This window comes from Fundulus heteroclitus, chromosome 16 (assembly GCF_011125445.2).
Source record: "Fundulus heteroclitus isolate FHET01 chromosome 16, MU-UCD_Fhet_4.1, whole genome shotgun sequence".
Lineage (NCBI taxonomy): Eukaryota > Metazoa > Chordata > Actinopteri > Cyprinodontiformes > Fundulidae > Fundulus > Fundulus heteroclitus.
In genome coordinates, this window is record NC_046376.1 from 29,321,774 (window position 1) to 29,432,851 (window position 111,078).

At 40.6% G+C, this 111,078-nt stretch overlaps 4 protein-coding genes across 5 annotated transcripts; 1 reads left to right on the top strand and 3 right to left on the bottom strand.

The window, feature by feature from the left end:
- Positions 1-3,128: 3,128 nt before the first annotated feature.
- Positions 3,129-79,384, bottom strand: LOC105929903 (myosin-10). Of its 2 annotated transcripts, XM_012867834.3 has the most exons (42): positions 79,007-79,384; positions 76,649-77,026; positions 68,167-68,323; positions 48,781-48,808; positions 46,540-46,642; positions 44,571-44,600; positions 41,402-41,494; positions 38,681-38,744; positions 37,858-37,956; positions 37,231-37,374; positions 37,019-37,114; positions 36,247-36,365; positions 35,811-35,963; positions 35,521-35,694; positions 35,272-35,445; positions 22,717-22,831; positions 20,233-20,426; positions 19,769-19,890; positions 16,831-16,900; positions 16,557-16,717; positions 16,347-16,455; positions 16,106-16,237; positions 14,830-15,036; positions 14,535-14,672; positions 14,259-14,382; positions 13,991-14,162; positions 12,181-12,393; positions 11,960-12,104; positions 11,659-11,865; positions 10,064-10,168; positions 9,820-9,972; positions 9,487-9,735; positions 8,426-8,638; positions 8,123-8,335; positions 7,840-8,001; positions 7,630-7,758; positions 7,390-7,478; positions 7,015-7,138; positions 6,638-6,846; positions 6,450-6,558; positions 6,177-6,349; positions 3,129-5,024 (listed from the first exon to the last, which is right to left on the bottom strand). In XM_012867834.3, the coding sequence occupies exons 2-42, from the start codon at positions 76,991-76,993 to the stop codon at positions 4,871-4,873; spliced, it is 5,970 nt and encodes a 1,989-aa protein (XP_012723288.2). In that variant the 5' UTR covers positions 76,994-77,026; positions 79,007-79,384; the 3' UTR covers positions 3,129-4,870. The 2 variants fall into 2 exon arrangements, with proteins under 2 accessions (XP_012723288.2, XP_036004278.1); XM_036148385.1 differs by lacking the exon at positions 44,571-44,600.
- Positions 79,385-82,503: 3,119 nt separating this feature from the next.
- ddx47 (DEAD (Asp-Glu-Ala-Asp) box polypeptide 47) lies at positions 82,504-91,248 on the bottom strand. Its single transcript, XM_012867867.3, has 12 exons — positions 91,098-91,248; positions 90,794-90,887; positions 88,630-88,818; positions 88,474-88,545; positions 88,266-88,384; positions 86,828-86,899; positions 86,603-86,719; positions 86,380-86,526; positions 86,148-86,285; positions 85,990-86,060; positions 85,730-85,859; positions 82,504-82,866 (listed from the first exon to the last, which is right to left on the bottom strand). The coding sequence occupies exons 1-12, from the start codon at positions 91,215-91,217 to the stop codon at positions 82,711-82,713; spliced, it is 1,425 nt and encodes a 474-aa protein (XP_012723321.2). The 5' UTR covers positions 91,218-91,248; the 3' UTR covers positions 82,504-82,710.
- A 193-nt stretch (positions 91,249-91,441) lies between these two features.
- LOC105929917 (WW domain-binding protein 11) lies at positions 91,442-100,334 on the bottom strand. The gene is made up of 12 exons (XM_021319171.2): positions 100,150-100,334; positions 98,051-98,137; positions 97,892-97,923; positions 97,714-97,807; positions 97,376-97,572; positions 96,947-97,080; positions 94,362-94,510; positions 94,060-94,278; positions 93,821-93,946; positions 93,447-93,731; positions 93,152-93,337; positions 91,442-92,499 (listed from the first exon to the last, which is right to left on the bottom strand). The coding sequence occupies exons 2-12, from the start codon at positions 98,112-98,114 to the stop codon at positions 91,850-91,852; spliced, it is 2,136 nt and encodes a 711-aa protein (XP_021174846.2). The 5' UTR covers positions 98,115-98,137; positions 100,150-100,334; the 3' UTR covers positions 91,442-91,849.
- A 4,460-nt stretch (positions 100,335-104,794) lies between these two features.
- On the top strand, positions 104,795-108,241 carry LOC105929941 (serotonin N-acetyltransferase). The gene is made up of 4 exons (XM_012867889.3): positions 104,795-104,899; positions 105,289-105,544; positions 106,823-106,977; positions 107,333-108,241. Exons 2-4 carry the CDS (start codon positions 105,388-105,390, stop codon positions 107,699-107,701), a joined length of 681 nt encoding a protein of 226 aa, XP_012723343.1. The 5' UTR covers positions 104,795-104,899; positions 105,289-105,387; the 3' UTR covers positions 107,702-108,241.
- Positions 108,242-111,078: the final 2,837 nt, after the last annotated feature.

Sequence of the window (111,078 nt, forward strand, 5' to 3'; positions counted from 1 at the left end):
AAGTATTTGCCGACATTTTTAATTTAGCTTTTTTAGTCTCACTTAAATGTGTCAGACTATTAGAATTATAATATTGGACAAAGGTGACCAGAGTAAAAGCAAAAAAGCAATTTTCAAATGATGATTTCATTTATTAGCTGGAAGAAATATCCCACCAACCTGGACGTATTGAAAAAAAAGCAATTGCTCCCCTTTGTAACTGTGATTAACCAATGTTTAGGGGGAAAGCTGCAGCTTTCACTCGCCATACCCAGGCCTGATAAGTTTACATATGATTAGAAAATGCAAAAAACGACAGGAACCTTTAAGGGGGTAAATACCTTTTCATAGCTCTGTATAATTACTATAGTGTAAACACAATAACTGTGGAAATGATGACATTCATGTATAACATATGCATCTAAATCATGAGTGGTTTGTTTTACTGGTATTTTTGTGGCCCTGTTGCCTTGCATCAAGAACATCCTGGGTTTGAACCCAGGCCTGGTTTCTTCCTGCATGCAGTTTGCATGTTCTCCCTGTGAATGTGTGGGTTCTCTCCAGGTATTCTGGCTTCCTCCCACGGCCCAAAATCACGGCTGTCAGGTTAACTTTCTTTACGTTGCCCTTAGCCAAACGCATGAGGGAGGATTCACTTGAGCTAGAACAGCTGACATAAACTCATTTAAACACTAACTCAGATATCATGTGTTTACTTGCCATTCATTATTGTAACATTATTTTTGTTCCTGGTGATCCTGGGTTCGAATGCCGGCCTGGGGTTTGCATGTTCTCCCCGTACCTGTGTGGGTTCTCTCCAGGTACTCCGGCTTCCTCCCACAGCCCAATAACACGACTGGTGAATTGGTCTGTGTGTAATTTGTCGTTTGTCCTGTGTGTCTCTCTGTGGCCCCGGGGTGGGACTGTCGTATTGTCCAGGGTGTAACCCACCTGTTGCGCAACGACAGCTGAAGACATGCACTCTCAACCTCACACCCTCCAAGGAAAAAATTTTATTAATTTTGATTCCATCAAAAGTTGTGTATTAATGCTAAGAAAAATCTAATTACAAGTCAATGAAATGTAAGTTTTAATGGTACATCTGATGACAGCTGCGTGAGTAAAAATATTTGCCTGAACATGCTAAAATGTCTCCTATTGTAATAAAATTCTCTGGGCTTGATTTAATGGAGTTCTCGCCTATAATAAACATCCTTTTTCATACCAGCTAAACTGACCTTTTTCCAGGACAGGTTTTCTGCAGACCTTTACCCTCAGATGTTTCGCGTAGAACTGCACTAGAAGACAGCCATCTCTCAGGTTTTCCTCGGAGGCTTTCAGCAGATGAGGAGATGGGATGAAAGTGCAACCTTTCCTTGAAGCATTTGGATTCTTGATAAATGGCATGACTGATACCGTCACATCTGGCACGTTAGATAGAGAGCTGGAACAATAACAGAAATGTTTTCTTCTATGAGTACTGAGATAGGAAGAATGTGTTGGTGCCTCTGCTAAAGATGTGTAAATAGCCTTAAAATAAAATCCATCTTTTGCTATTAGCAATTTAACTTCACTCTGAAAATAATGAAAATTTTTCAGTACAGCTATTTAGTGGAGTGAAAAATCCTATTAAGAAACAATTATTTAATAAAACAGCAATAAGTTGCAGCGCTGCTATTAACCTTCGGTGGAACCCCTTTTTGGGCAATGGGACAGCAATTTATGGATGTTGATTATTTGCCTGGTGAACAATTTGTGTTGAACTGCTGTGGATTATTATCCAGATGTGTAAAATCTGCTGGCACAACATGGAGTTCATGGATCCAAATAACTCTTAACTAAAATAAACGGACCCAAAGCATCACAGACCCTCCACTGTGCTGAACAGTGGCCATAAAGTTATTTTCTCCATTACCATCCTTTGTTTCATGCAATATCCACCTGGAGTGTTTACTGTCAAACAAATTAAGTCCCAGTAACCTTTTTGTAAACTCCAATTGTTTATGTTTGTGATGGTAGGACAGAAATGGCTGTAAAAAAAAAAGACCTCAGTCCCATGTCAGATCATCTAATATTTGTATGACTCTAACCCCGTAATTTCACATCCTCCGCTCCTGCAGGTGTCCGTTCCGTTCCAGACCACCTCCACAACTCCCTGAAAACCAAAGCCTACTACAGCCACGGTTACTCCGTCTGTCTCCCCTCCAAAGTCTCTTGGAGCGCAAGCAGCGTACGTGCGATCATCCTCGTTACAAGCAGAATGCAAATTTAAATGTTGAAATGACAAATGTGCTTCCTTATTTGGTGCGAGAAGAGTGGTTTGCATCTGATATTTGAATAATATAGTTCATATTATTATGAATATTTAAAACAATTATTTCATTTGAGGTTAACTATCCCTATTTACACCATTTAACTTTGACAAAGCAAAGGTTGTTGACGTTCTTTTTCCTGTTCGCTACGATTGCAATTGTGGAGCCTGACCCGGCTGGAACCCGAGGGACCGGAACATTGGAGTCGTTTGTAATTTGACGGAGAACGACGGAGAGCGGGACCGTCGACCGTGGCGTTTGTAGCAGTCAGAGAGAATGTGGAAACTGCTCTCAGGATGTGGACTCTGGGGGTAATTCTGCATGAACTCTGATCAACTTAAAAAGGTTTTTAAAAATTGCTTTAATGATAAAATTGTAATGATAATAAAATATGGTGAGGATTATTTTTATTCACTTTTACTTTATCGGATCTTTAGGAGGCCCTACAACCAATTTTCTGTCAAAATGAACTTTTTACTCCAGTGATTAAATGTACTCAACCTAAAAGTTAAGTACTTCAAAATGTTTCAATGTGAGATTATATCATTGTAATAAAATAATACTTTATTTTAAGGCTTTTACGTGTCTTTACCAGCGATGCCAATAAATGTGGCTGCCGTTGTGACTCATAATAACTTCCTAACTGTACTTGTCGTGATAAAGAGCAGACGTGTAGGGGATCATTGTGCAATACTGAGCAGATTGGTGTATGAATGTGGTTTGCATTGTAAACAATAGCAGAGATGTAAATACAGTTAATACCTATTGGACTGTTTTCATATCTTAACTCAAAAAGTACAAAAGCTATCAATAAGAAAAGTCATAGCACCCTTCAACAAAGATCTCTACACTGCTGACGTATCATTTATAAAGGCAACATACACTGCTGAAGGAAGACATTCACTGGGTTGCAACTAATGTTTCATTAAATATGCAAATTTATGATATTTTTAAGAAAATACCTTCATGACATTATACATGGTTCCATATATGAAATATATATGTGGTACAAATGGATGTGCTGCTTCGGGAATATGAAAAAGGCACAGAAGAAGAAGGAAAAATAAGCGCAATAACATGGGCATGATTGCCGTTTTTAGCACTCACACTGAACAGGTTCGAGTCAACACTGACCTACTGTCGAGCTTTAGAGAAAAGAGCAAAAAATGTGTAGCACTGAGGCAACAAGGCAGCATAGAGTCACAGTCCATACTCATGTGAAAGCAAGCAATCCTAGCTGAGAACCGATACAATACTATTCAATTACAGCTCAACTGACAGAAAAACACAAATTCACAAGATGCTCCAACTGGATAAAGTGAGTCAATGACTAAATAAACTCATGATGATGTTTGTTTATACAATGCCTGACAAAGGTATTAATTAACAGCCTTTGAACATTTTCACATTTTGTTACCTTAACAGAACAAGGCTGAGTTTGTTTTATTGGGATTTTATGTGATAGATCAACATATATATTTGCGCATAATTGAAACCGGAATCAAAATGAATCTTGGTTTTCACAACTTTTTACAAATGAAAATCTGAGAAGTGCAGAGTACGTTTTTATCCAGCCTCTTTTACTCTGACGCCCCGGAATACAATCCAGTGCAACGCTGCACATCATTCTGGAAGTTGGTTGTCAGGAGGTTTGTCTGAAACAAGGTGATGGCAACATCATGCTGTGAAGGTTGTTTTCTTCAGCAGAGACAGGTGGGCTGGTCAGAGTTGATGGGGAGATGCTCCTATATACATGCAGCCAGAACATCAACTGAGTGGTTTACATCAAAGAATAACTGTGTGTTAAACTGTCCCGGTAAAATAAATCCAGTTCAGAACAGTTTTGTAAAGAGGAATGGGCAAAAATCCTTATTCTGTCCACATGCAAAGCTGGAAGAGACATGCCCCCAAAAGATCTGAAGCTGTAATTGCAGCCAAAGCCTCTACGAAGCATTGATCCAGTAAAAATTATGTGTCAGTTCCCTTCAACTTCACACTTCCGTGCTACTTTGTGTTGCTATCACATAAAATCCCAGCAAACAAACACTGATGTTTGTAGCTGTAATGTGAAAAAAGGGGGCGAAGTTTAATGTTTTCCCAAATACTTTTGCAAGGCGCTGTATCACAACCTGCTCCCTTCTAATCATTTTCTCGTTTTGCAGCGCTGTTGGCGTGTCGTTTGAGAGCGTGTTGAACAGCTGATCACTGGTCCGGCTGACAATATTTATCACCCACTAACTTGTGCACCCTCTGTATACAAGCAGGGTTTCGTATTTCTAACATTTTGCTTATAGCTCTGCACCTAACACGGCAGGGTAAAATAAACTTTAGAAGAGCGATAATGAGGGCGTTGGGGGTACAACTGCTGGTGTCTACTAAGGATAAGAGATATGTGATAATGTGAGAAATAAAAGGGGTTCTGATTGAAATTACATGGTGTATAATTTGGGAAATATCAACAGAGGAGTTGGAAAATTCACTGAAACTCAGAAGTGAAGGAATAAGAAGCTCCCCATAGGTAAAGTCTGAATGATTGTTGCGGCTTAGAGATATGCATAAAGGAGAGACGACAGGTTCCTCTACTCCTGCGGGGGAGCTGGGGTCTCATTGGCGTTGTTGTCAGTGATCTTGTTTTCCAGCTCGTCGTCTGACAGGAGGTCCAAGGAGGTTCCCTCTACCTGCAGGGCGCGTCGGCCTGAGCGACTGGTGGAGAAGGTTATGGGGCCGCCACGTCTGTGGGAGGAAGAGGAGTGGAGGTAAAGATAGGGTTGTGGCATGGAGGCAGGAGCATAGAAAAAGGAACCAAGACGGTTTTTGGGGTTCATTGGTACCCTGCTTCTTTTCCACTGTATTTACCAGGATAAAAAAAAACAGATGAGCAGAGGAGAAATTTAACCCGGAAACCAGGAAGGCAGTACTTTCAGATTTACCCTAAAACATTGGGTAAATATTGGGGGGACGGTGCCAACTAAGCGTTCCAAACTGGTTGTATGATGGTAATACGACCTAAAAATAAATTAGCTGCATCAGTTGAGTTCTCACCTATTATGCATTTTAACGACAAGAAAAAAAGTGTTGCTGGCTGTCTGATATCCAACTTCCAACTTTATTTATAAAGCACTTAAAATTTTCTCGTAGGACCAAAGTGATAGAGGTAGAATCCAACATCCAAGGGATTATAAGATTTTATATTTATTGCATCAAAGCATGTGCCCCTTAACTATATGATCTTCATTGAAAGTGCATCAAACACGCTGTTGGTAGATAAAGTTGTAGACAGAGAGAAGTGGGCGTTTGAAGTTTTGATGCATCCATTCAGTAGAAAACGAATCAGACTTATGATTCAGATATTTCCGCATTTGTACGGCTGATTACTGATCAAAGCTGATTAAAGGAAAATTGCCCATCTCTGGCTGATTGATTGGTGGATCTGTAGCCAAATAATAACCATAAAATGGCTCTATTCATCTTTTTAACCTGTGTGTGTGTGTTTATCTGTTAGTAACTCGAAATAATCAATGAGTTGGATACCAACTCCAGCTGTGGTGTGCAAAATCCAACATTCATCAATGTAAAGAGACCATTATATTTTAGAAAATCTGTTTTATTTATTTTTATTGCTTTGGAATTAGGAATAAAATCTGAAACTTTTTTCCATTCTCAGCTTTTTTTTTCTCCACACTTCCCTGGACCTTGTAATCCTGTGTAGGAATCCTGTGAGTAGCATTAATGACACGGTTTGGGATCCCCCGCGGTGGAATCACACAGTAAATTGCCACTGGCTGCACATTTTACACCAAATCCAATGCAGGCAGAAGCAACTCTTTAAACTGTTCTGCAGATAGAAACAGTGACAGATGATTGCTTTTGAGCATTCCACATCACCTGAGACGGTTCTTGAGCGTGTGAACCTCCCGGCTCAGACCCTCGCTGGCCTCGGTGGCGTCATCGAGCTCCCTCTGCAGCTTTCTGCGGGAGGCGTTGGCCCTGGTGGCCTCCTCCTCCGCCTCCTCCAGCTGCCGCTTCAGCTGCTTCATGCGGGAGTTAGCCTTCTCCAGCTTCCCACGGGGACGAGAAAATAAACACGTGAGGCTCATGGCAGCAAGAAATGATGATACAACCCCATCGCAGGAGCACTAGAACCGGAGGCGGACATACTTGCTCTTTAAACTGATCGCCGTGGCGACGTTCATCCTCCACCTGCATGCAGACCTCTTTCAGCTTCTTCTCTGTTCTTCTCACTATCTTGTTGGCTGCCGCCCGCTCCCTTCAGAGAGGAACAGATTTACCCTTGCTGACTAGATCACTCCTCAGTCGGAGAAAGGCGGAGCTATAATTTGGCCCACCTGGCTTCTTGCTCCAGCTGTTCCTCCAGCTGTGCTATCTTGGCCTCCAGAGCGGCGATGAAGGCCTTGAACCTGCTTTTCACCGACCCCTCCAGCTCGCTCAGTTTGGCACGCAGGTCCTTGTTTTGGCGCTCCAACTGCTGCCGGGCATTTTCGCTCTTTTGTGCCGCGCTGCGCTCCACACTCAGCTCTGTAGTCAAGGTGTCCACCTGAACAAAAGGAAGATAAGGACACAGGACGGGGAAAAGAAGAGGTAAGAACCAGAGCAGGCTGGACAATAAGGTATTCTTTAAAATAATTTGGTTAACGTTTATCGCAATAAACACAGAGAAGAATCAGGAGGATCAGTAATTAGATTACAGCTCCAAACTTCCTACCTGCATGTTGGTTTTCCTGAAGCGGTCATTGAGCAGCTCCATGTTCCCCTGTTCCTCCTCCAGCTCCTCCTCCAGCTGGGCGATTCGAGCCTCCAGCCTCCTCTTCTCATCCATCAGGGCAGCCCTGGCAAAGAAGAAAAAAAAGAGGTGAAAAAAAATTCAATTGATCTTAAAAAGCTTTGTTTTTGGGGTATTGCAGATATTTCCAGATATTTTCCAGGACAAAGAGCCATATAAGCCATGATTTTCAAAGTAAAAGCCCAGCTGCTCACAGGCTGCACTGGGGTAGGGCAATGCCATGTAACAAATCATGGAAACTTTTCCAAAAACAGTGATACGGACAAAAAAAAAACAATTATCATATGGTCCACTTACTTCCCAGAAGTGCTGTTCGAGATCTCGTCCTGCAGCTCGTCTCGTTCTTGCTCAGCGTGACGCCGCCCCCTTTCAGAGGCTGCCAGGTCCTGTGAAGCACAAAAGGGATTTTGTAGCTCTCATGTCTGTCGCATCAACACAAAGAAAGACCAATTTAACAACATTTCGACAAGACGAGCAAAAAAAATAAATAAATAAAAAGGGCACTGCAGAACTTCCTGAACGAGAGGCTGCCCTGACCTCATGCAGCTGAACTATTTCCGCCTCCAGGCTTTTGAGCTTCTTCTCCGTCTCCTTGGACAAGGCAAAAATATCGTCTCTGGAGGCTCGCGTGTCCTCCAGCTCCCTCTGATAGTCTTTCATTTGAGCCTGTAAGGGGACAAAATGCCTGTTAGAAGCGCTTAAGAACGTATCACTTGCAGCTCGGTGACACGTGGATAAAATCATCACCTGTATCTTGCGTAGTTGCTTGATGGCTTCGTCCCGAGCCTTGTTGGCTCCTTCTATGTGGCCCTCTATATCCTTTAAGTCCAACTCCAGCTTCTTTTTAGCAGCTACAGCCAAAGCTCTCTGCTTTCTTTCATCCTCCAGCTCTGCTTCCATTTCTCGCACCTGCAGCAAGAGGCCATGGAAGCCAACACAAAGGGATTAAGGGAAGGTGTACGTGGGATTTGTGGTTAATTAGAGGATATTTTTTACTCGATTAGCAGGAATCTTGGAATAAATTCGGCACCTGCTTGACCAGGGCTCTTTTCTTCTCATCATTCTGATCGTCCCGGCCCTGGAGGTCTCTCTCGTACTGCGCCTTCATGGCCTGCATGTTGACCTCCAGACGCAGCTTGGCGTCCTCTGTGGCCTGCAGCTCGTCCTCCAGCTCCTCCAGCTGGGTCTTCATCTCCTCCACCTGCTGCTCCAGAGTGCGCTTGGACTTCTCCAGCTCGTGCACCTGCAAAATACACAGCAATTGCGAAAATGCAAAACAAAGGGACAAAAACGAACACACGTGCAATAAGCTATCAGCGTTGGCGAGGCTCACATTCTTGCCAACGTCGTCCTTTGAGCTCATCAGGTCTTCCATTTCAGCTCGGAGCTGCTTGTTAACCCTCTCCAGCTCCTCTTTGGCCTCCAGGGCCTCGTCCAGAGCTCTGGTCATGGACAGAGCCTTGGTGTCCTTCTCTCTGGCCTCAGCTTCTGCACGGTCTCGCTCCTCAGCATAACGAGCGGAGATGCTCTTCTCCTCAGCCAGCATCTGCAAACGACATCAGGCTTTGTAGTTACAGTGCAAATTACATTCAGCATGTACGAGTTTTGAAATTTCAAAAGAATGCAAAAGAAGATGAGAGATTTCTGTTATTTAAAATACACATCTATGCCAAACCCCTTTACACAGGAGACCATTTCTATAGAGATAGCATTTTTAACCATTCCCCTCATCATTTGCTGCAAATACTGGTGCAAGGCCTTTGAAGAATGTTTCTACCAGCTTTGCACATCTAGTGTATTCTCTCCGTCAGATTGGATGGAGAGCGTCTGTGAAGTCTTGCCACAGATTCTGAATCGTATTTATGTCAAAACCTTGACTAGGCTATTCCAACATATGAGTAGGTTTTAATTAAATTGTTAAATTCTATCTCTTAATGTATGTTTAGTTTCATTATCCAACTGGAAGGGGAAACTCCACCTTCGTTTCAGGCTGTGGAGCCTTTTCTTCTGTTTTTTTTTTTTTTGCCCCACTCATCTTTCCATCAACGCTGATGCCCCTACTAAAGGGAAACATCCTCACAGCGTCACGCTGCCACCACCATGATTCACCCGTGGTATGGCCAAGCAATGCGTAGTTAACTTTAAACCACAAAAATGTTAATTTTGCCCTCAAGTAAAATTGCATGCTACACTTTTCAGACTTTTATGTGAAAAGAATCTTTGACAAAAGGTTTCAACAGCCTCGTTTTTGTAAAGAAAAGATATTAAAGAAAATTCCAATATAATCACAACCCTATCAAAGTGTGTGGCCGTAATGTGAAACATTTTAACAACTGTAACTTTGTAGCCTTGTATAAAACCCTGCAGGGAATCCATGGTCTGACGCTTGCTAACCTGGTCAAACTTCTTCTGTTTCTTCTCTAGGTTGGAGACGATCTGTCTCTGATGATCCAAGTCCACCGTGATGTCGTCCAGTTCCTGCTGAAGACGAGTCTTTGTCTTCTCCATCTTCTCGAAAGCGATCGTCTTCTCTTCCAGACGCTGGTTGGACAGCTCCAGATCCTTTTGCAGTTTCTTCTTTGCCTCCTCCAGGCTCTCGATGGTTCCAACATCGTCCTCGAGCTTCTTTTTGCTCTCTGACAGCTGCAAACACGTACACGCCATCAGAGGCCTAACAAACATAATCAGCATGTTGGTGAAACACTGGCGAGAAATCCCACATCCTACCTGAGCCTGTACAGTCAACAGCTGTTTCTCCAGATTCTTGCGTGCCTCCTCGTCCTCCTCCTGTTGCTCCTGCAGAGCGGCCTTCTCCTCCTCCAGCTGGCGAACACGACCGCTCAGGTTCAGTTTCTGGCGGGTCTCCTCCTGGAGAAGCTCCTACATAAACATGAAAGGGACGGCTGCCAGTTAAAAAGGAAGAATTCAAGAAAAATTTACTTGGCAGATAATCCGAACTACTAAACTTTACCTGAGTGTCTTGCAGCTGACTCTCTAATCCAGCAACATCTTTGGCCATCTTGATGCCCTTCCTCTCTGCATCTTCCAGCAAGGCGGACACATTGTCTAGTTCAGTCTGTATGGAGAGATTCAGACAAGGGATAGCTTTTTTTAGTAAATTCCTTTAGAACCTTAACTCAGAAATGAAAATCTATTAAAATTAATATATAAATAAATCAGAGCTCTTTATCAGTTTGGGTAAAATCCAGGAAATTAGTGTTTTGATTTCAACGTTGGTAATAAAAACTAGTCAATATAGGTGAATTTGATGGATTGAATGATTAACCAAGAGGGATCATATTTCTCCAATTTTAGCTTCCCTTCATTGACTTCCTGTTAAATCAATAATAGAATTTAAAATTCTCCTTCTAACGTATAAAGCCCTTAATAATCAAGCTCCATCATATATCAGAGCTCTGATTACCCCGTATGTTCCTAACAGAGCACTTCACTCTCAGACTGCAGGTCTGCTGGTGGTTCCTAGAGTCTCTAAAAGTAGAATGGGAGGCAGATCCTTTAGCTATCAGGCTCCTCTCCTGTGGAACCAACTCCCAGTTTTGGTCTGTGAGGCAGACACCCTGTCTACTTTTAAGACTAATCTTAAAACTTTCCTTTTTGACAAAGCTTATAGTTAGAGTGGCTCATGTTACCCTGAGCTACCTCTATAGTTATGCTGCTATAGGCTTAGGCTACTGGAGAACATCAGGGTCTATTTTTCTCACTCTACTGAGTTCTCCAACTGTTCTCCAGTTTTGCATTGCTTGTGTTGTCATTTCAGCTTTTATCTTTTTGTTCTCTCTCTTTTTTCTTCATAGTAGGTACACCTGGTCTGGCGTTCTGTTAGCTGTGACATCATCCAGGGAAGACAGATCACCGGCTATTACCATCTAATGTAGAACAGATTACTGGATCAATGTGTGCTTCTGTGCTTGTTTGTCTCTCTTGTTGTGTCTCTGTTCTGTCTTCTCTAACCCCAGTCGGTCGAGGCAGATCACCGTTCATACTGAGCCTGGTATGCTGATATTTGCTTTATGCGATTTTATTTCAGCTGTACACCTAATGTTAGCCATGGAGCCATGTGCCTGTGTTTTGTGAAGCCAATTTTTGTTAAAATCACGGCGTTCACTTGTGTGCCCGATTTGCAAAACTCTATTATAACCTGAGCCCCTTATTTTGCTGATCTGATAAATCTTCCCCTTAAAAGTTTCAAATGATTTGTACCCTCTACAAAGACGTTCACGATGAAAGAGAGAATATATTGCCGTGCGCAGTTTCTTGTCTGTCCTTGTGATGTCTCCTGCTCTGCGACGTGCCACCCACACAGAGGTCAGTGTAGGACAAAGCTATGCCGAGATCCTCTGAAACCCGAGTCTCTGAGTTAAAAGACGTTCCGCTGAATTTTATCATGAAAGAGAACAACCTTTTATTTGAGTTCTGTCTGCTGGAACTGCACTGAATTATATTTCGATCTGAATTGTCAGGGTCATGTCAAAACACAGAAGCCCTCTATTGGTGAGAAGAAGAGAGGAATCTTTGTAAATGAAGCTACAGAGATGAGTCAGTCACCTGCAGCCTGTGCGTGCGTTCAGCCAGCTCCCCTTTGGCCCGCTCCCCCTCTGTGAGCCGGGCCATGACCTCCTGCAGCTGACCCTCCAGCTTCTTCCTCTTGTGTTCGGACTCTGTCTTCGCCTGCTGTAAGGTTTTCACCTCATTGGTCAGCTCCTTGTTGGCGCTCTCTTGGCTCTGCTTGGTCTTCTCCAGGTTAGCCTTGAACTAGACAAAAATCAAAACATCTGTGCTGTTAAATACCAAAGCAAGGCTATCTGGGTACAGTAGATCGATAAAAGTGTAATATAAGGTCTCGTACCCTCTTGGCCTGCTCAAGCTGCTCAGACAGATCCTCCAAGGCGGTCGCGTGTCTTTGTCTCATCTCCTGAATCTGAGCTTCGTGGTTTTTAGTTTCCTCCTCAATTGCTTTCTTCAGCTCTGCCACCTCCTGCTCACGCTTGGTCCTGCACAGAGCAGAAACGGAGTCTGCAGAAGCCTCACCACCGACGAGAAGCAGGGAAGAGAATGTGGAGAACGTACCTGAGCTCCTGCTGTGCTGCAGTCGTGTCCAGGGTGTCTTCCAGTTCCGTCTTCAGGGCCTCCAGCTCCTCGCTCAGATCCCTCTTGAGTTTCTCAGCCTTGTTTCTAGCCTGCTTCTCTGACTCGAGGTCCTCCTGCAGCTCAGACAGCTGAGCCTGCAGCTCCCTGATCTGCTTCAGAGCGTTGTTCTTCTGGTTGATCTCTTCTTCCCCTCTTTTAAGAATTGACAATGATGAAAAAAAATAAATAGGTAAAGAGACCCAGGTTTTGCATCAATGTAAATGATGTAAACCTTTGGGTAAACCCTTTTTAGAAAACACAGCGGCCCCCATTTATCAAAAACTGGTTGAGAGTTGGGTACAGAAATGATAACAAGACATTTGTGATTTACACTACCAGTGGTAGTTCTGGTGGCTGCGGACAACCGCTTTTTTTTAGTTACCACACCCCTATCAGTAGTTTTGGAGACCTCATCCACAGAATTTGTGTCACTGATAAAGGCAAGACAGGAAAAGAGCAAACTTTTTCTCAGATTTTAAAGTGATGGAGTAACAGCAGAAGATTGACTCGCTGAAAAACAAACAATACTTCACAAATAAATCATTAAACAAATGTGCTCTGCTAATGTTTTACAACAATTCCTTACTTAGTTAAACAGCATTCATACTAAACAATTTTTAACAGCCTCGTTTTAGAAATGCTGGATAATGTGCTGATGGCTGATATTGGTTTATCTAGTTGCTGAGCTCCAAATTACATCCAACTGTCTAGGGCAGAATTGTGCAGAACTATCGCAGGTCAAAAGGCTTGTCACAACTTTTTTTCTCACACATGTACAACAGATTCCTTTCATGTGATTCAAGGCCAACCCCCCTCTCCTTCAATTCCCTTAAAGGAGCTCTTCACCATTGCCTGTTCAAATGCGAGCATCTCTGAATGGTCCCAGTGTCCAAAGACCGCCGCATACAAAGCTCCTGCAATGTTACGACTGTATGCAACCAAATTCTCCTCCTTAGGTTGGCTCTAGATTTTGGCTTTATAATCACATGGTGAATTTCCTTTTTTGGTTTAGCCATTTTTGTCTAGTAGAATTACTATCTAAGCTAAGAATTTTAATGTGTTTTGCATAAATGCTGTGTGATTTAATAAAATTGACTTTGTAAAGTGCATTGAGATGACCTGTGTTGTGAGTTGCCGCTATATAAATAACAATCAATTGAATTAAATCTCTCAGACTATTTAAGTAATTGAATTGACAAAACCTTGCATAGTCCGTGTAACGTTTATGCAATCTACCAATGCATACTATTCTATCATGTTAACACTTCTATAAACTAAAAACTGACTTTTCTGTTTTGTGCTTAACTGTGTAAATAATCTGAAACCTGGCGCTTACATCCACATTGATCGATCCTGAAATGAGTGTGAAAATGTATTTTTCTCTTTTCTTATACACAGGCATAATAAACCAAGGCCATTGAGTTGACAGAAATAAACTCTTGTTGTTATACCAAGTTACCACTGGGTGGCGACTGTGTGCTGTTTCGCTAAGCTGTCGATTCCTACAGTTTTCCACACATGTGCCTTAAAATAATGCCAATTTGAGAACATAGTAAAGCACAGCAAAATATTGTTTCTGTTCCATATAATAAAACTGCTCAAACTGAACAAACAGTTAAATTGTGATTTCTTTTTTTATTGTTTTAAAATTAGAATGTTAATTAAAGGGTGCTTTTCTGAAACGTATTGGCAAAAGTCTTTGTATGTCCAGGGTCTAATTTCTGTCTGATGGTGTCATTGTCTCTCCCACCTGGTTTGCATCATCTGCTGTTCCTCCTCCTTCTTGCTCAGCTGAACTTTAAGCTCGTCGATCTGGGACTGGAGCTCGCCTATTTGGTCCTGGAAGTCGGACGTCTCTCCATCCAGCTTCCTCTTGGCCTTCTCCAGCTCCTGACGGGTTTTCTCCTCTTTCTTCAGTCTCTCTAAAGATGGATTAAAACCGTACAGGGGATTAATAGTAAGAAATTAAAAGTTGAATTTCTCTCGCCTCTGCTTTGTCATTCAGGTCGGTCATTTACCCTCCAGGTCCACCATCATCATCTCTTGCTTGTTCCTCATCTTTCCCAAATTTTTGGCTTTCTCCTCCTCTTCAGCTAACATCAGTGTCATTTCGTTGATTCTGTCTTCAAGCAGCTTCTTCTCCTGATGAAGCACAGAGAGGTCAGCATAAACTGAGCTTTGCAGTAAAAGCCTAAAAGGTTGAGCTGAAAAACCTGAGAATTTTCTCTTTAGAAAAAAAAAGTTCAGAGTAAAGATATTTTTATATCCAACTGTGGCCTATCAGTCTGTCTGACCTTCAGGAACTTGGAGTTCTGGTCCTCCAGCAGTAAGATATCCTCTTCATACTTCTTCATCTTAGCTTCAGCTGTGACCTTCTCCAGCTGCAGTTTCTGCCTTGCACCCTCCTCCTCATCCAGCTGTTCTTCCAGGTCCTACAAACATAAATTACAGCAAACGCAATTACAACAAGCAACGAGCAATTTTATTATTTAGTTATTCATTACCCCGAACCGCATAGCTTTCATTGTGCCTGACAAGCTACTCCAGAACTTTGCTACCCACCCACGTCCAAAACTCTTGGACACAAACCTGGATGTGGGACTGCATCTTCTTCTTCTCGTTCTGCAGTCCCTGACCCCTCTCCTCTTCTTCCTCCAGCCTGGACTCCAGGTCATGCAGGATCTCCTCCAGCTCTTGCTTTTTGGATGCCAGCCGAGCTCTCATCTCCTCTGCCTCTGCAAACAGCTCCGTTTCTGCCTGCAGCTGCTCCGCAAGGATGTTCTTCTCCTCCAGTAGCTGCACAGAAAATAGTGTTCATCCCTCTGATCAGCACGGTACAGTAGTAGAGCATTAATAGCATTCGTGCCTCTCAAACCTTTCCACAGTTTGTTACATCACAACCAGCTACTTTAGTGTGTTTCACTAGCAACACATTTTTAGGTGATAAATCAACACAAAGTAATGTATAATTGTGAACTGTGAGGACAATGGTTTAGCAATAATAATCTAATAAGTCTTATCTGCATTTGTATTCAGTCCCTTTTACTCTGATATCCATAAATGAAATCCAGAACAAACAACCCCCTCCTGAAGTCACTTAAATAATAAATTGAGCCCACATGTGGAGGTTTGCTGTGCACTTAACACATCTGGCATTTATAGAAGGATGGGCTCGAGAAGGCTATTGCTGAAAGAGATAATACGTAAGAAGACTAATTTCTCCATTTACCAAGTACCGTGTAAGTGACAGCAAACATGAAAGAATTTGCTCTGGTCAAATAAGAGCAAAATTAAACTTGCAAAATGCTAGGTATGGAGGTAAGCTTCACATCATCCTGAACAAACCATATTCCCGGTAAAACAAATTTCCTCAGATATGACTTGATAAAGTATAGAGCCAAGCTCAGAGAAATCCTGGAAGAAAACAACACTCCAAACAACGTGGCAATAGGGAGACAGTTCAACTTCCAGCAGGAAGGAATTAGTATTAATGTGTTTCTGTCAAACTTTCGACCTAAATCCAATCAAACATCTGAGGCAAGGCTTGAATATTGATGTTTAGAGACGCTAAGGATCCAACCTGACTTATCTTCAGCTATTTTCCTATCAGAAAAGGGTTGGGAAACGGGGATTCAAACGTAAGCCATGCTTATCCAACTTTCATTTCTTTAAATCTTTTGAAAAAATTTATCGTTCTTTTTTCTTTTTGTTTTACTTCACAAGCATACACTGTTCCTACATAAAGTCCTTCAAAAAATATTTGAAGTTTGTGGTTGTAATGTGACAAAAAGTGGATCAGTTTAAGGGGTGTAAATATTTTTGCAAGCGGCTGAAAGTGAAGCTTGAAGCTGTAGCTGTGAACAACCTGCTGATGTTTCCTCTCCATCTCCACCAGCTCTCCCTCCACTTTCATCTGCTTCTCCTTCACTTTCACCAGCTCTTCGTCTTTGGCCTGCATCTCCTCCTCTTGCCTGGTCACCTGCAGCAGTGGCTTCACCTGCAGACCCAAAGTCAAATACGTATTACATTGCAGTGAAAAAAACATCCTAGCTAAAAAAAAAAAAAATGAAATTAGGCAACCAAGCACACACAGACTGGGCATGCACCTTTGTGAACAGTCTCCACCACTGCCAGTGACGCAGCTTCAAGTAAGCGGCACAGTTTCTCTGGAGGACCTTCAGGGCGCTGAGCTGCTGCTGCTTCTTAGCGAACGCTCTGGAGCATCACATCCAGAAATGAAAGTAACAAACAGTCAGTGAAACAGCAGGGAAACTAAGGTTCTATATGTGGTTCACATGGTCCTGATCTGCCCTTACTTGCGTGCCAGATATCCTCTGCAGACGGCCTGGAAGTAAATAATGATGTCAGTGATCTTCAGGTCTCTCTCTTCCTCTAAGTGGGCCAGGACTCCAGCTCTGAAAAATATCTTGCTCTGGCCGATACGGAAGAGGTTCCCATCAAGCTCTAGTGCTTGTATCTTAAAAAAGAGAGATAGGGAATTATTTGAATGAAGCTGGGTGTTCTTTTGAAACCAATCTTAAATGGATTTCATCTAGTGACTTGAAATGATGAAGATAAAGCTGTCTCTACCATTCGCTCGCAGGCCTGCTTGCCATCCATGAAACCCTTGGGAATGGCGTTGGGCGTGAGGATCTCATACCTGGACAAAGAGTGGAGACGAGCTTTGTCAGGACAGAACTACAAAAGGACAGTGTCAAGCTTTCAATGTTTCATTTTATGTTATTTTTATAAAGCTTTACACACCTTATATGTAATATGTAAGCAAATTAAACAATGACATAGATGAAAAATATATAATATGAGTCCCAGTCCTGTTCTTCATTAAAAGCAATAAAATGTCAAATGCTTAAAAACCCTGAGATATTTTGTCCCAACAGCTCTATCTGTTGGACAGGCTATCATGTTTAAATCTACATCAGATTGCACACATACTACTACAAAGTAGTGCATAGTGCCATGGAAAAAAGATTTGCCACCTTTTTCTTCTTTTTTTACTATTTTGTGTCGCTGAAATGTTTCAGATCATCAAACAAATTTTATCGGACAAGGATAACCAAGGTAAACATGAAATTTTGTTTTCAGATGATGTTTTCCAGAGGTGGTACAGAGTTTATATTTTCACAAGTAATCCTCAAGTCTTGTATCCGCGTCTGAAGTCAAGTCCCAAGTAAAGTCCCATGAAAGTCCTAAATGTTTAATTTTGAGTCTTACGTCAATTCTTAAGTTAGATCAACTATGTAATTTAATCTGAGTAATTGTGTTTACATTGGAGCCTTTGATTTTTCAGTGTCCATGTTAGAAGGTGCAAAAACGTAACTACCAAGCTAACATTAGACATTAGCGCCTTGATTAAAACTGACTCATCATTCTTAGTGAGCATTTAAATTTTGGAAGGAAGTTAGATGTTGCTGCCTCTCTACTATAGTTTTCAGCCCACATTTATCTCTGGATCGCCCTGTAGTCGGTACAAGCAGATGCTAAATATGACCCTTCTCTGTTGTGTTAGATGTGGGGATTATGTGAACTGATTAAAACTTTCTAGAAATAAATAAATCTAACTTTAACTGATTCTAGAAATATATAAATGACAAAGAGAAACTGTGATTAAATTTTCTTCTCATTTTAACTGACAATTTTTATCTTACAAATCTGCATGTGGAAGAAAAACTACAGACAGAAAGAAAGAAACCAAATATTTACATAGCATAATAGTTTCAATACAGCTAAACTATAACAGTGCAGCATTGCAAGAATTGTATCTGTATTATAGTAATTAAACTGAAAAAATAAAGACAAAGAACAAATTTTCTATGGGTCACTCACCTGGTTGGCATAAAAGGGAGAGATATAGGGGTATTAAAACATAGATTGGTTGCTCTGTTTATTACATTTTAAATGACTTCAGTATTGACCTCAGGAAAGCCATCACCTCTACCCTCTATCTTATTGTATTATGTCCTATTCCCCCAGCACAGCACCTACACATTTATGGCAGCTCTGGTATTCCATACTATGTCCATAAAGCTACTGGAAGCCGTTGCATCACCTTTTCCAGGCGTGCAATTAAAGACTGGTCCCAAACTTAGTTCTATCTTCATTTTAAAATCCAACTGAGAGCAGCTGAACATTATGGTGTAGAGTTTGGCTGCATTATAGCCTACTAACTCCACCCCCACAGCCTTCTCTGCTGTCATCATAGGATGCAGAACAAATGCTGGGAAACAACATGGCAGATACAGCATGCATGTTGCAGCAACCGGACAAAGAATTAACGGCAAATGGCCAGAAACGGCCTGCAGGGTGGACTGCCCCCCCCCCCCTGTAATGGTTCCATTCTTGCTCACCAAGCACGGTTCCATTGGAGGACACCGTCTTTTTTGTGTAAGATGTGAAGTATTTTTAATGGTTTAAATTGAAGTGAAGTCACAAATCATTGCTGTGGAAGACCAAGTGAAATTCAAAGTCATATTTGACTTTCTCAAGTCTAGTCTAAGGTCATTAAATTTAAGTGTGACTAGATTCTAAGTCACTAGATTCAAGTGCACATCTCTTATGATTTAATTTATCAAGGGAAAAAAACTATAATCTAAACCAAACTAGTCATGTGATGAAACTATAAATTCCAACTGATTAACCACATTTTTTTGGGTTAGTTACACTAGCCACAGCCAGGCGTAATCACCGCCTGACCTGAATGGAACAAATCTCCAAAAAAACAACACATTACCGACCCCCACACACCAACAGACCTGAATAAAGTGAATGGCTCATTACCAGGCCTCTGCAGAGCTGAATGACTGCGATGAGGGAATACAGCCGCTCGATTCAGGTGTGTTGGGGAAAGAATGCATTTAAAGTTGCTCACAGGGACAGAATTTGGGCAAATCTGATGCAAAGTATTTAACAAATAAAATAAAATAAAAAGTATGTAACAAATAAAAAAAAAACCTGATGGAATCTGTGCGGGGGCAAATAAACTGAGCAACCTTCATTAAGCTCCTGTCTTGCCCCTGCTGATAACATTTTTCACACGGCAGCAGCTGGCTTAAATGTTAGACTAATGCTTATGTTCATCTGTGCTTTGAAATGACTTGCTGATAATTAGCTCCCAATATGACCCAAATATAAGATTTCCTTTGAACATCTTGAAATTTAATATCTGTTTTTTTACTACCAAACAGGTCACATAACAAAGATACATGCAGTCAATACAATACAGTCTGTCCTTCACTCTGAATATCACTGAAAAGAGTAGAAGATACTTGTTTGTTAGGGGCCAAGCACAGACTCTGTTCACAAATTATGGTCACCACCTAATATTTAGTTTGAAAGCCAAGACCATTAAACTTTTTAGAAATTGGCCAGTCACCCTGCTGGCTAACAGTATTGTTGAGATAAAACCACAGACAGCAAATTGCAGCAATTAGGACCCTGAGCCGATACTTTGGATACAATCGAAAAGTCCCTCTTTGACGTTTAAAATAAAACAAGGGGGCTAATACATTACCTCTGTCTGAACTCCTGGAAAACGATGCGATTGGGGAATCCCTGTCTGCAGATACGGATCCCCTCCAGCACACCGTTGCATCTTAACTGGTCCAGAACCAGGTGGGGGTCTAATTTACCAGCCTGGAAGGAAAAGAAGGATAAAAAAATAGGACATAATGATAAACATATATAAACCAAAAGGATTTTCCAATATTTACAGAATAACAACTCAATGTTATGTTCAAAATGAAGTACAGTTTGAATAGTGTGTTCTAAGATTCAAGTCTGTATTGGGTTTGTGACCCATGACATGGAAACATGTTTAGTTTAACCTATCGGTTTTTTTGCAATCTATGTCATCCAACCACAAGTATCCTATGACTATATGAGTGAAAATATCCAGCGTGCAATCCCACATATATGATAGACATTGATTTATAACCGCTGTGAGTCAGCTCTCAGTCACTTTACATGATGACTCACCCGTTTTTCATGGTTGGGTATGATGCAGCGCACAAAGTTGGGATTCGTGTTCCTGAGCGTGGCCATTAGTTTGGACAGCTGCTCTTTGTACAGCTGTCCTACGGTGCGAAACATGCCTTTCTTGGTCTTGTAGGAAGCGCCAAATGCTGTCTCGTTCATGCCTGCCACCTGGTCCAGACCCACGATCCGGTCAACTAGTGATAAAACAATAACCGAAAAAAACAAAAGCTAACTTAATGAGAGATTTAAAAAACAGAGTTTTTCTTCTGTTGCTGTTTACTACTAAAACATCTGCTGTGTCATTTACTTCAACAAAAAGGTGATGTTTAAATTAAGTCTGGATGTTCGTAATGAAATGCTGCAAATAAAGACTGAAATGTAAAGCTGAGAAAGATTTTCCATTCTCTCTTCTTTTTGCAATAAACGCATGAAGACAGACAACATCGGCGCATGAGCTGTTACTGAAAACCAATCTGTCAGTTACATTTTTTTAAAGGTAGATAAACAGAAGTTAACATCTGTAAAAGGCATGTCAGTTCAATACTTTTTAAATATAGCACATACCACCAAGTCACAAACGGGCTATTTGAAAAATAACATGCTGTAACGTACAATAATGCTTAAGCTTACATTTCTTAACACGGAAACCACATAAGCAAATTTTTTAATTTGAGCCTGTTCCTTGAAATATACGTTTGTTTTAGCTCTTCCCGGGGATCCTTGCATCATCAGATAGATGGAACATCAGAAAGAAAAAGAAAAAAAACCTGAGGACATAAGTGGTAATGTGGCACAAACTCTACATCCAAAAACAGCTGGAAAACGTATATCGCCGTGTTGTAAAGACATTCTTTTAATTATACTTTTTTTATATTTAATTATACTTTTTTTATAATAAATCAGAGCAGAACAGTGAAAATAGTTCAGCACTAAAATACCAATGTGCCCATACTGAACCAGACAAGATATAGTCAAGTATGAACAATGCGCAAACAACTGAAGAACATTACTGCTTTTACAAAATAATGCCACTTTATACATCATAGAACTAATTAATTCAGCAAGTATCTAAATTATTTCTTAAATCTTTATTCGACTGGAAACTCTTATGCAACACATGTTTTTAAAATAGTAATAAATCATGTCCTGAAGTTGGATCAGATCTCTGGCCCGCAGAGGTTTCCAAACTTTTGGTCCAATAAACACAGCAACGAGATTTTAAAAACTGAAATCATCCTTGGACCCGGTGAGTTTGAAGAAAAAATATATATATTTTTTCCATCTGCTAAAAGTTCTGATGAGGCTGCTAAAAATAAAATGGCCCATTTGTCCGACAGCCAATCACAGCTATTGGTGAGTAGATTTGATCTTCTGGTTTGTTATTCTCCAAATGTTCCTGCTCTAATTGTAACCCTCATATGCATTGCATTGTTTATTTTCACATTCAACTTTAACTTGTTTCAACAAAGATTTATTTCTTGATATTTAGCCACTCCTCACTTTGGAGCAGAAAAATACAAGATTTTTAAATCATTGGACTAACATCTGAATATGCAGGGGACTAAGGCTACACCACAGTCTGGGCGACCCGTAACAGCAGGGCTGGACCATGTGGAGTTTGGGAAACCTGAGAAGGCAATTACCATGTTGCTTTTCTTACAGAGCACATTTAAATTGAGTATTTTTCTGCACTTTCACCACATTCCTATTTAGATTCTTGCCAAATATGCCCGTGATGGCAACAGGCTTGGTCTAAAGGACCTCGTCAAGACCCTCCAAGGACCATCCATGTTCTTGGCAGAGTTTTAGCCTGTAATATCACAGTTGGCGTAGCCCACAACCATAAAGAGCAGGAGGAACATTTTCGGTTGAGGCATCACCCAAGACAAGAACACAGCCATGCAAAGCTACAGACATGTGTTTCGATGGATGCACAGTGCACTGATGGCAGGAAAGGAAACCGATGAGCCCTGCAGCGCTAGCGATGAAGGACAGTAAGTACACAAAGCTTGTTACTAACATTCACCTGGAGCTTCATGGAGCCCAGACACATTGTCATAGAAAGAGGCTCTTTGAAACGTCTGAATGTCTACAGCAACAGAGAGAGAAGACAGGCGTGAGAGAGAGAAAGAAAGTAGGCATGCATACACAAACACCCATTGTTCAAACTCCCTCAGGCACAAATTATTAGCGCATTGAGTAGATGTTAGAAAGAGGCCAGAGGAGTAAATTCTAGTCTGCGTACTAGTTACAGTTATGTGCATGAGTCCAAAGTTCATTTATAATAATGTAGGTAAGAAAGAAGTAGGCATTTAGCTTTGTATTGGAGCTTATCTTCCAGAGAAAAGTTACTGTCTGCTCCGACCTTAAAGGTTAAAGATTAGATTAAAACAAAATATGTGGTACTAATCTCAACAGGAAGGGTTTGAGGCAGACTTTTATTCAGCTGAAGTCTCGGTGACCTTAAAGTGATTAGAGACCTACCGTCTTTCCAGAGCTCGGCCACAAATTTATCAGTTGACTGGTGAAGCAGCGTGGCCACGTTATCATTCAGAGGATCCATGTTCTTCATTAGCCATTCGTCAGCTTTATAGTCCACCTACGCAAACACAAGTAATGAATATCAAGAATGAAATCCCAATTTATACCTGCCCAATATTATTGGACAGGTATAAAAACTGAAATGTAAAACAATTTATCACTAAATCCGTAACACTATCACTATCCATAACATTTTATATCTGTTCTCTAGGGCAATACTCCCACCTGAATGCATACTTTAAAGTGTACCCCAATAAGACTGGTTTTTAGTTTTTGATCATCACTCTGTGCTCTATTATTTCACCTTTTTGCAACAAGTTTTTAAGTCACAGCTGCTTAAATGTTTGAGAAGATTGACATGTGATCATTAATTTCAGGCCAATCTCAGTCGCTGTCAGCACACAATGCTGATATTACAAGAACGTCGTTGGATTGCAGTCCCTTGCAAACGTTTTTTTAAACCCCTGAAACACGTTTACATTTTCTCGTGTTATGGCCACAATCTTCAAATTATTTTACTGGGATTTCATGTGATGGACTAGAACTGGGCGAGATGGACCAAATATATATATATCTCGGTATTTTTAGGCTGAATGCTGATATACAATATTTATCTCAACGTGTTTTTTTCATAAAGTAATTATAAAAAGCCATCTCTGTATGAAAGCTTTATCCCAAATGTCTCATAGGCAGCTGTAGATGAATATGAGAAACAGTTGCAAAAATAACCTACTGGAATACATCAAATTATAACTTTAATGCAACATAGACTAACTAGATATAAACTATATAGTGTCATCTTATATCTCTCTTTTTTATCTCAATATTTTTATAATTTCGATATGATGGACCAACACAAAGTAGTGCCTACCTGTGAAGAGTAGACGTCGACCGATATTTTTGGCCGATATTTGCGTTTTTTTCTTGTATCGGTATTGGCTTTAATATGTGCATTTGAGTGCTTGGAGTAAACTTATGGAACAAGTTTGGAATAATCAAATCAATTGAAAAGACTTTATAAGAAGAAAGTTATTAACTCTTACAAAGTTTTGAGTGAATAATGAGGAGAATGATATATTGTTTGCAACGTATATTGTAATTTAATGAAAGGCTACAAAAATTTATTGTGGAATTTTTCAGAAAGAGGAGGCAGGTTTTTACAAAAAAAAATTCTTCTTCCTGTTCTCTTTTCACTCGTGTATCTTAAAAGTGTGAAATACATTTATATTCAGCCCCTCTGAGTCAATGTTCCATAAATCCACAGTTTGCTGCAATTAGGGGATACAAGTTTTTGATTGTGTCTCTGCAAGCTTTGTTCATATTAAAACTGACTTATATTGCCAATTCTTATTTGGATAATACATCAAGCTCAGTCAGATTAAATGTAGATACAGCACATGAGCATAAATGTTGAAGTCTTGCCACAGAATTTATGTTTGGACTTTGGACCATTAGTTGTCCTCCTAAAAGGTGAACCTCTGCTCCAGTCTTCGGGTCTTTGCAGTTTTTAGATGTTTTCTTAGGATTGCCCTGTATTTAGCTCCATCCATCTCCAATCAACTCTGGACAGATTTATTTTTCCCCACTGAAGAAGTGCTTACCTACGGCATAATGATGCTTCCAGCATGTTCTGCTGGAAGAGTCACGCTTAGGGACATGTGAAGCGTTCATTTCCCACATGCCTCTTTATTGTTTTTATGAGTGCATCACACATTGGTTAACTGTGTAGTTTTTAAAGTGATTTCTAAATAAAGTTGTATTGTATTGTTTAAAATGTTGAATAGGACTTCTCTTAGCTACTTTTGACCACTCCTCCATACCACCTAAGTTGAGGACCTCTTGTAGGGTCACCATAGGCCATCTGGCTGCTTTTCTAATAAACACTGTAATTAATCAGCCTGTCAGCTAAAGTGCACACAAATGTCTTGGTAGGTTTGCAGTTGTGCCACAAGCACATTTTTGCATGACGGATTTAAACAGGGCTCAGAGAGATGCTGATGATATTTTTGTACTTTCATGATTCAGATGTTTTCCCCATTTTATTCCCGGCATGTCTGCTCTGCTCCTCTTTCTTCATAATGCTTTTTGTTCACTGATGTTCTCTAGCAAACCTCTGAGGCCTTCATTCTTTATCTATACTAATAAAATAATTACCAATTATATGATTTCAGAAGGCAAATGTTTGCACTGGATTTTATATATGGGATTTTGAATTTAGGTGGCTGAATACAAACGCACACTACAGTTTTAAGTTTCTTAGGTATCTAGAACATTTTTCAAAAAAACATGTATTATTCTTTTCTTACTTTGTATCAGGCTCAGATAAAATACCATTTCAAAACCCTGATGTTTGTTGCAAAATGCGGAAACGTTCAAGGGTATGAATACTTTTGCAAGGCACTGTGCACAGAAACCGTGCTGGGCAATGACAAACCAGAACAGAGGTTCAGTGGCATGTCCAGCAACCTGAGAAGAAATTCTTCAAGTGGTTTAATCAGCACTCTTTAAAAAACAGCCCTATAATGTCCACAGTTATTTTTCCTTTCAGTATTGCAGTCATGCAGGATGTGTTTAAAAAAAAAATCTCCAAGGTATTCCTGGATCCAGCCATCTAACGGAGTCTGGCATTTCACATATTTGTGATTATAGACCAGGTCCAAGACTCAGTGCCCTCTCAGTGTTTGCAAATATGCGCAACATCTGAAATAAAAAGACCTAAAACACAATCAAACTACCGCTCAACACGTTGTTAGGATATCAACAAGGTCAAGTGGAACGAGCTGTTTATCCCAGAACTGCATGGCACACTTAGATGGCACTGACCCAAAAGATTGGCACATATCTATCAGATACCACCCCGGAGGTGACACAGCTTCCCTGCTGATGTCACAGTTTGGATGTGTACCGCCCTTGTATGGGTGTGTCCCGAGATCCCTTTATAATGTTTGCGTGATGAGCACTCGAGGCCTCCTGCCGATCAGGGGCCCATCAGCGCTGGTGTGACTGTAACTATTTCTCTGTCTTTACTTAGATAAAATATAACTAAAAGCATACTTGTCTGTTTTATGCGTCCTACATTCAAGGTAAAAAGTAAGTGGGAGTCGCCTGACTGGGTAAAACGAACTGGGTCCACCGAGGGTGCTTCACCGTAGTCACGGCACGGTGAAATCAGTAACAAAATGGTGTTTCCACCCGGACCCAAAGGACGACATACCACCTTCCGTTTTTTCGGTCAGGACGTCATTCCGGAAGAAAAACACACAGCTTGCGGCCGCAAAAAAGGTAAGGAGATTTCATTCATCTCCTAGTGTCTTTTTCTTCCTGGAGGGCCGACTTTTTGTATTTCTAAAGGCAGAGAAAAGTTGAGGATAATTGTTTGCAAACGTGTCGATAATCGATGAGAATTTGGGATTTGCGTGCGGTCACAGAGGTGAGAGTCCGGGAATCCTTGGCCAGGGTTCCGAAAATACTGTGCACCTTGAGAATTTAGGGTTTAAAAGGTCCCCTTGTTAGGCACAGAGGAAAATACGTGTTCCTCTGTGCGTAGCATAAAAGCGGCCATTCTGACAGACACGCCTGTACGCGTGGCTTCTTAAACATTGTGTAGCCTAGAAAATGTGGGTTTAGAGCTCCCTTATTTTCCGCGAGGACGAACATAAAAATCTTCGTCTTTGCGGTAATATAAAAGCAGCCTTTTTCGAAAAACGAGCGCGTATGAGACTGAGACCGGAGGTACCTACAGAGTTAACTAAAGATTGGCCAGAGAGACTGCTTGGATCCGCGGATATTGAGTGTGTCTGTGTGTGTGTGTGCAAATGGGTCTTTGTGTGTAAGTGAGGTTACAGATAAATGTATTTGTGTTTTGTTTTGTTTTGGGGGTTTTTGGCGCAGGGGGGTGTTCAAAGTGCAACCAGTTGGTCGGGGCAGTTGGATTAATAAGAAAAAGAAAAGCGAAAGTCTTTAATAAAATAAAAAATAAAAAGGAAACGGAAACGGAACTAAAAGGGCGTTGCACCGGGGAAGCGTTTACGTGGGGACCGACTGGGACTTCCGTTGTGGATAAAATTGTTCGTAACTATTAAATGCAACGTATAACTTTCAAAAAGGGGTAAGCGTCCAGGTGTCTGCGAGACACAGAGTTGTATCCTTGCGGGGCTGAAGAGTAAAACCGTGTTTGGACGAAACATTCGGGGGTCGTAGCCAGCGCAAGCTCTCCACTTTTAAACTAAGCGGGAACTTAACATGTTGAAAATACATCTTTCGGCGTTGCTATAGACGTTTAAAAACTATGAAAAACATAGAACTATTTAAGACAGTCAGAAAAAGCAGGCCTGCACGTGTTTGTCTGTCTGAATGTCATCTTTGTATGTAAATGTATGTATTTGTGTATCGTATGTAACTAAACGTTCGTCTGTGTGATGTTCATGGTTTCAGAATGTTCATTTGTTTTGGGAGAACTGCAGCTCCGTAATTCAAATGACATTTTAAGCATGGACTAGGTTAACAAAAAGGTAAAAGTAAAAGAGAGATTTAAATAACAAAGTTTTTTTAACATTTAATATCTGGCCAAATTAAATTGTTACACTGAGATATGCTAACGTGTCTTAAACAGAAAATATCCCAGGGCTGTAAGAAATACTTGGGACTGGGGATAAAAGTTTTTGTTGTTTGGAGCTTAAATATGCAGTACAGCAACCAGAGGCGTTAGGGCTGTATTCAGTTATGCTATTAGATTGTGCTTGGCTTGTGTTTGTCAATGAATTCATGACAACTGAAATAATAACAGAGAAAAAGCTTTTATATTGTAATTTTAGAACATTAATAAAATGGCAAACAGCATATGGGGAGCATATGGGAGAATGTTTGGGAGAAAAGGATTTTACAGCTGCCTAAAAAGAAGAATTTAAGAGCATTAAGATATACATGATTTTTGATTTAAATAGATGAGACAAACTGCTTTAAACAAACTGTATGGGACTAAATATGGTTGCTTTTCTAAGGGTTCTGTATTAATCTATTTTATTTCTTTTTACTGGGGATTTGAATGCAGCTAATGAGAAATTTTGAGAAGTCTCAAGATATCACAAGGCCACATTAAGCATGTCATCGGTTACAAAAGCATCTGATGTTATTAGTTATGCTGAGCTGAGGCAAGCCTCAGAGGGTCAGTTTAATCTGAAACAGGACAATAGATATGATAAACAAATCTGACCATGATGTAAACATCTGAATGTTATGGCAAGGCTGGGTCTGTGTGTTCTGGCCTGGGGGCACGAAAACTATGTCAGAGGGAAAGAATGAAATAAAGCCAGCTTGTGAAGAGTTAGATTCTACTTCTAATCTCTTTGTTTTTGGGTAAGCTTTCTCAATGTGCTGAATTACGGGGAAAACTCTTATCATGTATAGAAAAACACTAGAAGCTCAAAAGCCTGAAAGAGAAAATGGTTGCTTTAAAGTTTCACCCTTGACCATTTAAGATTGAAAAGCACTAATAACTAAGTTTGCATGATCAAAAGAGCTAGAAAGAAATCAAAAGAATGCTATAAGATATTGGAATACACATAATGCACGCTTTGGGAGACTTTTTACTTTCGGGTTTTTATTGTTTTGTGTATTTTGATTATTTCTTTGTTAAATGATTCCTTTGCTTTAATTTTTGCATCACCAGTGACAAAGAAGTGACAATATTCAAGGTTGTTCGGCAGATAATTTAAGAAGAGGAGAAGTTTTAATATAAAATGATGAAAGTAAAGGAACGAGAGATTCCTACCTCCCCTGGACCAACCAAGAACTTAGACACATCACGTTAAGAACCAGGACACTAGAAAGACCAGGTTTTCTTTTGTCACCTAATACACTAACAGAATTGTTTTTCTCTGAGTTACTTCTTTCAGATGATGTGAGATGAAACTGTAAAGCCACCTTGTTCCAACAGAAGTCTCTGGAAAGTGAGCTCTTTCAGGCCGTATGGTAAGAAGTCATGATCTAAAATGGACGTGCAGGGATTGACAAAAGTGACCAAATTATGCTAAGTTTAACAAACTTATGACAGGTAATATCGAGACCTTCTAGGCAAGGCAAGGCAAATTTATTTATAAAGTACAATTCAGTATTCAGTATCCTTCTAGAGGTAAGAAGGTGGCTTTGGAAATTGTTCATGTACCTCTTCCAACTGTTCCACTCTCCACTGACTCACATTAACATTTCTATCCTGTTCTCTGCTTTTTCTTGCAAGGAAACCTGGTCATATATAATTGGAATGTGCTAACGGAGAGATTTTAGTGTCTTTTTAGGCATTCTCAGAGACAAGTTAGTACGGTGCCACAGTGGTCCAGGGGACGGAGAAAAAGGTGATGTACTTGACTCCTGCCTAATCCAGTTTTTAATCAAAAAAAAAAAAAAAAAAAAAAAAAAAAAAATCAGTAATTTTTGCAGAAGCTGCATAGAGGTTTAATGGGGAATGTGATGCTACAAGGTTAAGAGAAATGCTTTTTATTAATGAACTTATACAAAGAGGTTGAACTGTCTGTAAAATATTTTGCTTGGATAAATTTTAAGGGATCAAGATATGGGATAAAGGTGAAAAACTTCAAGAATAATTTTGTTTTAGAGGGAACGATGTGGTTGATTTTGTTTTGAGACAGTTTTCTTGTAATTTTTGTTTTGATTTTTCTTTTCAACTTAATTACACTACACTACGGATGAAGATGGACAATTCTTGTATTAGACAATTTGATTTTGGACAAAATCCATATTGGCAAAATGCTGGCAGAATTCCTTGTGGTTTCAGACACAACGATGGGAGAAAGAAGATTCATGGACAATGCTCGTCCTGGAACGATGTTGTGCTGTTGAACTGAGACATGAGGACTGAAAATGGACAACTAATTGCGGGGGAAAAGACAGAGGCATCGGATAACCTTCAATGGACCGCAACACGAAACAAAGATGAGTTGGCAGACACCCCTTCTGCATTTCACATCAGATTTTCCTGCACATAATTAAAACACGAAACACACATTAGAAACATACACATTGGCGGATGCGCTTAGAAGAAAACTTTCAGATTAAAAGCAATCAAGATTATTATTAAACCCCTAGGATGTTAATTATTTTAAGTCAGAGCTGTTATTAGCGAGCGATAAGAGGGTCAAACGCATTCGGACAAGTGGTACTGGTCTGGAAACAAAGCTGGTAGAGATTTTGGGCCGCTGATAAGAAGGATTTTCTTTTACTTTTCTAACAAAGTTTTATTTAAATCATTTAAAATACATATAGATATGTTTTGAAATTTTATTAACACCACAGGGGGTTTTTGAATAAGATTCAAAGAGGCACCTTTAAGATACAATAAGCTTCATAAAATACATCATGCATGAGAAGAAATAGGGGGAACCGGTAAAAGACATCCATTTTGCACCAAAGTATTAAGTTACGGTATGAGAGCATAGAGCAGCTTAAGTAATTATGCTAAACCTAAAAGGTTTGACAACTTATTTTGGGGATTACAGTAAGGGGATTACATAGAGGGGCCGTTTAAACGTGAAAGGAAAGTGGATAAGAACAATGTATGCTATAACATCAATGGGCGATAATTATGATCATGGAAAAACTAGTGGGCGAAAAAGTTAGAGTAGGCATTACAGCAACAGTTAATAGCATAAACGAATGACCTAACGAGTGAGCAAGCTAATTTTTCAATATAAGCAGAATAAACTCTAAACCTTTTAACCTTGTTCAACCGAAGGATAAATTGTGAGCACAACATTTACTGGGTATCTTAAAGTAAGCAGAGGCGCAACAAAGAAATTAATTATTAGGATGTAAAGCAACACAAAGGTTAAGGACTTGAATGGGTAAAACTGCAAGTTTAGAATAATGCCTTATTCTAGTAAATACCTTGGGTAAATTAGGATTAAAGCACCAGTGTAAATAGTTTGGAATTGTACGCAGTTACCTAAAAGGTGTGAGGAGACTTAACAACTATCTGTTTGAACACAAAATAGCACAATAATTGTTCTTTAACTAAATGTTAAAACATCCAGAAGAAATAAACCCACATAAATATAGTTTAGCCATCTATTAACCTAGTGGTCTTTTAGACCAGGATAATCTAACGATCGTCCTCTTGTACATGCAGAAAAGTAATGAGGTCAATTAGATTAGTTGGACGTTTGGTATCTGGTCAGGACAGCAGAAGCACTCCTGGACACAAGATGAGGATAACAGCTCCAACATGATATCAATGCATGAAGGTTGGCTCTGAGGAACATCAGAGCTGCAATGGCATCAGACAGTGACACTACTGCTGTGATAAAGAAAATCTTGAAAAGAACTATGCATGACTGCTTTGCTTCACAGGTGATGGAATTCAATTACAAGGTTTCACGAACATGACATGGAGAGGTTGGCGTTCAGGAAACGCACCTAAAACACACTCTTGGACTCTTTGGGGTGAATGGGCTCTGAAGGGGGACACTTAACAGGAGATAAACTGAAAGCCTGGGCTTACGACGAGAGACATTTCAGACAGGGGGTGTGGACACCCAGGAATGCTGCTGTGGTTTGAAAATGTCAGAGATTTGTCGCAGGTGATGGAGTGTTTCGATGACCCAGGCGCTTGAAACCAGGTTGAACAGAGGAGACGACGTCGTGTTCCCACAGGGATTACCTGTAACCTAACACTGACTGTGAACAATTTTATGTTTGGGTTTGCTGGGGTTGCCAGAAGGAGCATCGGAGATGACTTTCTCTATCCTGACCAGGTTCACACTTAAAATGCAAAGAACAAAATTATAGAGGCCAAAACAAATACGGACATAGAGAAGTGTTTATACAAAGAATTCCACAATTCGTCAATTTAAGGTGCAGATACTAAGGCTAAACAAAGAATTAGAAGAAGGGCAAAACTTAAAGCTGATCATTTACCAACGGGTGGTCAATATTTAAGAGGGTTTAAAGGAACTGCACAATTTCTTCAATGATCACAACAGACAGTGATTGATGAAACAAAAAAGCAAATTCTAAAATGGGAATTTTTAATCTGCTGGGACAAGACGGTGCAAACATAAAATAAGGATTTATAGATCACTGGGTGATATAAGATCACAAAGGTAATAATAATAAATGTATGAAAATGTAAGAAAATCACTCGGAGTAATGTCTGCTTAAAGTTTTTCAAGGATAAACTAAACACATGAGAACAAGAACTAGATACTTGTTAAAGGGTTGATTTACTTGGGGATATAATTATACTTGGATGTATTATCAATTAAACTAATGTTGAATGACTGAAAAAGGTTTAAAGACCTAGAGCAGTATGGAGCTTCTTACATGGTCAGGGGGCGATGTGTCTAATAAGCAACAATGAGTTACTGCTCACAGCATACTGCAGTTTAAAGGTTTGTTTCAAACAAGATTCAAACAGGGGGACATAAGATAAAACTAGGGTCGCTTACAAAAGCGGTCTGTTAAAACAAGCAGAAGGGATTAAAATATCAAGAATTAATGGGGTTAGAATTGCTCTTCGCTTCAGGTGGAGGGCGCATTCAACTACAAGTCTTTTGGGTTGATGCACGTCAAGCTGAAAGTGATTCACAGAACTACTTCCTGTCTCCGCCCTGGGCTACACCCACTTCCTGAATAGCAACCGATCACAACTCCGTGTGGGCGAGGGGCATGCACACACTTCCTTTCTCTTAGCTGAGTTTTTCAAAATAAGACAAGAAGTACATAGGGCTGCTTCTTATTAACATCACAACATTATTCTGCAAATATATATAGTGGAGCTTTCTTTTACAAACTTAAGGGTTTTTCTGTTGGACCTTTTAGAAAAATGTGAAGTATTTTGGAGCTGGTTCAGTAAGAAGTTTCTGAAAGGTTTTAATACAATTCCTTGTGTGCTAGATAAATTAAGATGAACCGTGTCACAGTAGCCATGAAACATATGATGATAAATTTCTATTGCAGAGATCTTTTCAACTGTTGGACAATTGTAAGGTGAGACACACATGGGAAAGAATTATAGAGAAATGCTGCTGTAGATAACGTTGAACTTTCAGATTTCTCTTTTATATAAGAGTAATGCAAGATCTAATGATTACAGTAAAGGAGGTAAAGCTAAGAGCATAATAATTGTGAACGGAAATATCTGGATGTGAAAGTGTTTGAAGAAGGTAAATGAAAGAAGGATTGGGAGTCTTGATGAGAACACTAATTACACCTTGTTTCTGTTATCCAACAGTAAACAAGGCTTGGTGTCTGCCAACCATCTCAACAGAGCATTTTCCTGGGGATAAAATGCTTATTGCCTGAAAAAGGACAGGACACTCATTACCATCCAACTAAATCGTTTTTGTCCATGCGGAGGAACAAAGAAGAGGACTGGGGATGAAGAAGCCAGTGAACTCTGATTCCTTATTCTTCAACGGGAGGAGTTGCCTGAAGAGACCCTAAGCGCGATTAGATTATTTTCTGCCTTGTGCCTGAATGGCCTGAAGGCTTCCTTAACTTTGCGTTATTGACGTACAGACTCTTTTTATATCACAAACCTGATTTTTTCCTTTCTCTTCTCCACTGACTTCCATCACCATGTTTGATTTTATGTGTTATGATGTTTATACTGTGATGTTGCATTATGATGATCGCTATGGCTTTATGACTAAGAATGGAAACTCTCTGTTACAGACACACACACCAAGACCTGCAGTTCTTGCTAACTTTTTGCTTTGTTATATAGAGAACCAGGATCTGATGGCTATCACAGATCCATAAGTTACTCGGTAAGGCTAATTTCTAGATTCAATACAGGGTGTCTTCTCGCTCAGATTGGCCCAGAGTGGGAGTGCCCTTGACTGGGGCTCCATCACTTTTTTGCCATTTCTTAGAGATGGTTTTTTGTGATGAAGACTCAGCCTGCCCTCTGATGCCCCCTACTGGTACTCTTGGATTTGTGAGGACTGAAGGTGTTGGATGATTGTCCATAGGAATGGAGAGTGGAGGACCAAGTAGGAGGTTTCTTGGGGTGGGGGTAGAGTAGACGAATTTGGCCTTGATTAAGGTACACCTTTAGCTTATATAGTCTAAAGTAAACTTAAAATAATGTGCGCATAGGAACCTAAAACAGGCCTAGCTTGAATAGTTGAACCCTAAATTGTAGATAAAATGCTTGGACTGTGGGCTTGAGTAAAAAAGGCTGAATTATGAAGTATTCATGCTGAGTGATGCTAAGATGTTTCCATTGTGGTTTGTCCGGCCCTTTTTCTTGGAACTGTTTTCGTTGTGATGTGCCTTTGGGGCACACCAACAGGGGGGGCTAACGGACAACTGGACTGTTTTTACAAAGTGCTTTTCAGTCACACCAGCAGAGATTGTGTGACCCCAGAGACTGAACCGCACTATCGACTGCCATGGAGATCACAGATGGATGGACTCTGGAAGCCGGAAGCTGACGTGATTGGATTGCTTGGACTGGACGGAATGACCGACTGTTCTGGGAGAGGGACAGACTGAGAGCTGTCGTTCCACTGGTTGATCATCTTTGGTGATGTGCCATAATGACACATCATCAGGGGGTCTGTTAGGATATCAACAAGGTCAAGTGGAACGAGCTGTTTATCCCAGAACTGCATGGCACACTTAGATGGCACTGACCCAAAAGATTGGCACATATCTATCAGATACCACCCCGGAGGTGACACAGCTTCCCTGCTGATGTCACAGTTTGGATGTGTACCGCCCTTGTATGGGTGTGTCCCGAGATCCCTTTATAATGTTTGCGTGATGAGCACTCGAGGCCTCCTGCCGATCAGGGGCCCATCAGCGCTGGTGTGACTGTAACTATTTCTCTGTCTTTACTTAGATAAAATATAACTAAAAGCATACTTGTCTGTTTTATGCGTCCTACATTCAAGGTAAAAAGTAAGTGGGAGTCGCCTGACTGGGTAAAACGAACTGGGTCCACCGAGGGTGCTTCACCGTAGTCACGGCACGGTGAAATCAGTAACAACGTAATATCGTCTTTTATGGCGTGAATGACAGGCGCCGTCTCAGGAATGTTGAGGAGGATCAGTTTAACTTTAACAGATGCCAGACCTCCAAAGAAAGGTGAAAGTAAAAAAAAACAACCTTCTGTTATGTAACCAGCAGGCATCAAAAACCCTGTCTCAAACAGATCTGAACCAGATGTGGGTTTCCTGCAGCAGCACTTCAACAACTGTGCCTTTGTTTTTACGCTGCGACCTGGCTAACTATGCTATATGAAAAGTAAGATCTGGGCCTCAGAAAATTGGCTGGAAACAAGATTGCTGTGCAAGCAAAATGAAGAAAACACCTTCGTCTCTGAGAGGGACAGCATGAAATCCATGCAGTTTTTAACTGCATTTAATTAAATTCAAAAATACTTCATTAATCGCAAAGGGAAATTAAATTCCCGAAGCTGTTTAAAAAGTTATTACACCAACACACAAATAAAGCTTTTAGAAAGCAACATATGCATACCCTGCCTGCGTAGTGGATGATGCAGAAGTCTGCCTTGTCTTTTAATTGCCGTGGTTTCTGAAACTTGGAGTGGGTGCCTAACTCCTGCAGCACTTTGTCAACAAACGTCTTGTCTGTGGCTTTGGGAAACCAGCACTCCTCATCAAGCAAAGCCAGGATTCCTGGAGGATTGTTCTGAAAAGATATGCATCGTCAAAAGCAGGAAATCCCTCAAGGAGACACATGTCTACGTGTCTGCAGCTCACGGACCGGCCTCTCTATGAGGTCAATGCACGGCTGCAGGTCCAGGCCAAAGTCGATGAAGCTCCACTCGATGCCCTCCCTCTGGTACTCCTCCTGCTCCAGGATGAACATGGTGTGGTTGAAGAGCTGCTGCAGCTTCTCATTGGTGTAGTTGATGCAGAGCTGCTCAAAGGAGTTCAGCTGAAAAACGAGGGAGAAGCAGAGGTCAAGTTAGTCAGGTTGAAATGTCTCAGCTGATGGATGCTTTGCATTGCACAGAAAAGGGTTTGTTGGTATTAAAGCATCCGGATCAGCACCTCAAAGATCTCAAAGCCTGCAATATCCAGGATGCCAATGAAGGAGGCCCCCTGTCGTTTGGTCCTGTCCAGGGCCTTGTTGATGCGGTGGACCAGCCAGCGGAACAGCCGCTCATACGTCGCCTTGGCCAGGGCTTCAACAGCAAAGTCAGCCTTCATCAACAAAGCAAGAACCACACCATAAATAATGATCAACTCCAAGTGATAAGAAAACGAATGCACCCAAACTTTTTCAGACTTTTGTTTGTAAATGATTTTAAAAAGCATGTGTCGTTTCTCTCCACTGACCTATTAACAACCTTATGTTGGTCTATCGCACAGATCTCAGTTAAATATAGATAATGGAAAAAGGTTTTAGAGGTGAGATTACTCTTGCAACGTAACCCATTCTTCAGAGTACTTGACCCTGGCTGGTAACAGCGGCACGAGGCTTCACCTGTTCTTTGGTCTGAGCTTTCTGCACATAGTCTCGTCCCACTTTGATCCGCGGAGTGAGAATGGCTCGGGTGAACTCCATGACATTCATGCCAAGCAGGTGGCAAAGCTTCTGCGCCGCTAAGAGAAGTAAAAAAAAAAAAAAAAAAAAGACAGGGGTAACCCACGGGGTGATATCTATGTAGACTTTTAACAGCAGCTGGTAGAAAAAGTAAATGTATGATTGTTGATGTGGTCAAAAGATTTTAAATGCAATCCCTGAAATTCATTGTTTGCTGGTCACAAGAACGGCTGTAAAAGTAACGTATGTGAATAACCAATAGAAAATAGGAATAAAAAATAACAAGCGCATCAAGAAGGTACAAAACTAAGAGAATATAAAGGGGTTTGTTAAAAATTGGTCAAACTGAAACACCCTGAAACAAGTTAACAGAAGCGATATGATGTATTTTTATTGAGTTTTTTTTAATAGCTATGTGATATGTCTGGTATTTGATGATGATTCGCTAGTCACATAAAAGTCGCACATTTTAACTATTTTAGTCTAAGGAGATAATAAGGAGACAAAATGTATATTCTCTGTTAACAGTGATTCTCCAAGTAAATGTTTGCTTGTCCATCCCAGCCACCAGGGTCACCAAAAGGGTTACGAATAAAAAACAAAGCAGGAAACCTTATTATTCTCCATAAAGAATAGTGTGAAGATATAAAATGGGATTAAGTTCCCTTATATAATTCACAAAGGGAAGCACAGAGTTTTGTTAGCAGCTTACCTGTGTTCTCAGGCATTGAGGCTTGATCGGTATTCCTCTCCTTTTTGAACACAACGTTGCCAAACTGCAGCACGGCAGAGACCACCTTTAACATGCCTGACAAATTCAGAGCAAAATAAAACTTTATTTGTTCACCCCAGGGAGGGGAAGACAAAACAAGACTGTGTTAATGGGATGCAGAGGTGGATGGCACATGTGGAAGCGGTACTTACAGACAATCTCATCGTGGGAGAAACCCATTATGTGCATAGCATCCAACGTCTCCTGGAAATTGTCCTTGTCTTGCTGGCCAGGGATGGGAATGTTACCATTAGACAAGAACCTGTAGCTGTTAAATCCCTCAAGAAGCAGATCCGCTGATTAAGGAAAGAAGGTAAAGGTGTTATCAAAAGTATGTATTTTTAACATGAATATTTAATTCAGGTCATTTCTGTTTATTTATAGAGCTCCTACTGACAGCAAACTTCCTCTCAAGACACGTTTTAAATCAAAAAAATCCAATTTATGTGAAGAAATATTTAGTCAATTCAACCCCATCATACAAAAAGACAACAAAGCCACAGCAACAGTTCTTCATCCTCCTAGATTTTCTTTATTGGATCCAGAGAGCAGTTCATAGCTACATTTGGATTCAGTGGTGTCTCAATATCTTTTGCATCATCCTGAAACAATGTACCAGTAATGGATACGATTAAAAGCAAACCGGACAGATAAACGAGTTGCATTTGCCGTAACCCAAACCAGGTCTCTTGAGCTCTGCTTCTTGCCAGCACACAAATGAAATGCTTCTGCTAGAGCTTTGATGCTAAGCGGCTCTTTAGCAATGGACAGACACTCACTGCGAAGATGCTCTCCAGCTCCTGCCAACAGGCGGTAGAAAATGTGGAAAGTCCTCTCCTCTTTCGCCTGTCTGATGGCTCTTGACTTTTCTAGGAGATCTGAGAGCCAAAGTTAAGGACTGGCAAGAAAATCAGAACCTGATCAATTAAGCTCCCCTCAGAAAAAACAAAAAAACAAAACATAAAGCACTTTGCAGAAGTATCTAAACCTCTTAAACCTTTAAAAGTTGTCCCAATACAGCCCCAAAAATTGTTAAACCAACACAACGTCGTAGAAGTTGAAGGAGAAGCATACATGGTTTTCAAAACCATGTATGACTTTTAGCTACTTTGAAAAGATGAGTCACCAGGCACTGATAAAGACACACCTAAAAGTTTTTCCGCTGTATTTGTAGCAAAAGATGGCTCCATGCCACACTTTTCAGATTGTGAAAATCATGTATGCAATTTCTTCCACCTCATAATCACATCAAATATAGAAAAAAACAGAGGTTTGAGTTAAAGGGGGTGAATATTTTTTTTTAAGTACTGTACATTCAAGATGACAAAAAACTAAAAAGTATGACTCCAATAAAAAGCATCTCCTCCTTTTCAGCCGTGCTGCAAAACAAACATGGTATTATTTTTCCATTAGTTCCCTCACCAAAGTAAAAAAATAGATAAGGAAAAACAAAGATTGGGCTAGCTAGCATGCAGGGAGAGCATTACATTATGAGTTGAACACACGTCTTATTTTGTATCTCAACAGGCCTTTGTTTGAGCTCATGTTTTAAACCGCAATCCATCATTCAGCTCCTTCAAACAGACCTGGTATTAAGGATACAGGTTTCAATATTGGCTCCAACAATGTAGCCTGTAACGTCAAAGTTGATCCTGATGAACTTCCCCTGCAGACCAAGACAGATGCACAACTCTTTATTAATCAAAAAGACCGTGACACATCCTATGTCTTCATGTGTTTGCAGAAATCTTTCATTCATTTACATTTTTTTCCTCCTTCTGGGTTTAGCTCTATTTTACAACCCCCCCCCTCTGTGGTTTCTTGGTCATGACAAAAATGCAGCAAGGAACCAAAATGCCTATATTAGGAAGTGCCAGGTTAACATGTCAAACAAGAATTTGAGGCATGTCTGTGGTTTCCTGACAGCCAATGTGTGCGAGTCTGTGGGAATACGTGCCCTTCTGTCTGCGAGTGTTCACTGCTGCTCATCGGACCCACCTGTGATTAATGTAGACCTAACCACCACGGTGCTTAATTTTGACCACATGGTTTACTCAGTCACAAAGAAATGCTCTGCGCTTGGGGCGAATTTTGCTTTGATTACGCGGTGCGCCAAACCAAGTGAGAGGCTCAAAATATTACAAACTCCACCTAATGAAACCTTAGTGAACTTCTTCTATTTAAAAAAAACTGCATGAAAAAAATATATATACTATGCTTTTTCCAACAGATCTGTGTCAGATAGGCATGATTTCGTAACATTCCTGATTTTATTTTATTTCTGACACGTTGTTTGCAATAGACCAAAAGTTTAATTTAAGAAACCTTTTGGGGCTTTAGTTTTGGGTAGAGATTTTTCACCATATATTATTTTTCTTTCTGTTTTGGAGAATCTTTTAGACTAAATTTCAAACAGGTTTTTGCATAAAATGTACTATTTTAAAAAACAACAACAGAAAGACAAACGCTTTTATCCATCAACAACAGCAGGTGTAACTTCACATCCAGATCACGAGACCAGATGATAAATTAATTTGTGTTCAAGAGAAAAAAAAACAAGGTTTTAGTAATATTTCTCCAAAAGCTCTTTTAAGACGACGTGTCTGCCTCTTTCAAGGGTCGTACCAGAGTGGGAAGATGACATGAAGCAGTGGCCTTCGGTCACGTATGGTGATATTTTTAACTACTTTGTGTTGTCACTCGGCGTGAACGGTTCGGCTCTGAGCAAACTATAAAAGCACCGAAGCCTACCGATATCTGCACAGCGGTAAAGTGGGACGTGTCCTGTTCACTGAGCTATATAATACACTGGAGTGCTGATTTTGCCGAAAAGCTGAAGTCACTGGCCGCCATCTTGCTCCTCCCTACTCTCACAGAATCCCATAGGATTTGGTTGCAACAACAAGCAGTTTTCTGACTGAGTGAAAATATTTCACAGGTAATTCTACAGTCAGTGGATGTACTAACACTATCAACTACTAGGAAATTAGTTGCTGAAATATTGTACATGTTATTCATATTAAATATATATATATGTATATATAAGTATGTGTATGTGTATATATGTATGTATATGTATACACATGTAAATATATGTTTTTGTATATTGTTATTTATATATTTATACATTTTAAACATATATATTTAAATGAATAAAATGCAAAATATTTCAGCACATGACTTTCTCAGTACTTGATATTTTTAGAACATAACATAAAACTATATGGCATTTGACATTTTAAAAGTCTTAAGCCCCCTCTGAACATGAGAAAATCCTCGTTATTCGATGCTGTAGCGCACATATTCCCTAGTTACTGGGGGGAAATAGGGAGTACCAATATGGCGGCTGGTGGTTTCAAAGCGACTCGTTCAAACAGACGGTGATTAGCACTCCAGTATATAATATAGCTCAGTGGTCCTGTTACATGATAAACAGGAATAGATTCTTCTCAAAGCTAGAGCTTTTCCAAGTCAAGCCAGCACATCGTCTCACTTGGCCCGGGTGTTGGTGGCAGCCAACAGAGTGGTGGAGACTATGGGAGGCTCCTGTATCGTCACGCTGCTGCAATACTGTAGAGGTATGTTTTTTTGAATAAATGTGACTTGATAACTACTACAATTATTATGTCAACTTGGTAATGTTTTTTTTTAAAAAGCAGTAGTGTAATTTTAAGTTGTGGTTTGCTATGATGCTATGCTTGGCAGCATAGGTTAGGGCAGTTAGAATGATGTTTCTGTCAGCACACTACTGTGAAAAAGGTCTTGCTGTGGACTGAACGCATAATGTTGCTCATGTTTATAAGTTCAACGTAGGATACAACGGTAGCCCACAGCAGAAACTGGCTAACCAGAAGGTTCGAGACAAAATGAAGCCGCCAACCCTGACTTCCTAAATAGAGTGACTAGAGTTTACAAAATGACGCTTAACAATTGACTTAAAAGTGTTTTTTTCAAGGCTTTTGTAACTGATTTGTCCAGAAAAAATCTCTGTGTGCTCTGTAGACACAATAAAACACTTAACACATAAAAAACACATAACTACTTCCTTTCTTACTACAACATAAAGTGTGCTTTATATGCTTACTTACTCAGACAAAATCAGATGCTGACAGCCACTGGAAAAATCTAACTTAGACTTCATGTTGATGAGAATATTGTTTAATACCATGAGTCTCGTGCCACAGGATCTGTTACCCTCCTAAACAACATATTCCAACTTGAAGACGTTCAACAAAAACTAATCTTGTGGAGTTGAATAATTGAATTCCTCTCTCAGTGTTTAAATAACAAAAACGTCCATTTAAACAGATCATTTAAACTCACAAAGCGAGATGAGTTGTCATTTTTCACTGTCTTGGCGTTGCCAAAGGACTCAAGGATTGGATTGGCTTGCAGGAGCTGACGTTCCAACTCCCCCTGTAAACAAATACAAAGAGGTAAGAGGCTCTTAAATGTTTCGAATTTCTTCATAATTACTTTTAGCAGCTATTTAAACTTTTGCTTTTCTTTTTATACCAAAACACACAAAGGCAGGCCAGGCAAAATAAATATTTCAGAACAGCAGAAAGAGAAAAATGAAGCCAAGTCGATATGCTAAGCCTTAATTAATCAAGATTCTGTTGTCTTTACTTAAATAAACTGCTGAAAAGTGGTATTTTTGTCAAGGGAATTCAACAAGTTTCAGAGACCAAGACAACCAAACAGTTTGAGAAACCTTGTTAAACCACAAGGTCACTAAAGGAGTTAAAGGTGTTAAAGTTAAATGTTTCACGGAGAGAGGTTTCTTAGGATTTACATGTGAAACCTTTTTTCTGGTCCACACATTCCTCTGGTTGTAATCACATAAACTCTATAGTTTGTAGCAAAATAGTACCAATTGCTTCTTCCACAATCTTGTTTTCATCTTCTTTTATACCATGAAACTACCAGGGACTGTGGATGGAAATCAACCCATATGACTGAATCTGGCCCATTTATATAATGGACTGGAATACTACTGTGCATTGTCCCGTTTAAATAAATAACTAGACAAAATCTTAAGTCCTGAGTTAGTGGGAATGGCTCTTCCTACAACATTTAGACTCAACACTAGTTCTTTTTTCCATGGTAATGGCAGTACAAAACCAACCTTACTGTAAATTGGGTCATATTCTGAACTGCCTGGGGATGGTCCTACTGATCATGTATTACCCAGAATGAATAGAGTTTTTTCGACAGGGTCCTGACTTGCTCCAAGGTTTGTTGTTGCCGTTATGTGTCTAGTATAAAGCTATTAACAGCTATCAATATCAGAATACTAAGGTTATGTCCAAAATATAGTGTTAAACATAATTGCAAATGCTACGATAATAGGTGCTTGGCAGTCAAATCTATAATAGTCATACAGCAATTTTCCTTTTTAGACTGGGTTTTTAAAGTAGAATTAAGCTCTGCACAATTAAAGGTATAGAAAGATTTACTAGAGCTCTGTTTTTGATATAGACAGCTGTTGTCCCCAATAGGCTTAGGCGTCTGACATGTATTTCTGGCCCTGCTTTGGACCGGATATCCAGTGGATACTCTTCTGTAAAAGCTCTTGATCTGTGGTGTTCCCTCCTGGTTCTATGCTCGGTCCCTTTCTGTTTTCAATGTATATACTTTCCCTATGAGGTACTGTGAGGTCTCTTAATGGCATCTCCAACCATTTCTATACTATATTTAATTGTATGTTTCTTTTAAAACACATCGATTCCATCCACCTTGATCACCTGAATAATCAGATAGAGGGTTGACTTACTTATAACTACCCTTTTGTTAAGTTCCAGTACAACAGAAGCAAATATTACAGCCCAAGCACCAGCATACAGTATAGCTGTCTTATCTTACTAAACCTTTTGTTTCTCAAAATGTATCGAACCCACAACTTTCCAATTGCAAGAGAACAACTCTGCACACCAGCCACCCACAGAAGTTGTGTCCAAACTTTTGACTGTCATAGTAATTGTAGAACAACTGGTCAAGATAAAAACCAATAATTGGTCAAGATAAAAACCAATAGTACTTTGGGGGTCAAGTTTGAAATCTCCCTTAACTCTCTATATAGCAAAGGTTCAACTAGAGATTATCAACCTGGAGAAAGATTATTAAGGAATGGAGATAAACACTATGCTTTTTAAGAATGCTGGACTCTGACAGAACAATAAACACAAATCTTAAACTCTCTGACCAGATAGTTTGTTCACACAAAATTTATAATATGCAAAAGAAAATAACAATTGGGAGTATATAACTGTTTTCTATGTAAATTTTGGCCTCAATGTTTTTCGGTAACCTACATGTGTCAATACCTAAATATGAAAAAGTTATATTTGTTCTACTTGTTGATTTCCTCCCATTTGAATAGACAACATGCTGCCATTAGGCTGTCACACTGAGTGGTGAACGGGAGCCAGATCTTTTCTAGTCTAACCCAAGTCTTCTCCCGTTCTTCTTCCTCACCCACATCCTTTCAGTCACTTCTACTGCACCATTTTCTTTGCTCTCCCTAAATCCCTACATTCCTCTGGCTTGTGCACAGACACAGCTGTAATGCAAAGCAGAAGGAAAGCTGCATTAAGGAGGTCAGTGTGGATGGAGCAGCAAGGCCAAGGAGCCGCAGAGGCGCTGAGGTACAGCTCCTAACTTCTGGCTACTGGAACTCAGCTCAATAACGTTGCACTAAGACTGTCTGAGCCAAATGTTTTAGGTTATAGGAGTCATAAAGACTCCCTCTGCTTCTGCAGTTACTGGATTTGCAAACATTAGGTTCTGATTTAGGGGGAAAGAAAAAATAGAGAAAGCACAGATTATGCAGAACAAAGGTGAGCTAGAGAATATAGTTAGCTTAAAATGAAGAAAAACAGGATGCAATTATATCACTGGAGATTTTTATCAAAACAAAAATCTACAAAAAAAAAACATTGAGGTATTATATCTCAACTATAACACAATTACATCAGTTTAAATTCCCCTCAAACCACAGTCATGCACTTCAAAATACAACAAAATAAGAACGTATAATATGCCAAAAATGTGTTTTGAATTCTTCAATTGGTATCAATAAATAAAAAATGAAGAAGCTGGAGGAGAGTTGTTTGGTGTGGCTGCCATCTGATCTGCACTCTGCACAACATCAGGCTACACAGACTCAGGCTCCATTAGGACTTAAAGGAGAGTTTTTATTGACGGACATGTGTTTCTCATGAAGCCTTCATTACAAACTGTTTTAATAAACCAGGACCAACTGATAAAACATTGTTTTATTAACACGAGCCTGCTGGTTTAATAGAAAGAGTCACTGCTTTCCAAAAACCACGTGAGAAGGCTGAGCCAGCACAAACAAATACCTCATAACATCACGGCTAAGATTAGTCTATCGGCATCATTATGGGAAAGCCAGAGATTTAAAGAGGAGGACATGCAGATCAGTACAAACAGCAAAAGAGATGACACACGCGTCCGGAGATCCACTTGCCTGTAGCTTGAATGCTTTGGGAGAATCGGGCTGTTTGTAATGGAATAAACAAATGCAATTGTTAAAAGATGAAGTGCTAATACCGCACACAAGCAACAGAAAGCAGAACACCAGCACACATTAGTCTGGCTCTGGCTATGCTCTCACAGAGTGGCACTGCCTGTTAGGAAGCATGAGCTCACTGAAGCCAGATCACTCTGCCTCTTAAGAAAGTTGCTGGTTATCACACCGTTTCTCACAAAAAAAGAATACGTCTGCTGTTCTGCAACAGCAAATGTTAGCTTGTAAAATGATACACGCTAAGCTAGCAAGCTGGTTACAAGCTTAAGATAACTGGCTTCGATCTGATGCTCATCATATTATCGTTTAAACCAGAAGCATGACAGACAGTGTTTTCAGTCTGCTGAACAGAGACATCATTTTACAATCTAGACACGAACATATTTGTTGCCCCTGGTAATGATGTGTAGAAATGTCCAAATATATATACATATTTTTCTATTAAAGTAATGTAACTCAACAGAAGAAATAAACATAAAAAAATCTTGATTTAGTGGGGAAAAAATAACATTTAGATTTATTTTTTTAATTTCATCACCGGTGGCACAATTATTATGCTCTCAATACTTTGTACAACTGTCATTTACTAACAGGACAGCAAATACATTTCCCACGGGTAGAGCATACAGGGATGGGAATTTTTGAGCACTGGGTCCTCCCTTATACTCACCCCACAGCTTTTCCTTCAAGACCTAAGATGGAAAAATTGTTGATTTTGTGTCTGGCACACCATATCTGTTTTAATTTGACCATATGCTCTGATCGTTATTACACTGAAAGATCAAATTATGACCAATGTCCAGTGTATTTAAAATGAGAGGTGTTTCAAAGATTTCGTAATGCATTACACTGTAATGACTCTTCTCAACATTCTTATTCTAACATCAAGTCTCAGGTGTTTATTTTTATTCTATTTTTGCTGAAAAGCTCAGTCTTTGTCTCATCTGATCAATGATCATGGTTAAAATTATGGTAAACATTTTCTAGTATCACTTCTGTTGATATCTAGAAGGCATCTTATAGTGACTATGGAGACTCTGTGAACCAAAGTTGCCACTCTTTGCTGTAATTCTCTAACAGTAAGGTTTTGACATTTCTTTAACTCCCTTACCTTATCCTTCTCAATATCTGTGGCAGCAGGATAAAATGGGTTCTCATCACGTCTTGGGCACAGTGGCTTATAAAAATTGGTCTTTGTGTGATGTCATATTTATACCCCAGAGAAACAGGAAGTCCTGGATATCTAATTAGAAATTCTTAGAAATTCGGATTGACTTTAAAAAGCAATTATTCATTTAAAAAACTGCTTTAGTTATATAAAGTTAGAATTGTTGGGAATTGTGCCACCAGTGACAAACTCAGATTAGGAGTTAAGATCCAGTGTCAGATTGTGGTGCTGCCATACCAGATGACATTATTCTAAGGCTTTATAGGGCAACTAATTTAGCAGCATCTGTATTAGGGCAGGGCAATATATTGAAATTTTAAAAAACATTGAGATTTTTTAAAAAGAGATATGATGAGACTTTATTGTATATATCGAGATGATCTGTGTTGTGTTACAATTATACTTTTCTGTATTCCAATTGGTTACTTTTCAGCCATTTTTCATATTTATCTATAGCTGTTGGTTAGAAAAATGTGCCTGTGAGACATTTTGGATAAAGCTTTGATTCAGAGATGCCTTTCTATAATTACTTTATGAAAAGAAAAACATATCGAGATAAATATCGTATACTGGCATACGATTGGCATTCTTTATTGGCAGATATTACTTTTGGTCCATATTGCCCAGCCCTAATCCATATATACAATAGCTTACATGGGAGGATTTTTAGAGGGTAGAAAGAGGGAGCAAAAAGAAAAGGGAAAGGGACAGAATAGGGGGAATGTAGGCAGTGAGGCTCACTGGAATGTTGTGGTCTTTGCGTCCTTTGTGTGAGGAGGCAACATGGGCCAGGTACTGGATGACCTTCTTTGTGTTCTCGGTCTTCCCTGCTCCTGATTCACCTCTATAAAGAAGAGTTTAGACAGAAACATGGACAGAAAAGATTACCAGTGAGGTGTTGGGGAAGAAACCAGAGGAAAATGTTGTATTATTGACATAAATATGTGTCAATTGTCCAAAGATTTGGTAGTTACAAAAAAAAACATTGGTGACAAAAGATATATATATATATATATATATATATATATATATATATATATATATATATATATATATATATATCCCTTGTTTGTCGGTGCTTGACTGGAGAATGCTGTGGTCTGGTGAGCCAGTCTCCAAATTTTCCAGGCTCTGCTTTTAGGTTGTCTCTAATGATAGCTGTATACAGGCAGGGCCTTCCACAGTTCCCACAGTCAGGTCTCAGAGCCAATAGCAAAACGCGGCCAGCAACACTACATCTAGATACATACCGGTGGTTTTAGTGTAGCTGGTTATTAGCTCTAGGGCTCATAGTAGACTGAGGTTTTAGATGCTTCACTAGATTCTGTGGGGCGAGTCCTCGAATGCAGAACACAGGCATCAAAATGTAGGTCAAATTAGGCGTCAATCTGTATTTGGTTTAAGGTTTTAAAGCAACCTAGTTTTACAGCCAGGTTGGAGCATGCCTCAAGGAAACCACTCACTGATTGTTGTAAATATTTTTACTGGTTTTACTTTAAGAGATTCTCTCAGTTGAACTTTTCTGGTGCTCTGTTCAAAACAAAAACAGCAACTATACTGATATTGCTAGGACCACTTTAAGAGATGGTGAACTATGAACAACATCTAAAAAACACCAAAATGTGATGAACAATATACATTAACAAAACTGTCCTTTACAATACTTTCACAATTTTTATAAACAAACATTAATGAAAGTTTAATTATACAACCTTCTTTGAGTTCCCTTTAAAATCCTAACAAATTACAGGCTATCACTAATTAAACCTTTAAACAGGACAAAAGGCTAAAACAAAATAAAAACGTATCAGACTTTAACATACTTCCAAGCCTTCTTTACCACTGAAAATGATGATGGAGGCACAGAAACAGTTTAATCCCAGATTGTTAGGAAACATCCTGGTGCAGACGGCGGCGGCATTCAGGTAGGACAGCTGTGAAAGCTGGTGCTAATATCCATCTAAAAGTTTTTTACCCTTTTAGGTGGATAATTCAAAGGTGTTGTAGCATGATTGCCTTCATAGTGAACATAGGTGTTTAAACCTTAAAGGAATCCACAGACTTTTTAACAGTGATGGGGGTTCTGGGGAAGGGAGGGCAACCTTATTCTGGTGTGAAGGGGGCCTTTAGGAGATACCGTAGTTCCTAAAGCAGATTAGTGGGTTCTCCTGATTCCTCCACAATGGAGAACCTTGTAATTTTCCACCCTTATTGTTAAACTTTTTGTCTTACAGTGTAGCGGGTATTGGTGTGTTGTTATTATCCCTTTTCATACATAATCACATAAATGTGTGCGAATGTTATTCATGAGCCAACGCGTTAATGTCTAAACTTTTGACAGAAATCATTGTTCTTCGAACAATTGTATCAAAGCTGATTTATTGGCGTAGAGAACTTGGGTTGGACGTCCCTGGCAACTCATGCCAGGCTGAAAGAAAGTGACACTTAATTACACTCTGACGTAGAGGATGGAAGGCAGGCCACCAAACCACACTCATAACTCCCTCGGTGTTTGGCAGAACCGCCGTACAGCCCCGCATCCGCAAAAAGCTATTTGTAACCAGTCTTTAAATAAAACACAGCAGGATGATGGGAGCAGGGCAACTTGCTCCGGGTGGTGCGGGAGGCATAGAGGGAGATGGAAAAGGGCTTTAGAGATAAAAGCAATAGGAAAACCACATTAAAAAAAGAAGGAACAACTCCCTGGGTCCTGATTTTTATAAGGTTCTCTTTTTATGACTGCCTAAATTATATATATAAGCCTATTAGGTGATATATAATATTTATCTGTTGAAGGTTTCATTTACCAGCCCGCTAAGCACTAGGCAAGGCAAGGCAAATTTATTTATATAGCACATTTCAGTACATTTCAGTACAGAAACAATGCAAAGTGCTAGAGCAAGACTCACTCAGGGAACGTATTAGCATATGTCCTTAGACACAACCTTAGGAACAGAGTAGAACGAAGAGAGCGGTACTCACGTGCAAAGGATTGATTGGTCCTCTCGATCTGTTTGAAGAAAAAGGAAAACTGTCAGCATCTTCTGGTTTAACCACAACAATAACAAGCATGTCCTCTACTGGCCAAGCTTCTCAACCCAAAGCCTCCATTACTGCACACCAACATAAAGGTGAGGTCGTTGATAATGCTGTAAATGTTAGTTATGGTGAACCCGACCTGGTTGTATTTTCCCATAATGATGCGTAATAATTATTGCTGACACGGCATTCTGACTCACTGCTTCAAAGTCGCACTAACAGCGCGTTGACAGGATGGTTTACAGCCATCCCTCAGCCTGGCTAGTAGGGCAAAGCCATGCTGTGCGATGACCCCAGAACTGACTGCCAGAGCAGTAACCAAAGCTCAAACAGCTTTCGTCACTATAGTCCTCGATCCGAGGCCGGATGACGGGCTTAGTGTTGCCCACTGCGACGGCTAACCTACTGTGCACCACAGCGAGCCTTGGAGATAACGTTCAACAAGGACCCGACATGTTTATTACATACAACGTGCTTTCCGTTGTTTTTCATGTTGCCACAATCAGAGCACACGCTGATTTAGAAGATGTCGTTCATTGTGGGTTTATCTGACTCTGAGACCAGAGTATAAGCGCACCTTTGCAGACAGGGTTGAGCTGTAAACCTCCCGTGGCAGAAATGGCTGCCTGAAAGCCATACAATCTTCAGGATTAAGAGTGTTACCAGAACTGGCAGCTCCACAGACATTTCCCCCACCCCTTCCTTACGCTGGTCGGTTTACACAGGTGGCTCGGACAGCTCCGAGGTGTTATCTTTCACCAGAAAGATGACCTTTTATTCCCGCACCGGAGTGTAAACGTCTTGCAGGCAGCAAACGGTTGTAACAAGTAACATTCGCCTGACTGTGTACATCTGCAGATTATTACATGATTGTAAAAAGTTTCCATTTACATTGAACGTCTGTTTTGACGATGAACATAATCGTAAACCGGACAGGTTGAAACATCTTTAAAACATACTAAGGAAACAATATGCAAGCGTGTGTTTGAATGATGAATGAGCTGCTTATTTAAAGAGGTGGTGTGTCCCCTGATGAGCCGGAGCTTGATTACTTTTCCTGTTCCTATTTTATAGTTCGCTCTCCACGGAGCTGATGGCTATCATATGCACCAAAAAGTGATTTTCACAAAAGCACAACTCCCACTGGACTAAATGGACGACTGCGAAACCCACCGTGAATATTGTAACCAAACACACACTCGCTGCACAGCTACTTTAGAGCGGCTTCAGCTAAGAATTACATGATTGAACAGAAGAATTTAATGAGCGACCTCACACTGTGACGCCAACACGTGTTCCTAATCTGTGAAGGATGTGGAATATGTGCAGTCTTGTATGTTTACTTAAAAGGATTTAACCTCAGATATTACAAAAAATCATGATGTGAAGAGCAAGAAAAAATCCTCAAATAATCACTCTTGTTGATAAACTCATATGAGAGGAGTGTGCGGACGTGTGACGTGGAAGGAAAAGCATCGTTTTAAAAAAACTATATAAAAAATTATAGATAAACATCTAAAATGTGTGGAAAGCTTGGTATTTTGCCTGTTTTTCTTGAAGCAAAAGCTCAAGGTCAATCAGACTGGATGGTAGGTCAGAATCAGAATCAGAAATACTTTATTTTTCTCTGTGAAAATAAAATTTGGATGTCTTGTTAGATAGATTTCGACTAGCTGACCTGTACCTGCAGAAGAAACACATCTCCTCATTATGATGCTGCCACCACCTTCTTTTACTACCCAAATGGTGTATTCAGTATAATGTGTGTTGTTCATTTTCTGTCCCACCAAAGTGATTTACGAGCAGGTCAAAAAGTTCAGTTTTGGTTTCATCTGACCGACCTGCTTCCACGTGTCTGCTACATGGCTTGTAGCAAACTTCTTATGGATTTATGTCAACATTGACTTCTTTCTTGCCAATCTTCCATAAGAGCCAGAATCTCAGAATTGAAGGTACCGCTGATCATTCAGTTCACAAATATTCTCTACTTTGTGTCGGTCAGTCGTATAAAATCCTAGTAAATGAAACAAAGTTTTTAGTTGCAATGTGAGACTGTTAAGGAGCTCAAATATCAAATTTGAATAATTTTGCCAAGCCCCAGTACACAAACTGCTGAATCTAGTTTACCCAAGGTGCCCTGCTGGCTACGCGGGAGTGAACCAATAACACAGAAGGCGCTCTTCCCTTCCAGTAGCTTATTACCGCCTCACTAAATCTTCTCTCCCTTTGTGCTTCACCTTTCCCTTAGTTGCTCTCATTTCCCCTTTTTGCCCCATGAATGGTGCAAAGACAGATTACTTCCAAAATTACAGCTCTGCCTGGAGAGATTAGAAACATGCTTTTTCTCAGCAACAGATGGTTTTAATTTGAGCACTATTGTTGCTTTTAGCTGCGTTCATAATTTCCTCTGCAGCTCACAGCCAATTATTCAGGCGGTGAAAAGAGACCGATCAACTTTAGAAACAAAGTTCCGGACACAAAACTGCTGCAGCAACATATTACAACCTAATGTTTTAGTTCATTTCAAACAGTGGGTAGTTACAGAAACATTGAAGTATATATTTGTGGTGCATTTGGTGAATAAAGTTTCATTTTCTGCTAATAATGTAACCCCCATGACAATTAATCAAACCATCATTCTTGAAATTCCAGAGGAATCCCCCCTACCCCGACCTCCTCTCCACAAACCCCCGATCATTTCCAGTACCCCCCTTCTGAACTCTGAGCTTGAACAGCCTTAGAAGCCATTTGTTGACTGTAAATCTTTCAAGATATGTTTTCAAAAACCACATTTCTTCATTAAACAGAGGTCCTGTTCTTAGTAAATAGGATTACTTTCATGAACTAAAAAAAGATAGTTGATGGTTTATGCGTTCACAGTTTTATAGCCACTCATCATGGTAATTTAGAAAGGAAATTCTAAGGAAGAAAAACAAACTAAAATATTTGGTCATAAGTAATGTTAATTATACATGATTTGTTTTAAATGTACTAATGTTCTTAATTTGTTCCTAAACACTGTGACTTTAGATGGGCTGATCCTGAAATTCCCGTCAGCCACGGATCATAGATCCAGGACAGGACAGCTTCCTCACCACAGCCACAAAAAACTTTCCCTACATATCCAGCTGAAACCAGATCCTAATCTTCAAAATCATTTTTACCACATTGACTCTAACTGCATTCATTTGTTGTCAATGGTGCTCAAAGTTCTAACCCAAATTACGGCTTGGTGATACAGATAATTTGAAATTAATAGCAAAATACAGTTTAGGTTTATTATCATATATGATATATGTGGAAACATGTCCAATTAATGCTTTATCTCTAAAAAAATATGTGTATATATATTTGTATTATACTATATCAGCTAATAATTGACATATTATAACAGCACAGATTTATGCTTAACACCGAAACGTGAGACCAATATTAGAGGGTCAGTGACTGGAAAAGCAGTCTGTAAAAAACATGGCACATGTATTTTTTTTAGATTTCAAATAAAACAGTACAACTTGACCATGTCAAACAATGTTTATAGCATAACAAGTCATATAATGACTGTCTGAAATGAATCCTGAGAGAGGCAAGAAGACAACAGCGCTAACTGTTAAAAAAACTAAACAATGCTTAAATAAAAATAAATAGTTAATTACAGATAGATAATAATTTATAGTATTTATTTCGTGTGATAGACAAACACAAACAGCACATAATCGGGATGTGGAAGGAAAACCACACAAATTTTCTTGCAAACAAAATCTGAAAAGTGCTGCATGCATTTGTATTCTGCCCCTTTACTTTGATATCCCTAAATAAAATACAATGGAATCATCTAGATCAAGTCCCCCTTACACATGCGTAATTTAATCTCAGTACAATGTTCGTCTTGCAGAGGTTTCTTAGAGAATATTAGAAAGACTAACAGCAACATGTTGACATTTGAACACAGCAGAAAGGTCAAGGATAAAGTGTTGGAGAAGGTTAAAGGAGGGTGGGTTATGAAACATTACCCCAAACTTTGAACATCTCACTATGCACTGTTCAATCCATTATCCGACAAAGACAAGAGTATGGCAAAACTGAAAAAGTAAAAGGTCAAGGCCATCCACCTAAACAGGCCAGGCAAGGAGACCAATAATCAGTGAAGCAACCAAAAGACCCATGAGAACTTTCCAGGAGCTGCAGAGATCCACAGTTCAAGTTCAACAGGACAACTATTATTTTTGCACTATGCAAATCTAACCTTCATGAAGTGAAGCAAGAACCTTATTGCAAGACATAGAAAAGACTGCATGTGGCAGAAGTCTAACACTGCACATGGCCCTGATCCCACCATCTCCTCAGAGAACCGAGCATCGCCATCATGCTGTGGGGATGCTTTCCTTCAGTTGTGGCAGGGAGGCGGGTCAGAGTTGATGGTAAGTTGGAAGCAGATACATATTCTTTTGGACAATAACCATAAACATGCAACGTACAGTGGAATAGTTTAGTTCATACATGGGTGTTAAATTGGACCAGTCAAAGTTCAGCCCTAAATACAATTGAGAATCTGTGGCAACCCTTGACTTTTTCCAATGAATCTGACTGAGACTGAGATATTTTGCAAAGACTCTAGAGGAACTGGTGGATTGGACACACACCTAAAGATTTGTATTTCCAAATGCAGCAAACTTGGATTCTAAAAAGGGTTGAAACAGGAAAAACTGAATACAAATGCACACCAAAACTTTTGAGATATATTTTTTCCTAATAACAATTTTTAAAATAGTGCATCATGTCCTGATCACTTTACTATTATATGCTACTTTTTGTTAGGCTTTCATGTAAAATCCTAATAAAACACATTCTGGTCTTTGCTTTGCTGGGTTTACTGTGACAAAATGTCAAGAAGTTCAATTGGTACCAATACAATAAGATTCTTTATAATCTCATACGACACAAATGTTATTTTTTCTTGAAGGAAATTCAATGGCTATTTTATGCTCACTTATATGCTCTATTTTACCGACACAAATAGACTCTTGAACAAAACCAAAAAAAAAAATTCTATTTTATGCAAAGCAGTACGCATATAAAACAAAATGATGAAGAAGCTGGCGTCATAACGTGAAGTTTAGCCTTTGGGGATCCTGGTAGTTGGACATACTACAGTTTTTCCACATCGAGGCTCAGTTCCCCTCTTTGCTTCATAAAAGAAGTCATAAAACGCAGCAGCACAGAGTGAAAATCCAAGCGTCATGGCAACGTCTTTACTCACATGGGAAATCCTGAGCAGAAGCCAGTGGCTGCTCCCACATAAAACTCTAATACGTCGCTAAAACTACGTAAACCTCTACACGGACACAAGCATTCATGCACACACAAATCTCCGATCACAGCAGAATATGACGACTGTTTTAGCATAAAGATGATGTTAAAAACGGCCCCCTGGTTGCTCATAAAGGCTTAGAGCAGAGTTAGAACAGAGTCCGGAGCTACTTAAAACACCATGACCAAAGCAAGTGTGAGTGTGATGAGGGTTTGTGTGTACATCTGTGAGTGAGAGAGAGCTCATTCACATTCCCAGACAGTAGGAGTAGTGATCTGGGAAGTATCATGGTCTGTGGAGACCTGCATAGAATAAATGTCAAGTTAAGTCTGAACAACTGTGCTAACATCCATCATGCTTCGCGGCGATTAAGTGAACACATCATTTTGCTCACTTTGTTTAATAATGGAATAAAGAACAAATCTATATTAGAAAAAAAGTAGACTTCAGGGCTACAACATGGAAAAGACGGTGACATCAATTTCAAAATCTAGACTGCCTCCTTTATTGTGATCACACCAAGTGACCTGCTTATTCATGCAGACCCCCTTATTGTCTGTAGGACATTCATTACGGTTTGAACCCTGATTGCTGCAAATGTGGAACATTATATTTCAGTGTAAAGGCAATCATAGCACTATTGCTCTATTATATCCCACCTAGATTTTCCACTGCCACTGTTCCATCGATCCTAGCATAAATTGAAATGGCCATAGGTCTGCCACTGAGGTGTTCCTTTAAAATCTACCAACTTCCCTATATATTTATTAGCCGCAAGAGGAGCTACGCATGACACACCCAAGCCTGCTATCCCGAACAATAATTTTGATTTGGCTGAAGGATCGTCCCAGCGAGTGCAGTCAGAGGGAATCCATCCATCCATTTTCTTTACCTGCTTCTCCATGGGGTGGTCATGCAAATGGAATCGTGCACACAATATCGACAACTTGTGATATTTTCACTGTCAGTCTGATCAAATTGCAACTCTGAAGTTGTTTTTTATAGGTTGCTCTGCGATTATTATAAATATAATACTATAATCCTAAATTACACCCAAAATGTCGTTCAATGGTGTAGCGGGCTAAGTGTGTGTCTTTAAAATGAGGGACCGGGGTTTGAATTCCCCCTGTGTCTGGAAGTGCATCCGGCATAAAAACTCTGCCAAGTCTCGGTGCAAGTTGTAATGACTTGCTCTCTCAAAAGAACTCACACAATCCTATGTTAGTCCTTATGAGGCACTGACAACTCCTGTTTCTCCTTGTTCTGGCATTTGTTCAATATTTTGCGCAGGCCTCTCTTCATCAGCGTGACAGTTACATTTTGGATTTATACTGCAGTCTTCCTTCAATCAGTCTGTCTGGGTTCAATTTGGAGATGTGCATAATTCTCCATAGCTAAGGGCTGTTATCACACAGGAAGCACAACGAATAGTGATATTTCTGTGCATGGAGTCTGGCACAGTATTTATTTTTGTGGGCTGTTCGTTCCAACTATTCAAAGAGATCTTTGCGGTTACAACGATAGCTGTGATAGGACGAAATTCATCAAGCAGCTGTGCCACGAGAGTTATATTAAAATACTTGCAGCCCAGTCAGCCTAATGTGCGTTTAATGAGCTTGGCATGCCAGCATGACCACCCCTTCATCAAATTCCCTGAAGACCAGTGAGCGCACGCCACATGTAAAAGATAAACTGACCGTGCTGCTACCAGGCTCCTCTACGCATCTCCCAGGACCCTGATATGCTGCCATCTCCATAATAAACGAGCACAAACCCACCACTCCAGTTTTGTGCATGCTAAAAAGAGTCAATGAGCTCTCACGCTTTATCACATATAATGGGGATTGCACCGCTTTCGTTTTGCACTCTAACATACTTCTCCAACACTAAACACAGACCACCCATGCTCAAGCTGATTTTTTTTATGCTGTGGTCGTCATCTGGTCTGAAGGAGGGCCTATGGGAGCGATGAGCTACATTTCATGGTCAGAAACAATCATTTCTCAGATGTCGAGATATTAGCTGTGAGGTAGAAAAGATACACGTGCCCGAACTGTGCAGGACTGAAAACGTTAAAGTGAAATCCAAGCTCACTTTCATACAACCCCCTAGGGTTCATGAAGTATTATGGAATCTGTGTCAAAGAGCAAAAGACATTAAGTAAGTTTACAGTTTGAGCAAATCAAAACTTCACACAGCCATGGTATGCTATGGTTGGCCTGCATATGGTCTATATACAGCATTAATGCAATGCAAGTTTTATGTTACACATTTCATATATCTCATTTAAATGAATACCCATATTCCGGGACAGGGGCATAGAAGATAAAAGAAAAGGAAACAATTAGAAGTAAAGGAAAGACATGACGTACTGTATGTAAAGTATTCTGACCGAGGTTGTGCATCAACACCCGTCTTTTCACTGAGTGTTTGTTCATTTACAGCCACTGAGCAACTAAATATCTCAGCTGCAATAACGGTAACACTGTTGAATCAGCTGTCAATTAGGCATTCACAGAAGGGCAGAAGGCTCCACAGAGGTGAGTGGATGTATACATTTCAGTGTGAGTGTTTGCTAGAATCTGGACCAGGTTTAACTCGCTCTCGTCACAGGGACCTCTTTGAATGAAACAGTCGTCGTTTCCAGCAGGTCAGTGGTGCAAAAACTCTCACAGTAAAAGGAAATGTAGGGAGGGGTGTTGGTTATTTAATTCTAATTTGAGTCCTTTATACACAACAGCTCTATTGGTGCCAATCAGTGGCAAAACGTCTGGAGTAACAGTCTAATATCTGGTGGAATAGGGAGGTGTAACTGTTTCACACATCAGCAAATGGCCATTTGGATAGACTGCAGTAAATCCCACTGACATTCGTAGGATGCTCCCTTCTGGATGTGAATACTTCTCAGGAGAGTGAAGAGTGTGGGCAGAAATGGAGGGGGTGTGGTGGGAAGGGATCTGATAAGAGAATGAAGAAGGGAAAATGGAGATATCAGAGAGGGACGTCTCAGTCTGGCACAGATCCATAACACCACAAAAGGGAAAAAAAAGAGGAAAAAAAAAGGAACAAAATGGGAATTTTCCATCAAACTATATGGTTGAATTAACAGCTGACATGTTTGCAAAGAAATGTTCCAGTGCTTGTGACTTTGTTGCAGGTTGTGATGCCAGTTGGCAGCTGAGATCAGGGACAGAAATAGACGCTCATAACGAGTGATGGAATGTCTCCACCCTCGAGGAAATGACAGCAGAGTATGGGGGAGACCCTGGGTGTGATGGGAGCAGACAGATCCATGACACACACACACACACACACACACACACACACACACACACACATACACACAGATACAATGTTTTCATCATAATTTTAAACTTAAGGTTAGGGCAGATTTAATAATAAACTTTAATGTAGTCACAGTTGTCTTTAAAATAACAGAAGTACAACGGTGCAAATAATTTCCTGCAAGGTGTAGCAGAGTAATAGATAATCACCCGACCCAACGTCCATGACATGCCTGCTGCTGATTTTGCCTAGTTGAACAATTCATTCAAACGGGGATGTTTAATAGCAATGTGGAGTTCAATTATTGAGTACATTCATTATCTGAGGAGAACATGAGCCAAAAAGGTGGCCCCTAGTTAAGGAGGAAGGCAACAGATGTTGCACATGTGGTTTTTGTGGATTCTTCCCTAAAGGTCCAAGTTAAATGGTTTGTTCCAGGTATTGTTCAGAAGAGCAGCATACTCTAAAAGGTTTAGTGCAAAGGGAAAAAAATAAAAAGGTGCAGAAGATGATTAGTTTCTGAGCTAAAATTAGCTAGAATTAATGGCAACCAAAATCAAAAGACAGAGAAGAAATACAAACTTCCAATTCAGTGAAACAAAGAACAGTCAAAGAAAGACAATGTCAGCTGCAGTGATCAAAGGAGACAGAAAGTTTATTTTAAGCACTGTAACAACTAGAAGACACCTTTGTGAAGCTACCGTAAGCTATCGAGAGGAAGTCCTGCAAAGTGAAGACAAAAAAAGACATGGGCTGAAGAGGCTATACTTTGTTGCATTCACTCTTGAATTAAAAAAAAGACAGTTCAACATTTAATGAACTGATGGAAGAAAGGTTCTTCTTCAGTTCTAGGCAACTTGTCAGACGACCCCTAAACATTGAATTAAAGTACACTGCAAACCATGGTGGCACTTGTATCATGTTTCCTCTTTTACTACAGGTCTATTTACCAGTGATTCTGGGTCATCTTTAATACGTCAAAACACTTGAAAAGGTAATGTTGCCTTACGTCGAAGAAGAAATGCCCTTGAAATGGATGTCTCAGCAAGACAACAACCCGATTCTCACCGGAAGGTGAGGAGCATTTAGATCCAGAGCATCCAGAGTAACATTATGGGGTGCCAGGTCCAATCCCTGAACCTTAAAGCAGCACTGTGTGCATTTTGATCCAAGTATTACCTTAATTTGAGATATATTAAATTATTTGTCAATATACTTGGGATGTATCAACGCCTTCTTTGTAGCGTGAGAGGTGCGGATCTAGCTCTGAATGGGTCATGTGACCTAGAGCGCTGCTTTATGGCAGTCTGAGCTCCCCGTAAACACCAGAGCTAACCTTATGTTCATACTTATGTGTACACACCCAGTAACACTCTAACATGGTCGCTCCGCCTGGTTCTTTTAACTTCTCCAAGCAGCTACCACTATAAACACCCTCTTTGGATGACTCAACTTCAGAGTTTAGCTTAACCATTTATTCTAATACAGCAGAGAAATAATCACAAGGATCCAGCGCTGGACCCTTACAACAAAACAACCCGGGCAACGTCCTGCAGATGAAGAGCCCCGATCTCACGCAAACATGGCTTTCTCTAAGCTTAGACACACCCCTCAAAGGGGGCGGTCTCCTCGCGTGATGTCTGAAGAAAGAACGTGTCGTCGAGGAGATGTCATCTGTTTGTTAGTTTGTGGCCGTCTTGAGCTAACTCACTGAATGCACGCCTCTAAATCACAGGGAAAGCTGTTTCATTAAGAACTCCACGCAGCCTATATCTAATTAGACTAGCTTTAACTTTTAGCAAAAGATTACACAAATTAAACAAACCATATCACTTACATGCTTCTACGTTTCTTATCCTCGAGTCAAAGTTTGTCATGGCCATGGTCATTATTATAAAATACAGTATACACAGTTCACAAACTCCTCTCCTCTGTTAAATTCAGCCTTAATCAGGTGATTGTGTCTGTTATCTGCTCCGTCCACTGGATATGTTTGGACTTAACTGCAGATTTATTACCAAATCATGTGTTTACTCACTGATAAATGCAGTCGAGCTAGGAAAGTATAAAGGCTGTGTGGCAAATTACTTTTAAGTTAACAGTTTTCATACATCTCTGTGCTGGTGTTCATACTTTAAGTTGTTAGTTGTTGCTACAAGTGAAAAGGTTGGTTTGAGGACTTGCCAATTTCTTATTTACAGAAGTTAGAAAAGATTTTCTGTACCAAATGAGTATGTAGTACTACACACTCAAAACCTTCGGTGAAGAGAAGATACATGAACTGAACACAGAGGAAAATGTGACAATGCTTTGAAATTTCCCTGACGGAAAATATAATTTATAAAGATAAGCAAAACATTGGAGAAGGGGTTACTGCACATGTGGCTGGAAAAATATTTCCCATGTTATACTGATTTACTTTAGTCAGTGTCCTGTCAGCTAGGATTTGACTTCTGAGACTTGTCTTATGCTGAGCTTTGCTCTACCGAGAGAATTCATATGGGCTTTTGGAGTCTTTCCCTTTTCAAGTCCCACAAAGCACATTTTTCAAATGCTTCTCATGTAGGGGTGAAATGAGAAAAGTCTGGAAGGAAAAAAAGGGGGGGGACATATGAGACTGTGGGAGCGAGAACGGTGTAGTGGAGAGCCACATGTTTCACATGTTAGGGTACTGGATGGAACAGATAAACATCACTGGGCTTTAAAGAAGACGCTTTCTTTGAATTAAACTTAGTTTGTGTCTCCAGCTCTGAAAATATCTTTCCGACCATATTGCAATGATGTAATGAAACAAAAATACTTGTGGTAACACTGAAATGGATTTTCAATAAACCTCGAATTTAGACTTAATAGTTCTGCCTCTTCCTGAGGCAATGAGGAGAAAGGCTGTGATTTTCTAAAAAGATTAGATTACTGATTATCGTTCACAAAAGGTGCACACTAACGCATGAAGCGCCACATGGAGACCTGAGAGGCATGGCCACACATAATTTTACTTTTTCTGGTTCGGTAAGCAAATTGCCGCATTCCGACAAATTACCAGCAGAATCAAAATAGCAGAAAAAACATCAACAGTGCTCTCATTACCCACAATAGTGAGGGAGGGTGGAGTCCACTCCAGGCTGTTGATATGCTCTGTCGTTTTCACGGCATAGTCTGCCCAAACAGGGCAATCCCTAAACTGCACACTAAGAAATTTGGCAAAAAAACAGAAAGTTTATCAAATAAGATGTATGAGTTTTCTACTTTTTGCCTGGGGTTATTGAATTAGGATTTCCGAGTCTCTGTGCGCTTCTAACTACAAAAATAAGCATTAAAATAAACTTGGAAAATGAGAAGGAGCCAGCATTAGTCATGGGAAAAATAAATATATAGACCATGTATCAATAGTTTCTGGAAGAACTATTTTGCAATGGCTTCATTTTGCTCACATACTGTATTTGCGTATTTGTTTCAGTTGATTTGGGTTTTCAGGCATTTTGTTTCTACACAGCTCTTCAGGACCCACACCGTTTCAACCAGGATTGTCTGGCTGTCAATGTAGTCTTGCCATCAATGTTAACCATTTAGTATGCCAGACAAGGCTTGTGGGGTCTAAGTGTTTGTGGCAATTTCTCTGAGCACCCTCACACTGAAATCACATCGTAACAACCTGGATGCTACTTTCCCTCTTGAATCATTTGAAAACTGCAAAGGCACACTTGGGTTTTCTAAGAGAGTCGCTGAAACTTGGATTTTCAATTCAAAGTCAGTCCGTCAAAATTCAAACAAAGTCTGTGCCGTATCAAAGTTAACCTCTCTATATGTGTCCTGTTGACATACCTCACTTATTCCATTTATTTCCATCGCTTGTGACTCTCAGAAATGATTGGTTATAGCACCACAACAACAACAAAAATATCACATTTCAATACTGTGTTAAAATCCTTATAAGAAATGTTTTTCCTGCAGAATACAATAAAAACAGTGGATGCCGTAAGTAAAGACTGACCTTTTCTGTGAGCTTTGTTTATGCTGCAGAGCAGCGTGCCTATAGAGGGAGTAAAATTAGCCTCATGCTGCTGGGTGTTGCCTCTAGCCCAATGAAAGGAGAGCGAAAGATGCTGTGGGAAATATGGTGGAAACTGTTTGGCAACGTAATGGATTGCAGATGGCAGCCGTCCGGTGGCTTGTTTGGTCCACAGTGGCTCTTTGTGATAGCTAGGCCTGTCATAATCCAAGAGGACAAGGCAGTTGTCCCCTGTAAGCGTGTGTATGGGTGTTATTCTGGCAACTCCAGTATCACTGGGCTAGTTTCTGAAGCCTCACAGAGGCATCAGGGACAATCACAGGGAGTCAACACTGTCATGACCTATTATGATAAAACTGATTGATGAATCTAAAAGCGATAAAAGGGTAGACAACTAGTTGATATGACTAATCCAGGTCAAAGAGGGTCAGATAAGCAGCAATGTGGAGATAAAAAATTATTTCTACAAAGCTGAAGCAAGGATTCACAACCCAACCCTTTGTAGAGAAGTTGCTGCCTCCCGAGGGTTCAGTAGGATGTAAATTATGGGTGTCAGAGAGAGGGCAGTGACAGCATCGGTAACCCTATCTGTTGAAGCTTCAGGCATAAATGTCTTACTCACCATAACACTATCTGAGGACAATGGCAGTACAGAACATGTTCCCCATCTTCAATCATGTCCTCGACACTTTACACTTTCAAAGACAGAGCTTTGAGATTTTGATTTAAGGTGACAAGGAGCAATACTGCTGTTGACTACTGATGTAAAAAAATATCACATGCAGAAATAGACATAACCCGTAATCTGAAGGCTGAGCTAATCTGAATAATTAAGTTTTCAGTTGTTTGACACCTAAAACAACTTTTATTGTCTAGATATTAAAAAAGTTACAACGCCCACTTATCATTCACCGTGGCTTGCAAAAGCAAGCACATACCATAAACATTTTCACTTTAAAGTCAGTGTATTTTAATTGTGCTGTAAGTGATAAACCAACGCAAAGTAATGCATAATTATGACAGAGGAAAAAACAATAAAGATGCATGGTTTAGAAAGTTTTCTACCAAAAAAAATCTGAAAGGTTTTATGTGCATTTGTATTCTGTCTTCTGAGTCAACAATTAATACTAATTGATAAGTGGAAGGAAAACCATATATACATTGTCTATATCTCCTTCCTTGTCATTTTGGCTTGTGCCCATCTCCAGTGGTCCATGAACCAAAGACAGAGCACCAGTCTATGACTGAGGAGCAAAGAGACTCACCGGACAAACAAACCAGCATGCACATACTCATAGCTAGGGCAATTTAGAGAAGCCATTATACCTAAGATGCAGGTTTTTCCTTTGTGAGGAAGCCAGAATACCCAGAGAAAACTTTCCAACTATCTGCAAAAGAATAGTGCCCCCCCCCCCAATTTTAAGCCAAAAAGTTTATTTTATTTACTTCCAGAGCATCACCTTCCATATGCGTGTGCTGTGCCCCCTATTTGCCTTGTGGCAAACTGTAAACAGGACATCCTACGGCCTTCTTTAAACAATAACTTTGTCTCTTTTTTTTTTCTCTCACCTCTTTTCTTTCCGAAGAATTTTTTTACACTCTTCCACAGAAGCCAAGTCTGAGATTTGCTAAATTAATAGTCGTGTCAACAGGTTGTTCCACCTGAGCAGCGGATCTCTGAAGCTCCTCCACGCATGTCATGGCTGCTTCTCTGAATGATGTGAATGCATTAAACAGAGGTGAATTTTACCATGTCAAAACCACGTTATCATCCCAGATGACATAAATTGATGGCACACTGTGAAGTCCATATGCACCTTCTGTAAAATATGCATCTGAACATGTTTTGGTTTCATCTTTTTCTGGCGTGATTCTTTGAGAGATTTTGCACTTGAAGTACATCAGCGATGGTCCATTGTTTGCATACTATTCCATTCCTCCAGGAGATTTGCCCTGGATGGACAAGAACAGGAAAAAGTCCCGAACACATACCTGTCTTGTCACTCAGACCCTGGGTGTGCCCTTTTAGCAGCCCTCCTCCCACACTGCCACAACAAAAGGCCCCATTTCCCTGGGAAGAACTCTGGAGCTGCAGGCCTCCCTGTCTGCACCCATGCACACAGCACCATGATCCCAGCCCCTTTCAGAGCGCACAAAGCCCCCATTGTAAGGCCCTATACTGGCCGCCCCCTCTGCCTTTCCCCTGTACCCTCTTCTCTATTCCAAATAAACCCTTTCACTTTCTGTATCCTCTTGTTCTTCCCCAATTTTCTAAATCAGATTTTTGGTTTTACCTTCACATTAACTCAGTCCTTAACTTTATATAGTTTTTTTTTTATTAATAAAACCATGAAAAGTGTGGAATGCTTTTGCCAGTACTTCGTAGAACCATCTTTCAATGCAATTACAGCTTCAATTCTTCTGGGGGAACGTCTATACAAATTTTGCACATCTAGAAATGCAAATGTTCCTCTTTCTTCTCGGCAAACAGCTCAATCTCAACGAGTGTCTATGAACATAAATTCTCTTCACAGATTTTCAACTGGATTTAGGTCTGGACTTTGACTGGACCAATGTAGCACATGCAAAGACTTTGATCTAAGCTGTTGGCTCCTGTTAGTTTGGACCAGCCTTCATGTTTCTGCCTAAGAGATGTGTCCCCACAGAGTGATGTTTCACCATGAAAACTGTGTGTTCAGGGTGATGTGCAGTGTTTGTTTTCCAGCACATGCATCATTTTGCCTGTAGGCCAAAAGGTTTAGCTTTAGTTAGGGTACACCCTGGACTGGTCACAAATCTGTCATCAAGCCCACACATCGACATGTGATAAGTAAATGTTCACACACTCACTTGAGGCTATTTAGAATCTGCAATCAACCTAAGATGCACATTTTACAACTTTGAAAGGACATCTAAATATAGGGGGAAAAAACTAGAAAAAGATACAATGGCATGTTGTTGTGAGGCGACTGCACCAACCTGGAAACGACCGATGGCTAATGAGTAGGTATTTTATTTGTATCTAATTTGCTACACACCTTGTGAGAATTCACACTCAGGATTAGCATTACATTTTCTTTATCTAATCACAGATAACACATAACTACCTAATTATATACTCTATAAGGGAAAGCTATATATATATTTACATAAGCTATATGTGAATAAAAGATGGAATAACATATAGTATAGTATAGTATAGTATAGTACATGTATTATGTATATCACAACACAAACTGGTGAAGCTACAGCAGTGGCCAATGCTTTAGCATGACAAATTGCCAGATAGCACTTTAACAACAACGTTCCTAAAATTAAATCAGAAGTATACTTATCTATTAAAAATAAAAAATAAATCCCCAAAAGCAGAGAATTTCAGCTCTCCCTCTTTGTTTATTGAGTCGTTTCCAAACATGTTCTGCCAGCAGTGCCATATGTGTTGCTCAGAATTCAAACGTTTCCAAGATGTTCTTGCCAGTCGTGTGTTTCAGGGCGCAAGATGCAGCCATACATTTAAAAATAAAAATCTAAATGTATCCTCCACCCTGTATCGGACTCTGTGTCTGTGCGTTAGGCTTGTCATAAAACCAAAATCCCAAAGTCGATACCGAAACTTTCATTCTTGATACCGTGACATTATTTGAAGACACAAGGTTATTTCTGGTCAAGAGCAAAAGATATGATTAATTGCAATACGACAAAATGTTAATTTATTAGGGGAAAGAAAACAATTAGTCGGGACAATTCAGCCATCAGAGAAATATATTATTATATTATATTATATATTATATGTGTCATTTCCCTGTTTAGCAAAACAGTGGACTAGATAACACTAATAGTATACGTGTTAATATCATTTATGGAAGTGTCAGCTTTGATTCAGTCGTGCAATTATTTTATTTTAGTCACTTATCTTTAGTGCGCCCATGGGTGCTTCTATTTGTTAATTTGTTGTTGATATAAACACATTTTACTACTGAGAGAAAAATAAAAAATCATTCTATACTTAAACTGTGTTTCAAAACAAACATGGATCTGGACATACAAACGATATTTTTTTACAGCATAAACACAGATCTGGTTAATGCAAAAATATGCAGCAGAAGCCTTGTGCAAATTCTGCCTTTCTGGTATTTTGTTTATTTTTAGGCCCATTAGGCTCCAACGCCTTTACAACTAAACAGAGAAGTAATTTGTTTCATTGCTTCACTATTTAGTAGATGACTGAGAGGTCCGCTGATTAACGTCTTCCTGCTTTAATTCATGCTGCAGTAGGACGGAGCGTTGCGTGGTGCAGAACCGCACACCGAGGAAGCGCGCCTCAGCAGGGAGGTTCAGACCAACAGAACCCCGTCATTGGGCTGTCCGTGTCCATCCAACATGTCAAGGCCTTCTGATCCTTTTCCCACAAAATAATGAATAGCTCTGCTAAGGCCTTACATAGCAGCAGCCACTAACAGAAAGGAAATGTAGTGAGAAGTAAAGACAAATGAATAAAACTGAACTGGCCTAAGTGAAAGCACCCAAACACAATTCATTTTACTTGACAAGGAGAAAGTTCACACAAAGGGGAAATCTCAAACTGAGTTAAACGTCCAAAAAAAGAGGGCTAACCATGACATCCGTGGCTATAACCTGACACAGAGCTGTGATCAGAAGGTGGACATTCCTCACACTTGTTCCCTTGTGTTTCCTAATTAAAGACTACAGAAGAGTGGGACAAAGACGACTGAGCTTCCAGCAGAGCTGTGGTTTGTATTTTTCATGTTTAGTTAGTTTAGGCAGCTAAAATTTCTGCTAGGATGTGGGGAGGTTTTTTTTTTTCTTTCCTTTTTATTTCTTCCAAGCCAGAACATTCTGGCTGAAAGAAAGGTAAAAAAAAAAAAAGAAGAAGATGAAAACGACTTGAAATTAAAAATGTAGAGAAAATAGAGCAAGTACAAAACAGTAGGAGGTCTCAAACATTTTGCAGCGGCTTCAGAGCATTACAGGACAGCATCAGATTTTGAGAGTGTCCATAATCACATGCATAGGCATCTTATTGCAACCAACTAAAGTCCAGTCGCTTACAGAGAGGCACGGTTATTTTGGTCCAACCCACAGATACAGACTGAGGTATCTGTGGTGGCCATGGTATCCCGTCTAACAGGGGTCCGACGGAGGCTGATGGCCAGTTCAGAGAGCTATGTCAACTTTGACAATGACTCAGCTTGCAGAATTTAGGACATCACGGTACAGAAAGCAGGAACGGCGGTGACCTCATTCCACAGGCGGCTTTGCCCCGTTATGAGCGGTCCAAAAGAATGAGCCTGGGAATTAGGGGTCAGGAGAAAGAATGGTGACACGGGATACATGTCCCATATTTTCAGAACAAACATTGGGCACAGTTTTGCATCTGTTGGATCCGAACTTTGTAATTATGGTTAAATTAATTTCCAGATTCCTCCACAACGATGCAAACGTCTGATAAATTATAAAACAAAATAATGGCCCCAGGTCTGTTAGAAGCACACCAAGAAATCCCTTCATGGTTGATATGTACCATTTTGAAATTGAGGATGTCTCCTTGGTCATCGTTCTATTGGGAATGAGATCTTTTCCCAGTCAGTGAACGCAACATACCAAAGTAATATCAGAGGGCACTGGTACTCTAATGTGGATGTTTTTATTCAGATAAGAAGATTGACTAAGGTTGCTACAACAGATAGCTAGGCTTCAACGGGTCCTTAGAATTTGCCCCCTTTACGATTTTGACTTATAGCAGTGTTAGAAACACAGCCTTTGCTACAGGAAATAAATTCATACAAGCCATGGTGACTTTTTGTCAAATATGCAAAGAATTCAACAGAGTCCAGGAAGGCTAATGTATTGCAGGAAAGTTACTGTCTCATTCTGTTGAGCTGTCTGTAAAGAGGAATTTAAATTGGCACATGTTCCTTTAAATAGAAAGAAATGATTAAACATGAAATACAAAAAAATGCTTAAATGAACTGTCATCCTATTGAATAAGCACTAAAACGTCTTTCTTCTGAATTTGAACTTGTTTACTTGTGAGATATATATATATATATACATATATGTGTGTGTGTGTGTGTGTGTGTGTGTGTGTGTGTGTGTGTGTGTGTGTGTGTGTGTGTGTGTATGTGTGTGTGTGTGTGTAATGCTCAAAATAAAACAATGTGGCTTTTACAGGAATAATTTCAAACAGAGCAAAAAACTGAAGCACAATGGTAGCCAATAAAAGTGACAGCAATCTCAGGATGAGCAATGCAGTTGGAAGAAAACTCGCCTCTCCAACCTTAGCAGGGTTGATTTCAGTAATAAAGATCCTCTGATCATTTAACCTCCTTGATGGCATCGAACTTCACAGACACAGCCAGGAATGTGACATCCTCTATGACCCTGAGGTGTTGTGAAACTGAACCTCATGAGCTTTGTAAGTGATCCAAACTTCAGTCCATGAGTGACAAAATGTAGCTTATTATAAAAAAAACAAAAAAAACAAATGACATCAGTTTTCTGGTTTGATCTATTGACCACTCTTTCTTTCTGAAAGTGAAGTTTCTGATCCATTAATGCAAAGCAAACATTATCCTTAACAAATCTCTGTCTCTCACCAAGCAAATTACCAGAAATAAACAATTAGAGATGACACTCGCGAGGGGCCAATGCTAACCTACAATAGTACCACAGCACATGATTATACAGTAGGGGCGTATTTTACCTTGGAGCATGCAGCGGTATGCTGACTCAGAGATGGCATAAATGTGTGGAGGCATTTCATGTCTCTTCTTTCCTCTGTACATCTCTATGATGTTCTCTGAATAGATGGGCAGGTTCTTGTAGGGGTTGATGACCACACAGAAAAGGCCAGAGTATGTCTGCAAGTATAAAAAAAAAGAACAAGAAAGATGAGTATTGAGCAAAAAGGTCTAAATCTCTAAAGCATAGTTGAGTATCCCGCTTTTAGGCAGGATAAAAAGTGAACTTCCTGTAGATCCGTCAGTGGAAGGAGAGTAGGTTAATCATCAGCGTCTTTATGATTTAAAGGGACCTGTACATTCCTATCTTCTTAAGTCATCTGATCTGCACTGCATCAATCCAACAAGACTTACCGTCGCATAGTTTTAGGAGCTTACAACAATACAAGAGGCACGCAACACAGTGACAGACACACAACAGACCGTCTCACGGATTTGAGGAAACAGTGATTAAAAGCAGCACTAAGAAGGCCCTCCTTTTTTATGACAGAGCTGTGATGAGACTTTTTACATTAAAACTAAACTGATAAATGTTGGTTAACTCATCGTGAATTACATCAGGTTTCATGGTGCTTTCAGCTAGAATGCTCCGCAAACGTTTAGGCCCATTTCTGACTTGTGGGGTTTGCATTTGGGTATGCCATTAACCAGACGACGTCTCCCCAGAGAGTGCGTGTGGCATGAATCTTTCTTCGCCGTGCTGCAGGATAGAACAAGCAGCCAGTAAGGCAGCCAGTGCTGAGTGAGAGGCCAATGGCTTTCTCCCACACTGCAGATGCTATAGGGTCCTAGTATTTTTCTACAGATGACCTACAGATCTGTAACCTTCTTCCCTGAGATTATCTGGTTGTCCTTCGTTTCTGTACCCAATACCAAGGTCAGCATACAGCACGTACTTACAGAACGTAAAACTCAACAAAAGGTACATTCATTTGTATGGAAACATAAGAAAGTTTAAAAAAAAACAGAGATGAAGAAAATCAAAAGCTAATAAACTAAACAAAGCTAAAATCCATCCATGATCTATGCAGACGGGTTGCAGTCCATCACAGGGCAACACAAACATGCCTAAGTGCAATTTAGAGAGACCAATTAACCTAGCAGTCATGTTTTTTGGACGGTGGAAGGAACCCAGAGCACCCGGACAGAAACCCAGGCATGCACAGGGGGAACATGCAAACCGCATGCAGAACGACCCCAGGTCAAACCCGGGGTTCAAACCCAGGACCTTCCTGTTGCAAGGACACAGCGCTACCAACTATCCCACATCCACTTTGGCCTGAGACTACAGTGCCCAGCCAAATTCTCATACATTTTCATGTGAAGCATAATTGTGATGTGGAAGGAAAACGATAGAGGGTTTTCCCATTTCTTCCAAATAAAAACCTCGGAAAGTGTGACGTGCATTTGTATTTGACTTTCCTTTATGCTGGAAATTCTCTAAATTCTTATTAATTTGGTGTTTAGTAAACAGAAATCATTTTAGTAATCCTACCTGACACGAAAAAGGAAACGTTTAGTCTGATTTATTGTCCAACAATGAGAACAAAGAGGTTGTGTCTTTTCAAACATCTGGTTTCAACTATGCATATTCTTTTTTTCACAGCGTGGCACTAAAATACATGCTTTCCTTAGACCAATACCCACTGAGCCACTGCCATAAGAAGCTTTATGAAGCTGCAACATACAGTAGTAAAACTGATACATAACACTTTAAAAGGCTTATCCTACATTCATCTACTCCTTAGATCAAAGCAACGTCACATTTTACACTTCCTTAATAATTAAATCCACTCTCCAGACGGAGGTTCTGGAGAACACAGCAGCCACACATTCAGCAAAGGGTAAGATGACAGCATGCTGCAGCCCTTATGTAATAGGGCCCTCAGTCAGCAGGAGAAACTGATGCTGTGGCGCTGATACAGGGAAAAAAAAGATGAGAAGAGAAGGTGGCGAGAGAGGGAGGCAGACAGAAAGAAGGGAGCGGAGAACTGATGGAGCGGGCAGAACTCCCAGAGGTCCGATCCGGATGACGGGCAGAGCGGAGGTGTGATGAACACAGTGTGGTGTTCTCAGCTATTCTGTAAATTGCTCCCTACCTAACTAAGAAGCAGAGAGAGAGAGAGAGAGAGGGAGAGAGAGAGAGACCAAGCTGATATTCTAGCTCTGCACTCTCCCTTTTAATGAAAATTTAATTTCCCCTATCTGAAAACGGGACCTGCCATAAAGAGAGAGTCTATTCTGTTCTCTCCGTTCAGCTGTGCATCATGGAGCGCTTTAACAGCTGGACCGGCTGCAGCTACATCTACTATACCAAGTTGTGAGCCTGGAGAGCATTCAACAAACTCAACACTGCAGCCTGCATGTCTGCCTGCCTGTCTGCCTGTCTGCCTGCCTGTCTGCCTGCCAACCAGCCCAGCCCTGCTCGGTCCAGGAAAGAGAAGGTGAAATTTCCACAGTGAAATCAGATCCCGGGGAGGGGATGCTGTGACCTGGTAACAGCTGAGCAACACACAAGTGACAGCAGACACAACAGCTGAGCCCATCTGCCGCCTCTGATCACACAGTCAGCATGCCAGCATTAAAGGAACATTCCCCCCGCTCCGGAGCAGAGAGAGAGAGAGGAGGCTTCCTCCTGGCGCAGAGGCCGCCTCTGAGCCATCGATCTGTTTGGAGCACACAAGACTTTGACCGTAACCCTTGAAAACTGGGCTTCACCCGTTTCACAGCAAATATTCAGACCACCTACCTCCAATATGACCACACCTCCTAGGAGATGCATGATATCAAAGGATTTTACTAGAAACCGAGCAATTTCATTAATTTTTGATAGATTTTACAACAAGAATATTAGGGGCGTATAGTTTAAATGTTAGCAGTGCAGTCGCACAAGATACTGGGGTAGTGGACTGCATCCTACTGAACATCTTTCTAGGAATAAGTCCTTTTTTAATTTAATATATACACAGCCCTGCAAAAATATTCATACCCCTTGAAGAAAAATTGGATGACAAACTTAATCTAATAAATGAATTAGATTAAGTTTGTCGTCTCTATTATGTCACTTTCCTCTGTGTGTTTTTTTTTTTGCTCATATACGGCACGTTGAATTGTCTAGTTACTGAAGCGCGCTATACAAATAAACTTGCCTTGAATGCTTCGTCGTTATTTCTTTTACTAACTCCAAGAAATGTGTTGTGATTTTTATGTTATAGATCAAAACCAAGTGGCACAGCACTGGGAAATGTGCGCTGTGTATTTATACTCAGCCTCCTGGGCTGCTAATTTGGAGAGCCGCATTTTGCTGGAATTACAACAAGAAGCCTAAAAAAAAGTGGATCCACACAGCATGATCCTCCCACCACCATGTGGACATATGGACATGTCCACATGGCTGCACATATCCCCGAAAACAATGATGTTTTCGGGGATATGTGCAGGGTGCAGCCTGGGGATATGAGCAGGCTTAGTTTACCACCGCCTACACTATTTTGCATATCGGCCTAAAAATTCACGTTTGGTCTCATTTGAAAGCTTGGGATATTCCTTTCTAACATAACCCTGCTTTAAACCTCTCCACAACTTTTTCTCTGACGTCTGCTGGACTCCGCTTGGTCTTCCTGATGCTGTTTGTGCTAATATTCCATAAAAAAACATCTGAGGCTTTCCTAGAACAGCTGAATTTATAGCAAGGTTAGATTACAACAAAGTGAGCTCCATTTTACTGATTAAGTGACTCCTTATGGCAATCTGTTGCAATGAATTTCATTTAGATCTATTAGAGTAAAGAGGGCTGAATACAAATGCGAGTGAATTATCAGGTTGTCATTTATAAATATTCATCTGTCACATATAATCTCCATAAAAACACACTGAAGCTTGTGGTTGTAACATGACAAAACGTAGAGAAGTATAAGATGTATCAATATTTTTGCAAGCGCGTTGAAACGGAATATTAAAACGGCAATTCCTACGCACCTTCACCAGCTCCAATTCATTGCGTAAAAACCTTGCTTCTATATTTTTATCACATTTGTTTTGCTGTCAAAATCTACTCTACCTTCACATCTGTCTGGAGCTCCATTGATACATTTCCAGACAAAAGTATAAAAAAAAGAGCTAATAGTGTTGATCAAGATTTTATTTTTTCACTTTTTTCACGATGTTACATTTTTGGAGAGCACGGTTTCTGTCCTTGTATCTGTGCAGTGATGGGCATCAGGTTGCCACACATAAAGCAATAGTTGAAAAGCCATGGAAAGCAAGGGTGGAGATGCATGGAAAGGAAACAAAGACGAGTAGCTTGATAACGTGTCGTCAGATCAGTGCGTGAGAAACACTGGATAAGCAGAAGGAGTGGGACTAGTAATAGAGTTGATGGAGATGGACTGAGTCACATTAGTGTTGAAGTGGGCGTCAGGAAACAGATAGACAGACAGACCTATTGCCATGGAGAAATGCTGAGGCCTTCTGACAGCTGAGGCTTATCTAACAACACAAAGGCCTGCTTGTAGCGCCGCTCCAGAGCCGTTAGCCAGCGTGCGGCTCTCCAGGGACCTGTGACTCACCACCTTACAGATAGAAAGCTGTAAGGTCCAACCAGTTGACTGGCTTCACATCTAAAAAGAGGACACAGAAGCAGACAGGAATGCAGCATCGGGTAGACAATTGATAAGGCTAACAGGATAACTAGGGAAAAAAGGGGTGTGAGAGGCTTATCAACATATACCAGCATTTTAAAAAATATTTGGCTTGAAAATTTTCTGTCGTGCTGTTCCCAAAGGTTAAAGTTCTTTCCATGTAAAATAAGAGAGTGCAGCACTGACCCGCATGTTTTTGTTATTTTCTATGTATGAAGAAAAGTCTGTATGAAGACAAACTCTGGCTGGCATTCAGCGAACTGAATAAAGGCCACCACATGTTTAAAAAAAAAACTAAAGGAGCACCACCCATCACTCTCATTATGGTAAGGCTGTTTCGAAACAATAGTTAAGCAGCAGAACGCAGGCTGGCTACATGAGCAGATAGCCTGACTAATTATCGGCTTGTTACACACTATGTTAAATATGGTATAGATAGTATTACCCATTTCTCTAATAATCAACATACAGTTGATTATTTTGGGCAGCAATAAATTTGTAATATTTCAAATAAAAGCAATAGGAGCCTTTAATACATTATTTATTTTGTTAATTGTGTTTCGCCATGGTATTTTAACTGAAATGTATCAGTGTGAGAGTCTGATTCCCACCAAATCCCCTTTGGAAACATTTCCAGGCATGAAATACACCAGCAGTGATGGTTTGGAAACTAAAGGATCTCAGCCCTTAACAAATATATATAAACCTTGTGTTGTTTTGAAAGAGCAGAAAGGCAAAAAGCTCTAATATACTAAGAACTACAACACTAAAACAAATTTGGAGGGTTTTGTCTATTTCTGTTTCCGTCAATGTATTAATAAAGAAAAAAACTATAGAATCTGCGTAATTAACATCATTATCAGATCCTCTTATACACTTTTGCTTTAATTTTAGTTTTGTAAACACACCAACACTATGAAAAACTGTTAGAATACTGTGAGGATGTCATGCTGGGCCATAGCTAGTCTCTCAAGGCCGACCGAAATCAGAATTAAGGATGTGTTCACGACTCTGAAAATATCATGAGCAACGGAGAACAAAAGCCAGACATGATGTCACTACAGGTCACAGTGGGCCTTCTTATGAAGTGATCAGTAGAACAAAAATAAACGTTAGTAGATTAAGCCACCTACCTAGTGATCAGAGTGTGATTCAGGAAAATACGTATCCTCAATAACGCCAAGAAACAGCACACCCTCCAGGGGCCATTATATTATGTCTACAGAGGTGTTTGGGGGGGTTAAATGCTCTGGAAAAAGGTTAAGAACGCAGGGGGGTTGGTTATTATGACTGAGCTGAAAGGGGAAAATTCCTTTTTCTGCCAGAATACCAACACAGACCGACACATGTTTTCAATTTCTTTTAGGCAAGGGGACAATTAGCAAGCTCCAAAACCAATTTAAACCAGGAAAACCCAGAAACCATGACACTGTGGTTTACAGGCGAACTGGGGAGGAGCACGGCAAGTTGCCCCAATGAGATCGGACTCAAACCATATGGGAAAAGTAGTCCTGACGTTATTTGTTGTCGTCGCTGTTTATGTTATTTGCAATGTGCCATGAAAACGTCCAAGTAGTTGCTGGCTCCTTTAGGGAATCGGTGCCGATGTTTTGTCTTGCGGAAGGACAACTGATAAGTGCAGCAGTCTGGCTTTGCAAGGCCCAAATCAGAGTCTCTGAGGTGATAGCCCACTTTCTATTCCTGGAAAACATGCCACTAAATGGGTCGACATCACAAGCAGAACATCACAGAGGAGCGCCATCGCTACCTCAAATTGGACCATGAATACGAACCAGTGTTCAAATCGGTGTAAAACCTTTCCCGTTTCAATCGATTCTGTTTGGCTCCGATTCAGACATCAGAAAACATCAACCTGCTTTAGAATAACAGAGGTTACTCTAAACATGAAAACACACGCAGGACTTCATGGAACAACCACAAGCTTAGATGTGTTTTATGGGGATGTTGTCACGTACACCAACACAAAGCAGGACATAATTGTGAAGAGGAAGAAAACATGGGTTTCTAAATCTAAATGTGTTATTTATTAAAACTTATAGATGCCATTTGTATTCAGCCCTCTGACGTTAACATTATGCACAGTCAAGCTTTCACTGAGACTACAGCTGCAAGACATTTTGGGTATTTCTCTGCTGGCTTTGTGCATATAACATTTTGGGTTACTGTTGGTAAAACAGCTCAAGTGCAGTCAGATTGAAGAGGAAGTGCCTGTAAACCATCACTTTTTATGCCGTACCACAGATTCTCATTTGGATTCAAGTCTGGATTTTCTTTCTAACACATCATTAAGCATGGATCAGTATTGTTCCTCTGCAGCTCTGGCTTAATGTTTAGGGTTGTTTTCCTGCTAGGTCAGGAACTTCTTCCACAGTCTCAAGTCTTATACAGGGAGCAGTGAGTAGCTCCATCTATCTGCCATCATCTTTGACCAGCTTTGGGCCATCACCTTTGACCAGCTGCTACAATCCTATTTGACCGTGTGAATGGCATGCTCAGGATGATTTACCAGGTTACTGTCATGCGACACACAGTGATTTGCACGGAGGCCAGAAAGTTCAGTTTTGGTCTCATCTGACCAGAGCACCTTCCTCCACATGTTTGCTGTGTCCCCTACATGACTTGTGGACTAATGCAAACAGGACGTTTCATGGCTGTCTCCCAACTACTTGTTCATAAAGGGAAGATTGACTTTTGAATCCAATTGGTGGGCTGAAAATGCTTGCACGAAATGCTTGTAAAATACTTGGGAAAACCATGTTTGATTTTTCCTTCTGTTTCACAATCATGCGTTACTTTGTGTAAGTCCTTCCAATAAAATCCTACTAAACGACATTCGGGTTTTTGGCCGTAACATGACAAAACGTGCAGAAGGTAAAGGTTTTTGAAACATTTTGAAAGGCTTGCTATTTTGGATTACTTATATTTAAGATTACTTATATTTATGACTTGTAGTTTTTCAGGAGAAAAACAGATCTGTTCCTGCAGAGTGGGTAAGAATTACTTCTTATAAGAAAATTGTTGTATTTCTGCTGATTGGAAATATTTGGATGCAACTCAAAGGAATTATTTACCAGTTTTTTTGTTTGTTTGTATATATATATATATATATATATATATATATATATATATATATATATATATATATATATATATATATATATATATATACATATTTATATACATATTTATTTTATATACATGTTTATTTTATTTATATATATATATAAATACATATGTATGTATGTATGTAAAATATGTATATATATATATATATATATATATATATATATATTTCTTTTTTTTTTTTGTAGCAGGACCTTCCCAAAAAGCAGGGATCAAGTGGTGATCACTGATCAGCTATGATGACAAAACAAACCAGCAGAAATTAGGACAGGACAAACTGAATCAGGTCATAGAAGAGTCCACTCTGCACCAAAGGTGACACACCAGTCAAAGGAAAGCTAACAACAGGAGGGCAGAAGGCAGCGGTTTTTTACTGGGTAACATATTAGACAGATCTGTCAGTCATTCTATGAGCAAAATATGTATTTAATGCCCTCCCTTTCTACAATGACTTATCCAAACCTATTTCCTATATTAGCAAGAATACAGAAGACAGCTGGCAAAACAAAAGATCAAATTCTCAAATAACAAGGCAGAAATATTTTCACCTGTTAAAATAGATCATGAATGACAATGAAATTAGGTTTATTTTCTAGAATGTGTTGATGAAACTGTCACAATGTCACATTTAAAAAAAAAGGCTTCAGGGTTAAACACTCACATAGATGAGTCCAGAGTAGTAGCGGTCCTTCAGGTTGTACAGCACAGACGCCTCATTCAGGCAGGTGAGCTCGGCCATGTCCTCCACCTTGCTGAACTTGGGCGGGTTCATCTTCTGGATGTCGTCCTTGTTGATCACCACCTTCTTCCCATTCTCCGCCAGCTCCACAAGCACCTCCTCGCCGCGCTCTTCCCGGATACCGGCCGCCTCAAAGCCGTGGCGCTCTGAGGGCACCCACACCAGCTTCTTGGCCGTCCAATCGGCCTGCGTGGCCGGGTTGTACACGACGGCCCGGTCAACAAACAGGTACCGCTCCGGGTCCTCTTGACCACTTCGATGAGACATCTTCCCTCAGATTTACCAGTCCAGTGCAGACACCTGTAAAAGCCAGAGGAACTGTGATTAAAACTGCTTACGTTGTACAGATAAAACGAAAACTAAGCTTTTTAACCACAGACCTAGTCCTAGGTGGGTGTTGCATGTAACAAGAGATGAATATGTGGAAAAGCAGTTAATTCACGATGTTTTGTTTTACGGGAACTACACCCTGGGACTGACGTTAGTAATAATAACCCTGTTAAACACACAAATTGTCCAAATTACTAACATTAGATGCTAAAAACAGTTTACAATGTCAACTCTGACATCATTTTGCCTTTGTTTCAAAGTATTTGTGAAAGCCCATTTCACCGCAGAGCTGTGAAACATTAACTCTTCTGTCTCACTCACACAGTGTGACGTCACCCCTGGTTCTAATATAAATAACTGATGATCGATCATCTAAGAGTGACTTTTTAAGGCTGCTGTATTGTTACAATAAATGAATGGATGACTTCACGGGTCAACACATCAGAGCAAATCCGAGCTCTCCCCTCTCAAATATTAACTTGGACAGAACTGTGGATTTGTTTTGATGATTAAAATTAGGAGAAAAAAAACATATTGAAATATGGTGCACATTACATTTTGAGGTGTGAAAAAAGGTATAATCTTAATTCTGTTTATAGATAACTCCCATAACCTGCAGGATTTTTACTTTACTTTCAGATTTTGCAAACAGAGACAGCTCTGTCATTTTGGATTATTTTTGAGAAAGTCGTTTTATTTCAATACAGACATGTTATTGTTAAAACAGTTAAATTCATCCAGATTATTTTTATATTATTATGATCTATTATCTATATATTACCTACTCCGTAAAGATAAATAAGAACCAGCGTAAATCGTGTCGGTGGGTCAGACTTACAAAATCGTCATGATAAAATCAACCATGAAATCTCTGACAGGTGCATCTTTAGTTTTCATCTATCTTTGTTTCTATTTGGTCCCTTTGCTCTCCTAGCAGGTCTTTTTCTCTCACGTTGTACTTGGTGTTAAACTCCTCATTGACATTTTGTCCCACAGTTGTCCAGTGGCTCATATTCCAATTCTCATTGTTTGTTATATATCTCATCACATTCAAAGCTATTTTCCTTTTCAGTGTGGTTGGTCTACGCCTCATTAGTGAACAGATATACCAGCCCTCTGACTTCTTGATAAATACGGCAAATTGGGTATTATATGTCCATTAAGGGATCCCCCTGTGAGCAGCTTCTCCCTGACGTAATGCCACCTAATACAGAGGATGGAGTGGATGAGGAACGCATCTTCGTCCGTTCGAATCCAGATCAACGAGTCTACAAACTTCTGATGGCAAGTTACGGTCAGCGGTGGCTGGGTCTGGTGAGCGGATTGGCCTGCCCAACAGTTTTAATGCGCATGCTGCGTAGGCTCCACGCGCATGCATTAGATCACACGGGAAAGCAGGGGCGTCGTGAATGGCACGCGCATCCAACCCCTCTCCTGCTCCCGAGGACTTCACTGCGCTGTAAACGATCCCCTCCTTCAGGCCGTAATGCCGTCATTCGGCTAATAAAAGTTGCTGCACGCATACAATGGGTCAATACCTATCCGCAGTAACAAAGCTGCGCCACAACTATAATAAGAACGGAATTAGAAAATAGAAAAAAATTTGTATGAATTGTAACACTGAAATGTTTCTTTATGTTTAGCTCCAGTCCAACTGTTAATATATGCCATCTTACACTGCCAGAGTCCAAGCAAAGCACCGTGACTACGGTGTTACTGCCACCCCGTTTAATATTTATGTAACTAAAAGCAGGCCTGTGTGAACTGTTTTAACGACAGGCGCTAAGGTGCGGGGCTGACCTCACTCAGGACAACCAGAAACACGCTGAAGTTTCTCGAAGCGGCTCCTGTCTCTGCTGGAGACCGACTGGTGGTCGCGGGGCTCCGCTCGCCACGCGCCGCATCATCCCCCCAAGCCTGCCCGCGCGCCACCTTATAGCGCAAACTTACCTGGGGTTTGTCAGCGAATCAGCGCTCAGATCGACGTCCCCCTCGTACGCGGCGGCAGCAGCTAACAGCTCCACGCCGCTGGGATGCGGGCATGTATTTCGGGATGGGAGTGCGCACCGCGGGCTCAGAGCGCTGCCTCTGAAGTGGGAGCCCCCATCCAAAGCGGGGCAGACTTGACCACTGCTGCTCCCGCCTACGATGGACCGGAGCGCACCTAGATGCACATCACCCAGATCAATACGCCAACACCGGGACCCTCTGTCCGCCCACTCGCTAGGTCTGGAATCGCTAATTCGCCAGAGAACATCGGTCCCTACCTATACTCAAATAAGGACAAAGTCAACATTTTTTATCGGGATGCTGCCGTGCGTCCGTTTAAGATCTATCACGCACACGTCTATGCCCTGCGCACGCCCCCTGGATGTAGCCAAGAAACAATTGGGCTCTCGGCTTGCGGTGGTTCTCTCTCTTCATCTATCATTGGCTGTAAAAACACAGCCCCTTCATTTGCTGGGAACAAATTGTATGAATATTTAAAACCTCTCACAAATGATGCTTCGCTCCAGGGGCGGTTCAAGCAGTCAAACGCGCCCTAGCCCAGTCCCATTAATCCAAGACAGGCGCGAGTTTATAAATTCTCCAAAGCGCCACTCGAGTATAATATTATCCATATTTCATAACGAATTCTACACGATTTCTAATGGGCTGCAGGTAACCGCAGTCATCAGGATTCCTACATATTTTTCCAGAACAACTCTAGAGTTCTCCATTCCTATGGACAGGTGATGAATAAGTGGACTAACACATGGACAAAGATGACTGGACGAAGGTGGGAAAATAGACAAAGAGATAGATGGGCATGTGGACCAGAAAAAAGATGAATGGTAAACAGAAAGACTAAGTAAGAGGCAGACAAATGGATGGACAGCTGTCTGTGCTAACTGACAAACAAACTGATAGACGGCCATAAAAGTATATTTTACTATGAACAAATGGATGATGGACAGAAGATGGACAACAGATAGATTTAAAAGAGACAGGCAAATTCAGAAATGGACAAACAGAGAGGGGCTTCGGCAGTGGATGCAGTGGATGGATGGATGGATGGACAAGCGAAGGAACTGATGAATAACCAGTTTGAAAGAAAAACAAATACTTAGAGATTAATTGGACAGAAGGATGAATGAATGGGCAGATGATGGGCAAAAAGACAGGTGGGTAAACGTTTTATGCAATAGAGGAGGGAATATTTCCCATTACTCTTTTCTTTTTATGCAGGCTTGGAAAATATTTAAATTAATATACATCCGTCATACATTTCCCAACTCTGAGACCTGGTGGCGGATTAATAAAAGGTACCAGGCCATATTAACAACTGAAAGGTTATACTGTAGGGTCGTGTGTTGAAGAATTATCTTTTGGAAAGAAATGTGCAACTTCTAGTATTGCACAGCATGCTGACTTTAATCGTGTGAATAAAAGCTGTAATTACTCAGAACAGCAGTTCGTTCTCCGCAAACAGAGCCGCTTTACCTTTAACTTTAGTAAATAAACACATGAGAAGGGTTGCATTGTGTTGGGAAATCAGAATGGGATATGATTCGAATACTCTAAAACCTTTAGCATGATCTGTGGCAGGTATGGAGCCTGCAGTGCATCAAGGCTCCATTCAAACTGACAGAATATCTTGTTGGCATGCAAAGTGTGCATTCATGGCGCTTGAAAATAAATACTGACTTCCAAACAATCCTTTGCAACACTGATATTGCAATAAGGCCATATTGTGCAGTCTATTTGCTATAGTAGCTGCCTAAACAGAGACCAGAATCAGCCGGTCCAGAACATATAATGAGCCCGATTCTAATACTATTAGAAGCATTTGGACATATTGAAGATGGAGAGCAGTATTTCATGCAAACATTTTAGTGTGAATCAGAAATAGTCGGGAGGTAATGATGCTGTATGGATCGCAGAAATCAAGTCTTGGGCATTTCTTACATATATGCACACCATCCTACATCTGTGCAGCAAACAGGGCCAACTCCTAAAAGGTGATTAAAGTGCAGGGTAGATAACAGCCATTAAAAATATAAGGGGGGTACACCAATAGCAGAAGCCTTGACAGAATTTCAGGGGTTTTATTAAAGTGTGTTGCATTGCAGAAATTTTAAATGTATGTCTAATTTAAAAGACATACCTCAGTTTTGCTTAGAATCTGTTTAAAGGACCTAATCGTCATTAAGTTTAGATTTTCAAGTGACTAAATTCTCTGCAGATATGTGTAAACCGAAGCTTTTTTAGGACACAAAGCTTAGTGGACATGATTTGAAAACACTTGAAGGTTGCTTTCAGATTGCGGGAGGGACACGCTACCTTTTACACCAGGTTAAATCCAGGAGCACTCAGCAGGGCCCGCAAAGGACACAAAGATGTTCCATTCCATTTGCAGCCAGAACACAGAAGTCCTGGCTTCCGATCAGAAAAATCAATTGTAATGGCCACTAAAAGGCGGATTTTCACCTCAGAAAGTCGGAAACATCTTTTTTTTTAAAGCCGATTGTCGGATCCAATATGGCAGCTCCTCTCATCAGCTGAGACAAATCCTGTTTATTTTACAAGACACAGTGGTAAGAGTGGGTCTAATATTACATGTTGTTGGGGGAAGGATCGTCACATCACAAGGTGCTCACTGATGCCAGAGTAATACGGTTGGAAGAAGGTGCCTTTGAACACATTTCTAAAAAAGATTTTAGGTGTATATAATAACTGATAATTGGTTTGGTTTTAAAACTAAGCATAGCACTTTTATATACATACTCTGCTTGAAGGAAAGTGTAAGGACACACAAAAGACAAATTGAGACCTGGACGTTTTTTAAACCATAAAGCAAAGAGGATCCTGCAAATCTAACTAGAATAGCAAATTTTGGTGCTCACGTTAAACTATGCAGGTTGAGTGGGGTATTTGGACTTTTTTCTGTAATTAATAGACTTAGACAAGAGGGAACATTGTCTTCTGTTCTCTTTCATTTGTATCCAGATGATCATTCAAGCGATTGTAAGAATAGTACTTTGGTGGCCACCCTTCTTGTTAACGACTTAATGTATGGTTTTGGTAATTACTGTCCCCCACAGTGATGGTCTGCAGCAGCTACTCACAGGGGGTGTGTTAATATTCTCTTAAGTTTTGTGCTTGCTACGCCACCCTGGATCTACTGCCGCCCTGGGCGAAGAGCCATAGCGCTCACTTCACAAACCTCCACCGTTTTGCTCTGTAACAAAACCCACATCACACAAGCACTACAATGCTGTCGTGGAAAAATATTAAAATACCTAATGTGCCTTTTTTTTTCCTTCTTCAGAAAAAGAAATAAAATGTAACAATGTTATTGAGCAGAAGGCAAAGCTTTCCCCTTAGAGGTTTACAGCCATTCCTTCTTTTGTCTGAAAGGCAGCAGCATGTGAAGGCCAGCATAACGCATGACACAATGAGCGCGCTTTAGGTTTTACAAGAAACTTTTATTACAAATGGAAAAAAAAAAAAAAGTCAGATGGACAAAGAGAGCACTTATTGGGTAATTAAATAGTCGTCGGCTTGCAACGGGAAGGCTGGAAAACAAGCCGTCATAATAGTAAAGTGTACATCAGAAACAGGAGAGGCGTCTTGTATTGTGGTTCTGTACATTTTATTATGCCTTTTATGCTTCAGCGTCCTCCTCTCCAGGCTCCTCCACCCCTCTTCTTCCCTCCTCCCGAGCCTCCTTTCACTTTCTTCCTCACTCCGCTCGCTTGTTCCGTGTCATCCTCATCCCCGTCTCCACCTTTGGGCCTCTTCCTTTTCTCGCCATGTTCCTTCATTTCCTGAAAGAGAGAGAGCCATCGTTTTTTGTTACGATCACTCGACCTTAGGTCCAAAAGCACCTTATAGATATAGAGCCGTAATTTAACATGGCTGAGCTTACTCGTGATTTAAGAGTGCAGTCTCTTAAAGGGGAAACTTACCAAAAAACATTATGTCTCTGTTAAAGTTATATAACATGCACATTTGTGGGGGGAAAAAAAGGGACCAAAAAAAATATATTGTATTCACACACTTTACATGTGTTTCCAAGAAGTCTGAAGGAGGATGAACAATGGAAGGCATGGAAACAACCATCACCATGTTCATCCAACCTGGCATGACGTAGCCAGCAGCTGTTTCTGGTCACAGTTTCCACACAGATAAGTTGCCTGACTGATGAAGATCTCCAAATATATAAATTCAGATTCCCAGTTAGAGCCAGGGTAGAAAGCCATTCCTGAAGATGAGCTCTCTCCATTTTCCGCTTGCGGCTCACCACAGCTCTGTTTTTTTATTTCTATTGAAGTCTCTGGTTAGAATCATCATCTTTTTTACCCTCCTACAACCACAAGCACCCATCATGGTTTCTTCCACCTATTTGGTTACAAACCGGTTATTCAGACAAGGGTTCTAGGGCAAGGACCGATTCTGCAGCCTGTTGAAATGTCGGCTTATATTTATCATGCAAGTAAATTATCACAAACAATGTGATACTGCATCTGTTACAACAGCTGCATCATATTATTTTAACATGAAGCTATTTTACCCCTTTATTCATTATGGCACTTGGTATACATTTATGTCTGCACTTAAGCACCAATTAAAAGGATAGTATGAAAAAATAAGATAAAATCGGATGTTTTCTGGAACCAGATTGTTTCCTGTTCTAGAAGCGTGACCACTGGTTGGTCGTTCAGGAAAATCCAAATATTACCGTGACGCCCTCTACATTAATGGTTAAGATGTGCAAAAGATGAATGGGAGATAAATGTATCTTTCGTTACAGTTGAATATCGTCACTCCACAAAAACACTGCTGCTATAATCCAATAACAATATTTGGAGATTTCTTCCTTCCCTCACCATCGTTGTCCACCCTTTGTCCCAGATTCAGCTTTTTTTTTTAAACCTTCTCACTAATTCCTCTGACTGTAGATGTTAAGAAAAGTTTATATGATGTTCTGCCTCGCTATAACAGAATGTTCTTTCGTGAACTTCCAAATTTAAAAAAGATGTGTCTGTGTGTCACATTCATATTTATACCCCAGGCAAAAACCAAGAGGTGTATTACCAACTAAAAGTTCCTAGACACTAAAGAAGTAAAGTGCTTTACTTGTCATTATACATACAAGGTGCATACAACAAAATTACATAGAGGGATGGAGGGTTAGCCTCCATGGAGGATTAGTGTGGTAAACATGAAAAATATTACTGTTTCAATTAGTATTTAACAATTGTTAGGGGTGCTACTGGTTGAGCCAACTATTATTTGAAAAATTAAAAGAAAAAAGGAATAAATAAATAATATTTACGACTCAAAGACAATGTAGCTACTTTTAATATCAATGATGTGCTTAAATAAAGTCAGATAATGCAAGAAAAGGTGTAAAACGCCACTAAACAGGAAGCAGTTTTTAAGCAGTGTGTTTGCTGTTAACACCTAAAGGGCTATATACACCCAGCTTTCCTCGCAGTGACCTAATTAACAAGCTAACGCTCTTAAAACAGGTTAAAAGAAATGTGGGCCTGTGAACCGTGAACAAATTTAGCTTTATCCTAATAGAAAAAAGGCAGTTCTACAATGGTATACGATTTCATTATTGTGACATCCATACACCTTCACTCCTATGAACATTACTGACCAATCACAATGAAGCCTCATTATAATGAATGAACCAACAACCTCACAATAGGTCATTTATTTTACCTCTTTTCCGAAATTCAAACCAACATCTGATTCTAAATTTCTTTAACAAAAACCTCTGCAAGCGGTTTTTACAAAGGTTACCATCTTATAATAAGCAGACACATTTTAGCTTAAAAATTACCGTGTTTTCCGGACTATACGTTGCAGTTTTTTTCATAGTTTGGCCGGGGGTGCGACTTATACTCTGGAGCGACTTATGTGTGAAATTATTACACATTTTTACCCGTATATCATTACACCTGTTATTTTCACACCAAACCGCAAGAGGGCGCTCTAGGCCTGTGTTGAATCAGACGTAAGCGACGTAGAAGCAGAAGTGCAGCAGCTTCTACCTCCGGAGTTAACGGAGTTATTTGAAAGTGACACCGAGGATGAAGATTTCACTGGATTTTAGTTATTTGGATTGACACGGGCGCTTTGGTCAACTTCTTCACATGTTATTTATGCTATAGTTACCTGAATAGCTTTTAATATGTCATGTTAACATACCAGACACGTTCTCAGTTGTGTCATGTAGCGTAAGCTAACCGTACAATTATTCAGCTTGTTGTTGCCTCTGTTCTAATTTTATTTAAAATTGCCTTTCAAGATGACATGTCTGTTCTTGATGTTGTATATTATCAAATAAATTTTCCCCAAAAATGCGACTTATACTCCAGTGCGACTTATATATGTTTTTTTCCTTCTTTATTATGCATTTTATGGCTGGTGCGACTTATAGTCCGGAAAATACAGTAATATTGTTAACAGTTCTTAAAAAGTAATTAGAGTCAAAATTGGGACCAGCATATCAGAGCTTTAAGAATTAGGTACCAAAAAATATATTAAAAAAGACATTTTGTATTACTTTGCGCCATCTGGTTTATTTTACAACTGCATCTACTGCCTTTATGTTTTTGCTTTACCGTGTTTGTCGTAACCCCTGAGAAAAGTGGGCATCCTCTAAGCATCACTTACCAGCTTGGCAAATCTCTGCGCCTCGCTCACCCGCTCCACCAGCATCATCACTTCCTCGTCTTGGGTGGGAAACGCCGGCAGTTTCTTCCCGATTAAAGTTTCGATTCGCTGGAACAGCTCCACATCATACCTTCAGGGTCAGAGACGACAGGGCGAGGTGAATATAAATTAAAAAAAATAGACAGCAGACAGGTTTAAATCTGAGGCAACCAGACTTTCGCTAAAACGTGGCTCAAATAAATAATGAAAGCTTTTCTTACTGTGTCACAAACGTTATGGATTTTCCAGAGCGCCCTGCTCTGGCTGTTCGCCCAACTCTATGGATGTAGTCCTGTGAGGACACACGGGTACCACGCTCCGTCAGCGTTTAATGGGAGAAACAAACCGTCAAATGCAAACAACATAAACGCCGTCGCACCTTTGAATGTGTGGGGATGTCGTAGTTGATGACGCAGTCGACGTGGGGGATGTCCAGACCTCTGGATGCCACGTCAGTTGCCAGCAGCACAGAGCGAGACTTGGACTTGAACTTGTTAAGAGCGCCCAGACGTTTGTTCTGACCAAAGGAGAGCAGGGGGGGAGATGGCTTAGCAAGCCGATGCTTTTTAGACACCGATAGCCTTTGATTTCTGGAGCCAAGAGAGCTCTACCTGACTCAGCTGTCCATGAAGAGGGATGGCCGTGATGCCCAGGTTCCTCAACATCAGCGCCACCCGCTGGGCGTTGTTGCACGTGCTGCAAAAGATGATGAAGGAGTTCCCGGCCAGCTCGTTCAGGATGGACACCAGGTAGCAGTCCTGCAACGGAGCCAACGGTTTAAACCCGAGTACTGTACGGCGGGAACTCAAGATCAGATCATACAGCGCCCCCTACCTTGTACTTGGATGGAATAAAGACGTAGTACTGCTGCAGCTTGTCTACTGTGGAATACTTTGTGGATACGGCACACTTTACAGGGTCTTTCAGAGCTGCTCTTTGGAGCTTCTGGACCTGGAAGCCAAAGCAACACAAGATCTGAGCTGGCGCGTCCCTATTGGCCCAACAAGCACTACACCATGTGTTCTCTCCCTAAAAAGGTACCGAGCAGAGTTAGCCTACCTTTTTGGTCATGGTGGCAGAGAACAAGAAGGTGCGTCTGTCTCTAGGAATAACTTTCAGGATCTTGTCCACCTGGGAATAAAACAATAAAAAATAAAACACAAATATATGGTTAGAGGTGAGCTGGAGTTAAATGAGCTGGGGTGAAAGAGAAGCAACAGCAACTGTAGATCAACGACTTTATTCATTATTAAAAAGTGACGTCATTTATGTATGCGGCTCTGGTGTTTAGTTTGATCACAACTTCATCTATTTTGTGGTTTTTATTGTTTTTATAAGCAGACGGCTGCACGAGAGAACACGGTTGAAGTGTTATTGAGCATTTGCTTACGTTACAACCGCAAACAGCAACAGATTTGTGAATTGGAAGGAAACCAGACAGTTTTCACACTAACAAAATTCTAAGAAAATAAGTATAAGTGTAGTGTGCATTTGCCTTCTCCAGGGTCGATACTTTCTAGATTCACCTTTGGCTGCAATGACAGCTGAAAGTCTTTTGGACATGCGTCTTTGGAAAAAAAGCTCAAGCTTAACCACACTGGACAGAAAGTGGTGAACACCCGTTTTAAAGCCTTGCAATAAATTCTCTGTTAGATAGGGCTGGGCAACATGGCCTACAATCAATGTCGCAATATATTGAGCAGTTCTCTTCGCCAATGATAAATAAACAAAAACACCCATTATTTCCATTGGTCATTGATGTAAAGTCAGATTAAGCACGGGTCCATCGTGCCACTGAACCAGCGATCAGATGTGGCTTCAACGTACTTTCACATGTTAAGCTCTACCGCCGCCTCAACATTTAAAATGTCCTCTATTGTCATAACTTCCCCGTCTCTTTCACTCGTTGTTTCAGGCTGGATGGGGTGGAGTCACGTGACTACAGACTTTACGCGCAGTGCAGCATCTTAAAGGGACAGAACCATAGTCTACCTATAAAAACTAATTTTTAAAACACCGACATGGGTAAAATGACGTCGGTTATTGACGTAAATTTCGGTGTTGGTAGATTTTCGGTTTATCACCAAGGCCTCCTGTTGGATTTGCATTTCTCTGGCTTCTCCAGAGTTATCTTGGGTTTCTTTGCTACTTTTCTCTGTGTCTTGGTCCTCATGATGCTGGTTGCTCTGTAATGCTCTCTAACCCCAGGTGTCTTCACAGAGCAGCTGGATATATACTGACAATATATCATCCATAGATGGACTATATTTGGGTGACTTATAAAGGCAATAGGTTCCACTGGATTTTACATAAGGGTATCTGTATAAATGATGTTAAATACATGCGAATGTCCCCTTTTCTAGATTATTACTTGGGGGGGGAAGAAAACTTAAAAGTGGATGCTCTTCTTTTTATTTCCTTTGGGTTTGTTGTTGAAACATGAAAATCTGAGAAGGTTAAAGGACAGTGAATACATTCAGCTCCTGTGAGAACCCACTTCTGTCTCAAAGTCCATGTTGAGGATCCTGTCAGCTTCATCCATGACCAGGAACTTCAGAGCTCGCAGGGAGAAGCCTTTTGTGTTCTCCATGTGATCGATCAACCGGCCGGGAGTGGCTGAAACACATGAAATCAGCATCATAAAGCATTTTTCCCCCCTTTCTTGCATGCTTTTTGAGAAGATCGCTGCAAAAAGATTCTCTTACCAATAACAATATGTGGCTTTTTGGCCAACACCAAGGACTGGGACATCATGTCGATTCCACCAACAATCACAGCTGCACCAGACGTGAGACAAGTTAAAAACAGAGCAACAAGTGGTGTTTACAGCCCGCACCAGCTGACCTCTCACGGACACGTACCACATTTAACCCCAATGCTGGAGCCCAGAGCCTCGAACTGCTCGGAGATCTGGAAGGCCAGCTCTCTGGTGGGCGTGAGGACGAGTGTGTGGAGCCTCTGAGGTGAAGCCAGCAGTGATTGGAGGATAGGCAGAGCGAAAGCACCGGTCTTTCCAGAACCCGTCTCTGCCAGGCCGATGACGTCCCTGCCTGAGGTTCAAGGAGGGTAAAGGGACACACAGAGCTCAGCCGCTTTAAACACAGAAGCAAATACTCTGAACTGTGTAGTGAGACAAGAGTACGTCGGCTGGTGGAGTTTACTTTTAGGCCAGAACACATTAAAAGTTGGCTTCAACCTTAGCCAGAAGACAAACTGATCATTCTCCCTTCACTCTTTTTAAAATCCTGAGCTCAGATTTGATCACTTCTTGCATAAGAAGCACTTGCAGATCATCTTTTTGTCTTAGCCTTCCACTGAGAGATCCCCGTTTGTGTATATGTTTCTGAAGGGGCTTGCCCATGTGGTAAATGTGCGGTCATGTGACAGTGATGCAGCGCAGGATGGTGGGATGTTTAACTGAAGCAGAGAAGCAATCTCAGTGATGGGGTCATTTCCCACTGTGTCAAAAGGGTCGGGTGTGTAATGTGGCCAAGTATCGGTTCTCAGCCGTTACAGTAATATTACTGTTAGATACCAATGCCAGCCCAGATCTTTAAATCAGTGCATCTCTAGCCAGTAAACACGGGCTGATCGCTCTCAGGAGTCGATCTGCTGACGTTTGACTGACTGCAGCGTCACGCCAACACTTACTTACAGTCAACTGCCTAAAAAGGCTGTAAATGTGCTCCAAGACCCACCTGGTTGGTTTTAAGTCAAATGTTGCTACCATGAGGCCAACAGCCAATCTTTGACCAGTAGGGGCTTTTTTTATATGATCTTTTTTCCTGAGATGCTATGAAAATTAATACAGAGCATGCTTTGCAACAACAAAATACAACACTTGAGAGTTTCCAGATTAACACACTTTACACCCAAGCAACCTTCCAATCCACCGATCGATAAACAATTTATGGATCAATAAAAAGAAATATTCTTATTTCCACACTACTATATAAATCCCACAGCATTTCTGGGCCCTGATCCCCCCAATTGGTTCCCTAAGGCAACAGGCCAGAGGAGGGACATTTTATAACATTAGTATTCATACCCCTTCAAACTGATTTTTACGCAATAAAGAAACACAAAGTGTGCAGTTGTAAAGCCTACCAAAAAGTTAGGAGGTGTGTTTTTGTTTTCAGCCTCCTTTACTGTGGTGATAACCCAAAGAAAGTAATCAAATCTACAACTGGATCAGCTTAGAAAACAGCAGCCCGTCAAAGATCAGCCTCCTGATCTACTGAAAGGTCCCAACACGGACTTGAAGTCAATCCACCAATATTACAACCCTAATGCACCTCAGGGGCAAGTCAAAAACCAGTGACCAGAATAATTTGATGCTGGTCAGAGCAAATAGGAGGATAGATCATGGAGCTAAACACATGTTATTCCTGCAATAAAAGGCATTTAAAGGATGCAAAAGCCTCAAGAATCGGGTGCAGACTCATCTTCTAGCAGATATCAGTAACGGTTAACGTAAAGCTAGAACTACAGTGCAGTCTTTTACACCAAAGCACATTTGTGTGTTAGGATGGTCTAGTCAAAGTCCGGACCAAAACCTATTCTGACTCTGTGGCAAGAGATTAGAAAGGTGACGCCCACAGATGCTGAGCTCAAGATATTTGGCCAAAAGGAATTAGCTAAACCTGAGAGAAACGTGGCCCAAGCGACTTGCGGCTGCTTCTACAAAGCATTTACCGAGGGGATGCTGAATACAAACACATACCACACTTTGCAGATTTCTACTTGTAAAAATAATTTGAATAAGAAAACAATTTAAAAGACAGATTGCATTTTTTTAAACCAAATGTTTGTTGTTGAGATGTGACAAAATGGGAACACATTTACTGATTATGAAGGCTTTTTTTCCTACTATACATTACGCAGCGCGTAAAAACAATATACTAGTAATAATGCAGAAATGATAGTTTCCAATGAAGCTAAACAGCTGCCATTTCTACATCAAGTTCTGTCACTCTGACCTGTTGTTCTCGCCTGTAGAGCGCAGAGGAAAAGCAAGTATCTAACCTTGTAGAGCGACTGGTATGGCTTCCACCTGGATCTTGGTCGGGCTCTTCCATCCCAGCTGATCGCACGCCTCACACAGCACCTCGGTTACTCCCTGCAGGAGGCACACACCAGGGACAGCTTTACAACACGGAGGATGCTTCTGCCGTACAGCCTTAGAAACCTCTTAGAGACACTGACACGCTGTAGGGAGGTCCTGATCGAGGCATTCGTGTTAACATAACGCGTTAGCATTGTTTGGCTAGCCGGGAAAGCTTCGTTGCTACCGGGTCTTCTCTTGTTGGCCGTGTGAAAACAAACCTACCAGGTCCTTAAAGCTCTTCGCCGCCTCCTCGTTTTCTCCCTCGTTAACCTGTTGTTCGCCATCACTGCCGGAATCCTCCGCGCTTTGATCGGTGTTTTGCTTCGGACTCCCTACCTCCATGCTCTCTGTCGCAAGAACGTGCCGTCGCCTCGGAACTGCGCAGATGCGGAAACGCGACCGAAAGCATGACGGGAAGTGGAGTTTTTCTGATAGATTCTTCGCGAAAGAGCGCAGAAACGTCACTGTAAACCGTGTTTGTAAACTTAAGTAAGCACAAAATGCATTATTTTTAAGAAACTTTATCCAGTCGTAGCTCATACCTTCAATAGCACGTGACAACAAAACATGTTAGAACCGATTTTTATTTGGCTGCAGAACAAGTTGTTTCACACATGGCTTTCATCAGTCAAACATATTCTGACATTTTTAAACTGTCCTATTCAGATGATCAGCAATAAAATAACAAAACAAAATCAATTACACAAAGTTGGAAGCTGTTGCTGGAAAGAAACATACTGATAGATTTAAAAAATAAAAAAACACTAACAGACAAAAAACGCAGTGCAGAGCATAGTGTACAATTGCCTTGAGAAATAACCAATTCAAATATAAAAATCTGTTCTACTGTTGCAGCCCAGACTTTTTTCGATGAGAAAATTATACTGCCAAATGCTCAAAATACAGCTACTTCTACAACTCTGCACAGCAAACACACAAACTACTAGTGTAGTTCAAACACCCCCCCTACAGTCTTACAGCAATCCCTCCATCTCCCTCATAAACGCTTCATAAACTTGGTCCTTAGTCTTCATGCTGGGCTGAGGAACAGAACCCATGTGTGACGGGTTGGCCAGCCCCATTGAAGAAGCCGCTTGCTGTTTCTGCCACTGTCCTCCTCCCATCCCTTCGTCTCCTCTCCGTCCGGCAGCACTCCCCCCCGCTTTCTCCAGGGGCCCGGTGGCTGCCCCCGGCATTGGTCCAGCCTTGTCTCTACGCACCCTCAGTGCCGTCGGCACAAAGCGGGTGACCTCCGCCTTGGGGTTGATAATTTGAGGTTTGGCTGAGATGGTAGCCCCCCCGGCGCCGGCGCCTGCCGCCAGGCCGCCTCCGGCAGCTGCCACAGAAGTGATGTTGGCTCTTTTCTCGATGGTGGCCGCGTGGTGGTGGCTGCCGGCTGTACCGGGAGGAGGGGGCATCTGCATGACTCCAGGTCGCATGGGCATGGCGGGGGGTGGCATGTTGTTCTGTGAACCTTCCTGGCTGGATCCTGGGCCTTTCTGCCTTGGAACAATGCTGGGAGGAGCGCTGAGCACATTGGAGTTGAGAGGTGGAGGAAACATGGAGAGTGGTGGCGCAAGAGGACGAGGGGGGGCTCCTGCTCTCGGGGGAGGAGGTGGGATACCTGAAGAGTGGCACACAAATATGGTCATTTAGTACAAACAAATGCATAAAACATTCTTCTTAACCATTGTGTAAGTGTTGAGTAAATATTCACACCGTTTGAAGCTTTTCACATTTTGTCACTTTGACACCTTTAGGTACAAATAAAGATCCAAGTCTTCAGGTCTCTACTAGCTTAGCCCATCTAGAAACTGAAGGTTTTACTAAGTCTTGTAAAATAGCTTAGGATCAGAAGAAAAGCAGAAAATGGCAACACCACGCTTTATTGTGGGCGTGGTGTGTTCAGTTATTTTTCTGCCACACGTTCTCCTACATGTTTGCCTTAAACGGGACCTGTATAGCTTTCCTTCAACTCTAGATTTCTTTATGCCTCTCTTCTACTAAGGTCTGTTGACAGATCATCACAAAGTGATCCATGAATCTCTGCAGCTCCTCCAAAGTTACCATGGGTAGCTTCCAAAGGCAGCGACTTGTATATTTATGGGCATCAGAGTAAGGATTCTGTTCTTTAAAATATTGAAAATCTTGTTTCCTTTTCCTTCCACTTCACAATTATTTGGCTTGTCTTATAAAAGTCTACTAAAACACATCAAAGGTTGTTGCAACATGCAAAAAATGTCAGCAAGTTTAAGGTGTGCTATAAATAAACCTACCTGGCGGTGCTGGGGGTGGTAGTCTGGGAGGAGGCCCACGTGGCGGGGGGCCAGGAGGGAGACTGGGAGGGGGGCCTGGAGGAGGGCCGGGTGGTCGCCCAGGTGGAGGACCGGGGGGCAGGAGACGAGGCATTGGACCCCGAATTCCTCCGGGCATACCAGGAGGCCTCAAAAATGGAGGGGCACCTAAAGATGATAGAGAGCATCGCCTAAATTACGCGTGGCCTGATGTGAGCAGATATGTGCAAAATAATCAACTACAATCATCAAAGTTTCTAAAATAAGTCAAACTAACCTGGAGGGGGTGCAGGGGGCGGGCCAGAGGGAGGACCAGGAGGTCGCATAGGAGGAGCTGGTGGAGGGCCTAGTGGAGGAGGTCCGGTCATCGGTGGGCCTTGCATGGGTGGAGGTCCTTGCTGCCCAACTGCCCCAGGAGGAGGGGGCAGACGTGGATTGGCTATAACCTGAGAGGGCTGAGAGTCCCCTGGTGGCCCCCTATCCTCAGTGTCGGAGGCGTCCGACTCATCTGTGTACTCCTCTTCCACCTCCTCTTCTTCGTCCTCCTCAGGAATTGACTGACCTGAAGATGAGAAAGAAACGGCATGCAACATCTTCCTTTGTAAACGAAACCTAAAGGAGAGGTAGTAACAACGTGGCGATGGGGAGTACCTGCCATCCTTAACATCATGGCTTGCAGAGGAGTAATGGCCTTCGTCTTCTTCACCAATCTCTTTTTCTTTCTTTTCCCGTCCCGCGAATCATCCGCTGTTGAATCTGCAAAACGCACGCTGCGACCTACAAGAATCGGACATCAACACATCAAAACAACTTTCTTTTTTTCTTTTTTTTCACACTCTTTCTGGCTACTTTAGTTACCAAAAACGCTGGACCTTTTATGTGATGCTCACCAGCGTGTCTTTCGCTCCTGTCCTCGTCCCTATCGTCCCCTTGCCGATTCCCACGGGCTCTATCGCCGTCTGCCCCATCATCTCCGTCTTCGTCGCTGTCCTCCTCAGAGTCGCTGTCGTCGTCGCCGTCATCCCGGTCTCTGTCGCTGTCGCTCCCGCTGTCCCGATCTCGTCCCAGATCCATGGCAGAGTCCCTGTCTAACCCAGGAATGGACGGGTCTGCTCGAACGGAACAAACGGCGAGAGATGAAACGGAGGAAGGAGGGAGCCTGGTGGGAAGTCAGACACCGTATGAATGTTACCTGCGTCTGTGCCGTAGCTGCGTCGAGATGGAATCCCGTACAGCGCCAGCACCTGTGGAGGGGGCGGGCCGGGAGGGGGTCCAGGAGGTTTCTTCCCTGGAGGTAAACGTGGGACACTGGGAAGTGTGGCCGCTCCTGAGGATGGTTTACTAAAACGACCAGAGCAATAGCATTAATTCTGTTGCAAAGGGTTTACAGCATTATACAGAGGCCTTTAAAATTATTCATACCCTTTCAACTTTTTTCTTTTTTTTTTACATTTTGTCTTTGAAATCAGACCCAGCTGCAGAAACAAATTAAAGGGGGGCATTCCATTTTTTCAGTGGGGCACACTTTTTCAAAAAAAAACATTTTATATGCTTGAGGCTGAACAGTGGCTCTGTGACTTTTCCTACAGTGCTGAGAAAGAAATTCTCAATAAAATCCCAAAAATCTAAAAAAAAAAAACGAACAAACAAAAGGCAATAGTGTGTTCAGTGATGCCAAATTGGGTTGGTTTTCACCCAATTAGGCTTCTTTTGAACACATTGAGCTGGAACAAAAATAGCTTATGGGCAGGTTGTAAACATTTGGGAAGCTTTAGACAAAATTTAGAAAGTATTACCAACAAAATATATCAAAGTAGTGGTCGATGTCGAGCAGAAAACTAAAACCATTTTAATTAAATGCCATCTCCTACAACTCATTTTACCCATCAATTTATTTTTGTAATGAGTCGAATCTGTCAAATCTGACATCATCAATGAATAATAGTTATAATGAATAATATGGATTAATAGTTATAATAAAACAGGAAAAGAATAATGGTTAATCAAGTGTTTGGTCAATGTAAACGCCCAAGAGGGGTTGAGTTCTACTAATCAACTTAAAAATATTTCATGGCTGCGTGAAAGAGAAATGTTTGATTGAGCTATACTCTGTAAGAGAAATGAAGTAACGTAGATTTACAACTCATGTTGGGAAGCTATTGATAAAAGTTTTTTCCGGTTGATATATCATGATTGTTAAAGTGATGTTGTGTGTTATTTGGTTACCTGATTGTGTATTTTGTGCGGAGCCCGTATGCTTTGCTTCAGCACAGTTGTGTGCTAATGGCATGTTCTGATGTGTTTAATAGTTCTGTGCTTTTAACATGAGAGAGTTTGAGATTTGGGGTTCTTTTTTTTCTTTTAAATTGTGCAGGTTTTATGCTGGTTTGGGCTGGAAACAGTGAGGTACAGCAACCTGTAGTGGTGTGTCTGGACTCAAAAGTCAAGCATAAACTACACGCTGATAAACATGAGCGCTGGTGTCAGGCTGAACACTGAAATGAAAATTCATACTAGAAGAGGTTCTATAATTACAGCAGCTAGGAGAACAATAAGAAAAAAGCAGAGTTCCCTTCTGCCTGCAGTAACCCAAGTTTCTTCACTTTGGCAGTTTTCCTCCTTAGTTCTGCTCCTTGTGCTCCTAGCTGTCTAGCTAACCCTCCTTTACTCCAGTGTTGACTTCAATGCTGACGTTTCAAACAGAAATTAATAGCGCTGCTTCCAGCTCGCCCTCGCTTGCTTCGTTGTCACTTCTTGTAATTGTTTGGTAATAAGCCCGAATCTCCATCTCGCTCTACTGACACCGACGGTGACCACAGCCGAACCGCGGAGTCTCTGAAGGCTATGAATGTATGACCCAGCGACCCACCCCTCTCCAGCTGTGATTGGCTAGCATGTTGCCTTCAGTCGTTGATTAGACTGGTTGAATTGTATGATTGACAAATCAATGATAGGACTAATAGAGAGATGGTCACTCTGAGGTTAAATAAAAATAAAAAAAAAGAAGAAAAAAAAAGACAGCTTCCAGTCCAGAGCGGGCACGGCTGGCTCAGCAGGCGGGGACGGACCCCAAATGCCCGCCCATGCCGCCGGGTCTGTTTGAAACACATCCACGTTCTTTGATGCATATTTCAGGGATTTTATGTGATAGTTCAACCCAAGGTAGTGGGAGGAAAGTTTGTCAAACACTTCTGCAGATAAAAAGCGTGACGTGCATCTCTGTTCAGTGCCCCTGAGTCAAGCCTTTGCAGATTCACCTTTCAGTACAGTTAGAGCTGAAAATCTTTTGGATACGACTATACAAGCTTACAGAGTAATTTGCCTGTTCTAATTGGCTAAATAGGAAGATTGAAGAAGAGCATCTTTGAACAAGAAATTTCAATCAACTCCAAGAAGTTCTGTTATGGCTGCTGATGAAAAGCAGCTCCACAGCATCGCGTTGCCGGCACAAAGATTTACCTTGATTATGCTGTTCCCAGTGCTTCTCTCTACAAATACCTTTAAGCATTTCTTCTACAGGTTTACTGGGTCCTCTAGCTTTCCTTTCAACCAACGCTTTTCTTCTCATCACTCTTCCATGGAAGCAAGATTTGTGCATAAATTATCTGCAACTAGATTCTCCCGCCTGAACGTGGATCTCTGCAGCTTCGCACTAATCACTTATCTGTTTGTGGTTAAAATGTGAGACAATTTGAAAGGTTCAGGGGGGGGGGGGGGATACCTTTGCAAAGCAGAGTAGACTGGGTCTAAGATCAGAGAGAGTTAAGCCGAGCCTACCCAAAAGAGGAGCTTTTTTTCAGTATAGAAGGAGGCTGAGCCCTCGGTAACGGGATGTCCTGAATGTGGATGTTGGATGGGGCGTGAGGCATGTCGGGTAAGGGGATGCTGTCCACTTCCACTGACTCTGCGTTCTGAAAAACATATACATATAATGTTAGAAGCCGTACAGGATACAGGGTAGTGACTAAATGATGCTGAATCTGGATACTAAGAGCTCTAGCTATATATAAAACACTAATTCCTTTCACAATGTTTTAAGTCTTTCTAATTAGCTGAACTGGATAGAACAAAATATTTTTATCTCAATACATTCACCCAACAGCTGCCCCCCTTCCAAACCAATATAAGCTTCATGAAAATATAACCATAAACCGACATCAACGCCAAACGTTTGAAACCCAAACGTCTGCAGGGATGCGGCCGTACCTTGACCGAGTCGAAATAAAGCGCAAGCTGCCCTCGTTTGGTCTCATATTCGAGCTCCAGTTTGCGCAGCTCCTTGTAGGTTTCCGGGTTCTCCCTCTCATACAGATGGACGATGCGTTCAAATGTCTCCCGTAGCTTCTTTCGCTTGTCCCTCAGTACCTTCTCATTCAACAAGGGCTGCTGAACTGGGTTGAACTCTGAAAATGGCAAAATAAAAGGGGGGGGGGGGTGCCAAAGATGTTCCATCATTGTCAGGGTTTTATTGGTAATAAGGTGCAAAAAACGGATCCAGCAACATTAAAAGAAAACATGTTACTAGGCAAAAACCCTCCTCTCACCCATCTCATCCAGCTTCTCCATGTCTCTGATGATTTGTCTGGGATCTTTCATCTTCAGCACGGCGGCTCTCACCATCATCCTCTGCTTCTTGTTCTGCCAAACAAATCTGCAATGTCAGCGACTGAATACGGCGCCTTCTACATTTGAGCCAGCGTCGTGTTTTAAGACAGCTTTTACCTTTTTTAACTCCCTTTTCCTGGCCTCCTTTCCTGTAAAGCGGGAAAGAGTATTGTTATTGCACCCACATCAAACCACCGATGCAGCGACATGTTTCTCCAGTGTCAATAAAGCGGTCGGCAGCAGGCGAAGAAGCTCCGTTTACTGGCTGATACTTACTGGCCTGGTCGGTGGGATTCATAAACTTCCCACTCTTGGTGGAGGAGGTAGAACGTCGCCCCATTTTTGCAGTGTGTCTCCTTCACCCTACAAAACAAATAAATAACAAAAAAGAAATCAATCTCCAGTGATGGTTTGGGTAAAACTAGCCAAGTTCATAACGTAAATGTATTAAAAGTCTTAACAAGATGTAGAAATGTTTGGAAAAGTGACGGTTTCTAATCTGCTAAATTCGCTTTATTTGAGTCTTCTCCAGCTGTATTGTCGTGAGCAACAACAGGAACGCCTGTTGTTACTCACGACGCATAAGCTGGTTGAAATTAAGTTCATGAATGTTTTTCTTGCTAAAAGTAATAAAAAAAAATTTGGCACTTTGGAAATATTTCTGCTCCCAGACAACATGGTCAGTGGAGTAGAGAAAAACTCTCATTAAAGTAACACTGTTTCTAAACTACAGGTAACAGCCTATCAGTGGCATGTCCCATAAGCAGCCATCTGCAGACCAGAAACCCAGACCAACAGCATAACTACTTCACCTTCATCTCAGCTTTTTATACCACCACTGCATCTCTGCGAAGAGCGGCACAGCAAAAAATAACATATTTTGCTGAATGGAGATATTAGAGATGCACCGACACAATACGCGGAACGGATGTCAGCTCCGATGCTGACTAATCAGCATTGGATGAATGATGTCGATCCAGCATTCTGATCCACTCATTTCTTTTTTAATTAATATCACACAGAGCGAACGCTGGAGATAGGCACCAGCAACCCCCGCGACCCCATGAGGGATAAAGCGGTTCGGAAAATGGATGGATGGATGGATCACACAGAGCAGGTACAGCAACCTAGTCACTTGAATTGTATGTTTGCAACGTCGGGCTACGTGATCACGCAGAGCAGCTAGTGATGAGCCAACGGAGCAACATGGAGCAAGCACCGGACCGAGCCAGGTCTGCTATTTGGAAACATTTTAAACTTGATGCGCCAACAAGTCCGACCGCAACATGCAATACCTGCAACGAGAAAATGGCGAGGGGCGGTGATAAAGTTGGTAGATTCAACACCACAAATGTAAAAAAGCGGCATGCTAAAGAGCACACGGACCTGGGCGGCCCTTTCATTTTTATGTCAAGCCTGATACGTTCACTCACATGGCAAGGTTCATTCATTCAACAGTAATATGGGATCAGTATCGGCCCAGGAATCAGATTGGATCGGTGCATCTCTAGAGGTATTTAATTGAAAAGTACTGCCAATCACCTGCTGTGTATATCAAATGGTCACTTATGGAAAAATTAAGTCAACAAATGCCAGACATTACAACTGTAGCCTTCAACATTTTCTAATATTTTAGCAGCAGTAGGAATTGCTGCTGCTTCATTCATATATATATATATATATATATATATATATATATATATATATATATATATATATAAACAAACTAATGTGAAATGAAACCATTGCAGTTAAAAACCTTCTAAAAAAAAGGGAGTTTAACATAAATGAACTGAGATAGATTATCATAGAAAAGCTGCAACTAAAGAGCTGTTATATTTTTGGCCTACATCCATTATTTAGGTATCATTTAAAATGTATTTCAATCCTCATTCTACTGAAATCATATACATAGTATTTTCAAACTCTAGCTAACATACTTATTTCATTTTGTAGTTTTGAAAGGTTTTATGATTACAGTATTGCTCGTTTAATAAAAATAGATCTTTATGTCAAACAGTAATCTAAAACAATGTTCTAGTCAAGCAAAACATACATTCACAGCATAATTATTCGGTTTAACTGATTGATAAAGTTGAAGCTTCGTAAAGAATGCCACCGCACGCCTTGACTGTGGCAGTTAGTTAGCCGCTGTTAGCTAACAGGTTAGCATAGCCTCTTCAATCAGGCCAAGTCAATATAACGTGTCTATAACTGAGTGCAGATGAGACAAGATGATACATATCTTTTAAAAACCACCGGGACATAAACTCTATATCAACTATGGAGTCGTAGCTTGTCACGTTAGCATGCAAGTGAAGCTAGGCCCGCGTTAGCATCGACAGCAGCAGCACGGAGAGCTAAGCTTGCTTTACCTTTTCCTTAAAGAAATACAGCCCGCGGCGAGGTGTACACGCCTCTCTGGGTACACACGACAGAGGACGGGGTACTGTGTGTAGTCCTAATGACAAAACCCCCAGCCAGGACTTATTTTGAAGCAACGAATGTGTTAGCCGTCCGCCATGTTTAATGCTGCATGCAGGAGCAGAGCGGTGAATCTGACGTCACGAAAGCGAAGAAAAAAATCAAAACATTAGTTTAGATTTTTGAGGGGTTTATTTCATATTCAAAACCACATCATTATTATGACTATATAAAATACGAACATTATATGTTAAAAGCTAGAATTTAGTCTATCGAGACTAAATTCAGTCTATGTTCGAGAGTTCAAGTTTCTGCCCTCTAGGGACCAGAAGAGGTAACTACAAGCAGACTATCACAGACAACTATTAACATAACTAAAATATAATTAATCATTATAATTAATCACATTTACCCATCCTGTCAATAATATAATACATTTTCAAATAACTCTAATTGAGGGTTATTCTTGCAACTATCTGCAATCATCTCATTCTGAATGTGAAAGGAGATGACTGTAGATTTCAAGAGAAACAAGTAGGTCTAAATACTATTTCCATCATGGGAGAAGAAGGGTAAGTGGTGGATATTAATACCAACTGGGCTGGAGGTTCAACTGCAAAGTCGTCTCCAAGAAGGGACAGAGAAGACTGTACTTTATGAGGAAGCTTAGGTCCTTCAGGGTTTGCAGCAGAATGCTGCAGATCTTCTATAAAGGCTGACAACACGGGATCCAACATAGCATTTGATCAGATGGAAAAACGGATCGAATAAAGTCGTAGCAATTACATCTGGTTGAAGTGAATGGGGCCACTTGCAATTCTCTGCAACTGTTCCAACCGTAGCAAACAATGCCATGAATCGGACAGGAAGAGAGACATGTTGGCAAGTCGAAATTAGAATGGACAAGTAAAACACATCCTCTTTTGTATTTTATTTGGGGGAAATACAAAATAATTCAATTTAATAATTTAATCTTATTTATATAGCGCCAATTCATGAAACATGTCATCTCAAGGCACTGTAGAAAGTCAAATTCAACCAAATACAGATTGGTCAAAAAACCTCCTATATAAGGGAACCAGTTGATTGCATCAAAGTCCAGACAAGTAGCATTCACTCCTGGAGAAGCGTAGAGCCACAGGGAGAGTCGTCTGCATTGTCCATGGCTTTGCAGCAATCCCTCATACTGAGCAAGCATGAAGCGACAGTGGAAAGAAAAACTCCCCATTAACAGGAAGGAAAAACCTTCAGCAGAACCGGGCTCAGTATGAAAGGTCATCTGCCTCAAGACACTTTCCAAAGTCAAATTCAAATTTTGACTTTGTAGGTGTACCTACTATGAAGAAAAAAAAGAGAGAGAACAAAAAGTTAAAAGCTGAAATGATGACAAACAATGCAAAACTGGAGAACAGTAGAAATCAGTAGAGTGAGAAAAATAGCCCTGATGTCCTCCAGCAGCCTAAGCCTATAGCAGCATAACTATAGAGGTAGCTCAGGGTAACATGAGCCACTCTAACTATAAGCTTTGTCAAAAAGGAAAGTTTTAAGATTAGTCTTAAAAGTAGACAGGGTGTCTGCCTCACGGACCAAAACTGGGAGTTGGTTCCACAGGAGAGGAGCCTGATAGCTAAAGGATCTGCCTCCCATTCTACTTTTAGAGACTCTAGGAACCACCAGCAGACCTGCAGTCTGAGAGCGAAGTGCTCTGTTAGGAACATACGGGGTAATCAGAGCTCTGATATATGATGGAGCTTGATTATTAAAGGCTTTATACGTGAAAAGAAGAATTTTAAATTCTATTATTGATTTAACAGGAAGCCAATGAAGAGAAGCTAAAATTGGAAAATAAAATTTCACCGTGGAAATTAATCCCATGCTTCCTGATAAATAAATGATCTGAACCGCAAGGTAAACTGTAGGCAATTTCCAGTCAGGTTCGTCTCCATATATATATTCACCCCAGAAACACACAGCTCCATAAATAATCAATAAAACATTTCAATAAACAAAGTACTTACCCATAGCAGCTCAGAAGAACAGCAAACAGATACTAAAATTAAACAGTGATCTTTATTGAGCTTGTTTGAGCAGCAACAGCAGCTTTACATTTACTAATATCATCCATAATAATGATCTACAATAATTCATACTAAATACATGATACAAGGGAAAGGGGGTAACTGGAAAGTGACTTTGCAAAAGCTTGAAGTTTTGTCAAATATTTTAACAATCTCTTATATTTGTTTGAATATGATTTTTAATGAAAGAAAATATATTTGTCTAAAATAGTTTAATAATGTACATTTATTAATTTGATGATTATTATTTGTATTAAAGTGACATTGTAATGTTCTGTTCTGGTTTATTTTATTATTTTGGTTAAAGTTAGTTTTCCTGTCTTGGATTAGTTTGTATGTTACTTTGGTTCAGTATTTTGTCTAGTTCAGTTCTGTCCTGTTTCCTGCCACTTGTCCTGTCACTCTTTCAGCCACTTCTTCTCCTTCTGATTAGTTCCACCTGTTGTGTTTAATTAGCTCTCCCTCTCTCCTTTGTTCTCCTGCCTATTTATACCTGCCTCAGTTCACTGCTCCCTGCCAGAACGTCACATATGTGTTGCCTTCATCATTCACCTGTCTGGTAAGAGTTTCCCAGCATTCCTGTTATCTGCCTGTCAGATTTCTTGTCCTTATCCCATTGCCTATTTTTTGAGTCTGCCCAGTTCGTCTGTTTTTGTTTTTGCCTTCCTTGGATGTCTTCTCTGTACCTGGCTGTGGATTGTTTTTTGTATACCTGCCTGATCCTCCCTCGTCATCACTCCAATAAATCCTGTGAAGCATAAAACTTAGTGTCTGGCTGAATACCGGGTTCATCTTCTGATCACAAATCATTACAGACATATATGTTGCATACATTTTTTGCATGACATTATTGTAACTGTAATAACCAGCGTATTGAATTAGCTGTAAGAAAATGTTTTGCTCTTTTGTCTTACATAAAAACCTTTTTATCATGTTATGCATTTTGATAAACATGTTTGTTTAATACAAATAAAATGTTGGTATTATTAGTTGATTATTATCATTATTACACCAGGGTTATCTCATGCTTTATCATGCCTGATTTCTATTTTCAGTGTGTTATTGCTTTTCTGTTTTTTTTTCTTTTCTTTTTTTGATATTGTCTTTTGCAAATCTGTTTTTAATTCAGATCTGTCTATTTTGTCATTTGGTTTGCTGATTTGCTCATAATCATGACATGTCAAATGAAATGTCTGTTCCTTATAAAATAGCTGAATGTCAGAATGTCAAAGTTTCTTAGGTGGATTTTGGTCTGCACTTTGACTGGACCATTCTAATGCATGAACATATTCTAAGCTATTTATTGTAGTAACCTTTCTGTCTTAGACAACATTTTCCAAGGTCAAACAGTTCAAATTTGGTCATATGGCCACAACACTCTCCTCTACATTTTCTAGATTTCCTACATGGCTCATGGTCTTGTAGCTTTTATTCAACAGTGGCTTTTGTCTCGCCACTCTTAGAGGCTGATTTATGGAGCATTTGACCAATAGCTGTCCTGTCCACATATTCTTCCACCTGATCTGTGGATCTCTGCAGCTTCTGCAGAGTTACCATGGGTCTCTTGGCTGCCACTTTTTCCTTTTATTAACAATAAATTGAACAGTATCATAAGCTTAAATGTTGTTGTATAACCTAACCCCGCTTTATACTTCTCCACATCAGTATTCCTTACCTGTCCTGCTGCGTTCCTGGCCTTCTAGTCCCAAACTCAGAGGCCTTCACACAACAGCTGAGATTAAACACACTGGCCTCTTATGAAGGGAGTTGATTGGACTGAATTTTTTATATGTGGTATTCCAGTAAATGGGACAGAAGTCAAATATATGCCCCGCTTCTCAGATTTATTTTTTTAAGCAGTTAAGTTACTTGTTTATTTACATATTAATCATTATACACATTTTGTGTGGGCACGTCTATTAAAATCCCGATAAACTACACTGAAGTTTGTTTATGCAAGGTGACAAAATGTGAACCAATTCCAGAATTGTGAATACTTATAAAAAGTGTATCATCTATATACAGTACCAATCAAAAGTTTAGACACAGCTTTGTCATTCATTGGATTTTCCTTATTTTTACTACTTTCTATATTGCTGCTAGTGAACCAAAAGTAGAATTTTTTTTTTTGTGAAACAACACATTCCATATATTAGATTGATTAAAATACCCCCCACCTGTGCTTTTCACACTGTTGGGCTTCTCTCAGTGAGCTTTATGAGGTGGTCACCTTAACTGAAATGGTTTTCCAACAGCATGGAAGAAGCTCACAGAGGTGGCAATGAAAAATAAAGGCAAACCATTCAATGAGAAGGTGAGTCCAAACTTTTGAAGAGCCTGTCACTGTTTATTATCAAGGACCCGAAGAATCATGTAAACAGCCGATAGTTTTCTCGGGTACCTTTAGGAGGGAGAGCATTAGGCGCTCTCTCTGGGAGGAGATAAAGGGTCTAATGCTGCCGAGTTATGGAAACAACTTCTGTAATCCTTCATCATGTGACTGATAGCAATAATCAGCCCATAACGAAGCGGGACGTCTGTAGTGGAAACAGGAGAGACACTCAGGGAGAAGCAGAGCTCTTCACCACCTTTCTCTGATATTCCTCAGCGCGCACTCTCGTGGGTAAGTGTCTGCAGGGACCTTGGTGTTGCTTTGGGGAAGTTGCATTTGCACTCAGTAAACCTGACATCCATGATGAGCGTCAATAAATATGTGTTTAACGCCTGGGAGCTGTTTAAATTGCAGTGCTGAACTGTTAAAGCTTCAGTGAACCAGCTGCTATAAATAGACCGGAGGTTGTGTTTTACTGGGAATCAGCAATTATCATCCTTTTTTTTTTTTTTTTTTTTTTTTCCACATTAACTGACCAAAACAAATCATGGGTAATTGCAGGGCTCCGCTATGATGACTTTCATTCATTCCACAAATATTCAAATGCAAATCAGCCTGTGAATCATCCAGGCTGAGCTGCACCATAAATACACACGCTGACCGTCCAGTTCTCCTCGCAGGACCCCGCAGAGGTGATCCTGCTGCAGCGGGGGTGGGGGAGACCAGGAAAACACAAGGAAAAGTTCACATTCCTCTGGAGGACAAGAGCTTTGACTCGTATGATGTCTGTTGTGGGCGCCCAGCCTTTCATCAAGCCAATGCAGACTTCACCTTCAGTTTCGCCCGGTATCCAGCGGAGACACACGCTCCCAGCCAGCGAGGTGCGGCCGCTCAACACGCAGGATGCCATCAGCGTGTTTGAGATCGAGAGGGAGGGTAAGTGAGCCGGCTTGCTCCATATGGAGGGCCACTAATTCACAATCTAGTCATGAAATCATGTATCCACACAGTATGTCATCATTTATGTTGAATTGTAATAGACACAATAAAAAAAACTGAACAAACAAATAACTGAATAAATAATACCTTTAAAGTAATTTCAATTTGTTGATTATTCATTAAACAGACTAGCTGGAGCATCATGTAGTTCTTAATAACTTTTGCAATCAATGAGAAAGAACTGCAATAGATATATAAACACAAACTGTTTTGTTTTTTTCATCATTTTCCACAAATATCAATATTTCACAAAAGAAAATGCATCCATCCTTATTTTGCAAAAGTTTATTTTTTATTATTTAAAACAAAAATAGAAGAAATAAACTGGTGTTTCTTTGAAAATTACAACACATTTCTTGCAGTAGATGCATATTAAAAGATATATAATTTTTTTTACTAAAAGGTTCTGTAACGTTTGCACCTCTAAGTGAGATTTATTCAGCTGACTTAGAACAAAAACGGCTCTTGAAACTGTAAAGGTTGCAGACCTGAAATAGACTAATAAATCATTGAAGCTGTTAGTTACTTAAATCCTATAAAACCATTTATGCATTTATTTATTCTTTTTTTATATAATTTCATATGCTACAGTTAGTCATGAAATATGATCACTTGTCCCTTTGGCTTTTAAAATAGACCCTCACATCTGGTTGCCTGCAGACCAATCATTTTCTCCATAGTAGTGTTATCCCCACCCACTGACCTCAGATAATAGATTGATTAAATTCATCCTGTGTTGGAACATAAAACTGCAAATTTTGTAAATAAATTAGAAAATGAATTGTTTCCATATTTAATTATCTATCTATACGTTATAATAAATCATTTGAACTTTAAAAAAACGTTTCCAGTATTAATTTAATATATATTTGTCTTGTTGAAATATATCACATTCAAAAAGGGATCAAAAAATATAATTTCTGTATTTTCTGTTTTATTTATATGATCACAATATATGGAAACATTGTTAAATGTTTATTTGACAAGCTAATCATGTATTGAAATGTGACTCTTTTGGCCCTCCATAGTAGAATTGCAAGAGTTGTCCCCTCTGGAGTTGCACAAAATAAATTCTGGTATTTTATGTCATAAAGCTATTTTATAACATTTTTGCAACTTACCTTTAAAACATAACTGCACTTTAAGCAAATCTTTGCTGAGAGATTACTGCGATTGAAATCCATGTCAAATTGTGACCATCTATGTCTTTTCCAGCTTTTATCTCAGTGTCAGGGGACTGCCCGCTTCACCTGGATGAAGTGCGCCATTTCCTCACGTTGTGTCCAGAGCTCTCAATGGGCTGGTTCGAGGAGGGCCGTCTGGTGGCGTTCATCATCGGGTCTCTGTGGGACCAGGACAGGCTCACTTCGGTAAGACATTCCATGTCTCCAGCCGGTTGCAGTTATTGATGTATTTTATGTGGCTCACCACCCAGGGTATTCAGATAATATTCAAAGGGGGCGGCAAAAGAACAAAAAATTAAAATTAAAAAAAGTAATTACTGGCTTACACCTAAGATAAAGGTGCTGCTTTTTGTATGTATGTTCACTGAGGATGAGACAGGAGCCCTGCACGGAGTTCCTGCGTGTTGTTTACCTTTTAAGCAGGAAAGGTCCATTAAGGGATTCATTGCAAAACTGCAACTTTCTCCAGCTTGCCAAAGTCAGCATGGTAAAAACAGAATCTATACCTGATTTAAAATACGTCTTTTTTTTCCCTCTTCAGGATGCACTTACTCTCCACAAGCCCTGTGGCTCTACCGTCCATATCCACGTCCTGGCGGTCCACCGCACCTTCAGGCAGCAGGGTAAAGGTCCCATTCTGATGTGGCGCTACTTGCAGTACCTGCGGTGCCTGCCCAATGTGCGCCGGGCCGTGCTGATGTGCGAGGATTTCCTCATCCCCTTCTACCGCAAGTCGGGCTTCAAGGTTCTGGGCCGCTGCGCCATCACAGTGGCCAACCTCACCTTCACCGAAATGTGGTACCCGATCAGCGGCCATGCATACATGCGCCGCAACAGTGAGGCCATCCGATTTCCCCAGCACCCACTCACTGTGCCACTAACAAAGACTGACGAGCAAGTCGATTTATGACTGTTTTTTGGTTTGTTTTTTGTTTTTACTGAAATCAGGCACTTACACACAGAGCCGTTCCAAGGTTGTATGAGCCCCTGAGCAGAATTTTAGTTGGGGGCCGACTCCTTGTCTTATAACAATGTGTAACAAAGTTAAATTACTTTAGATTAAAGTAATCCGTCTGAACAGTCAATACTTTCCCTTTGCATAGAGCAGTGCTCATTACACTAAAGCCGTGGTCTCAAACTCCAGACTTCACGCTGGTGGGGTGGTTTAGCCATTTGATTCAGGTGTGTAGGGCAAGGGACACGTCTAAAAGTTGCAGGACCCCTGCAACTTCTGGCACTGACAGAACAAAGAACAGAGCGCCTACCTTAAGGTCCTACCTATTGCCGTTTCAACTCTCACTAAAGTCTCTATAGATGTGTAATTCCAGCTCCAAACCCCTACGCTATTGGTTTTTGTGGTGAGACTTGTTGGTTTAGCTAAAGGATTGTTGAGTCTCAAAATGAAAAGCTTTTCAATTGGCATTGCGTGAAGATGCTGCTGTTCCCTCGGTGTCTGGTACCAAATTTGGATCACGATGGAAAGGGATGGTAAGGACGTAGGTTAACACAATCTAAATAGCTAAATGGGTTAAGCTGAGTAAGCCCCAAAGGTATCTGAAAAAAAGGTCATCATACAGTGGCCATCCTGAAAAACTTACTGGACCCTTGGCTGGCTTCATTGAGTTGCAATATTTATCTAATACCCAACATCTGGTTGCCCATTTGAATTGGTGGCACCCCTGGTCGCCAACCTATTTACAAAGATTCAACTTAGCATGTGTACAACTCTTGCACTTGTCAACATGTCTTGAGTACATTAAAGCCCCAGTATGCAACATTTTCTGAAGATGGCACAAGATGAATTACAAACGACCTGAGTGGGTTATAACTACTACAGAAGTAGGAGTGTCATAAATGTGACAATGTAAACGTGTCCTCAATGTATTTGGTACCAAGCTACTGCTAATAGCTATGGTTATCGTGTAAAATGGTTTTTGGCACTGTTGCCAAGTCCACCTGTTTTTTTCTAATGTCGCTTGTAAATTCTGTGAGCTGCAGTTTATTGGGCTCGTTTCTGAATGTATAGTCACTTATTTGGGGTCTAACATCTGTTTTGACGCCCAGATCCCTCATGAGTTATAGCTACCTGGTAATAGTAGCTGCGCCAATATAGACTCTTGTTTTCTCCCGGTTATTACTTCTTTTTCTTTTGTTGGTAACTTTCTCTTCCCTCTCGCTGGGTAAAGAGCATGGATTGTCCTCCATTTCAAAAGAAAATGGCAACTAGAATGATCTACGGTCATTTTGGCTTGTTTATGCTCCTCCTCCATGACACCATGTCTTCATGTAGGAGACAGACAGGGAAAACGCATATGCCTGAATAGTTTGTCACCTTTCAGCTATTGAAATCAGAAATCACGACTCAGCATGCCGCCTCCCGGTGGGTGCACCATGCTGGTGTAGTTAGATATATTCATAAACTACTAATTCTAAGTTATGCGAACGTTTTCATTTTTTATGTGACCGTATTAGACTTTGCCAGAATATGTACTTATGAAAGCCATATTTGATTTTTGTTCATTAATAGCCACATTAGTAACACCTCGTCCCTTTAAGCAGTTGCGAAGTTCAGCTTTACTTCAAACCAACCCTGTATGCACATGTTGTTTTGAATCTAAAAAGAAGAGAAGGATGAAATTAAATTACTGTTCCTTCAGGGTTTAATTTACATGTGATGCTCTGATTTCTTTGACCTGTTCTTAGGTGTCAAACTGAAGCCCATTAACCATTATTGTGTGGATTATTTTACTATGTACACAATAAACCAAGAGTATGTTATAGCCGTTTTATGTGTTATCATGTAAGAAACTAAGTGCTGTGTTGAACTCTTAACTGTGTCTATAACTGGTGTAACATGTTGCAGTTGTAAGCTGTTTCCTGCTTAACACCTTTCAGGGCTTCCCACACTATGAACTGACGTCAGCCGTCAGGCCTTAGCCACTCCATAACAGCTCCTCCGGCTCCTGCTACTCTATTATGGAGGCTTTAGCTGTTGTAAACGTCTGGGGATTTACATCTACTCATCCGTTAGCCTGCAATGACCCGACATAAACCTGCATGTACACTGCAGATTTTAATCACCCTGACTTTTGGTCCTATGTTTGTTTCTGTTGCAACAACACAAATGTAAAAAAATATATATATTTAAGTATATTATTTTTGTTATTTTCTAGATGAAATCTATGCTCCTGGATTGATGTTTTTTAAAAGTTAAAAGCATTTCACTTTCTTATGACCAAAATAAAGCCTTGCAAGCGTCCTCACTGAGAATTATGAAGTCAAAAACTACCACTGAATTTCTGAACTATCCCCGTAGGAGCATGCACAGCTCTTTCTGTACAGCTTTTGCCTTCGGCTGACTCTGAGCAGCATGCACATAAAACCGTGTGGAGCTTCACACTTTAATCCGGGACACAGTCTCAGACTCAGGTCTTAATCCACTAACATGGACGGGTGAGCAGCAGAGTTTCTACTGAAGGACAAACTGAGCAGTCAATGGTCCTTTAAAAGGTGACCCAGATTTTTATTTGTGCAAACACAGACAGAAAAAAAATCTTTCTGGTTTCCACGCAGATCACAGAAATAGCATCTGCACAGAAATACACAACTTCAAAAGAAGCTAAACTGAACAAAACATTTTAACTGTTCAAACCATTAATTTTGAGATATTGGCAACAAACCCAAATGTTTGATTTTTTTAACAATTTTTTCAATCACCACATCTTCCATATAAATCTACTCACAGTGCCTTGCAAAAGCATCCGTACCCTTCTGAATTTTTCCAAATGTCCAAAACTTTGTTGTATTGTATTGGGATCTAATGTTACGAACGACAACAAAGTATGCCAAAACTCTAAAGTAGAATGACACAAAATACACAATTTTCCAAATTACTCACAAAATTATGTGAACAGTGTTGCCTATGTATGCATTCAGCTCCCATCTCTCTGAAAACACCAAAATGGGTTGCCATGTATATAGCTTCACCCATTTTCCTGTTAACTCTGACCAGCTTCCTTTTCCCTGATAATCCCGCAGCATCATGCTTCCACCACCATCTTTTGCCACAAGGGATGATGCATTCAAGGTGATTTAAAGTTTTAGTTTCCTACCACACATGGGGATTTGGATGTTGACCAAAAAAAAGTTTCAGCTTTGGTCCCATTTGACCAGAGAACCTTTTCCGACATGTTTTCTGGCTCTCATATGTGGCTTATAGTAAACTTAGAAACTTAGAATGTAACTTCTTGTAAAATATTGTGCAACAAAAGCTTTACGTGTGCTGCT

Bases quoted from the DNA above. Each gene is read 5' to 3' on its own strand.
- LOC105929917 (XM_021319171.2), bottom strand. From the start codon at position 98,114: ATGGGGCGACGTTCTACCTCCTCCACCAAGAGTGGGAAGTTTATGAAT. The intron at 94,511-96,946 runs GTAGGCTCGGCT...TGGTCGTTTTAG, and splicing joins AAAAAAAGCTCCTCTTTTGG to TAAACCATCCTCAGGAGCGG. The intron at 93,732-93,820 runs GTACTCCCCATC...TCTCATCTTCAG, and splicing joins CATGATGTTAAGGATGGCAG to GTCAGTCAATTCCTGAGGAG.
- LOC105929941 (XM_012867889.3), top strand. From the start codon at position 105,388: ATGATGTCTGTTGTGGGCGCCCAGCCTTTCATCAAGCCAATGCAGACT. The intron at 105,545-106,822 runs GTAAGTGAGCCG...TGTCTTTTCCAG, and splicing joins GTTTGAGATCGAGAGGGAGG to CTTTTATCTCAGTGTCAGGG. The intron at 106,978-107,332 runs GTAAGACATTCC...TTCCCTCTTCAG, and splicing joins ACCAGGACAGGCTCACTTCG to GATGCACTTACTCTCCACAA.
- ddx47 (XM_012867867.3), bottom strand. From the start codon at position 91,217: ATGGAGGTAGGGAGTCCGAAGCAAAACACCGATCAAAGCGCGGAGGAT. The intron at 88,546-88,629 runs GTACGTGTCCGT...CGTCTGGTGCAG, and splicing joins CAGCATTGGGGTTAAATGTG to CTGTGATTGTTGGTGGAATC. The intron at 85,860-85,989 runs GTAAGAAAAGCT...CTGACCCTGAAG, and splicing joins TCCATAACGTTTGTGACACA to GTATGATGTGGAGCTGTTCC.
- LOC105929903 (XM_012867834.3), bottom strand. From the start codon at position 76,993: ATGTCTCATCGAAGTGGTCAAGAGGACCCGGAGCGGTACCTGTTTGTT. The intron at 35,964-36,246 runs GTGAAGCCTCGT...TTGTTGATGAAG, and splicing joins AAGCTCAGACCAAAGAACAG to GCTGACTTTGCTGTTGAAGC. The intron at 14,163-14,258 runs GTAAATGACCGA...ATCCATCTTTAG, and splicing joins GATGATGGTGGACCTGGAGG to AGAGACTGAAGAAAGAGGAG.